The sequence below is a fragment of the Diadema antillarum genome, unplaced genomic scaffold (genome assembly GCF_040938485.1).
Source record: "Diadema antillarum isolate AM-2024a unplaced genomic scaffold, OU_Dant_1.0 seq00000447_RagTag, whole genome shotgun sequence".
Lineage (NCBI taxonomy): Eukaryota > Metazoa > Echinodermata > Echinoidea > Diadematoida > Diadematidae > Diadema > Diadema antillarum.
Genome location: NW_027271421.1, coordinates 339,973 through 458,047, shown reverse-complemented (window position 1 = coordinate 458,047; position 118,075 = coordinate 339,973). Strand labels below are relative to the sequence as shown.

General features: G+C 38.6%; 6 protein-coding genes across 7 annotated transcripts; all 6 read left to right on the top strand.

The window, feature by feature from the left end:
* Positions 1-1,826: 1,826 nt before the first annotated feature.
* On the top strand, positions 1,827-47,043 carry LOC139732771 (cholinesterase-like). 2 transcript variants are annotated; one of them, XM_071643615.1, is made up of 10 exons: positions 1,827-2,093; positions 3,920-4,093; positions 4,524-4,683; positions 9,002-9,079; positions 9,320-9,438; positions 10,146-10,313; positions 11,079-11,533; positions 12,494-12,688; positions 13,361-13,542; positions 46,860-47,043. In XM_071643615.1, the coding sequence occupies exons 1-10, from the start codon at positions 1,932-1,934 to the stop codon at positions 46,973-46,975; spliced, it is 1,809 nt and encodes a 602-aa protein (XP_071499716.1). In that variant the 5' UTR covers positions 1,827-1,931; the 3' UTR covers positions 46,976-47,043. The 2 variants fall into 2 exon arrangements, with proteins under 2 accessions (XP_071499716.1, XP_071499715.1); XM_071643614.1 differs by lacking the exon at positions 46,860-47,043 and adding an exon at positions 14,535-14,785 and having other exon boundaries at positions 1,828-2,093.
* Positions 16,758-25,378, top strand: LOC139732770 (cholinesterase-like). The gene is made up of 10 exons (XM_071643613.1): positions 16,758-16,919; positions 19,004-19,180; positions 20,125-20,284; positions 20,797-20,874; positions 21,337-21,455; positions 22,337-22,523; positions 22,955-23,384; positions 23,864-24,058; positions 24,686-24,867; positions 25,244-25,378. The coding sequence occupies exons 1-10, from the start codon at positions 16,758-16,760 to the stop codon at positions 25,357-25,359; spliced, it is 1,806 nt and encodes a 601-aa protein (XP_071499714.1). The 3' UTR covers positions 25,360-25,378.
* On the top strand, positions 35,196-43,624 carry LOC139732781 (cholinesterase-like). The gene is made up of 10 exons (XM_071643624.1): positions 35,196-35,357; positions 36,607-36,783; positions 38,136-38,295; positions 39,047-39,124; positions 39,587-39,705; positions 40,549-40,716; positions 41,182-41,621; positions 42,101-42,295; positions 42,922-43,103; positions 43,478-43,624. Exons 1-10 carry the CDS (start codon positions 35,196-35,198, stop codon positions 43,591-43,593), a joined length of 1,797 nt encoding a protein of 598 aa, XP_071499725.1. The 3' UTR covers positions 43,594-43,624.
* A 6,238-nt stretch (positions 47,044-53,281) lies between the features above and the next one.
* LOC139732779 (cholinesterase-like) lies at positions 53,282-64,722 on the top strand. Its single transcript, XM_071643623.1, has 10 exons — positions 53,282-53,443; positions 54,676-54,852; positions 56,203-56,362; positions 57,657-57,734; positions 59,884-60,002; positions 61,409-61,576; positions 62,042-62,481; positions 63,225-63,419; positions 64,048-64,229; positions 64,607-64,722. The coding sequence occupies exons 1-10, from the start codon at positions 53,282-53,284 to the stop codon at positions 64,720-64,722; spliced, it is 1,797 nt and encodes a 598-aa protein (XP_071499724.1).
* A 26,031-nt stretch (positions 64,723-90,753) lies between these two features.
* Positions 90,754-91,290, top strand: LOC139732778 (putative nuclease HARBI1). Its single transcript, XM_071643622.1, has one exon. It carries the CDS (start codon positions 90,754-90,756, stop codon positions 91,270-91,272), a length of 519 nt encoding a protein of 172 aa, XP_071499723.1. The 3' UTR covers positions 91,273-91,290.
* Positions 91,291-97,166: 5,876 nt separating this feature from the next.
* Positions 97,167-108,912, top strand: LOC139732801 (adhesion G-protein coupled receptor G2-like). The gene is made up of 9 exons (XM_071643643.1): positions 97,167-97,292; positions 101,775-101,960; positions 102,690-103,097; positions 104,523-104,699; positions 105,495-105,601; positions 106,335-106,618; positions 106,951-107,017; positions 107,423-107,681; positions 108,643-108,912. Exons 1-9 carry the CDS (start codon positions 97,167-97,169, stop codon positions 108,910-108,912), a joined length of 1,884 nt encoding a protein of 627 aa, XP_071499744.1.
* Positions 108,913-118,075: the final 9,163 nt, after the last annotated feature.

Here is a 118,075-nt window from a genome sequence, read left to right as displayed (position 1 = left end):
TGAATATCTTCCTTTACAACATATTCACGATAACGAAAAAAAAAATCATGTCTGGTTTGGTAAGTGGCTAAATACTAACAAAAAAAAACAAGACGTGTTTATCAATAATCGTTTGCAATAATACATGGAAAAAGAGAGAGGGGGAATGAAAATCGGGTATTTAAAGATAAACGCAATGCTGTAATATCCCTGTACTTCTGATATTTACAATACAAATGCAAACCATACAAGCATGCAAGCATTGATACAAATGTTTGAATAGACATAATCTATATATCATATTCTTTCGTAATTTAGGTTATTTTGCCTCGAATACCAAGAACAAGAGGAGTTTGTCAATTCATTCCAAGGATTAGACCCTTTTTACATTCATGTATGGATGAGACCCTTGATATCATAGACTATATATTGTTTCTATGGTGGTCAGTTTAGAGTCGAATGTGCGCTGTTATTGTGTATCTCTAGACTATAAGAGTAAATTCTGTCTGGTGTGATCGGTGTGATTTCACAGCACAAGTTACAGCCAATATCAGATCAAAATTCATCGCATACCAGGGACGATCATCATTCAGTCATTCTTTTATACAACTCTTATTCCTTTCATCCTTTATTTAATCCAATACAGAAATTCCTTATGTATGTAAACCAATATCTGTGTGAAGCATCGTCAGAACTGCACTGTTTGAAGAGAACGTTTCAAATATAGGGAAATGCAACTCACTGAACGCGAGTTTCACTTGGACTCGTTTGGACTTGAATATTTATTCAGCTACAATATATGCGTGAGAGAAAAGATTGAAAATTTTGAACTTTTACCCAGTTTCAATATTTGGCTTTATCCTGTCAACATCACAGCTAAAGAATCACAATGTCACCTAGACTTATTTATGCTTGCCTGAAGCACGTATTAAAGAGATCATATGGACAGTTGTCCTGTTTCATGTGGGGAAAGAGTCTGAGCTGGAAATGCGGCGGAAAGATTTTGTGTGTGTGTATGTGTATGTGTGTGTGTGTGTGTGTGTGTGTGTTTGGTTTTTTTTTTTTTTGTTATTGGAAAAGGACATCCATTTCACACTGAACTCGTGTTTTTTCAACATCCTGCTGGATATATTATGTACATAATCACGATAATGTTTCCTTGGTTCAATGAAAAGAGAACTAAACATAACTATATGGGGAAAATAAAACGCACACACACACACACACACACACACATATATGATTATAAAATATGCATATATATTTATATTATAATATAATCATATATATATAGGAGATATGAGAAAGGAAATTATATACAATATATAATTATATATACATATTTATATACACAGTATATATGTATATATATATATATATATACATATTTATATACACAGTATATATGTATATATATATATATACATATTTATATACACAGTACATATATATATATATATATGTATATATATATTGTAAATTAGTATATATTCAAATATTCGTTCCCTCAATATTGAGATTTCAATATGTTTTCAGTATAACTTGCGTGAAGCAAAACACACAGGCTTTAGAGTGTGTATAGGAAAGGTGTGCAAATAACTTGCAGATGTACTACAAATACCATGAAATAACTGTGTAAACATGGATTCTCTTCTGAAAACATCGGCCATTGTAATTTGGTAGTCACCTGACCCACCATAAATATTCAATTATGGAACTACAGACTTTTTTTTTTGATATGACAACAGAAGCCCGGACAAAGTTCAACCAAGTATTGCGCTGGTCCTCAACACAAATATATTGAATATTAGGTTAAATGAAACACACGCAAACACGCTCACGCTTTTAGGAAGTATGAGCAATCCATATTCTGAGCGCAAGTATAGTGAAATACATATAATCTAAGAAAAGCGAGGATCGGGTCTTAACCAAGTTTCACGTCATTCGGAAAAATGGATCTTCGTCGAATTGTGCTGGTTATGATTATCACAGTGGGCCTGGCAAGTGCTGAAGGTCCACGAGTCACCGTCAACGAAGGAATTCTGGTAGGAAAGACCGTGACTTTCAGTGAAAACAGGTTCATCAACAAGACTCGAGATGTCGACTTGTTTCTGGTAAGGCCTTATATTCGAGTTTCTCTTTCCTCGATCACGGCGCGAATCATTTTGTTTGACAACAAAGGAACAATTATAGCTACTCTTTTTGACGTTTTGTAAGGTTGATATTGATATTGATATTGATAGATACTTTATTTTCTGCAAATCAATACACATAAGTTACATAATCATGAACATATAGGGAATATACAAAGTAAATTCAACACGGAGTCGTTTGACTTGCATAAACAACGATATAAAAGGGAATTAATGATATAATATACAGTATGCATGTCTATGCAGCAGGGATTACAACAACAATAATTATAGTTAAGAAGCGACTATGCAGTTACTATGGTACATTTAGAGACAAAAGAAAATCCTCTTTCCACAGGATTGAGTCCTAGAATTCACGGCTTCGACATTCTCTCGTCGATTGCCTTTCTGTAAAATACTTGATGTTAAGGACATAGACAAAGGGTAGTCACTTTAAGAAATACGTAGTTCACATGATATCGATAAAGTTGAAATAGCTTGGTTGTCGAATATGAAAAGGCATGGCATCTTGAATTCACCGTTTCGTTTTGGTCATGTGACTATAGCGCACTCCGGATATAATAAACACTGTTATAACGAAATTCAGTTGAACACGAAGTAAAAATTCATGCCGTAACATTATCCCCTGTGTGTGTGTGTTTATTGTTTGTTTGGTCGGTTGTAACGAAATTTCGATATAACGAAAAAAAAAAAAAAACTGCCTGTCCCGAGGACAGGCAGTCCACTGTATCACATCCTTATTATTTTCACTCAAGTAGTAGACCAAACCAGGGTTTACTTTCATTTGGATTTGGGGATTGACATGGCTGACCGGAATTCATCCTATATCCTGTCAGTAATGCTCGATAAGAAAATCTACCTCGCGAGAAAATATGAACAAGGGATATGTCCACGCCAAAGGACATAATATCACTACTTAAATGTTTTAAGGTCAAGTCTTGCGACATTTTTTTTTTCTTCCTACATGGTCATGTCGTAAGTTCTGGTTAATTGTGCAAGTTAATTGTGTTTACTGGCAAACTAGAGGAACATCAATAATGTCAATACGACATGGTCATGACAAATTATTTTGTTGTTACGTTTCCGAGAAATAGAGCCCATGGGCTAAAACAACACAATCCGCATCAATTTAGACCAATTATCTATACACTTGTTTCGTTTGGTGTCATGTCCCTTGATGGCGTATGGCAGGACTCTTTTACAATCCATTTGATTAAACTTTGAACGACAACTTAATTCCAGCACAGTGCACATATTAGGGAGCTTTAGATTTTGACGCGCGGACGTTTGAGCCGACGGTTGCCCTGAACGTTCTCCTCTCCCTGCGTCATGTGGAAAAGTAGCTTTAGATTACGCTGGGACGCAACGTATAAAAAATAAAATCACGCCCCCATATGATCAGTGCATGAAAAAGCTCTCTACGTCGCAAACTGTGCGGACGTGAAAATAGCCCACTACGCGTAGTAAACAACTCAGGCGACGCAAGCTAAAAATAGATTGACTTTACGCGCGCTACTGCGCAAGCTCAGATCATGTTTTTTTTTTTCCTTTGAACGTCCGCGCGTCTAAAATCTAAAGCTCCCTATTATCTTGCCTGCGACCGACTGCCGTACATCAAGATTGCTATCATCAATGATTTATGACTCGAATAAGACATGTACAACCTGTATATAACAGGAAAATTGGACGTTATATCGAAGTTCAGAGGAGTAATATTTGTACATATCTAATATTGATTATGTGTGTTTTTAATGTTTCTGACTGAAAGATGCTAATCATGCTTACAGGGTGTACCTTACGCGGCCCCGCCCATACGATTTGCCCCGCCCACAAACATGACGTCATGGTCAGGGGAAAGGAATGCCACGGAGTTTTCTCCTGCTTGTGAGCAGACCAACACTTTTGACTTTTTTACCTCCGAGGATTGCCTCTATCTGAACGTCTACGCGCCTACATCAAGGGTATGTAGAGAAGAAAGAACAATCAATGCTAATAATGATATAGAATTATTATTTTGTAAGCATTTCTTTTTGATTCAATTCAATTCAATTCAATTCAAGCTATATTTCATTTTTCGAAAAGAACATAGACCTTTCCCTTTCTTGGTAACAGAGTATGAAATAATTGTGGAACCTTATACTACTTATAAATTGCAATAAGAAATTAAAGTGCTGAAAATAAGAAAGCAATACGCAAACTTCGAATAATTGAGGGACCCACTAAGAAGACAAAGCTTGTAGAACGTGGGCACCTCAGGTACCGAATGTCAATAGAAAATAAGTTAATGCATAAGTACAAAAACGCATGTCTTGAAAAAAAAATACAGCATGTGAAGTATACAGTGGTTCTCTGTTTTTTATGGCATTCATATCATTGTTTGTTTTACTCAAGACTTCAGGCATGGCAGTTATGGTGTGGATTCACGGGGGGTCGTTCAACTCTGGCTCAGCAATGATCTATGACCATTACGGCGTCCCATTGGCTGTTGTAGGTGACGTCATTGTTGTAGCAATCAACTACAGACTAGCGATCTTTGGACAGTTTTCCACTGGTTAGTATGAATATATCATGCCAATTGAATGGCATGGGCGTCACCAGGGGGGGTGCGTTGGGTGCGAACGCACCCCCCTTCAGATCCTTTAAAAAAAAAAAAAAAAAAAAAAAAAATAGTCTGCGAGCGACCTCAACGCCGGACGCTAAATAATTATTCTTTTCTACTTTTTTTTTATATTTTGCACCAGGGACACACACACACACACACACACACACACACACACACACACACACACAAACAATTCGCACCCCTGGTTCTGGCAGCACTGATTTTATACTTATCTATTAGTATTCTACAGTGTTTACTATTTATCGACCATACTGTACATCCGTACGATACGGAGCACTTATACACGTTTGCATGTACGTGTGCTACTTACAAGTATGTAGGGTCTATGTACGTTACTTCTGACCAATCCATATTGCCAGCCCAAGAGCGAGCCTTAGCCTCATTAAAAAAAATAAAAAGAAATGGAGGGGCAAGCATATTAATTGCCCCCCCCCCGTAATCAATAATTCCCGAAATGAGAAGATTTTCTTGCTTTTGAAAGAAAACAAAAATGTTGCCCCCATGAAAATATTGGAAGGCAAGCGCACCATTTGCCCCACCCCACATAATCATAATTCCCGCGATGAAAAGCTTTTCTTGCTTTTTTGTTAGAATTCAAGAAATCTGTCCAATTATTTCACCCAAAAGCAATGGCGTAACTACGGAGAGGGGGGGGGGGGTGCGGCCCCTCCCAATCCGCTGGTAAAAAAAAAAAGGATTTCCCGAAATAGTAGTTCAAGTGTTAGTAAACTGCTTTTGAATGAAAGGGTGATCCAGAAATAAGATATCTTTCTATGATTTCTTTTAACCATAATTAAATAGGTATATAGTGTGAAACATTGTTCAAAAAGCCCGGACCCGACAAAAGATTGTGATTCCTGGTTGGCATTCTGCATATAAGCAGGATATGCGCAGTGTACTCAGTACATCCGAACGAAGAGTCGCTACAATCAGGGGCTTCCACCTCCCTGCTACAATGTTGCGCAATGTGATGTAGAATGTACACCTTTGTACCTTACGCTTCGTTATATCAAAGCTAGATCATTGATTTTGCAGTGTTGCTTTACATACTAGTCTATATATATATATATATATAAATGTCTTGCATTGCCAATAAAAAGACTTGACCTGGGTTAATTCCTAACTTTTCCATGTATATAATATACACACACACAAACAAACACGCACAATTAGTTTAGGGGATGCTCTAAAGTGCAGATTTTGGACATCCTTTCAACGCTTGGTCACTTCGACGCCACCTCGCTGGTCATACCTCCCCCAGTCATGAACATAAACCCACACCCTTGACTACCAGTGGCGGATCCAGGGGGTGGGGCGCACCGGGCGTCCCCCCCCCCTTTAATTTTCAAAGCGAAAAAAAAATAGCTGCAAACGGCAGTTTGTGGACAGTAAATAATGTCAAATTTTCAAGCTTGCTCGCTCCTCTCGCTTGCATTTAGTCGTAATGCCATTCTCCTGGAGTTGCTGCCAGTAATTGCCGGCAGTTGCGCCTGGTGCGCCCCCTTAATTTCCAAAGCGAAAAAATATACTTGAAGCTACAAACGGCAGTTTGGGGATTGTAAAATGTCAAAATTTTCAAGCTCGCTCGCTCCGTTCGCTCGCATTTAATCTGTATGCCATTCTTCTGATGTTGCTGCCAGTAATTGCCTGCAGTTGCGCCCGGTGCGCCCCCCCCCCCCCTTAATTTCCAAAGCGAAAAAATATGGCTAAGAACGGCAGTTTTTAGACTGTAAAATGTAAAATTTTCAAGCTCGCTCTCTTCACTCACTCGCATTCAATCTTTATGCCATTCTTCTGATGTTGCTGCCAGTAATTGCCGGCAGTTGCGCCTGGTGCGCCCCCCCCCCTTAATTTCCAAAGCGAAAAATATAGCTACAAACGGCAGTTTGGGGAATGTAAAATGTCACAATTTTCAAGCTCGCTCGCTCCGTTCGCTCGCATTTAATCTTTATGCCATTCTTCTGATGTTGCTGCCAGTAATTGCCTGCAGTTGCGCCCGGTGCGCCCCCCCCCCCCTTAATTTCCAAAGCGAAAAAATATGGCTAAGAACGGCAGTTTTTAGACTGTAAAATGTAAAATTTTCAAGCTCGCTCTCTTCGCTCGCTCGCATTTAATCTTTATGCCATTCTTCTGATGTTGCTGCCAGTACTTGCCTGCAGTTTCGCCCGTTGCGCCTCCCCCTTAATTTCCAAAGCGAAAAATATCGCTAAGAACGGCAGTTTTTGGACTGTAAAATGCAAAATTTTCAAGCTCGCTCATTCCGCTCGCTCGAATGTAATCATTATGCTCTCTTGATATTGCTGCCAGTATTTGCCAGCAATTGCGCCCGATGCGCCCCCTTTAATTCTAAAGCGAAGAAATATAGCTACAAACGGCAGTTTGTTTGTTTTTTACTGTAAAATGTCAACATTTTCAAGCTCGCTCGCTCGCTCGCTCGCATTTAATTGTTACGCAATTCTCCTGATGTTGCTGCCTGTAATTGCCGGCAGTTGCGCCCGGTGCGCCCCCCCCCCCCCTCCTTTATTTCCAAAGCGAAAAAATATGGCTCCAAAAGGCAGTTTTTAGATTGTAAAATGTCAAAATTTTCAAGCTCGCTCTCTTCGCTCGCTCGCATTTAATTGTTATGCCATTCACCTGATGTTGCTGCCAGTAAAATTGCCAGCAGTTGCGCCCGGTGCGCCCCCCCCCCTTAATTTCCAAAGCAAAAAAAAAAATATGGCTACAAATGGCAGTTTTTGGACTGTAAAATGTCAAAATTTTCAAGCTCGCTCGCTCGCTCGCTCGCATTTAATTGTTATGCAATTCTCCTGATGTTGCTGCCAGTAATTACCGACAGTTGCGCCCCGTTGCGCCCCCACCCCTCCTTTATTTCCAAAGCGAAGAAATATGGCTCCAAACGGCAGTTTTTGGACTGTAAAATGTCAAAAATTTTCAAGCTCGCTCTCTTCGCTCGCTCGCATTTAATTGCTATGCCATTCACCTGATGTTGCTGCCAGTAATTGCCAGCAGTTGCGCCCGGTGCGCCCCCTTAATTTCCAAAGCAAATAGATATGGCTACAAACGGCAGTTTTTGGACTGTAATGTCAAAATTTTCAAGCTCGCTCGCTTACCTCGATCGCATTTAATTGTTATGCAATTCTCCTGATGTTGCTACCAGTAATTACCGGCAGTTGCGCCCGTTGCGACCCTCCCCCCCCCCCCCACGCCTCCTTTATTTCCAAAGCGAAAAAATATGGCTCCAAATGGCAGTTTTGGGACTGTAAAATGTCAAAATTTCCAAACTCGCTCTCTTTGCTCGCTCGCATTTAATTACTATGCAGTTTACCTGATGTTGCTGCCAGTAATTGCCAGCAGTTGCGCCCGGTGCGCCCCCCTTAATTTACAAAGCAAAAAAATATGGCTACAAACGGCAGTTTTTGGACTGTAAAATGTCAAAATTTTCAAGCTCGCTCGCTCCCCTCGCTCGCATGTATTCGTCATGCCATTCTCCTGATATCGCTGCCAGTAATTTGTCGTTTCACACCGTCATTCCATAATCCATTTATAGGGGGTATACCCTAACCCTTTCCCCGCTTGGTTTCCCTCAAAAAACAGTAAAAGTCTAGGGATTGAGAGCTTCCTATATTCCAAATGTCTGTCCAAAAAAATCTCGTAAACATTTAGTGTCAAAACGCACCCCCCTTGAAAAAAAGCTGGTGACGCCCCTGAATGGGAACTAAAACCTGTAACCCCAATTTCAGTAAGATGAACTGTTATCTCTATGGTAAAGCGATGACTTTAATACTCGATAGTATGTCTTTTTCTGACGTCTATACAATTTGTCACTTCCTGAAGATTTTTCCCACTAATCATTGTTTGGTAGCTTATTTCGTATTCAGTAACGTCATTCAGAGGACCGTGGAGTTAGTAGGGACATTGCTCATTACTGTTTCTGAAGTTGCCAGACATTATTCCTAAGCGATAGGCAATCTGTAGAATTCTGTGATTACAGACATGTGATTTTCACTTCTCGTTCTTTTATACTAAAACTAGGAGACTAGGAAAACGAAGACAACTGATTGAGGCAATGTGGTAGTTGTTGTTTGTTATCTTTTTTTTTTGTCGCTGTTGTTATTTTGTTTTGTTTTGTTTTTTTTTTTGTTCTGGGTATTGTTTTTTTTTTTTGGGGGGGGTTGTATTTTTTGTTTGTGTGTTTGTTTGTTTGTTTTTGTGTATAACAAACAATGAAATGCATTTTTATTTCCAGAGGATGACTCAGCTCGGGGAAATGTTGGTATGCTCGACCAAGCAGCAGCCCTTAAATGGATCTATGAAAACATTGAAGGTAAGAAAAAAAAGACAACTAATTACGTAAAGCATTGATATATTGCAAGCCTACCTATTTAAAGATAATACTTAATGTCCATTTATACTCTGTGCTTTATAATTTCAAGTCATTTCACAAAGGGTTATGATAGTGTTTTAACTACTAATCAATCAAAATGTTGGAAATCACTCGAAAAACAAAACTTGTTGTATCTTGTAAAAAGCTTAAAATGTTACTTTTTACCTGCAATTTTTACAGCTTTTGGAGGCGACAAAGACAGAATAACAATCTTTGGTGAGAGTGCAGGCTCGGCCAGTGTCAGTTTCCACCTAGTGTCCAAACTAAGTCGACCCTACTTCAGTCAAGCCATCATGCAGGTATGTCAGACAAACTTAACACACACACACACACACACACACACACACACAAGCCCGAATCTTTTTGTAGTATTTATAGATATGAATATTTTTGGAAAAGAATTTTTGATTGAAATATATTCATATAATCTTATACAATTGGGATGTTTGAATAGATTTGGTTTTTTTCTGTGTAGTATTATGTGGTAATTTTTCTTTTTTGCAATATATTTTATGACTGATTGTGATTTTTAATGTGGATGTAATGTATGACAGTTCAATGTATCTAGTTGTCAGTGCAATGTATTTTAGCCTTCGGGCTACGATTTTGCAAACTTTTACCTAATAAACCATTCTAAAAATAATAATAATAACAAAATTGATTCTCATATAGCGATAGAAAACGTGTGATGTGATACATACTATTGTTGATTGCATTAATTTCTGTTTCTGTTAAACTGATGAAATGTTTCACAGTGTCAGTGTCATTTGCACACACGTATACGCACACTTTTTAATGATATTCTCTGTTTGAATTTCATTCAACATCAGGCTATTTTTCACAATAACATTACTTTGAACAAAACACACAAACACACGCACACAAACACACACAAACACACACACACACACACAAACACACAAATATTCCAGCTGACGTATAGTCGATCCAACTTCATTTTACCACATCACACTATCCCTTTAATATTGGCTATCGTTGGCTGTAGAGTGGGAATGTGTTCAGTAGCTGGGCCTTCGAAGATGACCCGGACAGAGAACGACGGCTATCCCGAGACCTGGGCCTAGCACTGGGCTGTGACGTGTCTACATCATCTATCCTTGTCGAGTGTCTGAGGGGAGTAGATGCCCGTAACCTGAGTAACACAGCTGATCAGGTAACTCTTATTAGTCATGAATGTACAAGATTTATGATACCTACAGACTGCATTGCTTTATGAACTACATGTATGACTTGATATAATTAATTCGTTTCACTCCCTCGTACTGTGGTCATTTCAAGCAGAACTCCCCCTGTGTAGGTATACCTATATTACACAATGCATATGTGACTTGACAGTCAAAAGATTCAAGTTCTCGAAGTTCATGAACTACATCAATGAATTCATATATGTCTTGTGAACCAAGCCTTCCTTGCCTCGTAAAAAATACAATAAAAGTAACGGATAAATAGCACATGGCTGTCGTCTCAATGCATCATTATAGAGTTTTAACAATATTTTGTTCGGTTTAATAACCAGATACATGCAGTACTTGACTGGGGTCTGAATGACTTACTATTTGTATTCCCACCACTCTACCTTGCGCGCATATACACCCAATATTTATGGTCATCTGATGGCATCATCCTTGTATTACATTTACATTTGTTTCCTTCAGGCTCCTTTGTAAGAGGTTCAAACCCGAAGGAAAGTTGGAGGCGTGTCGCACTGTAATGTTTTCAAATATCTTTATCGCTGACTATCGTCATGGCAATCGGTTTATAACGAATGTTGTCGAACTTGAGCAAGTTAAAACCCAATGTTAAAAGCTTGAATAATCGGTTTTCCTTGGCAAGCATTTTGATAAGATAACTGCTACGCATAATTACAGATAAAAGTAACGAATGACTCATATCCTTGAACATTATCATTGTTTTAAAGATTTACTCGGACCATTATTCAGTTTACCCTGTCACCCTGGATGGCGTCTTTCTTGAGGATTCTCCGTTAAACCTCTACCGGAAGGGAGACTTTGCGAAGATTCCAATTCTTACCGGCTTTAACAAGGACGAGGGGACGCTATTTCTTTATACCCAGGCAGCCGCGGAATATATTGGAAGCCCAACACCGCCCCCTGTCAGCCGAGAAGTATACCTTGCCAGCATGCATACTTATCTCACTTCATACGTGCTTCCGGATGAAATAGTACTCAATTCTGTGGATCAGGAGTACACACACTGGGCGACTTACGATAACACCAACGCCTCGTATTTTGATGCCCTGGTAGCATTTTTCGGCGATTTCGCTTTCAACTGTCCAACTGATGCACTCGTGAGGGCGCACTATCAAGCAGGAGGGACTGTTTATAAGTACTACATGCCATACGCACCAACAAGGTTAGCCAGGCCCATGACCGTGTATATCTCATGCCAGACTTATACATTCCTATAAGACCAAAATATTCACCAATTTTTAGATTAAAACATGGATTGTGATCGCACATCGAAATTTACTGCACAGAAATATCAACACATCTTTAATTGAAAAGAGGATGATGATCGCATAATTATGCATGGTGTATTGCGCAGAACTTGGTCCTTCTCTGATTTCAGTATCCATGTGTTGAGTAAATCTACTTTCCAAACTATGCTATTTGCTACCTTGCCTGCTTCATTCTAAAGACAGTGAAAATATTTTTCCACACTTTTGTTATCGTAATGATGATCCTGATCAAACTAAAGAGAAACATTGAAAAGGATCAAGTGGAAAAACTCTTGCACTGACACAACTGTACCTCCCTATCACTTCGCGCAAAGTTATATATTTCAGTTTACCTGCCATTATGTTGCTTCCGATAACTTACATTTTTAGCATTATAGCAATAGAGCATTGATACGCAATGGCGGTAATATCCGGGGATACTCTATAAAAGCAACGTATTGTTGTCATTATTGTTATTTTGATCATTACCATTCAAGGGAAAACCAACGAGTAAAACTCTTGAATTCTTCGTCCAATCGGGTGAGACCGACAAGCAGAATAACCAAATACTACGCGTTGCCCCGCGAAGCATGTGTGTCAATCACTATAAAACCCACTTTGATTTAGTTGATTGTTGATTCCGGTTCCGTTTTATCAAAAGATATAACCGATTATAAATTTCCTTACTACAAAGGCTGCCATAGACTTACCGTATAAATCAACTTTATAGGGCCTAATCAATTATAACTCTTCATAAGACAGGTCCCTGGAATACCAATAAAAAAAAAAAAATTGTTCATGTGTATACTTACTAACAGCCCCTGCCAGTGTAAAGTGGGTTTCTTTTCTGTGTATTTGTCGACTATGATGTACAGGAGCTATGTGGAATACCAGGGTTTGGCCCCCACGACACCCTGGCTTGGAGCGGGACATGCTGAGGACATCACCTTTGTCTGGGGAATCCCCTTCATAGATGAGCTCTACCACATCAAAGGACATAACATGACCGACGAGGAAAACGCCCTCTCCGTTAAATTTATGGAGTTCTGGACAAACTTCGCAAAATCTGGGTAAGCACAATGACAGCTTTGATTTGGTTTTGTTTGTTACCTTAAACTATGATAGAATAAGAAAACATGGAACCAATATAGAAATCTGTACTGATACCACATGGCAGATATTCCATGACATATGTAAAATTTATCGTAGATGATGTACGAGTACGTACAGAAGAGAACATGAAGAACATTGTGGAAGGAGTTGAGGATCACTTGAAATCATTTCTAACATGATGTACATGTAACCTCATGAACATAACAGAGGGGATCACAGTCAAAATAGAACTATGTCATTGAGCAGTTGACTTTACTTCAAATTTTTTTTTGCCAATATCGATATGGCAAAAAAGCATTAAAATAACTGGAAAAAAGGCGTGTGCTTTGCGGATGGCAAGTTTTACATTCTTGACTAAATATGGACTGGAATAGAGCCATGCTAATTATTACAGTAGTAAAACGCTATGAAATACGCGATATGCATTCTACATAATATTGTAAAGTTTCATCCAGCAACTTTGTGAATAATACGTGACATATAAAGTGGGAGCCAGGTGCCTTTTAATGTTCTTTACAGACATATAGTACTATGTAAAGGCTGCTCATCATTATCATTATCATTATCACCATCATTTTCACCATCCTCTACCAGTCCAAAATCTCAGTTGTGAAATGATATGCATTCAGTGATCCAAGCAAGCCAAGCGTTGATGCCGAACCTGGAGTCGGGGAGGATCTCTGGCCTAGTTACTCCATCCCTGAACTCAACTACAAGGAACTGGCTCCTGGCCTTGCAGTCGGTAGAGCTGTTCGAGCCAGGCAGTGCCACTTCTGGAACTCCTACATGCCCACTCTTCTCACTCATGCAAGTAAGTCTACACGTCAGTTTCAGTCATTTCAAAGAAACATTTCACATCTGATTCTATGGTCAGACTATATAATGTTTGATATTACTTATTGAATACACGGTCCAAAACTCACTTTAACATGCGGTATACCAGTATCGTCAGATGAAATCTTGAAAATTGAATCTCGAAGATTGAATAAGCTTTACTTATGTCATTACAAATAATTATAGGCTTTCTTGAGCAACACTACGCAACGAGAAGCATTGGTAAAACGGTTGTTTGAAGGTACTTGTATAATTCCATAATTATGTCTTTGATGTCCAAAGCTGGATTTGGATTAGTGGTATATCAAGAGGAGAAGGAATACTTTCAACGGTTAACAGTTATTGTTGTAAACAGGAAAGAGATTATAAACTTTGAAAGTTCCAACGAAAATGGATCAGTATTCTACCATATTTCTAAAAAGCATTGAAATTTACAAATGACTTCGGGAAGGAAATGAGTTCAGCTGTCTACTACAACCAATCTGAGCTGAGAAGTGAGTCGGTGTTGTCGAATTTAAAGAGACGAGGAAGTCAGAGCAAAGTCTAAAGTAATATCTTGTCTCGAAGGTTGGATGCTGTGTCTCAGTGGAAAAGACGATGGAGTGTCAATCCGAGGTTTGTGGTTCGAATCCACCTGGATTTGGCGGATGAGTTCCTTGGCAATTGTCCCTCATTGCGTTTTCTTTCGGATAGGGGACTTAAAATCGTCAGTCGAGCGGTTGCTTACTTCAAGCATTCATTGCTTCCTTGACAGCCACGTTAGAAAAGTTCAGACTTAAAAATGATGTGAATGATCGGATAACACGTTGATGGAACGCTACTCAACATCATCGCTCACATTACATTACGTAGCAGTGCAACCCTATGAGGTATCTTCAAATATTCGGAAGCAAAATGTACAATTTGAAAAGAATTAAGAGCACATGAAATGTGATAAATCATGTCATTCCTCTCCGGTATCTTTATCAGGAGACATCGACGAACTAGAGAAGGATTGGCAAGACAGTTTTAGCATCTGGAAAACGGGACTGACTGGATGGCAACAAGAATTCGAGGAGTACAAGCAAGGGTCTACCTGTAACTGACTGAAAACCTTATGAGAACGACAACTGAAACGGTTCTTCATCGTGACTCCGTCAGTCCGTCAGAATAGTTTAGGACCACCATTACTTTAATTATTTTAAGTTAGAATCTAGCTTATTCCATATTTCAATTGAGCTCGGAAGCAAAACGATTCTCGAACGCTTCAATTCTAACACATGATTTTTCAATATTGCATCTGTTCTTCAATTTTGATTTTCTCCTGGGAAAGAGATAATTACATTTTGAGACATAGTCACAATCAATGATGCTAATAACGTACTGCTGCTATCAAGACATGACTATAATAACTTTTACCATTTTTTAACATTTGAATAATATAGTTGGGGATTACTGTTTGCATCTCCTGCAGCCTTACTGTGTTGCTGCTGCTTGCTCTCCCATCAGCCTGAGCAGTGATGTTTCAGTGAATAGGTGAATTTTACAAGGAACTTTGCAGCCATCAGCAGATGTACAAAGATTCTCTTAAAGAAAGTTAAGTCTGCCGTTAGTCTCACTAAAGCATCATCTCATGATAGTTAGGTTGGCATCGTTTTCTTAAAACGTCTTGCATACAATTACCTAAAATGTCAGAAATAAAATTTCAAGGAAAATGAAACTTTCAGAGTATAAATAACACTTTCAAAACCAGACAGGTTGAAATTAGGTATTCAGTTTCTCCGTAATATATATATATATATATATATATATATATATATATGTTGCGCTTTAAAAAGAATTGTAAATGATGTCATACGGAAAATAAATAAACCATATCAAATCAAATCAAAGTGATGAAAATGACTTGTTAATCAATTTTATCGTATAAAGCCTGATCATGATGGATTTTATCTCCCTATTTGTGCATTAAATTTTTAATTTTTAAACCCTTGTACATGATAAATAGGAAGAAGTTGTTTGTGTTTCTGCAGCAAAATAAGCTTCTTTTGGTCCAATCAATGCATTTATTGTTCTAATAAACTGTTTTCTGTATGATGTGTAATCAGTTGTGGCATACTCAAAGACACACACGTGCACAAGCACGGAGATAAATACAAGTCATATCTTATTATAATAGCTAATAATTGTCACTTCCTCTTTCTCTCTCCATCGAATTACGCAACAAATCGAGGTCGTTGCTTTATGTGATCGATATTTGGGATAGCAAGTTAATATTACACAAGCACACGTACACACACACACACACACACACACACATGTGTATATATGAACGTGGAAATATGATTATGCATTTATATGTACACATAAACTCTTATTTACACTTAATGAGTCTTCAGTTAAATAACAATACAATAAAAAATTCACTTGAATTTAAGCCCTCCAACTCAAAATCAGAGATTATTTCAATCGTTATCTTTCTTTTTTCCCCTTTTTGGGCGTTTGTATAAGATATCGAGATCAGCGAAACAATTCCAATAACATACAATCCTAAGAGGTGGGTGATGTTCATTGAAACTCTAGATTAACTCATGCTTGCCATCATCGTTGGCACAAACAATCTCAATCGTGATACAGATCTCAAAAGACGAAGGAATGTGACTCTTATCCGTTGTGCATGCGTATTATCTTGGAGAATGAACATAATAAGTCTTATCAGTACTTGATTAAAGGTCACTTCGATTGGACGGAATGGTATCTAGTTTCTAAGGGGGAAAGGGTCAATTCCATGCAGCATAGCGAGAATATTGCTTTCCAACATATTTTCTGGTAACGTATATTGTTTAAATTTGATTTTACATTTTGAGTTAATGGTAATCATTGTTTTTAATAAGGTTAAGGATCCTAGGCAGGTATAGGACAACAACGTGAGAATGAAAAACATCGAGGCTCTTCGGCAGAATCTATTAGAACGTTGCTTATCTCCTTTAAAAGCATTATTCAGTCAAAAAATCTTTCTTTATCTTGCTTGGTAAAGCAAACAGATAAAGGGTATGAATAGAATATAGCAAACAATGACATGACATTATGCAAGCCTTTGATAAACAGCAAAATGGGATGGGTAGAGTTTCAAGGTCTAACTTTTTGCAGAATTTCCTTCGAAACCGTTTACTGCATGTTGTCGGTGCTGCCAAGTCGCACTAGATAGCGAAAATGAAACTTCAACTTTTTGTTCTGGCGGTCGGTGCCTTCCTCGGGGTAAGTCGGGCCAGAAGCCCGGCAGTGAATGTCGCTGAGGGAATCATTGTGGGGAAAACCGTGCGATTCAGCGAAGACACCTTCATCAACAAAACAATCGATGTCGATGTATTTCTGGTAAGGGTTGCTGTTCTATCCGTAATCTCTTTTTCTTTCAATACCAAGGTATGCGTGTATATTATGCACTCTATATCGAAGTTTTACGGATGGCTATTGATGATGATTATAGTAATGCCACTATATAGTTTCAAGTACATTAGTACAGTGAGCGTTTTTCGTCGTTATGCCAACCATGTAAGTCTTCATATATCATACGTGCACCGCCTTAATTTTTCGCAGTCATTTTACAAGCCACTATGACATACTGTCGGATCCAATTGTCTTCCGCTGCGAATGGCTTCTCCAAATGCATTTTACGCGGTCCTACATATTATTTTGGATATAAATAACATCGCATTTATTGTAGAAAGTCAGACCACAGTTCAATTGATTTCGTATTTCAGAAAACTAGTCATTCTAGTTCCAATAAGCTAGTGACCATTATGACCAGATATACTGTGTCGTTGCTTTTCATGTGTTCTACAGACGGTCTCTTCTCAATCTTTATTCAGAATAGATGTTGTTTTCAATGGAGTTCATGTTTCTCAACGAATGGGATTGATTTTTCTGCACGTTGTTAGGCGTTTATCGGTGTGATCAATCACATTGATGGGCTAGAAGCCCTAATTGGCACTACGCAATGGTATCGAATGGGATTAGACATCATAATCGAATAATGTAACAAAAAACAGCCTTCCCCGACGTATGATACACAGTGTTATAGATATGGTATATCTGCAGTGTAAAAGTTTCCAACTCGTGTATATTATTTAACCTGTATAATGCTTTGATCCTGCCATATATATCGTATTGCAACATTATTTGGGCAACCCACAAATGTATCACAGACCGTATACTTCTCCTGCAGAAAAGAGCAATTGAGTGTGCAGTCGAGCACGCTCTCGAGATCACACCGACCCCTTGTTTTTTCAGCTTAAATCTCTTAAGAGTTAAGATAAATGACATAAACTTTCTCCAAAAAGCTGTATTTATGTGTTGCCTCAAGTCATATCTCTTGCCTCCAATATTTAGCAGAATATTTCCGTCAAATTCAGAGATTCACTCCTATCCTACCAGACAATCCACAAATTTACATTTATTTAACCCCAAAACTGCACTCGCGCATCATTCTATCAGACACTCAGACTCAGACACGAAATTAAAAACATGACAACTATGTATTCATTCAAGAAGGCTGTGAAACTTCACCTCCTCAAGCAGTATTCCCAAGGATAACATTTTGATATCTTTATTGTATTATAATCAAATGTATATAAATATGTACGTGATACATGATGCATGTATGTGTGCATACATACATCGATTTATTTATCTATCCATATATATATCATAAATATGGGTATGTATGTGTATGTATAGGATAGGCACATATGTATATTATGTATATGAGCACGTTATGTATGTATACCATGTGCCTTACCATTACTGTGCACATTTAACCACGATATAGTTTGTTATTTCATGACAGATAACCTCATGTAGAATGCTTTGCATTCATTCATTACTCTTTTCACAGTGCATATTCGGTCATTACTACGGGAAAGGCAACTGAACGTGTTAACTTTAATATTATTATCGTATTACATTTATTATCATTACTTTTAAAGTAAAGTAGTTGGAGCTGTACACATACACTCTGTAATTGTCCCTTTTCCCCCTACCCTTCCCTCTCTCTCTCTCTCTCTCTCTCTATCCCTTATTCTATCCAGAGTAGCTAAGTATAGGGTCTCCATACCGTCAAGCCTCGGCTTATTTTGGAGACCCTTCTGTTCAAGTTCCCTGAGCTGTTTGTATTTGTTTTGTTTTGTACTAAAAACTATGTGTTGATATACTGTTTGTCATAATTGACTTGTACACAATCATATCTTGATGAAACGGAATTAAGCAGAAATAAATCAAATCAAATCAAATCAAATCAAAGTTCACAAAGGTGCCTTTATAGTCTTTCAACCTTCTCTTGTTTGATATGTAAAATTAACGCATGAGCTCCATTGTCATTGCCTGAGTTAGATTTCGTATTTTGATGGAACTGATGAAAGTATTGCTGTTGCAAAACTTATGTATGTCATCTGACACTCCAGGGGGTTCCCTACGCCAATCCACCTGCTCGTTTCGCTAAGCCAGAAAGCAAGACTCCATGGACGGGCGAGAGAAACGCCACCGAGTTTGCCCCAGCCTGCGTACAAATTCCTGACCCTCTCTACCCGAACAGATCGGAGGATTGTCTCTATCTCAACGTCTACACTCCAAGCACATCTGTGAGTGGGAAACTACCTATTGACTGGAAGTTACTGTGGCACGCAGAGGGTTAAAAAGGAATTCCAATCCAGTTTTAAATCAGTCTGATAAGACAGAGTAAACTCATGCGAGTACCACAGTGAGAATTAATTAACCAAAATCTGATAAAGATTAAGGAAGTTATGAAATTGTGAAATTTCGCTAATTTCTGCAGAGCAATTCTCGTACAGTTGATATGAATATGCAAATAAGTGAGCTGATGATGTCATCATTTTTCACCAGTTTTCCATTGATCGTGTACAAAAAAAAATGATGAAAAATCACTGTTTTTTGTTACTGAAGTGTAAAACATGATGTTTTTCCTGGTTGAATAACTTCAAATTAATAACCAGTCAGACATACCAGGATTTGAGATTGGGGCATCATTGCATTTAATGAAAAAAAAAGGAAAGGTCAAAATGAAATTGTACAAATTATATGGCAAGTTATGAGGGGATGACATCATCACTTCACTATTTACATATTCATGTTGACTGTTCAAGAACAGTTTCCGAAAATAAGTGAAACTTTAGATGTCAAAGCTTCCTTATTTTTAATCTGATTTTGATCAAATTTTTAATGTTGTGCTAAGGAACTTTTACGCGTTCTTTTCAGACGAACTTTCAACTGCACCGGAATTTCCCTTTAAGATTCAAAATACCCGTGTCGTAATTTCATCTCAACATTGCTCAAATTTTGTGATATTTGGTGAGACTTACAAGGTGGGAGAGGAACGAGTTTCACAAATAAAATGTACCACCAGGTAGGAGGAAGGTGGAAGACACTCCACATCCCCTGGTACCACTGTTTCCTTCTCATCTTTTTTGTCATTCTTAGTATTATGATATTGTCAGCCGTGTATGATTCTTTCTTCGCTTCCCCCCCCCCTCTCTCTCTCTCTCTCTCCTCACCCATAATGTTGCAGTCATCGAATATTCCGGTGATGGTGTGGATTCACGGAGGCGGATTTCGAACGGGAACAGCGATGTCGCACGAATTCTACGGATTGCCATTGGTTGCTGTGGGTGACGTCATAATCGTAACCATAAACTACCGACTGTCAATCTTTGCACACTTTACAACAGGTAAGATCTGAATGCATTCTGTTCTGTGAGTGAATGATAGTTGTACACTTCTGTTGCATAGAGGTGGTCGACGTAGTAACATGATATAGCAATAAAGAAACCTTGTGATAAGATCGATATCTAAACCTTTGTTTTTCACACACTAGATTTCAAAAACAACAAATAATACAGGATTACTTTTCAAGCTTAAAGGGACAGGACGAGAATCGTACACACTTGTTAGTTCATTAATAGCAGGGAGGTGAGACTCACCTCCCTGTTAACAGCAGCACAGGATTCGAACCTATGATTCCTTTTTAAGAGTCTAAACCTATCTGCCATACCACATTGTTCCAACTCCAACCAATCAGTTCCTTAATTTATTTCCATAAATGATTCTAGATTGATATCTGTCAAGCATGTCTATATATTCCATATAAAATAACTACTCTTGACCAAATACAAACGAAACTAATTCAACTACTCCTAAATAAAATGATGGATAATGTTTCTGTCGTGTTACCTCCTACCAGGTGATGGGGTATCATCAGGAAATTATGGTATGTTGGATCAGGTGGCCGCGATAGAGTGGGTCTACAGCAATATAGAAGGTAAGATTACTATGATTTTGTTTGACTAAGATGCTGGATTTTGATCTCCCAAAATACAAATGTCTATAATAAATTCCAGGACTCACACCCAGCGTTCGGAATACAGATTACAAGAAGACACGTACTGAACACAGGTAAGGGTTATTTATACATTACTTCCATTGTTGCCTTGGAAAAAATTAATAAGACAATCACTGCATGTACTTGGTTGCTGTCCCTTTTCTTATGCCTACTCCGTTTTATGAAAATTTGAGTCTTTTAGTCTTTAACCCTCTGATAAACATTTGAGTAATAGCAAAAAACAACAAGAAATGTGAATCGATTAAGACAGGAGGATTGCTATTACTATTGAAATCAAATCAAATCAAATCAAACAAAGGGAAAAACTAACTGAAGATGGGAACGTTGTTTGAAACAAAATGTATGATTTCTTTATGTCTTTTACGTTTCGATGTCTGTTAGCTTTCGGAGGGGACAAGGACAGGATTACGATCTTTGGTGAGAGTGCAGGTTCGGCGTGTGTAAGCTTTCATCTTCTCTCCGACTTGAGCAGACCTCATTTCAATCAAGCCATCATGCAGGTAGAGTTACAACAAGGCGTTAGTGTCTTTTTCATTTAGGTGATTAATTAAAACATTCTTTCAATGTTTCAAAGTCTTTGGGTGTTACATCCTTATAACCCTCATGAGCAGGTGTTTCTTCACCTGTGAAATATTAATGCTGTTGAAACACTGTGGTAGTAATTGATTGCAACGCATATTCAATGTATGCACTGCAGTGTTTCTTCACACAAATCCTTACAATATTAAACTGCTACCGTTATAAACGTGGGTGTGGATGTATACAAGTGCGCCTTGTGCAAGTGTTGTATGGGGGCGCTCTTGACTTAGAATGTACTATACCTCTGCCAGAAGAATGAGAGTAGTGCGATATTAATATTGGAACTATTTCAACACTGTGTATTTCAGTGCTAGTGACAAGACATACTTTTCACTCTTCTCTTTCCACGAGTTACTATTATTGCATGGTACTATCACTCTTACTGGCAGACGATTTGTTTAATCCGTTGAATGATTTATGTTAATGCACTTGACTTGTAGTACTTCAGGACCTTGTCGAGAAACAGCCTAAGCATGCTGATTGAGCCATTCTGACAAAATCATTATTCTTTACATAATGAATGAAAGGATGGATGTTTTTTCTCCCAAATAAAATTTATATAAATTGTTCTGCTGTACATCGCGTTTTGTAAGCAAAATAATAATTGAACTGTCAATCATTGTGTAACGTTTATTATGTTTCAATCTGAACATCTTATATTGATGTAGTGCCTTGAGTCATAAAAACAATGACTGTCATAATATGCAAGAGCGCTTATAGACTATTAAAAAAAGAGCTAACATTGATAGCCTGAGCAAATTTCTTTGCACAAACTGGACTACTGTCTTGTTCTTCCGTCCAGAGTGCAAGTTCTCTTGGAAACTGGGCCTTTAGAGATGACCCCGAGTTGGAGAGACAGTTAGCCAGAGAACTGGGTGAAGCAATGGGGTGTGACACGTCCACCTCAGAACTATTGGTGTCATGCCTTAGAACCAAAGATGCTGACGAGTTGCGGGAGACTGCAGACCGCGTAAGTCTACACCACCTTCGTTTCTCCTCATCTTAACTCTCCGCGTGCAACATTAAACACATGTTCATAGGTTTGTGTGCGAAATTTGTGCAGTTGATTCATTGACACATGAAGGGTTAATTAGGGCTCATCTTTCGTTTGGTTTCTACATCAGTAGGCCTATTGATGATAGTGTCGTTAAAACCATATGCATTATTTTCCTCTATAAATTTCAATAATGAATATTGATAAGCTTTTATGAGGTACATTATCCATCAGGAAACATCTTTCTTACTTATTGACGAGTATCATTGTCTGGTAATGATTCCGATAACGATAAAAATGTGAGGGATTTGACTGTTTGACTGATTTTACTACAATTCGAAGCAAACCGTACGTTTCAGTTTTCAAGCTGAGTATTAAACCTTCTAACCATGCGTTGTGTGACCAAATATTGATAGTTCTACCCAGGCTACCCAGTTACAAGGGATGGGGATTTCCTCGATGCCTCACCACAAACACTATACGAGACTGGAGACTTTGCCCACGTGCCCATTCTAGCTGGCTTCAACAAGGATGAAGGCACTCTTAATATATACTTTGCAAACCCCGAATACGTCGGCAGTCTCACACCACCCCCTATCAATCGTGCCACGTTCGATGAAACGCTCAAAACGACTCTAGCTTCCGACGGAATCGACGATGAAATCGCCATCGATGCTGTGACCCAAGAGTATGTGGACTGGACGGTGGCCGATGACCCCGAGACAGATTATTTCATGTCCAATAAGGACGTCACCGGTGACATGGATTTCGGCTGCCCGATCGACATGGCGATCAGGAAGCATGCAGAAGCTGGAGATCCTGTCTACTTATACTACATGACACACGAGCCTTCGAAGTGAGTTGGACATGTTGCTCTGAAAGTAACTATGATGATAATGAGAATACAAATATGATAATAACGCTGGTAATAAAGTGCCGTTAGTAATGAGTAGTGTAAGAGCATGTAATTTTAGAAGTATGACCCCAATTAGCGACATTTCCAAACATTTTGATTACGGATTCGTCGGATTGGAAGGTATGGGTACAGAGATGATCAATCTTTGATACATTTAGGTGGACGACTTCAAGCCGACGAAATAAACGTCTCACCGAGCTATCAGGGAAAAGCTTTGTGAAGACTGGAGCAAGGGACAAGACAAGGCGAAAGGGATATTTAATAACTGCAGGCATCATGTAGGGCCTGCCATTCACCAGAATGAGGGGATGAACCGTATGGTATTGATTGTTAAGAAAATATGTGATGCCAATTGTACTTCTGACTATTAGTGATCCCTTACAATACTTTCCTTTGTCTTCTGAACATTTGCCCTTTAGGAGCTTCTTTCAGAACGGAGACCTGGTGCCCTCGACCCCATGGCTTGGCGCTGGTCACGCCGAGGATCTGCTCTTTGTCTGGGGAATGCCTTTCATCGACGAACTCTATCACATCAAGGGCCACAACATGACGGCAGAAGAAAACGCCCTCTCTGTTAAGTTCATGGAATTCTGGACAAACTTTGCCAAGTCTGGGTAATTATGCGTGCAGTAAGATGACACCGACAGAAACCAAAAAGGGATGGTGTTCGTTATTTCGAAGGTTCGTTGATTAAAAAAAAAGGAACTAGGTTCATTCATCTGAAAGGGAAACAAAGTTGCATGCGTATAAACGAACTTTGGGACTATTACGCACCTTTGTAATAACAAACTCTATTTCATTTTCGAATTTACGAACTTTCGCAATAACAAACCTGATCTCATTTTGGGATTAGTGAACCTCTGGAATAACAAACATGTTATAGCTAATTGTAACCCCCACAAGTCATGCAGTGAGGATATGACTTACGAGTAGGACCATGCATAAGAGAAAGAATGAGAAACCAGTCTGATATCTTCCTATACGAAATTTTTCGACCATATTTCTACCATTACTAAGAAAGAAGGTTTGCATTGGCAGTCCCTGTCTTCAAAGTCTCCTCAGTTTTTCTATGTCCTCTACGATTAAAATCGATAAAATACGATAAAATCATCAACCCACTATGTGCCACAGTAATTTCCTCTCCATAGGTGTGTGAAACTTGTCCAAATTTGACTCACTGACACAGAAAGGGTTAAGTTCTAGGCGAGAATGTAGGCGTACATTTTTTCTATTTCATGCAGTAATCCCAGCAAACGGAGCCCTTCTTCTGACCCGGGGCAAGGTGACGATTTCTGGCCCACGTTCACTATCCCGGAACTCAGTCACAAAGAGCTGGCCCTGGACCTCTCCGTGGGAAGGGCTCTCCGAGCCAGACAGTGCCACTTCTGGAACGAGTACTTCCCTAGTCTGCTAGCATTTACAGGTATATTTACTCATCAGCTTTAACACTCGTGAAAATTTACTTCTCTATCTCGACATGACAAAAGATTGATATCAAAATAAGAAATGGAATCGAAACTGACAGATTAAATCTATTCATTAACAAATTCACCAGTTTTGTTGAACTCTGTGTGTGAAAACAGCTTTTTCCTGTTAACATTTTGAGTGAGAACTGATGAATAATAATAACAACAACGACAACAACAAAAAGATTATACCTCAAATTGGGATAACCGTGGGGTACGTGAACAGTTTTGTCAAGTTGATAAGTGTACATTCTTAAATACAGTCCTAATAAAAGGGACAATATTTTGTTTCTAGAATCATGGACTTTAAGCCTTTTTTCTTGAACCAAACAGAGAGTTTGGACCCCGTGGAACAAGAATGGCGGGAAAGTTACGATGGCTGGAAGACAGACATGACTGAGTGGCAACAAGCGTTCGAGGAATATCAGCAAGAAACCAGCTGTGACTGAGGCTACAACAATGACGACATAATAGGCAATAATCACGTGATAATGTTCATGCAAGATTGATTATAATGACACAGGCGAGAGAGAATGTGAAAGACAATAACATTAAACGTGACTGTACTTGACTGGGATACAACAATGGAAACGGCCATTCTGGACTCCGTTATCATTTCCCTTTGGCTTTTTGTGAGCAACTGAAGCCAAAGATCTATCCATATCGTTTCAACAGCAAAATATTATCATAATTATGATAATCATCAAACAACAGTGAGTGACTTCATAATCTCGAGGATTTATCTAGCACCGAAACCACTTCAATGATTCAAGGAATTTTAATATCGGGGTATACTTTTATACTTTTGCTTCTCCACAGCGTCTATGTGAAACACGACTACCATAATGCTTTCCGTAAAAGTTGGCCATGTAACATAAGGAGATTGTGTCTCAGGATATTGTGATTGGAACAGGTGTGAAAAAAAATCAATGAAAATTGGAACCTGCAAAACTATGTACAATTTGAAACTCTGCGATCTTTATGTACTTTTAGTTATCGGCAATGAAAAGCTTGTAAAATCATTTGGTTGAAATAAATACTGCATTACCTGTTGCCATGCATATATTATCTGTGCATCTGTAATATCTGTGAACCGGGTGAGATATTTAGTAACAGATATCAACAGTATATGAGTGTGTGTGTGTTTGTGTGTGTGCGCGTATGTGTATGTATATGTGTGTATATATGTGCGTGTGTTCAAATTTCAATTTCAATTTCAATTTCAATTTTATTTTCGTATTTCTCGATGGAAAATATCTGGTATATAACAAAATATAATAATACAGAATGTCCAGCTTGGATATATACATGAAGAAATAGGAATACAAAAATAATACATAACGGTCGATGTGTCATTTTCAATCAAAGTAAAGGATGCAAAGAAAAATACGATGGAACCTACTAAAAAGCAAAGCTTGTTGAGTGTATAGGTCCCAACAAAAGCCTAGTGAGGGGAACAGGATGAGGAGCACGGGTACAATTAAGACCAAAAGTAAGGATAAACAAAAGAGAATGACTGTTAATACTCGGGGCACAGAAGATTCTTCTCACATGTATTTATGTGTGTGATAAAATGAGAATATAATATACGCCCCAAATATGAATTCACATTAAAAATTGAAAATAAAAATGGCTAAAACATACTGCAAACTTTTGATTTTGATACACACATAAATCATTTTGACAGTATGTCTACATCCTTAAACTATACTTAAGTCTTTGCAACAACTATCGCAATAAACAATATTTATACTCCGTAGTACTTCTTTCTCCTTTTCTTGTGTAGTATCTTTCTCCCATTATAGACAGAATGCTCCCATAATGTCATTTATACCCCCCACAGTACCTGACTAAATAAAGCAAAACATAAGATGGAGACCCCACAATGTACCTCTTGTTCGTCCCCATAGGAGCATCAGATTATAGAATCCACAACGTCATTTGTCTGATACTTAACACACTAATATCGCCCCAAAACTGATCAGCATGCAAACTACAAAAGGGAAAAATACTATACACTATTTTGCGCATGCAAAACTTCCTCTTTTGAAAGCTACCAAACTGCAGCGTTAATCACGGTTCATGCAACCAATGTTTTGCTTTGAGAGAAATGCATGTTCATATATCATGTTTACTTTGTATATTTTGATAATTGTTTGAATAAATGGAGATTTCACTTGAGTAAGTTGCAATGCACAACACTCCCATCTATGATTCCTGCCCCAAAAGTATTCAACAATTCTGGCATAAAGTCACGGGAGCAAAGCAAACACAGTTGTTCAGGTGACGTATTTGAGTGTTCGTGATTATACATGAATAGATCTGATCACATTTTGATCCAAGTATGAATCAACAGTGCTTATATTCGCCAAGTGACGTCATTATATTAATTTGTCTCCATTGGCTTGTCTTGTACATCATAAGCATCTCTTAAAATATCCAGCCACGTAATATTTCAAGCTAACTTTACATTAGGATTTCAGTTAGATTACCCTATATAGATTCTGTTTGAGCAATACACAGACGTTTCTTTTCGGATGATTTGACAAACACTATCTCGCAATTATTTTACGAAGTAAAGAGCAAGATAGGATACAAAACAAAGGAGAATACAAAAAAAAGAGATGAACCATGTTATGGTCAAGTCCTATTTGTCTCTTTTTCTTTAGAGGGATCGTATAGTTTTGGATGAGACCTACAAGTTCAGGTTCTAGCATTTTGGGAGGAGATAATGAGAAACCTCGTATGGAATATGAAAGATCAAATTCCAAGAGAAATTCAACATTTAATCGATACAAATTGGTTTTGAAATGGGTGAGATACCCAAAACAGAGTAATCCTAATAAAAGGTAAGACCCACCTTTCATTACGATCACTTTATTTTACTTTGTTTTTTAATTTCTCAGCCATTCCAAAATCTATTTTCATCAAATTAACTTGGAATTTGTCTTAGAATGGTATACTTTATACTATTTCAATAAGGGGTTTCTTGGTATCTTAAAAAGTTAAAATCCCAATCCTTGCCTCCACCAATACTGTACCACCCCTTTAAATTGGCAATCGCTACATGAAATTACCAGGAATTACACACACCAGACAAATCATATAAATACTGTATGATGTCATGGGATTAAATTAGCTGCATTGAAATCTCCATTGTGATACCGACACGGGTCAGGGGAAGACTTTTTTTTTCCACAAACAGCATGTTTTCTTGATTCTGAAAGGTCTAGCTTGGAGTTGAATGCCATTTCTACGTCTATGGTGCCACGGTGGTAATGGTGACTTAATACAAAGCTTCTATCCAAGGTTTTTGGTTCGAATACTCCTGGATGCGGCGGATGTGTTCCTTGGCACTTGTCCCTCATTGCCTTGTCTTTCGGATAGGGGACTAAAAACCGTCGGTCGAGCGGTTGCTTATCATCTATCATGCCATGATGGTTAGGTTAAAACCGTCAGTCGAGCGGTTACTTACTTACAAGCATTCAAAGCTTCCATGACAGCCATGTTAGAAAAGTTAAGATTTTAAAGATGATGTGAATGATCGGATAACACGTTGATGGAACGCTACTCAACATCATTGTTCACATTATATTATGTAGCAGTGCAACCCTATGAGGTATCTTCAAATATTCGGAAGCAAAATGTAGAATTTGAAAAGAATTAGGAGCACATGAAATGTGATAAATCATGTCATTCCTCTTTATCAGGAGACATCGACGAACTAGAGAAGGATTGGTAAGACAGTTTTAGTATCTGGAAAACGGGACTGACTGGATGGCAACAAGAATTCGAGGAGTACAAGCAAGGGTCTACCTGTAACTGACTGAAAACCTTATGAGAACGACAACCGAAACGGTTCTTCATCGTGACTCCGTCAGTCCGTCAGAATAGTTTAGGACCAATATCACTTTAATTATTTTAAGTTAGAACCTAGCTTATTCCATATTTCAAGTGAACTCGGAGCAAAACGATTCTCGAACGCTTCAACTCTAAACATATGATTTTTCAACTGCATCTGTTCTTCAATTTTGATTTTCACCTGGAAAAGAGATAATTACATTTTGAGACATAGTCACAATCAATGATGCTAATAACGTACTGCTGCTGTCAAGACATGACTATAATAACTTTTACCATTTTTTTAACATTTGAATAATATAGTTGGGGAAGACTGTTTGCATCTCCGGCAGCCTTACTGTGTTGCTGCTGCTTGCTTTCCAATCAGCCTGAGCAGTGATGTTTCAGTGAATAAGTGAATTTTACAAGGAACTTTGCCGCCATCAGCAGATGTATAAAGATTCTCTTAAAGTTAAGTCTGCCGTTAGTCTCACTAGAGCATCATCTCATGATAGTTAGGTTGGCATCGTTTTCTTAAAACGTCTTGCATAAAATTACCTAAAATGTTAGAAATAAAATTTCAAGGAAAATGAAACTTTCAGAGTATAAACAACACTTTCAAAACCAGATAGGTTGAAATTAGGTATTCAGTTTCTCCGTAATATATATATATATATATATATATATATATTTATATATATATATATATTGCTTTAAAAAGAATTGTAAATGATGTCATACAGAGAATAAATAAACAATATCAAATCAAATCAAAGTGATGAAAATGCCACATCTCAAGTAAAGTGCTCAAAACCTGAGTAAGTAAGTAAATGAATCAACAATTTCTATGATTTTCATTAAAAATACTGTTACCATGGCAAGACAATGTTTAACATTAAGAAAAAATGAAGTTTGCACAGCTCTATATCATAGCTGTCACATGTGCCAAATTTCAAGTCAAATGCTCAAAAACTGATCGAGGGAGTTAAAGGACAAGTTCACCCTCATAGACATGTGGGTTGAGTGAACACAGCAATATTAGTAGAGCACATCATTGAGAGTTTGAAAAATCGGACAATCCGTTCAAACGTTATGAATTTTTGAAGTTTCTGCTCACTCAAGGCTGGATGAGAAGACTACTATAGCTTGTGATGTCACATGAGTACAACGATATAAAGAAAGAATAAAGAAAATTTGACATATTTTCACTTTTCTCGCATAACAAAAGAACACTTGACTTCTCCCTTTCAGAAGGCAGGGGGAATAATATTACCCTTAACATATATGTCAGTAACAAGTCGAAGAAATGTGCACTTTATTCAAAAAGTAAAGTTTTGTGAAATGCTCTTTTTATTTTTCTTTATATGGTTGTACGCATATGACATCAAACACTGTAGTAGTCGTCTCATCCAGCAGTGACTACGCAGATATTTTAAAAATTCATAACTTTTGAAACGGATTGTCGGATTTCCCCCAAACTTTCACTGTTGTGCTCTATTGATATTGCTGCATTCACTCAATCCACATGTATATGAAGGTGGACTTGTCCTTTAAGTTAATTCACAATATCATTGTACGATTTTCATTCAAAATGAAATTATGCAGTCACCATAGTGTGTCGAGCCCATCAATGTCAACAATATTCGACCACTAATGTGGCTGTCGTATCTTTAAGCTATATGCTTATTTGACGACAGTCTTCTGCATTCACACTCCCGATCTTAAGTGCCATAATTCAGTGAGATCATTTATTCCGAATGGTTCCCAATCGACGTGTTCTCTTACTCTTTTCTTTAATCTGTATACGTATATCTCAATTTTATATTCGAATGTACACACTGTATGTTCCATTCTCTTGTAAACAACAAGAAATGACTATTTCATTTTTGTAATATAACATATGACCGATGCAGAAAATTCCTTATTAATTTGAATTTATATCGTGTAATGTTATAACAACCACTTATGTCATCATAAGACGTAAACGACAAATTTCATAACGACCGCTAATGTCATTACACGTCGACGACAAATGTCATAATGACCACTAATGTCATAACATGTCGAAGACAAATGTCAAAAATTCCAATTTTTACTGCAAATGTCATGACACGTCGACGACAAATTTCATAGCGACCACTAGTGTCATAACATGTCGACGACAATTGTCAAAATCGGATTAACCACAAATGTCATAACACGTCGACGACAAATGTCAAAATATCAATTTTTTACTGCAAATGTCAACACGTCGACGACAAATTTCATAACGACAACTAATGTCATAACACGTCGACGACTAATATCAAAATCGGATTAACGACGAATGTCATAACACGTCGACGACAAATGTCAAAATTTCCGTTTTTACTGCAAATGCCATACCACGTCGACGACAAATGTTAAAATCGAATTAATCACAAATGTCATAACACATCGACTACAAAATATGTGGATCTCCAAATTTACTGCAAATGTCATAACGCGTCACAGGGGAGGATCCAGGAATTCTGTAAAGGGGAGACGCCTTTACAAAATCAAAGGCTGGCGCAACCCCCTCCCCTTTTTTAATGTTATTTCTTTTGTTTTAGCAAATATAGAGACGGGGAGGGGCGCCACGCCCCCTCTAGATCCGCGACTGCGTCGTCAAAATTTCCATTTTTACTGCAAATGTCATAACACGATGTGTTACACGACCACAAATGTTAATGGCAAAACCAATGCTGCATTACAGGGGCGGATCACGGAATTCCGAAAAGGCGAGGCGCCTTTGCAAAAGTAAAGACTGCCGCACCCACTCCTTTCTTCTCTTTCTTTTTTTCGTTTAAACAAAAGAAATAAGAGGAAAATAACAAGGGGGGGGGGGTTGCGCCAGCCTTTCATTTTGAAAAGGTGTCTCCCCTTCACGGAATTCCTGGATCCGCCCATGAAATGCAAGCAATGAGTTTTGACATTTGTGGATGACGCAATCGCGGGTTGAGAGGGGGCGCACCCCCTTTGATGACCCTTTATGTTTTTGTTAAAACAACAGAAATAAAAAGAAAAAAAAATAGGGGGTTGCGCCAGCTTGTATAGTTTTGAAAAGTCGCCTCCTTGTAATGCAAGCATTGGGTTTTGCCATTAACCTGTGGCTGACGCAGTCGCTGATCTAAAGGGGCCGCGGCGCTCCTCCCCGTCTCTATTTTTGATAAAATCAAAAAAAGGGAGGAGGTTGCACCAAACTTTGATTTTGTAAAGGTGCCTCCCCTTTACGGAATTCCTGGATCCTCCCCTGTGACGCAGTATGACATTTGCAGTAAATTTGGAAATTCTGACATTTGTGGTCGACGCGTTATGACATTTGTGGTTAATTCGATTTTGACAATTGTCGTCGACGTGTTATGACATTTGCAGTATATAAAGACAGAAATTTTGACATTTGTCGTCGATGTGTTATGATATTTGTGGTTAATCCGACTTTGATATTTGTCCCATGTGATTTGTGGTCATTATGACATTTGTCGTCGAGGTGTTAAGACATTAATGGTCGTTATGACATTTGTCGTCGACATGTTATGACATTTACAGTAAAAATTTATATTTTGACATTTGTCGTCGACGTGTTATGACGTTTGTGGTTAATCCGATTTTGACATTTGTCGTCGACATGTTATGACATCAGTGGTCGTTATGACATTTGTCGTCGACGTGTTATCACATTTGCAATAAAAATTGAAATTTTGACATTTTTGGTCGACGTGTTATGACATTTGTGGTTAATCCGATTTTGACATTTATCGTCGACATGTTATGACCTTATAGTGGTCATTATGACATTTGTCGTCGACGTGTTGTGACATTAGTGGTCGTTATGACATTTTGTCGTCGACGTCTTATGACATAGTGGTGGTTATGACATTACACGATCCAAATTCAAATTAATTTATTAGGAATTTTCTGCATCGATCATTTATTACAAAAATGAAATACTAAGTAGTCATTTCTTGTTGTTTACAAGAGAATGGAACATACAGTGTGTACATTCGAATATAAAACCGAGATATACGTGTACAGATTAACGAAAAGAGTAAGAGAACACGAACCATTCGAAATAAATGATCTCACTGAATTATGGCACAAGATCGGGAGTGTAAATGCAGAAGACTGTCGTCAAATAAGCATATAGCTTAAAGATACGACAGCCATATTAGTGGTCGAATATTATTGACATTAGTGGGCTCGACACAACATATGGTGACAGCATAATTTTATTTTGAATAAAAATCATACAATAATATTGTGGATTAACTTAACTCCCTCAGTTTTTGAGCATTTGACTTGAAATTTGGCACATGTGACAGCTATCTGATAGAGCTGGGCAAACTTCATTTTTTTTCTTAATGTCAAACATTGTGTTGCCATGGTAACAGTATTTTTAATGAAAAACATAGAAATTGTTGATTTATTTACTTACTCACTCAGGTTTTGAGCAATTGACTTGAGATTTGGCAAATGTCAGTAACTGTGTATACAACATTGGGTGATAGTTCTAGTTTGTATTGAGAATGTCTTCTTGAATATTGGAGTATCAGATTACATCTGTATACTCAGTATACCTTCATGAAAAAAAAGTGCTTGAACATAAAGAAGTGAATAAAATGCATAATGAATTCATGCAATAGTGGTGTAATTTTCCTTCACAACATATTTGCACTGACTAAACATGTTTCTAGACAAACTGATCACTGTATAGAGAGTAGAAAGTGGTCTTGTAAACAAACATTGTAAAGTTTTAACATGAGAAAGAGAGAAGGGGAGAGACAGAGAGAGTATGAGAAACAAATAAATTGTATGAGAATTAAAGCAGTGATCGAGGAAGGGAAAAAATGCAGGAGTCATAATTATGCATTTGAAAAAGGAGGAGGTCGAGAGAGGTCGGAAAATGAATATGCAGAGCGTAAAGTAGTATGAAGAAAAGAGGGGCAGGTTTGAGAAACAAAATAATATACCATCAGTATGAAGATAAATTTAGGGCCTTTAATAGCAACAGATATAACAGAGGGGGTTGGAGGCTGGCAAATAAATATATGTACATAATGTATATAGATTTAAGCGATCATGTTATTTCACAACTTTCTGATACATGTACATGTACCATTGTATAGCCTATTCCATAACTTTCAACTACTCTCCCTTCAAGCTTTCCATCCATGCGCTTCTTCTCCACTCCTTTTCCCTTCAATCTTTCCTGTCAATTTTTCAATCACCAATCTACGGAGATCGAAAAAGTGTTACATTATACATTACTCGTCATGACATTGTGTAAGCCTATTGGTCGATATGCGTTTCAATATCGGTGGGGGGAGGGGTCGGAGGGGTCGGGCAGGATTGGCTTCACCTTCGGTTCCCCCCCCCCCCCCTCCCTCCCTCACATAATTATATTGTAGCCAATACGTGAATTCGCAACATGTTTGGACTTATAGACTATATATATATATATATATATATATATATATATATATATATATACTATATAAACTTTGGTCACTGTAGCCCATTAGGGGCCTACACATCCCCATCATACACCAATAAAGTTGTGATCTTCCATGGAACCCGCAATGATATTGATCACTGTTGTGCATGATTGATGAGATATCACAGAATATTCATTGCTTTTTTATCTCTTTCCTTCTGATTCTCTCTCTCCCCCTCTCCTTCTTGTCAGATTTTTTGTTTTGTTTTGTATTGTCTCGTTTTTCGCACTCTCACCCGTTTTTATACGTATTTATACATGTACTACTACATGTATAGTAATTGGATGAGGGTCTACCACGGCGAGCAAAACTTTCTCAGCGCGTGCACACACTCACTGATGCACGTGTACGAATCGAATCGTCGCGAGCGGAGGGTACAGTACCCACAGAACTCTTATGTATAGTACCACAGAATACTCAAAGAACTCATCGCAACACACAACCCGAGTGGAGTAAGCATAGACGCATCAGGAGCGGTTTCATTGAATTTAATTGCCAAAAGCCACAGGCTTGCGTGTAAATAAAAAATGCGCCTCCGGGCCGTGTGTGTAGGCTCGCGTGTGTGTACATGTGTTTCTCTCTCTCCCTCTCGGTTAATTATTCTCATAGCGACTGGAAAAAGAACATCTGTAACGGTTCGTTCTGACCATATCGCGTCGCTCCGTTACATAACATCCGCTCGCGGTTCAATGTTCCCTCTATGGGGGATTTCAATCTTCCCTCAAAATAGGTAGTCTCCCTGACTGGTAAAGCAAACAGATAGAGGGTATAAATAGAATATAGCAAACAATGACATGACATTATACGAGTCTTTGATAAACAACAAAGAGGGATTGGTAGGGTTTTAAGTTGTAATTAGTTTGCAGAATTTCCTTCAGAACAGTTTACTGCATGTTGTTGGTGCTGCCAAGTCGCATTAGACAATAGCGAAAATGAAACTTCAACTTTTTGTTCTGGTGGTCGGTGCTTTCCTCGGGGTAAGTCGGGCCAGCAGCCCGGTAGTGAATGTCGCTGAGGGAATCATTGTGGGGAAAACGGTGCGATTCAGCGAAGACACCTTCATCAACAAAACAGTCGATGTCGATGTATTTCTGGTAAGGGTTGCTGTCCGAAGAAAATCCTATCGGTAATCTCTTTTTATTTCAATACCAAGGTATGTGTTGATACATGCACTCTATCGGATATAGTTTTACGGATGGTTATATTGATGATGATGATGTTGTTGATGATGATGATGATGATGATGATAATGATAATAATAATGATAATGCCATTAGTTTCAACTACATTAGTACAGTGTTCGTTTTTCGTCATACCAATTATATAAAGGCTTCTTGTATCATACGTGCACGGCCTTCATTTCGGCGGTCATTTTACAGGCCAATTTGACATTCTTCAGTTCCAAATTCGCTCCTGCTGCGAATGGGTTTTCCAAGTGCATTTTCCGCGTTCCCATGCAGAAAATTGGTCTTTCTAGTTCCAATAAGTTAGTGAGCACTATATGACCAGATGTAATATGTTGTTGACTTTCATGTGTTTTACAGACAGTATCTTCGTAGTGTTTAATCAGCATATAGGTCTTGTCTTCAATAGCGTTCATGTTTCCTTCTCACAATAACTGGGAATGATTTTTCTGCTCCCTGGAGAAACTGAAGTGATCAGTGAATAAATACACACACATTGGTAGAATAGAAGTAGGCCTATACATTCTGTGCTCTCTCTGTATAATCTAATCTCACAAAACAGCTTTCCATGACATGTATTCATATTGTTTAAAGGGGATGGCTAGTAACTGATTAGTGGGAATCAGTTGGAATGCTGGGGAATGATTGTTCCAATCCTTGTGGGATTTATTTAAGAGTACATTATATATCTATTGTTGCGTGAAAATTGTTTGCTTCAGAACGGTCTCATATTCAAGTAATGTGCATTTTAATGCCCCGCCACTGTACAGGCATGCTAACCTGGAAACATTAAACTGCACATTACTTGAATATGAGACCATTCTGAAGCAAATAATTTTCACACAACAATAGATATATAATGTATACTCTTAAATGAATCCCACAAGGAATGGAACAAGCATCCCCAGCATTCCCACTGATTCCCATGATCAGTTACTAGCCATCCCCTTTAGTGTATATCCGTTGTGTATAATATTGTGGTACATTTTCGCAAATCTGTTTTTACAGTCTTTTCTGTATATCATTTGTGCTTTTAATGCATCATGCAGTTTCACTCTCAATGCCTTGTATACATGTTATACATGTATACATGTTATAAGGAAATTGACAAAAGATATTGTTATTACAATGCTTATGTTTTCTTACACTCCATAAACAGGGAGTTCCCTACGCCAATCCACCTGCTCGTTTCGCTAAGCCAGAAAGCAAGACTCCATGGACGGGAGAGAGAAACGCCACCGAGTTTGCCCCAGCCTGCGTACAAATTCCTGACCCTCTCTACCCAAACAGATCGGAGGATTGTCTCTATCTCAACGTCTACACTCCAAGCACATCTGTGAGTGGGAAATTACCTTAAAGGGATCTGTAGGGGGTTTCTTTAGACCTAACTTCAGGTTTCTGACATTTTTGGTGAGATAATGAGAAACCTCTTACAAAATGTGAGAGGGGATGTAATTCCAAGAGGAACCGAACATTTATTTGATAAAAATTGGTTTTCAAATGGCTGAGATATCCAAAATAGAACGATCCTAATAAAAGCTATGACCCAGCTTTTATTACGATCGCTTTGATTTACTTTGTTTTGTTTTGTTTTGTTTTGTTTTTTGGATGTCCCAGCCATTCCAGAGCAAGTTTTCATCATATTCACTTCGAATTCCTCTTAGAATGGTATGCTCTGTACTATTTCATAAGTGGTTTCTTTGTATCTCGCAAAAAGTTAAAAGCCCCATCCTCATCTCTACAAATACTATACCATCCTTTTAAAGAGAAAATCTAGTCCTTCATAAGTCAGTCTGGTAAGATTGACTAAAATCTTACGAGCACAACAGTTAAAATTGATTGATCAGAATAGAAATTAGGGAAGTCATGAAATTGTGAAGTTCCGCTAATTTCTGCAGAACAGTTCTGGTACAGTTGATATGAATATGCAAATAAGTGAGCAGCTGATGATGTCATCAGTTTTCATTGGTTTTCCATTGACCTTGTACACACACAAAAAAATGAAGAAAATTCACTGTTTTTGTTGCTGAAGTGTAAAACATGATATTATTCCTGGATAAATAACTTCATGGTAATAACCAGTCAGATATATCAGGATTTGAGATTGGGGCATCATTGCGTTTGAATGAAAAAAAAAAGAAGTGTCAAAATGAAATTGTACAAATTATATGGCAAGTTGTGAGGGGATGACATCATCACTTCACTATTTGCATATTCATATTGACTCGTATTCAAAAACTGTTTCCTGAAAATTAGTGAAACTTCAAATGTCATAACTTCCTTACTTTTCATCTGATTCTGATTAAATTTTCAATGTTGTAAGCAAATTTTACTCCTTCTTTTCAGACTAACTTTCATCTCCACCGGAATTTCCCTTTAAAATTTAAAACACCTGTGTCGTAATTTCATCTCAACATTGCTCAAATTTTGTGATATTGGGTGCTGAGAATTACAAGGTGGGAGAGGAGTGAATTTCACAAGTACAATGTAAAATGTAGCACCAGGTAGGAGGAAGGTAGAAGGCACTCCACATCCCCTGGTACCACTGTTTCCTTATCATCTTTTTCATCCTCAGTAAAAGATTATCAGCCTTGTATGATTCTTTCTTTGCCCCCCCCCCCCTCTCTCTATCTCTCTCTCTCTCTCTCTCTCTCTCTCTCTCTCACTCCTCATCCATAAATGTCGCAGTCATCGAATATTCCGGTGATGGTGTGGATTCACGGAGGCGGATTTCGGACGGGAACAGCGATGTCGTACGAATTCTACGGATTGCCATTGGTTGTTGTAGGTGACGTCATAATCGTAACCATAAACTACCGACTATCAATCTTTGCACACTTTACAACAGGTAAGATCTGAATGCATTCTGTTGTGTGAGTGAATGATAGTTGTACACTTCTGTTGCATGGAGGTGGTTGACAAAGTAACATGTTATATTGAAAGTTACAATTGTGAGTGTGGTTGTGTGATTGAAAGCGTGGTGTTCACAGGTCAGAGTTCACTGTTCGATCGTTGAGTAGGGTGATGTAGAGGAACATCTAGCCTTGATACAGCAATAAAGAAACCTTGTGATAAGATCGATATCTAAACCTATATTTATCACACACTGGATTTAAAGAACAACAAATAATACAGAATTAATTTTCAAGCTTAAAGGGGCAGGATGACGTAGACACTTGTTAGTTCATTAACAGCAGGGAGGTGAGGCTCACCTCCCTGTTAACAGCAGTACACTGTATTGACACGGCAAAATGGTAGACCTTTCGGCGTAGATACTACTTTTCTAAAAGTGTCTGCTTATATCATATTTATCAAGTGCCCATTCTAAAGAGGTTCAAGGGATGGAGTGGGGAAAACACAAGAGACACACACCAGGCAGGATTCGAACCTATGATTCCTTTTTAAGAGTCTAAACCTTTATCTGCCATACCACATTGTTCCAACTTGAACCAATCAGTTCCTTTCTAGATTGGTATCTGTCAAGCATGTCTATATATTCCATAGAAAATAACTACTCTTGACCAAATATAAACGAAACTAATTCAACTACTCCTAAATAAAATGATGGGTAATGTTTCTGTCGTGTTATCTCCTACCAGGTGATGGGGTATCATCAGGAAATTATGGTATGTTGGATCAGGTGGCCGCGATAGAGTGGGTCTACAACAACATAGAAGGTAAGATTACTATGATTTTGTTTGACTAAGATGCTGGATTATGATCTCCCAAAATACAAATGTCTATAATAAATTCCAGGACTCACACCCAGCGTTCGGAATACAGATTACAAGAAGACACGTACTGAACACAGGTAAGGGTTATTTATACATTACTTCCATTGTTGCCTTGGAAAAAATTAATAAGACAATCACTGCATGTGCTTGGTTGCTGTCCCTTTTCTTATGCCTACTCCGTTTTATGGAAATTTGAGTCTTTTAGTCTTTAACCCTCTGATAAACATTTGAGTAATAGCAAAAAACAACAAGAAATGTGAATCGATTAAGACAGGAGGATTGCTATTACTATTGAAATCAAATCAAATCAAATCAAACAAAAGGGAAAACTAACTGAAGATGGGAACGTTGTTTGAAACAAAATGTATGATTTCTTTATGTCTTTTACGTTTCGATATCTGTTAGCTTTCGGAGGGGACAAGGACAGGATTACGATCTTTGGTGGGAGTGCAGGATCGGCGTGTGTAAGCTTTCATCTTCTCTCCGACTTGAGCAGACCTCATTTCAATCAAGCCATCATGCAGGTATAGAGTTACAACCAGGCGTTAGTGTCTTTTTTCATTTAGCTGATTAATTAAAACATTCTTTCTATGTTTCAAAGTCTTTAGGTGTTACAACCTTATAACCCTGATGAGCAGGTGTTTCTTCACATGTGAAATGCTGTTGAAACACTGTGGTAGTAATTGATTGCAACGCATATTCAATGTATGCATTGCAGTGTTTCTTCACACATAAACGTGCGTGTGGATGTACCAGTGCGCCTTTGCAAGTGTTATATGGGGGCGCTCTTGACTTAGAATGTACTATACCTCTGCCAGAAGAATGAGAGTAGTGCGATATTGATATTGGAACTATTTCAACACTGTGTATTTCAGTGCTAGTGACAAGACATACTTTTCACTCTTCTCTTTTCACGAGATACTAAGATTGCATGGTACTATCACTCTTACTGGCAGACGATTTGTTTAATCCGTTGAATGATTTATGTTATTGTACTTGACTTGTAGTACTTCAGGACCTTGTCGAGAAACAGCCTATGCATACTGATTGAGCCATTCTGACAAAATCATTATTCTTTACATAATGAATGAATGGATGTATGTTTTTTCTCCCAAATAAAATTTATATAAATTGTTCTGCTGTACATCGCGTTTTGTAGGCAAAATAACAATTGAACTGTCAATTATTGTGTAACGTTTATAATGTTTCAATCTGAAAATCTTATATTGATGTAGTGCCTTGAGTCATAAAAACAATGACTGTCATAATATGCAAAAGCGCTTATAGACTATTAAAAAAAACTAACATTGATAGCCTGAGCAAATTTCTTTGCACAAACTGGACTACTGTCTTGTTCTTCCGTCCAGAGTGCAAGTTCTCTTGCAAACTGGGCCTTTAGAGACGACCCCGAGTTGGAGAGACAGTTAGCCAGAGAACTGGGTGAGGCAATGGGGTGTGACACGTCCACCTCAGAACTATTGGTGTCATGCCTTAGAACCCAGGATGCTGACGACTTGCGGGAGACTGCTGACCGTGTAAGTCTACACCACCTTCGTTTCTCCTCATCTTAACTCTCCGCGTGCAACATTAAACACCTGTTCATAGGTTTGTGTGCGAAATTTGTGCACAGTTGATTCATTGACACATAAAGGATTAATTAGGGCTCATCTTTCGTTTGGTTTCTACTTAATTCTGTAGGTCTATTGATGAAAGTGGCGTAATGACCATAATTTTATGCATTATTTTCCGCTGTGAATTTCAATTATGAAAATTTGATATGCTCTTAGAAGGAACATGATTCAGTAGGAGACATCTTTCCTACTTACACTGACGAATATCATCATCTAGTTATGATTGCGATAACGATAAGACTGTGAGGTATTTGACTGTTTTTCCTTAATAGAATTATCAACCTACTGCAATTCAACTCAAGCGGTACGTTGTAGTTTTCAATCAGAATAACTTTTTAACAATGCGTTGTGTGACCAAAATATTGACAGTTCTATTCAGGATACCCAGTAACCAGAGACGGGGATTTCCTCGATGCCTCGCCACAAACATTGTACGAGACGGGAGACTTTGCCCACGTGCCCATTCTAGCTGGCTTCAACAAGGATGAAGGCACTCTTAATATATACTTTGCAAACCCCGATTACGTCGGCAGTCTCACACCACCCCCTATCAATCGTGCCACGTTCGATGAAACGCTCAGGAGGACGTTAGCTTCTGACGGAATCGACGATGAAATCGCCATCGATGCTGTGACCCAAGAGTATGTGGACTGGACGGTGGCCGATGACCCCGAGACAGATTATTTCATGTCCAATAAGGACGTCACCGGTGACATGGATTTCGGCTGCCCGATCGACATGGCGATCAGAAAGCACGCAGAAGCTGGAGATCCTGTCTACTTATACTACATGACGCACGAGCCTTCGAAGTGAGTTGGACATGTTGCTCTGAAAGTAACTATGATGATAATGAGAATACAAATATGATAATAACGCTGGTAATAAAGTGCCGTTAGTAATGAGTAGTGTAAGAGCATGTAATTTTAGAAGTATGACCCCAATTAGCGACATTTCCAAACATTTTGATTACGGATTCGTCGGATTGGAAGGTATGGGTACAGAGATGATCAATCTTTGATACACTTAGGTGGGCGACTTCAAGCCGACGAAATAAACGTCTCACCGAGCTATCAGGGAAAAGCTTTGTGAAGACTGGAGCAAGGGACAAGACAAGGCGAAAGGGATATTTAATAACTGCAGACATCATGTAGGGCCTGCCATTCACCAGAATGAGGGGATGAACCGTATGGTATTGATTGTTAAGAAAATATGTGATGCCAATTGTACTTCTGACTATTAGTGATCCCTTACAATACTTTCCTTTGTCTTCTGAACATTTGCCCTTTAGGAGCTTCTTTCAGAACGGAGACTTGGTGCCCTCGACCCCATGGCTTGGCGCTGGTCACGCCGAGGATCTGCTCTTTGTCTGGGGAATGCCTTTCATCGACGAACTCTATCACATAAAGGGCCACAACATGACGGCAGAAGAAAACGCCCTCTCTGTTAAGTTCATGGAATTCTGGACAAACTTTACCAAGTCTGGGTAATTATGCGTGCAGTAAGATGACACCGACAGAAACCAAAAATGTTGTTCGTTATTTCGAAGGTTCGTTGATTAAAAAAAAAGGAACTAGGTTCATTCATCTGAAAGTGAAACAAAGTTGCATGCGTATAAACGAACTTTGGGACTATTACGCACCTTTGTAATAACAAACTCTATTTCATTTTCGAATTTACGAACTTTCGCAATAACAAACCCGATCTCATTTTGGGATTAGTGATCCTCTGGAGTAGTAAACACGTTATAGCTAGCTGTAACCCCCACAAGTCATGCAGTGAGGTAACGACTTACGAGTAGGACCCTGCATAAGAGAAAGAATGAGAAACCAGTCTGATATCTTCCTATACGAAATTTTTCGACCATATTTCTACCATTACTAAGAAAGAAGGTTTGCATTGGCAGTCCCTGTCTTCAAAGTCTCCTCAGTTTTTCTATGTCCTCTACGATTAAAATCGATAAAATACGATAAAATCATCAACCCACTGTGTGCCACAGTAATTTCCTCTCCATAGGTGTGTGAAACTTGTCCAAATTTGACTCACTGACACAGAAAGGGTTAAGTTCTAGGCGAGAATGTAGGCGTACATTTTTTTTTCTATTTCATGCAGTAATCCCAGCAAACGGAGCCCTTCTTCTGACCCGGGGCAAGGTGACGATTTCTGGCCCACGTTCACTATCCCGGAGCTCAGTCACAAAGAGCTGGCCCTGGACCTCTCCGTGGGAAGGGCTCTCAGAGCCAGGCAGTGCCACTTCTGGAACGAGTACTTCCCTAGTCTGCTAGCATTTACAGGTATATTTACTCATCAGCTTTAACACTCGTGAAAATTTACTTCTCTATCTCGACTAGACAAAAGATTGATATCAAAATAAGAAATGGAATCGAAACTGACAGATTAAAATCTATTCATTAACAAATTCACCAGTTTTGTTGAACTCTGTGTGTGAAAACAGCTTTTTCCTGTTAACATTTTGAGTGAGAACTGATGAATAATAATAACAACGACAACAACAAAAAGATTATACCTCAAATTGGGATAACCGTGGGGTACGTGAACAGTTTTGTCAAGTTGATAAGTGTACATTCTTAAATACAGTCCTAATAAAAGGGACAATATTTTGTTTCTAGAATCATGGACTTTAAGCCTTTTTTCTTGAACCAAACAGAGAGTTTGGACCCCGTGGAACAAGAATGGCGGGAAAGTTACGATGGCTGGAAGACAGACATGACTGAGTGGCAACAAGCGTTCGAGGAATATCAGCAAGAAACCAGCTGTGACTGAGGCTACAACAATGACGACATAATAGGCAATAATCACGTGATAATGTTCATGCAAGATTGATTATAATGACACTGGCGAGAGAGAATGTGAGAGACAATAACATTAAACGTGACTGTACTTGACTGGGATACAACAATGGGAACGGCCATTCTGGACTCCGTTATCATTTGCCTTTGGCTTTTTGTGAGCAACTGAAGCCAAAGATCTATCCATATCGTTTCAACAGCAGAATATTATCATAATTATGATAATCATCAAACAACAGTGAGTGACTTCATAATCTCGAGGATTTATCTAGCACCGAAACCACTTCAATGATTCAAGGAATTTTAATATCGGGGTATACTTTTATACTTTTGCTTCTCCACAGCGTCAATGTGAAACACGACTACTATATGCTTTCCGTAAAAGTTGACCGTGTAACATAAGGAGATTGTGTCTCAGGATATTGTGATTGGAACAGGTGTGAAAAAAAATCAATGAAAATTGGAACCTGCAAAACTATGTACAATTTGAAACTCTGCGATCTTTATGTACTTTTAGTTATCGGCAATGAAAAGCTTGTAAAATCATTTGGTTGAAATAAATACTGCATTACCTGTTGCCATGCATATATTATCTGTGCATCTGTAATATCTGTGAACCGGGTGAGATATTTAGTAACAGATATCAACAGTATATGAGTGTGTGTGTGTTTGTGTGTGTGCGCGTATGTGTATGTATATGTGTGTATATATGTGCGTGTGTTCAAATTTCAATTTCAATTTCAATTTCAATTTTATTTTCGTATTTCTCGATGGAAAATATCTGGTATATAACAAAATATAATAATACAGAATGTCCAGCTTGGATATATACATGAAGAAATAGGAATACAAAAATAATACATAACGGTCGATGTGTCATTTTCAATCAAAGTAAAGGATGCAAAGAAAAATACGATGGAACCTACTAAAAAGCAAAGCTTGTTGAGTGTATAGGTCCCAACAAAAGCCTAGTGAGGGGAACAGGATGAGGAGCACGGGTACAATTAAGACCAAAAGTAAGGATAAACAAAAGAGAATGACTGTTAATACTCGGGGCACAGAAGATTCTTCTCACATGTATTTATGTGTGTGATAAAATGAGAATATAATATACGCCCCAAATATGAATTCACATTAAAAATTGAAAATAAAAATGGCTAAAACATACTGCAAACTTTTGATTTTGATACACACATAAATCATTTTGACAGTATGTCTACATCCTTAAACTATACTTAAGTCTTTGCAACAACTATCGCAATAAACAATATTTATACTCCGTAGTACTTCTTTCTCCTTTTCTTGTGTAGTATCTTTCTCCCATTATAGACAGAATGCTCCCATAATGTCATTTATACCCCCACAGTACCTGACTAAATAAAGCAAAACATAAGATGGAGACCCCACAATGTACCTCTTGTTCGTCCCCATAGGAGCATCAGATTATAGAATCCACAACGTCATTTGTCTGATACTTAACACACTAATATCGCCCCAAAACTGATCAGCATGCAAACTACAAAAGGGAAAAATACTATACACTATTTTGCGCATGCTAAACTTCCTCTTTTGAAAGCTACCAAACTGCAGCGTTAATCACGGTTCATGCAACCAATGTTTTGCTTTGAGAGAAATGCATGTTCATATATCATGTTTACTTTGTATATTTTGATAATTGTTTGAATAAATGGAGATTTCACTTGAGTAAGTTGCAATGCACAACACTCCCATCTATGATTCCTGCCCCAAAAGTATTCAACAATTCTGGCATAAAGTCACGGGAGCAAAGCAAACACAGTTGTTCAGGTGACGTATTTGAGTGTTCGTGATTATACATGAATAGATCTGATCACATTTTGATCCAAGTATGAATCAACAGTGCTTATATTCGCCAAGTGACGTCATTATATTAATTTGTCTCCATTGGCTTGTCTTGTACATCATAAGCATCTCTTAAAATATCCAGCCACGTAATATTTCAAGCTAACTTTACATTAGGATTTCAGTTAGATTACCCTATATAGATTCTGTTTGAGCAATACACAGACGTTTCTTTTCGGATGATTTGACAAACACTATCTCGCAATTATTTTACGAAGTAAAGAGCAAGATAGGATACAAAACAAAGGAGAATACAAAAAAAAGAGATGAACCATGTTATGGTCAAGTCCTATTTGTCTCTTTTTCTTTAGAGGGATCGTATAGTTTTGGATGAGACCTACAAGTTCAGGTTCTAGCATTTTGGGAGGAGATAATGAGAAACCTCGTATGGAATATGAAAGATCAAATTCCAAGAGAAATTCAACATTTAATCGATACAAATTGGTTTTGAAATGGGTGAGATACCCAAAACAGAGTAATCCTAATAAAAGGTAAGACCCACCTTTCATTACGATCACTTTATTTTACTTTGTTTTTTAATTTCTCAGCCATTCCAAAATCTATTTTCATCAAATTAACTTGGAATTTGTCTTAGAATGGTATACTTTATACTATTTCAATAAGGGGTTTCTTGGTATCTTAAAAAGTTAAAATCCCAATCCTTGCCTCCACCAATACTGTACCACCCCTTTAAATTGGCAATCGCTACATGAAATTACCAGGAATTACACACACCAGACAAATCATATAAATACTGTATGATGTCATGGGATTAAATTAGCTGCATTGAAATCTCCATTGTGATACCGACACGGGTCAGGGGAAGACTTTTTTTTTCCACAAACAGCATGTTTTCTTGATTCTGAAAGGTCTAGCTTGGAGTTGAATGCCATTTCTACGTCTATGGTGCCACGGTGGTAATGGTGACTTAATACAAAGCTTCTATCCAAGGTTTTTGGTTCGAATACTCCTGGATGCGGCGGATGTGTTCCTTGGCACTTGTCCCTCATTGCCTTGTCTTTCGGATAGGGGACTAAAAACCGTCGGTCGAGCGGTTGCTTATCATCTATCATGCCATGATGGTTAGGTTAAAACCGTCAGTCGAGCGGTTACTTACTTACAAGCATTCAAAGCTTCCATGACAGCCATGTTAGAAAAGTTAAGATTTTAAAGATGATGTGAATGATCGGATAACACGTTGATGGAACGCTACTCAACATCATTGTTCACATTATATTAGGCCCTATGTAGCAGTGCAACCCTATGAGGTATCTTCAAATATTCGGAAGCAAAATGTAGACTTTGAAAAGAGTTAAGAGCACATGAAATGTGATAAATCATGTCATTCCTCTTTATCAGGAGACATCGACGAACTAGAGAAGGATTGGCAAGACAGTTTTAGTATCTGGAAAACGGGACTGACTGGATGGCAACAAGAATTCGAGGAGTACAAGCAAGGGTCTACCTGTAACTGATTGAAAACCTTATGAGAACGACAACCGAAACGGTTCTTCATCGTGACTCCGTCAGTCCGTCAGAATAGTTTAGGACCAATATCACTTTAATTATTTTAAGTTAGAACCTAGCTTATTCCATATTTCAATTGAGCTCGGAAGCAAAACTATTCTCGAACGCTTCAACTCTAAACACATGATTTTTCAATTGCATCTGTTCTTCAATTTTGATTTTCACCTGGAAAAGAGATGATTACATTTTGAGACATAGTCACAATCAATGATGCTAATAACGTACTACTGCTGTCAAGACATGACTATAATAACTTTTACCATTTTTTTAACATTTGAATAATATAGTTGGGGAATACTGTTTGCATCTCCGGCAGCCTTACTGTGTTGCTGCTGCTTGCTTTCCAATCAGCCTGAGCAGTGATGTTTCAGTGAATAAGTGAATTTTACAAGGAACTTTGCCGCCATCAGCAGATGTATAAAGATTCTCTTAAAGTTAAGTCTGCCGTTAGTCTCACTAGAGCATCATCTCATGATAGTTAGGTTGGCATCGTTTTCTTAAAACGTCTTGCATAAAATTACCTAAAATGTTAGAAATAAAATTTCAAGGAAAATGAAACTTTCAGAGTATAAACAACACTTTCAAAACCAGATAGGTTGAAATTAGGTATTCAGTTTCTCCGTAATATATATATATATATATATATAGCTTTAAAAAGAATTGTAAATGATGTCATACAGAGAATAAATAAACAATATCAAATCAAATCAAAGTGATGAAAATGCCACATCTCAAGTAAAGTGCTCAAAACCTGAGTAAGTAAGTAAATGAATCAACAATTTCTATAATTTTCATTAAAAATACTGTTACCATGGCAAGACAATGTTTAACATTAAGAAAAAATGAAGTTTGCACAGCTCTATATCATAGCTGTCACATGTGCCAAATTTCAAGTCAAATGCTCAAAAACTGATCGAGGGAGTTAAAGGACAAGTTCACCCTCATAGACATGTGGGTTGAGTGAACACAGCAATATTAGTAGAGCACATCATTGAGAGTTTGAGGAAAATCGGACAATCCGTTCAAACGTTATGAATTTTTGAAGTTTCTGCTCACTCAAGGCTGGATGAGAAGACTACTATAGCTTGTGATGTCACATGAGTACAACGATATAAAGAAAGAATAAAGAAAATTTGACATATTTTCACTTTTCTCGCATAACAAAAGAACACTTGACTTCTCCCTTTCAGAAGGCAGGGGGAATAATATTACCCTTAACATATATGTCAGTAACAAGTCGAAGAAATGTGCACTTTATTCAAAAAGTAAAGTTTTGTGAAATGCTCTTTTTATTTTTCTTTATATGGTTGTACGCATATGACATCAAACACTGTAGTAGTCGTCTCATCCAGCAGTGACTACGCAGATATTTTAAAAATTCATAACTTTTGAAACGGATTGTCGGATTTCCCCCAAACTTTCACTGTTGTGCTCTATTGATATTGCTGCATTCACTCAATCCACATGTATATGAAGGTGGACTTGTCCTTTAAGTTAATTCACAATATCATTGTACGATTTTCATTCAAAATGAAATTATGCAGTCACCATAGTGTGTCGAGCCCATCAATGTCAACAATATTCGACCACTAATGTGGCTGTCGTATCTTTAAGCTATATGCTTATTTGACGACAGTCTTCTGCATTCACACTCCCGATCTTAAGTGCCATAATTCAGTGAGATCATTTATTCCGAATGGTTCCCAATCGACGTGTTCTCTTACTCTTTTCTTTAATCTGTATACGTATATCTCAATTTTATATTCGAATGTACACACTGTATGTTCCATTCTCTTGTAAACAACAAGAAATGACTATTTCATGTTTGTAATATAACATATGACCGATGCAGAAAATTCCTTATTAATTTGAATTTATATCGTGTAATGTTATCGACGACAACCACTTATGTCATCATAAGACGTCGACGACAAATTTCATAGCGACCACTAGTGTCATAACATGTCGACGACAATTGTCAAAATCGGATTAACCACAAATGTCATAACACGTCGACGACAAATGTCAAAATATCAATTTTTTACTGCAAATGTCAACACGTCGACGACAAATTTCATAACGACAACTAATGTCATAACACGTCGACGACTAATATCAAAATCGGATTAACGACGAATGTCATAACACGTCGACGACAAATGTCAAAATTTCCGTTTTTAATGCAAATGCCATACCACGTCGACGACAAATGTTAAAATCGAATTAATCACAAATGTCATAACACATCGACTACAAAATATGTGGATCTCCAAATTTACTGCAAATGTCATAACGCGTCACAGGGGAGGATCCAGGAATTCTGTAAAGGGGAGACGCCTTTACAAAATCAAAGGCTGGCGCAACCCCCTCCCCTTTTTTAATGTTATCTCTTTTGTTTTAGCAAATATAGAGACGGGGAGGGGCGCCACGCCCCCTCTAGATCCGCGACTGCGTCGTCAAAATTTCCATTTTTACTGCAAATGTCATAACACGATGTGTTACACGACCACAAATGTTAATGGCAAAACCAATGCTGCATTACAGGGGCGGATCACGGAATTCCGAAAAGGCGAGGCGCCTTTGCAAAAGTAAAGACTGCCGCACCCACTCCTTTCTTCTCTTTCTTTTTTTTGTTTAAACAAAAGAAATAAGAGGAAAATAACAAGGGGGGGGGGTTGCGCCAGCCTTTCACTTTGAAAAGGTGTCTCCCCTTCACGGAATTCCTGGATCCGCCCATGAAATGCAAGCAATGAGTTTTGACATTTGTGGATGACGCAATCGCGGGTTGAGAGGGGGCGCACCCCCTTTGATGACCCTTTATGTTTTTGTTAAAACAACAGAAATAAAAAGAAAAAAAAATAGGGGGTTGCGCCAGCTTGTATAGTTTTGAAAAGTCGCCTCCTTGTAATGCAAGCATTGGGTTTTGCCATTAACCTGTGGCTGACGCAGTCGCTGATCTAAAGGGGCCGCGGCGCTCCTCCCCGTCTCTATTTTTGATAAAATCAAAAAAAGGGAGGAGGTTGCACCAAACTTTGATTTTGTAAAGGTGCCTCCCCTTTACGGAATTCCTGGATCCTCCCCTGTGACGCAGTATGACATTTGCAGTAAATTTGGAAATTCTGACATTTGTGGTCGACGCGTTATGACATTTGTGGTTAATTCGATTTTGACAATTGTCGTCGACGTGTTATGACATTTGCAGTATATAAAGACAGAAATTTTGACATTTGTCGTCGATGTGTTATGATATTTGTGGTTAATCCGACTTTGATATTTGTCCCATGTGATTTGTGGTCATTATGACATTTGTCGTCGAGGTGTTAAGACATTAATGGTCGTTATGACATTTGTCGTCGACATGTTATGACATTTACAGTAAAAATTTATATTTTGACATTTGTCGTCGACGTGTTATGACGTTTGTGGTTAATCCGATTTTGACATTTGTCGTCGACATGTTATGACATCAGTGGTCGTTATGACATTTGTCGTCGACGTGTTATCACATTTGCAATAAAAATTGAAATTTTGACATTTTTGGTCGACGTGTTATGACATTTGTGGTTAATCCGATTTTGACATTTATCGTCGACATGTTATGACCTTATAGTGGTCATTATGACATTTGTCGTCGACGTGTTGTGACATTAGTGGTCGTTATGACATTTTGTCGTCGACGTCTTATGACATAGTGGTGGTTATGACATTACACGATCCAAATTCAAATTAATTTATTAGGAATTTTCTGCATCGATCATTTATTACAAAAATGAAATACTAAGTAGTCATTTCTTGTTGTTTACAAGAGAATGGAACATACAGTGTGTACATTCGAATATAAAACCGAGATATACGTGTACAGATTAACGAAAAGAGTAAGAGAACACGAACCATTCGAAATAAATGATCTCACTGAATTATGGCACAAGATCGGGAGTGTAAATGCAGAAGACTGTCGTCAAATAAGCATATAGCTTAAAGATACGACAGCCATATTAGTGGTCGAATATTATTGACATTAGTGGGCTCGACACAACATATGGTGACAGCATAATTTTATTTTGAATAAAAATCATACAATAATATTGTGGATTAACTTAACTCCCTCAGTTTTTGAGCATTTGACTTGAAATTTGGCACATGTGACAGCTATCTGATAGAGCTGGGCAAACTTCATTTTTTTTCTTAATGTCAAACATTGTGTTGCCATGGTAACAGTATTTTTAATGAAAAACATAGAAATTGTTGATTTATTTACTTACTCACTCAGGTTTTGAGCAATTGACTTGAGATTTGGCAAATGTCAGTAACTGTGTATACAACATTGAGTGATAGTTCTAGTTTGTATTGAGAATACTTCTTGAATATTGGAGTATCAGATTACATCTGTATACTCAGTATACCTTCATGAAAAAAAAGTGCTTGAACATAAAGAAGTGAATAAAATGCATAATGAATTCATGCAATAGTGGTGTAATTTTCCTTCACAACATATTTGCACTGACTAAACATGTTTCTAGACAAACTGATCACTGTATAGAGAGTAGAAAGTGGTCTTGTAAACAAACATTGTAAAGTTTTAACATGAGAAAGAGAGAAGGGGAGAGACAGAGAGAGTATGAGAAACAAATAAATTGTATGAGAATTAAAGCAGTGATCGAGGAAGGGAAAAAATGCAGGAGTCATAATTATGCATTTGAAAAAGGAGGAGGTCGAGAGAGGTCGGAAAATGAATATGCAGAGTGTAAAGTAGTATGAAGAAAAGAGGGGCAGGTTTGAGAAACAAAATAATATACCATCAGTATGAAGATAAATTTAGGGCCTTTAATAGCAACAGATATAACAGAGGGGGTTGGAGGCTGACAAATAAATATATGTACATAATGTATATAGATTTAAGCGATCATGTTATTTCACAACTTTCTGATACATGTACATGTACCATTGTATAGCCTATTCCATAACTTTCAACTACTCTCCCTTCAAGCTTTCCATCCATGCGCTTCTTCTCCACTCCTTTTCCCTTCAATCTTTCCTGTCAATTTTTCAATCACCAATCTACGGAGATCGAAAAAGTGTTACATTATACATTACTCGTCATGACATTGTGTAAGCCTATTGGTCGATATGCGTTTCAATATCGGTGGGGGGAGGGGTCGGAGGGGTCGGGCAGGATTGGCTTCACCTTCGGTTCCCCCCCCCCCCTCCCTCCCCCACATAATTATTTTGTAGCCAATACGTGAATTCGCAACATGTTTGGACTTATAGACTATATATATATATATATATATATATATTATGTATATATATATATATATATACTATATAAACTTTGGTCACTCTAGCCCATTAGGGGCCTACACATCCCCATCATACACCAATAAAGTTGTGATCTTCCATGGAACCCGCAATAATATTGATCACTGTTGTGCATGATTGATGAGATATCACAGAATATTCATTGCTTTTTTTTATCTCTTTCCTTCTGATTCTCTCTCTCCCCCTCTCCTTCTTGTCAGATTTTTTGTTTTGTTTTGTATTGTCTCGTTTTTCGCACTCTCACCCGTTTTTATACGTATTTATACATGTACTACTACATGTATAGTAATTGGATGAGGGTCTACCACGGCGAGCAAAACTTTCTCAGCGCGTGCACACACTCACTGATGCACGTGTACGAATCGAATCGTCGCGAGCGGAGGGTACAGTACCCACAGAACTCTTATGTATAGTACCACAGACTACTCAAAGAACTCATCGCAACGCACAACCCGAGTGGAGTAAGCATAGACGCATCAGGAGCGGTTTCATTGAATTTAATTGCCAAAAGCCACAGGCTTGCGTGTAAATAAAAAATGCGCCTCCGGGCCGTGTGTGTACGCTCGCGTGTGTGTACATGTGTTTCTCTCTCTCCCTCTCGGTTAATTATTCTCATAGCGACTGGAAAAAGAACATCTGTAACGGTTCGTTCTGACCATATCGCGTCGCTCCGTTACATAACATCCGCTCGCGGTTCAATGTTCCCTCTAATTTCAATCTTCCCTCAAAATAGGTAGTCTCCCTGACTGGTAAAGCAAACAGATAGAGGGTATAAATAGAATATAGCAAACAATGACATGACATTATACGAGTCTTTGATAAACAACAAAGAGGGATTGGTAGGGTTTTAAGTTGTAATTAGTTTGCAGAATTTCCTTCAGAACAGTTTACTGCATGTTGTTGGTGCTGCCAAGTCGCATTAGACAATAGCGAAAATGAAACTTCAACTTTTTGTTCTGGTGGTCGGTGCTTTCCTCGGGGTAAGTCGGGCCAGCAGCCCGGTAGTGAATGTCGCTGAGGGAATCATTGTGGGGAAAACGGTGCGATTCAGCGAAGACACCTTCATCAACAAAACAGTCGATGTCGATGTATTTCTGGTAAGGGTTGCTGTCCGAAGAAAATCCTATCGGTAATCTCTTTTTATTTCAATACCAAGGTATGTGTTGATACATGCACTCTATCGGATATAGTTTTACGGATGGTTATATTGATGATGATGATGTTGTTGATTGATGATGATGATGATGATGATAATGATAATAATAATGATAATGCCATTAGTTTCAACTACATTAGTACAGTGTTCGTTTTTCGTCATACCAATTATATAAAGGCTTCTTGTATCATACGTGCACGGCCTTCATTTCGGCGGTCATTTTACAGGCCAATTTGACATTCTTCAGTTCCAAATTCGCTCCTGCTGCGAATGGGTTTTCCAAGTGCATTTTCCGCGTTCCCATGCAGAAAATTGGTCTTTCTAGTTCCAATAAGTTAGTGAGCACTATATGACCAGATGTAATATGTTGTTGACTTTCATGTGTTTTACAGACAGTATCTTCTTAGTGTTTAATCAGCATATAGGTCTTGTCTTCAATAGCGTTCATGTTTCCTTCTCACAATAACTGGGAATGATTTTTCTGCTCCCTGGAGAAACTGAAGTGATCAGTGAATAAAAACACACATTGGTAGAATAGAAGTAGGCCTATACATTCTGTGCTCTCTCTGTATAATCTAATCTCACAAAACAGCTTTCCATGACATGTATTCATATTGTTTAAAGGGGATGGCTAGTAACTGATTAGTGGGAATCAGTTGGAATGCTGGGGAATGATTGTTCCAATCCTTGTGGGATTCATTTAAGAGTACATTATATATCTATTGTTGCGTGAAAATTGTTTGCTTCAGAACGGTCTCATATTCAAGTAATGTGCACTTTAATGCCCCGCCACTGTACAGGCATGCTAACCTGGAAACATTAAACTGCACATTACTTGAATATGAGACCATTCTGAAGCAAATAATTTTCACACAACAATAGATATATAATGTACTCTTAAATGAATCCCACAAGGAATGGAACAAGCATCCCCAGCATTCCCACTGATTCCCATGATCAGTTACTAGCCTTTAGTGTATATCCGTTGTGTATAATATTGTGGTACATTTTCGCAAATCTGTTTTTACAGTCTTTTCTGTATATCATTTGTGCTTTTAATGCATCATGCAGTTTCACTCTCAATGCCTTGTATACATGTTATAATGGATAATTGACAAAAGATATTGTTATTACAATGCTTTTTTTATATGTTTTCTTACACTCCATAAACAGGGGGTTCCCTACGCCAATCCACCTGCTCGTTTCGCTAAGCCAGAAAGCAAGACCCCATGGACGGGCGAGAGAAACGCCACCGAGTTTGCCCCAGCCTGCGTACAAATTCCTGACCCTCTCTACCCAAACAGATCGGAGGATTGTCTCTATCTCAACGTCTACACTCCAAGCACATCTGTGAGTGGGAAATTACCTTAAAGGGATCTGTAGGGGGTTTCTTTAGACCTAACTTCAGGTTTCTGACATTTTTGGTGAGATAATGAGAAACCTCTTACAAAATGTGAGAGGGGATGTAATTCCAAGAGGAATCGAACATTTATTTGATAAAAATTGGTTTTCAAATGGCTGAGATATCCAAAATAGAACGATCCTAATAAAAGCTATGACCCAGCTTTTATTACGATCGCTTTGATTTACTTTGTTTTGTTTTGTTTTGTTTTGTTTTTTGGATGTCCCAGCCATTCCAGAGCAAGTTTTCATCATATTCTCTTTGAATCCCTCTTAGAATGGTATGCTCTGTACTATTTCATAAGTGGTTTCTTTGTATCTTGCAAAAAGTTAAAAGCCCCATCCTCATCTCTACAAATACTATACCATCCTTTTAAAGAGAAAATCTAGTCCTTCATAAGTCAGTCTGGTAAGATTGACTAAAATCTTACGAGTACAACAGTTAAAATTGATTGATCAGAATAGAAATTAGGGAAGTCATGAAATTGTGAAGTTCCGCTAATTTCTGCAGAACAGTTCTGGTACAGTTGATATGAATATGCAAATAAGTGAGCAGCTGATGATGTCATCAGTTTTCATTGGTTTTCCATTGACCTTGTACACACACAAAAAAAAAATGAAGAAAATTCACTGTTTTTGTTGCTGAAGTGTAAAACATGATGTTATTCCTGGATAAATAACTTCATGATAATAATCAGTCAGATATATCAGGATTTGAGATTGGGGCATCATTGCGTTTGAATGAAAAAAAAAAGAAGTGTCAAAATGAAATTGTACAAATTATATGGCAAGTTGTGAGGGGATGACATCATCACTTCACTATTTGCATATTCATATTGACTCGTGTTCAAAAACTGTTTCCTGAAAATTAGTGAAACTTCAAATGTCATAACTTCCTTACTTTTCATCTGATTCTGATTAAATTTTCAATGTTGTAAGCAAATTTTACTCCTTCTTTTCAGACTAACTTTCATCTCCACCGGAATTTCCCTTTAAAATTTAAAACACCTGTGTCGTAATTTCATCTCAACATTGCTCAAATTTTGTGATATTGGGTGCTGAGAATTACAAGGTGGGAGAGGAGTGAATTTCACAAGTACAATGTAAAATGTAGCACCAGGTAGGAGGAAGGTGGAAGGCACTCCACATCCCCTGGTACCACTGTTTCCTTATCATCTTTTTCATTCTCAGTAAAAGATTGTCAGCCTTGTATGATTCTTTCTTTGCCCCCCCCCCCCCCCCCCCCCTCTCTCTCTCTCTCTCTCTCTCTCTCACTCTCCCCATCCACAAATGTCGCAGTCATCGAATATTCCGGTGATGGTGTGGATTCACGGAGGCGGATTTCGGACGGGAACAGCGATGTCGTACGAATTCTACGGATTGCCATTGGTTGTTGTGGGTGACGTCATAATCGTAACCATAAACTACCGACTGTCAATCTTTGCACACTTTACAACAGGTAAGATCTGAATGCATTCTGTTGTGTGAGTGAATGATAGTTGTACACTTCTGTTGCATGGAGGTGGTTGACAAAGTAACATGTTATATTGAAAGTTACAATTGTGAGTGTGGTTGTGTGATTGAAAGCGTGGTGTTCACAGGTCAGAGTTCACTGTTCGATCGTTGAGTAGGGTGATGTAGAGGAACATCTAGCCTTGATACAGCAATAAAGAAACCTTGTGATAAGATCGATATCTAAACCTATATTTATCACACACTGGATTTAAAGAACAACAAATAATACAGGATTAATTTTCAAGCTTAAAGGGGCAGGATGACGTAGACACTTGTTAGTTCATTAACAGCAGGGAGGTGAGCCTATGTTAACAGCAGTACACTGTACAGTGCACTCCCGTTATAACGTTATGCTCGGGACCGGCAGTTTTCTTTCGTTATAACGAAATTTCGTTATAACCGAACAAATACAATATATAACGAAAACAAGGAAGCCACGCATATATGATAATCTGTTTGTTAAATACTCGTCATACTAAAGCTATATGTGAACAATAAAACAAATTGTTAATCAATTTCAGATTATTGTATATACAATAACGCATGTTCCCCTCGGAAACTCTGCGTGACACACCAAGCGAACACACAGTGATGTGACGCGTTCGCGCACGCAGAGACGCTGTAAATGCCTTGTTCCGCTATACGTATTTTCGAAAGCGATTCGTATTTCGTTATAACGGAGCACATTTCTTTTGTTTTTCTTTGTCAGTGGTGCTCGGAAAAGACTTCGTTATAACGAAAATTTCGCTATAACCGTGTTCGTTATAAGAGAATTTTGTACCATAGACTTTTATAGCGATGATTTTGGGACCAGAAGTTTTACTTCGTTATAACGAAATTTCGTTATAACCGTGTTCGTTGTAACGGGAGTGCACTGTATTAACACGGCAAAATGGTAGACCTTTCGGCGTAGATACTACTTTTCTAAAAGTGTCTGCTTATATCATATTTATCAAGTGCCCATTCTAAAGAGGTTCAATGGATAGAGTGGGGAAAACACAAGAGACACACACCAGGCAGGATTCGAACCTATGATTCCTTTTTAAGAGTCTAAACCTTTATCTGCCATACCACATTGTTCCAACTTGAACCAATCAGTTCCTTTCTAGATTGGTATCTGTCAAGCATGTCTATATTCCATATGAAATAACTACTCTTGACCAAATACAAACGAAACTAATGCAACTACTCCTAAATAAAATGATGGGTAATGTTTCTGTCGTTTTATCTCCTACCAGGTGACGGGGTATCATCAGGAAATTATGGTATGTTGGATCAGGTGGCCGCGATAGAGTGGGTGTACGACAACATAGAAGGTAAGATAACTATAATTTTGTTTGACTAAGATACTGGATTTTTATTTCCCAAAATACAAATGTCTATAATAAATTCTAGGATGTACAGCCAGCGTTCGGAATACAGATTACAAGAAGACATGTACTGAACACAGGTAAGGGTCATTACTTCCATTGTTGCCTTGGAAAAAAATTAATAAGACAGTCTTTGCATATACTTGGTTGCTGTCCCTTTTCTTATGCCTACTCCGTTTTATGGAAATTTGAGTTTTTTAGTCTTTAACCCTCTGATAAACATTTGAGTAATAGCAAAAAACAACAAGAAATGTGAATCGATTAAGACAGGAGGATTGCTATTACTATTACAGTTACAGCAGCTAAACCCTTCTAAAGCCAGCGGACCAGACGAAATTCCACCCAAGCTTCTCAAGCTTATGGCCCACGAAATTGCTCCTGTGCTGTCCTTCTTGTTTCAACAAAGTTATAACACCGGCACAATACCATCTCAGTGGAAACAGGCCCTTGTCTCCCCGATTCACAAGTCAGGTGAGAAGAATGACCCTTCCAACTACCGTCCCATCTCTCTCACCTGCATTGCCTGTAAGATTATGGAGCACGTAATCCTTAGCCATGTCTCCAAACATCTGGCATCAAACAAGATTCTCACTGATACCCAACACGGCTTTCGCCAGGGCTTATCAGCTACCACACAGCTATCATCTGCAGTACATGACTGGTCTTCCATCCTCCAGTTACGCAGCCAAGTGGATACCATCTTCTTGGACTTCCAAAAAGCATTTGATAGAGTGCCCCACCAACGACTTCGCATCAAGCTCCAATATTATGGCATCTCAGGTGATACACTAAACTGGATAATGGCATTCCTCTCAGACAGAACACAGTGTGTGGTTGTTGATGGTTCAAAGTCATCATGGCAGAACGTCACATCTGGAGTCCCCCAAGGCTCAGTCATTGCTCCGACTCTCTTCCTCATTTTCATAAATGACATCCAAGAAAACATCAAGTCTTCACTTCGGCTGTTTGCAGATGACTGTGTCATCTACAAAGAAATCTTGTCTGATGATGACCATCACATTCTGCAGCAAGATCTCCTGCAGCTGTCATCCTGGTCTACTACATGGCAAATGAAGTTTAATGTTGAAAAATGTGCTGTCCTCTCCATCACACGTAAACGCACTCCTCACACCTACACGTACCGTCTTGGCAAAGATGTAATACCTAGGGCCAAAGAATACAAATACCTAGGAGTGACCGTGACTACAGACCTGCGATGGAATCAACATTGCCAGAACATCAGGAATAAGGCAAGTCGTACACTTGGCCTCGTTCGCAGAACTCTGTCACCATGCTCCAAAGAGGTTAAATCCAGAGCCTACACTGCGTTAGTCCGTCCTCAACTGGAGTACGCTTCAGAGGCATGGAACCCTCACACTGTCACAGCTGTTAACTTACTCGAGCAGGTACAAAGATCAGCGGCTCGGTTCGTTTACTGTGACTACAGGAGAACAACATCCTCCTCAACCTTGGTTTCAGGCCTAGGATGGGACAGCCTCCATTCTCGCCGGCTCCTCTCTCAGTGCTCTCTTTTCCATCGATTACATCATCAACTCGTTTGCATGCCTTTTCCTCACGGAATCATACCAGCAACCTACTTCGGAAGACATGACCACCCAGCCAAATATGTCATACCCAAAGCTACAATAGACGCATTCAAATTTGCAACTTTCCCAAGGTCAATTCGACTGTGGAATAATTTACCAGGATCTGTGGTACTCACTCCAAACCCAGCCACGTTCAGAGAGGTTGCACTGCCCTTCATCAACAAGATGCAACCTCCTGCTGGGTCCCACATGCTGTAAAAAGGGACCAATGTTTTTACTTGCACAGACACTCTCACTTTTATTGTACATAAGAGAGACACACACAACCTTGTCACTTTGGCACCTCCATTGGCACATGACACGATTTGCATCCCGGTATAGCTTCCTTGGAGCTGCGAATGGGATTACTGCAACAAGCAAGTAACAAGTAACTATTGAAATCAAATCAAATCAAATCAAACAAAAGGAAAAACTAACTGAAGATGGGAACGTTGTTTGAAACAAAATGTATGATTTCTTTATGTCTTTTACGTTTCGATGTCTGTTAGCTTTCGGAGGGGACAAGGACAGGATTACGATCTTTGGTGGGAGTGCAGGATCGGCGTGTGTAAGCTTCCATCTTCTCTCCGACTTGAGCAGACCTCATTTCAATCAAGCCATCATGCAGGTATAGAGTTACAACCAGGCGTTAGTGTCTTTTTTCATTGCTGATTAAAGGACAAGTCCACCTTCATAGACATAAGGATTGAGAGAATGCAGCAATATTAGTAGAACACATCAGTGAAAGTTTGAGGAAAATTGGACAATCCGTTCAAAAGTTACGAATATTTTAAGTATCTGCGCAGTCACTGCTGGAAGAGAAGACTACTACAGTGTATGATGTCACATGCGTACAACTATATAAGGAAAATAAAAAGAGAATTTCACAAAACTTTACTTTTTGAATAAAGTGCACATTTCTTCGACTTGCTACTGACGTATGTTAAGGGTAATATTATTCCCCCTGCCTTCTGAAAGAGAGAAGTCGAGTGTTCTTTTGTTATGCGAGAAAAATGGAAATATGTTGAATTTTCTTTATTCTTTCTTTATATCGTTGTACTCATGTGACATCACAAGCTATAGTAGTCTTTTCATCCAGCCGTGACTGAGCAGAAACTTCAAAAATTCATAACTTTTGAACGGATTGTCCGATTTTCCTCAAACTCTCACTGATGTGTTCTACTAATATTGCTGCATTCACTCAGCTCACATGTCTATGAAGGTGAACTTGTCCTTTAATTAAAACATTCTTTCTATGTTTCAAAGTCTTTAGGTGTTACAACCTTATAACCCTGATGAGCAGGTGTTTCTTCACCTGTGAAATGCTGTTGAAACACTGTGGTAGTAATTGATTGCAACGCATATTCAATGTATGCATTGCAGTGTTTCTTCACACATAAACGTGCGTGTGGATGTACCAGTGCGCCTTTGCAAGTGTTGTATGGGGGCGCTCTTGACTTAGAATGTACTATACCTCTGCCAGAAGAATGAGAGTAGTGCGATATTAATATTGGAACTATTTCAACACTGTGTATTTCAGTGCTAGTGACAAGACATACTTTTCACTCTTCTCTTTTCACGAGTTACTAAGATTGCATGGTACTATCACTCTTACTGGCAGACGATTTGTTTGATCCGTTGAATGATTTATGTTATTGTACTTGACTTGCAGTACTTCAGGACCTTGTCGAGAAACAGCCTATGCATACTGATTGAGCCATTCTGACAAAATCATTATTCTTTACATAATGAATGAATGGATGTATGTTTTTTCTCCCAAATGAAATTTATATAAATTGTTCTGCTGTACATCGCGTTTTGTAGGCAAAATAATAATTGAACTGTCAATCATTGTGTAACGTTTATTATGTTTCAATCTGAAAATCTTATATTGATGTAGTGCCTTGAGTCATAAAAACAATGACTGTCATAATATGCAAAAGCGCTTATAGACTATTAAAAAAAAAACTAACATTGATAGCCTGTGCAAATTTCTTTGCACAAACTGGACTACTGTCTTGTTCTTCCGTCCAGAGTGCAAGTTCTCTTGCAAACTGGGCCTTTAGAGACGACCCCGAGTTGGAGAGACAGTTAGCCAGAGAACTGGGTGAGGCAATGGGGTGTGACACGTCCACCTCAGAACTATTGGTGTCATGCCTTAGAACCAAAGATGCTGACGACTTGCGGGAGACTGCTGACCGTGTAAGTCTACACCACCTTCGTTTCTCCTCATCTTAACTCTCCGCGGGCAACATTAAACACCTGTTCACAGGTTTGTGTGCGAAATTTGTGCACAGTTGATTCATTGACACATAAAGGATTAATTAGGGCTCATCTTTCGTTTGGTTTCTACTTAATTCTGTAGGTCTATTGATGAAAGTGGCGTAATGACCATAATTTTATGCATTATTTTCCGCTGTGAATTTCAATTATGAAAATTTGATATGCTCTTAGAAGGAACATGATTCAGTAGGAGACATCTTTCCTACTTACACTGACGAATATCATCATCTAGTTATGATTGCGATAACGATAAGACTGTGAGGTATTTGACTGTTTTTCCTTAATAGAATTATCAACCTACTGCAATTCAACTCAAGCGGTACGTTGTAGTTTTCAATCAGAATAACTTTTTAACAATGCGTTGTGTGACCAAAATATTGACAGTTCTATTCAGGATACCCAGTAACCAGAGACGGGGATTTCCTCGATGCCTCGCCAGAAACATTGTACGAGACGGGAGACTTTGCCCACGTGCCCATTCTAGCTGGCTTCAACAAGGATGAAGGCACTCTTAATATATACTTTGCAAACCCCGATTACGTCGGCAGTCTCACACCACCCCCTATCAATCGTGCCACGTTCGATGAAACGCTCAGGAGGACGTTAGCTTCTGACGGAATCGACGATGAAATCGCCATCGATGCTGTGACCCAAGAGTACGTGGACTGGACGGTGGCCGATAACCCCGAGACCGATTATTTCCTATCCAGTAAGGACGTCACCGGTGACATGGATTTCGGCTGCCCGATCGACATGGCGATCAGGAAGCATGCAGAAGCTGGAGATCCTGTCTACTTATACTACATGACGCACGAGCCTTCGAAGTGAGTTGGAAACGTTCCAGTGCACTCCCGTTATAACGAACACGGTTTTAACGAAATTCCGGGTACAACGAAGTAAAAATTCAAGCCGCAACATTATCAGCTCTATCTTTTTATTGTTTATTTGTTCGGTTATAACGATATTTCGATATAATGAAAGAAAACTGCCGGTCCCGAGGACTTTCTTATAATGGGAGACCACTGTACTATCAAAGTAACTATAATGATAATAAGAATACGAATATGATGATGCTGATAATAGAGTTCATAATGATTGATGAGTAGATTTGAAATGCATGTAATTTGAAAAATTTGACCACAGTCAGTGACATTTCCAAAACATTTTTTTATTGCAGATTGGAAGGTATGTGTACAGATATGATTAATCTTAGAATAAGATTACTGAGATATGTTGGTGAGCAGCTTCAAGCTGATGAAACGGCTCAACAAGCGATCAGGGAAAGGCTTTATGAAGACTGGAGTAAGGGGCAAGGCAAGGCGAAAGAGCTATCTATGAACTACAGATACCCGCATGTACCATTATACACGAGAGTGAGAGGATGAACCCTATTGTAAAGGGTCAAAGAGGAGTCTTTTTAATCTGAGTGATTCGCATGTATTAGTATCCATTCATAGTATAGAAATGCTTGATTGCTAAGAAGAGATGTGTTGCCGATTCTTACTATTAGTGATCCCTTCTTGCCTATTCAATAATTTCCTTCGTCTTCTGAACATTCGCCCTTTAGGAGGTTCTTCCAGAACGGAGACTTGGTGCCCTCGACCCCATGGCTTGGCGCTGGTCACGCCGAGGATCAGCTCTTTGTCTGGGGAATGCCTTTCATCGACGAACTCTATCACATCAAGGGCCACAACATGACGGCAGATGAAAACGCCCTCTCTGTTAAGTTCATGGAATTCTGGACAAACTTTGCCAAGTCTGGGTAATTATGCGTGCAGTAAGATGACACCGACAGAAACCAAAAAGGGATGGTGTTCGTTATTTCGAAGGTTCGTTGATTAAAAAAAAGGAACTAGGTTCATTCATCTGAAAGTGAAACAAAGTTGCATGCGTATAAACGAACTTTGGGACTATTACGCACCTTTGTAATAACAAACTCTATTTCATTTTCGAATTTACGAACTTTCGCAATAACAAACCTGATCTCATTTTGGGATTAGTGAACCTCTGGAATAACAAACATGTTATAGCTAATTGTAACCCCCACAAGTCATGCAGTGAGGATATGACTTACGAGTAGGACCATGCATAAGAGAAAGAATGAGAAACCAGTCTGATATCTTCCTATACGAAATTTTTCGACCATATTTCTACCATTACTAAGAAAGAAGGTTTGCATTGGCAGTCCCTGTCTTCAAAGTCTCCTCAGTTTTTCTATGTCCTCTACGATTAAAATCGATAAAATACGATAAAATCATCAACCCACTATGTGCCACTGTAATTTCCCCTCCATAGGTGTGTGAAACTTGTCCAAATTTGACTCACTGACACAGAAAGGGTTAAGTGCTAGGCGAGAATGTAGGCGTACATTTTTTTTCTATTTCATGCAGTAATCCCAGCAAACGGAGCCCTTCTTCTGACCCGGGGCAAGGTGACGATTTCTGGCCCACGTTCACTATCCCGGAACTCAGTCACAAAGAGCTGGCCCTGGACCTCTCCGTGGGAAGGGCTCTCCGAGCCAGACAGTGCCACTTCTGGAACGAGTACTTCCCTAGTCTGCTAGCATTTACAGGTATATTTACTCATCAGCTTTAACACTGGTGAAAATTTACTTCTCTATCTCGACATGACAAAAGATTGAAATCAAAACAAGAAATGGAATCGAAACTGACAGATTAAAATCTATTCATTAACAAATTCACCAGTTTTGTTGAACTCTGTGTGTGAAAACAGCTTTTTCCTGTTAACATTTTGAGTGAGAACTGATGAATGATAATAACAACAACGACAACAACAAAAAGATTATACCTCAAATTGGGATAACCGTGGGGTACGTGAACAGTTTTGTCAAGTTGATTAGTGTACATTCGTTAATACAGTCCTAATAAAAGGGACAATATTTTGTTTCTAGAATCATGGACTTAAAGCCTTTTTTCTTGAACCAAACAGAGAGTTTGGACCCCGTGGAACAAGAATGGCGGGAAAGTTACAATGGCTGGAAGACAGACATGACTGAGTGGCAACAAGCGTTCGAGGAATATCAGCAAGAAACCAGCTGTGACTGAGGCTACAGCAGTGACGACATAATATACAATAATCACGTGATAATGTTCATGCAAGGATGATTATAAAGACACAGGCGAGAGAGAATGTGAGAGACAATAACATTAAACGTGACTGTACTTGACTCCGGCGGATACGACAATGGAAACAGCCATTCTGGACTCTGTTATCATTTGCCTTTGGCTTTTTGTGAGCAACTGAAGCCAAAGATCTATCGATATTGTTTCACCAGCAAATATCATCATAATTATGATGATCATCAAACAACAGTGAGTGACTTCATAATCCACTTCAATGATTAAAGGAATTTTAATATCGGGGTATACTTTTATACTTTTGCTTCTCCACAGCGTCTATGTGAAACACGACTACCATATGCTTTCCGTAAAAGTTGGCCATGTAACATAAGGAGATTGTGTCTCAGGATATTGTGATTGGAACAGGTGTGAACAAAAACTAGTGAAAATTGGAACCTGCAAAACTATGTACAATTTGAAACTCTGTGATCTTTATGTACTTTTAGTTATCGGCAATGAAAAGCTTATAAAATCAGTTGGTTGAAATAAATACTGCATTACCTGGTGCCATGCATATATATGTGCATCTGTAATATCTGTGAACTGGGTTAGGTATCAGATATCAACAGTACATGAGTGTGTGTGTATGTGTGTGTGTGTGTGCGCGCGCGTATGTGTATGTATATGTGCGTATATATGTGCGTCTGTTCAAATATGAATTCACATTAAAAATTTAAAATGAAAATGGCTAAAACATACTGCAAACTTTTGATTTTGATACACACATAAATCATTTTGACAGTATGTCTACATTCTTAAACTATACTTAGGTCTTTGCAACAACTATAACAATAACAATATTTATACTCCGTAGTACTTCTTTCTCCTTTTCTTGTGTAGTTTCTTTTTCTCCCATTATAGACAGAATGCTCCCACAATGTCATTTATACCCCCCCCCCCCCATGGTGCCTGACTAAATAAAGCAAAACATAAGATGGAGACCCCACAATGTACCTCTTGTTCGTCCCCATAGGAGCATCAGATTATAGAATCCACAACGTCATTTGTCTGGTACTGAACACACTAGTATCGCCCCAAAACTGATCAGCATGCAAACTACAAAAGGGAAAAATACTATACACTATTTTGCGCATGCAACTTCCTCTTTTGAAAGCTACCAAACTGCAGCGTTAATCACAGTTCATGCAACCAATGTTTTGCTTTGAGAGAAATGCATGTTCATATATCATGTTTACTTTGTATATTTTGATAGTTTTTTTGAATAAATGGAGATTTCACTTGAGTAAGTTGCAATGCACAACACTCCCATCTATGATTCCTGCCCCAAAAGTATTCAACAATTCTGGCATAAAGTCACGGGAGCAAAGCAAACACAGTTGTTCAGGTGACGTAGTTGAGTGTTCGTGATTATACATGAATAGATCTGATCACATTTTGATCCAAGTATGAATCAACAGTGCTTATATTCGCCCAGTTTCATCATTATATTAATTTGTCTCCATTGGCTTGTCTTGTACATCATAAGCATCTCTTAGAGTATCCACCCAAATAATATTTCAAGCTAACTTTACATTAGGATTTCAGTTAGATTACCCTAAATAGATTCTGTTTTTGTTTGTTTGATAGATACTTTATTTTCTGCAAATCAATATATACATAAATTACATAATCATGAACATGGGAAACATACAAAGTATATTTGAAACAGAGTCTTTTGACTTGCATAAACAACGATATAAAAGGAAATTAAGGATATGATATTACAGTATGCATGTCTATGCAGCAGGGATTACAATAACAACATTATATTTAAGAAGCGATAATGCAGAGGGCCGCCATTGTAAGCATTGCTTGAAAAGATGGCCGGCCCGAGGAAAAGGTAGGGACGTATTAAATTCGTAACAATACAAATTCTGCTGCGAAGGTAGCAGGGGAAAATAAACTCTGATGTGTGATCGTGGTGAATGTGCGTGCAAGTGCTTGAAAGTGCACAGGGGCAGATAGACTTAGATGTTTTAACCATTTCCATTTTCAATTTTTGATTAGATTCTGTTTGAGCAATACACAGACGTTTCTTTTCGGATGATTTGACAAACACTATCTCGCAATTATTTTACGAAGTGAAGAGCAAGATAGGATACAAAACAAAGGAGAATACACACACACACACACAAAAAGAGATGAACCATGTTATGGTCAAGTCCTATTTGTCTCTTTTTCTTTAGAGGGATCGTATAGTTTTGGATGAGACCTACAAGTTCAGGTTCTAGCACTTTGGGAGGAGATAATGAGAAACCTCCTATGGAATATGAAAGATCAAATTCCAAAAGAAATTCAACATTTAGGTGATACAAATTGGTTTTGCAATGGCTGAGATACCAAAAACAGAGTAATCCTAATAAAAGGTAAGACCCACCTTTCATTACGATCACTTTATTTTACTGTGTTTTTGAATTTCTCAGCCATTCCAAAATCTATTTTCATCAAATTAACTTGGAATTTGTCTTGGAATGGTATGCTTTGTATTATTTCAATAAGGGGTTTCTTGGTATCTTAAAAAGTTAAAAGCCCAATCCTTGCCTCCACCAATACTGTACCACCCCTTTAAATTGGCAATCGCTACATGAAATTACCAGGAATTACACACACCAGACAAATCATATAAATACTGTATGATGTCATGAGATTAAAATAGCTGCATTGAAATCTCCATTGTGATACCGACACGGGTCAGGGAAAGACTATTTTCCACAAACAGCTATGTTTTCTTGATTCTGAAAGGTCTAGCTTGGAGTTGAATGCCATTTCTACTTCTATAGTGCCACGGTGGTAACGGTGACTTAATACAAAGCTTCTACCGAAGTGCAAGGTGTCCCGACAACCTCGCGCACCCATTGCTCGGATGACTGATGCTCCGCGCAAACAGCCACTGCCATATCAAACTAGCAGAGTCCTTGTGAGTTTCTATGCTGTATTTTTGGTTTTAGATTTTCTCTTCGTTGCACCGTATCGGAATATTTTGATATACATTGTATCTGTATAAGGCATGTGCTGTCGCCCTGGTTAGTCTTCCCAGTTCTACCAAATTTGATTTGAATGCGGTGATCACTGCCATTAGGAACATGAGGAATACGTGGGTGAGGTAGCAGAAAAACTGATACCTTCACATTAGACGAGGTGAATATTTCTCCCTATTTCGTCTAATTTAAGCAATTCAATTAAGAATGGTTGATAAAAGTTACTTTACGGTCATGGTAGATTATTCAATAACGTCATGTTCCCTATGTAGGGCCCTATACTAATCTGTCTGCAGTCACCGCATGGTGCCTTATAAGGTGAACTTTTCGGAACACTCCCATGAACGACATGCACGTTCTTGGTTCTACTAAAAGTTCCATCATACATCAGACAGGGCAACAATAAGATCACTGTCTCGTAGTCCTTGCAAGTATCATTCAACTAAATTTGGATCTATTTACTGGCTTGCCAGACAATAATTCCATACTTCTATTTCCGCAATCCAACAAATCAAGCGAGTTCAAGCGAAGCACGTTTGAATGAGAGCTGAGTTATACAAAGAGAGCTCATTATAAAGAGGTATGAATTGGTGACGTCAAGCAAACTCACACCCAAAACATGACTTGTTCCATGACATTGTCGTTATAAAGGCAAACTCCTGCAGTATTTTTGTAAAGAAGAGCTAAGCTCTGTAAGTGACTGGAATTGGTTGCCCCTTCTTGACCACATATTATAGTGTGTGGTTCTTGGTAAAGGTACCTCCCTCAATCTTTTCTGTACGGAAAATAGCTATCATTTTTGGCATTAAGATTTATTTCAATCAGTCGCGCTGCCAATTTAAAAAAAAAAAATGTGTTAGGGCTATGTCGCATGCAACAGTGAACAGGAATCACGTATGAGGGGGTCCCAATCATTGTGGCATACGCATACTAGTTTATTTCCTCTCTCTTTCCTCTCTCTCTCTCCATTCCAAATAGTCGTCGTGGAAAGGGAATCAAGCTTGAAGGTAGGGCTCCCTTTATACTGTTGTATGAGAACAAGGATATAAACCAGAAAAGGGCTTACCACTGCGAGTAGACGGCATCAGGGTAAGTTGCATATATCGAGTATTGATTTATCATTGAATCTCTCACGTATTATCATCCACCGTAAGTTCAGATTGTTCTAGCACATTTTGAATTAAAGTTATCTTTTTATGAAATATAATGAACATTTTACGTGCAGTATGAGAATGTTCCAAACACTATGTGAAGACAAACAATGTTACTGCACAAATGAGGTTCGGAAGTTTTATTTGCATTGACAATACGCTTCGGGGAAGCCATATTCTAGTTTGATTCATTTTCGGTTGAGGAAAACAACTGCCAATCTAAAAAAAAAAAAAAATGGTCATCATGTGTATTGCTCACACTGTAATAATCCAGCAAACCATGAAAGTCAGCTCTTTTCATAAGGTCAATACACAATTTGTAGGCTTGGTTAGCCAAGCAGATTTTGAGCATAGAGGTACAAGCTTACGACAGCAAATTGTGGCGACACCACGTTTATAAGCAAAAATTATCAAAGTTTGTTACAATACAAGTGTTGTTGTTTTTTTAATTGCCGATGCGTTTCTATACACACAGCGTGTAGACTTTGACGAGATAACACACAAGTCGCTCAACATGCTCGCCATGGAGTCGAAATCCTGGTACTCTGTACTGGTCGCTCTGGTTTTGTGCACGTTTCACCCGTCACAGTGTACAGATGGAGGTAAGAAGTCCTGTAACTTCCAGGATGTATCGGCAGCTCCTGAAAGTTGTCAATGTACCCATTTTGAACCATTCTGTCTGCTAGAATCTTACATAAAGGGGATGGCTAGTAACTGATCAGTGGGAATCAGTGGGAATGCTGGGGTATGATTGTTTCAATCCTTGTGGGATTCATTTAAGAGTACATTGTATATCTATTGTTGTGTGATTAAATTAAACATTAAACATTAAATTGCACATTACTTGAATATGAGACCATTCTGAAGCAAATAATTTTCACATAACAATAGATATATAATGTACTCTTAAATGAATCCCACAAGGATTGCAACAATCATCCCCCAGCATTCCACTGATTAGTTACAGTACTAGCCATCCCCTTTAAACTCGTATCAAATGAGAGTCACTGGCAATAATCAAGGGGGTTATTGACTTCATTTCATTCTGATTTCTTTGTGTGTTAATAATTGTATTTTTGTGCTCCACTTGTGTCTTCATTGACAGATATTCGCTATAAAGTGATTCATGACTTTAGTCGTAATTATTATTCTGATATGCTATCACCATTGTTATAGGCCTATTGCATTATTACCTGACACACTGTAACAAATACTTCAAAACAGACATGTTTACACAATGATATTTCATGTCAAAATAGTTTTGGTATTAAGATAAATGCAGAAGGAGATTACTAGTATAGTATACCCTATGTCAGCTGTCTGTCGTTGTATAATAATTCGTCAAGAGTTTCCATTAAAAAGTTTTATATTTTAAGTGATAGTGTAACATTCTTGTTGGATTAAGAAACTTAGAAATGCACTTGGAAATCATCATACGATATCAATTTGTGTTGTCTTTTTGTTTTAATGCGGAGAGCATGGTTGTAAAATGGTACCTTAACGTTTGACCATAAGATGGTAATGAATTAGATGGACGGAAATAGATTACAACTGGCTCGTTGCGTCAGAAATGTGGTGAACCCTGTAGACTGAGTTTATGATACATTTATTTGATAATACATGTATTCAGATTTCAATTAACTCGTTCACATGACTCCTGTTTCCAGGTAGCCCGAGTGGATCCGTAGGCCAGCGATTTGTGTTCACCTTCCCCCAGCAGTATTACAGTAACTCGATATGTCGACTCTTCATGGCTAGCGCTTCTGGAGAAAGTGTCAACGTGACAATAACTGCCCCACTAGACTCCCACCAACTCACACTGATAGTTGATGGAGTCGATGGTGGTTACTATACCCTACCGGAGAGTCTTTGTGCAGGGGGAACTGCAGGCAAAAGTCACTTGTCGACGATTGTTGTAGAGGCAGACGACAATATTTCCCTACATGCCGAGGGAATTCACGAACTTTTAGCGGCCTCGGCAGATGCATTCCTGGTGCTACCTGAAAATTCCGTGGGATATGATTACATCATCGCCAGCTCCTCTCCAAACGAAGACTTCGATAAATCTCAGTTCTCCGTGACAGTTCTTGAAGATGCAACGTCCATAACTATCCATTTTAATCACGAATTTCAACATCTGTCTGAGACCCCTTTCGTGACGTACAGACCAAGTCAGCCACTGACTCTAACTCTTTCTCAATACGAATCGATTCAATTCCAGAGCTCGTCCGATTTCACGGGAACTCGCGTAAGTGCCAACAAGCCCATTTCCGTTTCCTCGGGAAACACATGTAACGTTGTGAGTCCCCAACACCCTAATGCCAATCACGATTACTTTGTGGAACAGCTACCGCCGATCGATAAACTTGGGTCTCGCTATATTATTGCTCCATTTGCAAATATCCCAAACGGGTTCGTCTTCAGGGTCATAGCCCCATACAACAACACGATCATTGTCATCAACGGCACAGCTTCTTTTACTTTGGAAGAGAATGCCTTCTACGAAGAGGACATCAACACTTCTCAACCGATTCGAGTTGAGACTACGAAGCCCGTGCTCGTTGTCCAGTTCATGAAATCTCATTTAGAGGGTCCTCTGTCGTTTGAAAGTGGCCCATCTATGACGCTAGTCCTAGCAGAAAACCAATATTCCCAAGGCCCTGTAGTGTTCAATGTCATTGAGTACGATGATGCGTTTGCTGCGGTGGTGATGCCGGCCGGAAGTGCTTCCACACTGAGAGTCAACGGAGAAACAGTCACACCAAGCTCGTGGGAAGTTTTGGAGATGCCTTCTTTCGATTCAGTGATCATTTATGGACAGCTGAGTGGAGCAGGGAGACACGTTGTAGAAAGCAGCGTGCCGTCAACCAACTTCGCAGTCTACATCTATTCACCAGGTTTATCAGCCAGTTACGCCACAGTTGCAGCAATATGCTTGACATGTATTGAAGGTACGTGACATAAGCTTTTTGTTTGTTTGCTTGCTTGTTTGTAAGTCACTTCTATCTGCAATCTGTAACAGTATTCGTATTTCCTCTTTTTTATTTAATTGAGAGCTGACGTATCTGTATGACATTTTATACCCCTTTGCATCCATGACAGAAGATTGATAGGACAGAAATTTTTCCCCATTCAAAGCATTATTGTTATCGGTTATGACAACGTACACTGTAAAAACATCGGTGTTAGATTTAACACCACGGGCGTTAAATCTAACACCGATCAAACTTCAATAAAGAACCACACCCACAGGTCTTAAAAATGCACTGTGATGGTGTTGAAAAATGTTCACCTGACACTTCGTGGTGTTAATTTGACACTGTACCTGGTGTTATTTTGACACTGTATTGGTGTTAATTCAAAAATGACACCACATGGTGTTGATTTGATATTTGTTGGTGTTAATATCAATGGTTTAACACCCGTCCAGCTTCAATAAGAGACCACACCAGCTGGTGTTACTTTGGTGTAAATTTATTTTCACATTTTTTCAAAAATCTAGTATTTTAATGTAAAATTCTTTATCGTCTTGTTTAAACTAAAAATCAACAAGAAGTGCAGTTACTAAGAAACTCTTCAAAAAACAGTTTAAAATTTGGAAATGACACCCGGAGGTGTTAATTTAACACCATAAATGAGCACCGAAAATTTAACACCAGCTCGATGTTCACTATTTAACACCGGACTTTTTGCAGTGTATAATTCATGCGAACAGACTAATACTCGATCGATTGTATCCGATACTAAAAGTTACATGAAAATTTGTGTTTAACATCAAATGAAGTGTTGACATCACAACCTCATCTGAGTATGCTTCAAGATGTGGTTTTGGATGAGAATGTGATTTCCCTCTGCATGATCCTCATAAATCATTTGACATATCGTATGCACATTGTAACACATGACAACTAAGTATAAACGATTGCAACAGAATGGTTGAATGCATGTCTAAGTAAAATCTAAGCAATGGAACTACCACATTTCTATTAGCAAGGTCGCTAGCATTATGTTTTATGAAAACTATACGTTTATACACATTACATGATTCTTCCTTCGGTTCATTTTCTGGTTTTGCACTTTGGCCAAATGACTGATAGAGGATTAAAAGATATTTGTGTCTGCCATAAACGTAAACATTGTTGTCTTGAGAGAAAGGTCATGCGTGATATCTTCATCATTTGATTGAAGAAATATTCACCAAACATTTCTCTCATATTCACTACGTTGGAAAGTCTTACTCATTCTATCCCTGTTGCGTTCAATTTATTAATTCTTTGCATACAGAGCCGAAAATGACATCGACAGCAACAGATTTTACAACGGCAAACCCTGCAACTACTACCGAGATGTCTGCACGTCAAACTGCGACAGGTATATTTCAGTAGAAACACGATATATTCGCAAAGCATTTCTGGAGGCTATAACAACACGAAACGAAACACTCTACGGACATGATGTCAATTCTTAAGACAATTTAAAATGAAATGTTATTCCATGCTCAAGTATGACGTAATATAGATAATTCGAACAACTGAAATCATAGTTTTCATTGGACATCAATTACGAACGTCATGGAACGATCATTGTTTCACGTATCTTCGCTGGAAAAGGATTCTGTTCAAAACCTATAGGATATATAGACCTATAAGATGAACCCCACAAACCTCTCAGTCTTTCATACAGCAACAGCAACAACAGAAGTATCATGATCTTTTTGGCCATGATATAGTAACTACAAGTATTCCCCATTGAAATAAATCATATCGGATTATCGCAACACAATGATTATTGAAAAGAAACATCGTCTTTGTTTTACTTAGCTATATAGAAATGTGAATTTTGTACTGTATTTCAAGAGAACATTTATTTTGCGGAGACAACACTACCCAGTATAACTTCCATATTTGGTCGCAAAGACGCGATTTCCCTTTGCACTCTAATCGTTGAAGTTTCATACGTTTTCACTTCACAGTAAGGTAGGAAGAGATCTAAGTTGCAAAAGGTGATTTCAATTTTCACTCTCCCTAGAATTTTTTGTTCTGTATCGTTAGGTTGTCCTGCTATGATTTCGTTCAAAGTGCAATGTTATTCCATGTTAAAGTTTGACTTTCAGACATAGAGTAAACTTCAAGTAAACATATAATCAAAGTGTCATCGTGATATAATTGGGCGTTACCAGTCATGCAAAAATCATACGTTGCTTTGTCATCATCTGAATTTTTTTTTTTTGTTAAAGAGGTATTGCAAGTTTAATTTGAAACTTCAAACTGTTTCAACTTTTCGAAAGATAAACTTTCTATACCTAGTATAAAGCATTTGTCTTCCATTATACGCAATTATGAAGAAATAACATAACAAACATAGCAGTTTCAGAGAGCGCTTCCTCGCAAAAATCGGAAAACAGCTTCCGATATGATTTATGATAATGATATGCAGAGACGTAATTACTAGGAAACAATACAGCTGGTACGCATCGACTGAGCTAAATGAGTATACACTATCCTTGCAAAATCGCTCATGAAAGACTCGTTACTGGGAGGATCATTGTTTGGCAAGTTAAAGCAGTTTTAGTGTGATATGTTCCGATTTCTACAGTAGGTTTAGGAAATTATAGTTTTCGAAAGGTACCACCATGCTAGTTTAATATGTTAAAGTAGGAACAAGGAGAAAATTCAGACGTGTTCTGACTGATTTTTTTTTTTTATTTTACCCAAGTTGACACTGCAACCCAACGAGCGTGGCCGGGTTCGTTTCGTGCGGAATGCAAAGTATCTGCGTGTAGCTGAATATATAATACATGTCCTTATCATATTTATTTAACTGCTTCACATGACTCCTGTTTCCAGGTAGCCCCAGTGGATCCATAGGCCAGCGATTTGTGTTTACCTTCCCCCAGCAGTACTACAGTAACTCTATATGTCGACTCTTCATGGCTAGCGCTTCTGGAGAAAGTGTCAGCGTCACAATCAATGCCCCACTAGACTCCCACCAATTCACAATGATAGTTGATGGAGTCGATGGAGGTAACTATACCTTACCGCAGAGTCTTTGTGCGGGGGGAACTGCAGGCAAAAGTCACTTGTCGACGATTGTTGTAGAGGCAGACGACAATATATCTCTACATGCCGAGGGAATTCACGAACTTTTAGCGGCCTCGGCAGATGCATTCCTGGTCCTACCTGAAAATTCCGTGGGATATGATTACATCATTGCCAGCTCCTCTCCAAACGAAGACTTCGATAAATCTCAGTTCTCCGTGACAGTTCTTGAAGATGCAACGTCCATAACTATCCATTTTAATCACGAATTTCAACATCTGTCTGAGACCCCTTTCGTGACGTACAGACCAAGTCAGCCATTGACTCTAACTCTTTCTCAATACGAATCGATTCAATTCCAGAGCTCGTCCGATTTCACGGGAACTCGCGTAAGTGCCAACAAGCCCATTTCCGTTTCCTCGGGAAACACATGTAACGTTGTAAGTCCCCAACATCCTAATGCCAATCACGATTACTTTGTGGAACAGCTACCGCCGATCGATAAACTTGGGTCTCGCTATATTATTGCTCCATTTGCAAATATCCCAAACGGGTTCGTCTTCAGGGTCATAGCCCCATACAACAACACGATCGTTGTCATCAACGGCACAGCTTCTTTTACTTTGGAAGAGAATGCCTTCTACGAAGAGGACATCAACACTTCTCAACCGATTCGAGTTGAGACTACGAAGCCCGTGCTCGTTGTCCAGTTCATGAAATCTCATTTAGAGGGTCCTCTGTCGTTTGAAAGTGGCCCATCTATGACACTAGTCCTAGCAGAAAACCAGTATTCCCAAGGCCCTGTAGTGTTCAATGTCATTGAGTACGATGATGCGTTTGCTACGGTGGTGATGCCGGCCGGAAGTGCTTCCACACTGAGAGTCAACGGAGAAACAGTCACACCAAGCTCGTGGGAAGTTTTTGAGATGCCTTCTTTCGATTCAGTGATCATCTCTGGACAATTGAGGGGAGCAGGGAGACACGTTGTAGAAAGCAGCGTGTTGTCAACCAACTTCGCAGTCTACATCTATTCACCAGGTTTATCAGCCAGTTACGCCACACTTGCAGCAATATGCTTCACATGTATTGAAGGTACGTGACATAAGCTTTTTTGTTTGTTTGCTTGCTTGTTTGTAAGTCACTTCTATCTGCAATCTGTAACAGTATTCGTATTTCCTTTTTTTTATTGAGAGCTGACATATCTATATGACATTTTATACCCCTTTACATCCATGACAGGAGATTGTTGATACAGAATTTTACCCCATTCAAAGTATTATTGTTATCTGTTATGACAACATATAATTCATGCGAAGAGTCAATTTTCGATCGATTTCATCCGATACTAAAAGTTACATGAAGAGTTGTGTTTAACATCAATGAACACATCACAACCTCATCTGAGTATACTTCAAAATGTGGTTTAGGATGAGAATGTAATTTCCCTCTGCATGATCCTCATAAATTATTTGACATATAGTATGTACATTGTAACATATGAAAACTAAGTATAAACGATTGCAACAGATCGGTTCCAATAAAATGCATGTCTAAGTAAAATCGAAGCAATGGAACCACCACATTTACATGAATAACGCTGCTATCATTATGTTTTATGAAAACTACGTTTATGCACATTACCTGATTCTTCCTTTGGTTCATTTTCTGGTTTTACTCTTTGGCCAATGACTGCCAAAGGATTAAAAGATATTTGTGTCTGCCATAAACGTAAACAATTGTTGTCTTCAGAGAAAGTTCATGCGTGATATCTTTATCATTTGATTGAAGGAATATTCACCAAACATTTCTCTCATATTCACTACATTGGAAAATCTCACTCATTCTATAAACCTGTTGCGTTCAATTTATTAATTCTTTGCATACAGAGCCGAAAATGACATCGACAGCAACGGATTTTACAACGGCAAACCCTGCAACTACTACCGAGATGTCTCCACGTCAAACTACGACAGGTACATTTTATTAGAAACACGATTATTCGCAAAGCATTTCTGGAGGCCATAACATCACGTACAACGCTCTATATGCGGATATGGTGTCAACCCTTAAGACAGTCTAAAAAGGAAATGTCACTTCAAGCTCAAGTTTGATGTAATAGAGATAATTTGAACAACTGAAGTCATGGAGCTTTCATTGGACATCAATCACGAACGTTATAACGTTGCACTGCAAAAAGTCCGGTGTTGAATAGTGAACACCGATCTGGTGTTAAATTTTCGGTGCTCATTTATGGTGTTAAATTAACACCTCCGGGTGTCATTTCCAAATTTTAAAGGGATTGTACAGTTATGGTTGAGACTTAATTTCACGTTTCTAACATTTTTTGGTGAAATAATGAGAAACCTCTTATAAAATGTAAAAGAGCATGTAATTCTATGAGGAATTCAACGTTTATTTGATGAAAATTGGTTTTGAAATGGCTGAGATATAAAAAAACGAGCGATTCTAATAAAGTGTGGGACCCACACTTTATTACGATCGCTTTGTTTCACTTTGTTTTTTGATGTTTCAGTCATTCCAAACCCGATTTTCGTCAAATAAACTTTGAATTCCTCTTAAAATGGTATGTTCTGTACTATATCATAAGCGTTTTCTTTGTATCTCGCAAAAAGTTAAAAACCCAATTCTCATCTCCACCAAAACTGTACTTTCCCTTTAAACTGTTTTTTGAAGAGTTTCTTAGTAACTTCACTTCTTGTTGATTTTTAATTTAAACAAGACGATCAAGAATTTTACATTAAAATACTAGATATTTGAAAAAATGTGAAAATAAATTTACACCACAGTAACACCAGCTGGTGTGGTCTCTTATCGAAGCTGGACGGGTGTTAAACCATTGATATTAACACCAACAAATATCAAATCAACACCATGTGGTGTCATTTTTTAATTAACACCAGTACAGTGTCAAAATAACACCAGGTACAGTGTCAAATTAACACCACGAAGTGTCAGGTGAACACTTTTCAACACCATCACAGTGCATTTTCTACACCTGTGGGTGTGGTCCTTTATTGAAGTTTGATCGGTGTTAGATTTAACACCCGTGGTGTTAAATCTAACACCGATGTTTTTACAGTGTGCTAGCACTATGATTTAGGAAAGCTACGTTTATACACATTACTTGATTTTTCCTTTGGTTCATTTTCTGGTTTTACTTTTCGGCCAAATTACTGATAAAGGATTAAAAGATATTTGTGTCTACCATAAACGTAAATAGTTGTTGTCTTCAGAGAAAGTTCATGCACGATATCTTTATCATTTGATTTAAAGAAATCTCACCAAACATTTCTCCCATACTCACTACTTGACATGCCTTAGAAAGTCTCGCTGATTTTGTACACCTTTTGTATTGAATCCATCGATTTTGTGCACACAGAACTAAAAATGACATCGATGGCGTCAGAATTTACCACGGCAAATCTTGTAACTACCACTGAAATGTCTACACGTCAAACTACGACAGGTATATTTCAGTAGAAACATGATATATTCGCAAAGCATTTTTGGAGGCTATAACAACACGCAACGCTCTACGGACATTGTGTCAATCCTTAAGACAGTCTAAAAAGGAAATATCACTCCATGCTCAATTTTGATGTAATAGAGATAATTCGAACAATGAAATCATGTAGTTTTCATTAGACATCAGTCACGAACGTATGTGCGTTCTGTATCGTCAGGTTGTCCTATACCGTGATTTCGTGTAAAGTGCAATGTTATTCCATGTTAAGGTTTGACTTTCAAAAATCGAGACAATGACAATTTGTGTCTACTACTATATAGTATAATCATCTGTAGAAAGTCTGCAGTATGATAACTCTATAGATCATCTAAATTGAAGAACTCTGTTCGATACAAACCCATGCTCACTGAATAGGAAAGTCTCACTCATTCCATAAACCTGTCTTGTCGAATCTGTTAATTCTTTTCATATAGAAACAGAAATGACATCTACGGCGTCGGAGTTTACAACGGCAACTACCACTGAGATGTCTACACGTCAAACTACAACAGGTATATTACAGTAGAAACAAACATTGACAAACATACTTGTTTAGCACTGCTTTTGGACATAACAACACGCACATGAATTATTTTTTTTTCTTTGCGGACTGGTTTCCTACCATAAGGAAGTTTAAGATGCAATATCACTCCATATGTGCATCAAGATTTTTCTTACAATGGTTTTCTTTTTCTTTCTTTTGTTACTTGAGCCTACAGAGTGGGTGAACAGATAAATAAAAAAAGACATTGTATATATATATATATATATATATATATATATACATAATATGCGTCACACATTGTACACTTTATATGAAAAGAGAAAAAGTAAGTAGTGTCATTGTAATGTGGACGAGATGACGGAATGCTATTTTGCATGCTTTGCCTTTTTATGGATATTTGGGAAACAGAAACAGAGAGCACAACCACAGTAACACCCAGCCAAGGTCTGATGAACGTAACAACTGAATCCTCGACACCTGGGATTCATAGAACTACGAGTGAGTTGCTTTAAGAATCGTGACTGGTCTACGTTGCACGAGGCATGAGTCATCTTCTGGACATATAGCGATGTCTACATTTAACGAAAATTATGGTTTATCCATAATGATCGCTCACAATAAGATCTTGGAATTCTGAACATGAAGTGGATAAGAGAGATTTCGGGTGATTGAAATTACATTAAAAGCTATGATTTTTTTCCCCAGATAAAATACTGATGTTTTCAATTTCTTATTAGATGGGCTCTTCGTGGTGTTGTAGTGGGTGGTCTCAGCTTGGTCATGTTGGAAAGAACACAGGGTCCCACAGTGTGAAACCTCGTGTGAATCACAGTGTGAACACATTGTGAACACAGTCTAAAATCTCTCCACACTGTTAAATTCGAGCAATTTAACCTCGTGAACACATTGTGAATTATCAATTCACAGTGTGAAACAAAACATTACTGCGTGAACACTGTGTGAAAAACCCCACGACCGTATACTATGAAGTCATCTTCACACTGTTAAATTCGAGCGTTTTCACACAGTGAAACACTGTATGTGAACACTGAGAACACACTGTGGGACACTGTGGTCTTTCCAGCAGAGACAGTACAAACAGAATTCAGAACTTTCGAAAACACACGTAAGACAGAATTAGCAAGAACATTCACTTTTATTTGCAATTCCGTAAGCCTTTCTCAAATTGCACTGACACCAAAATATAGTTTAAACTATTATACCATACAATATGCTACAAATGAATGGCTAAATTATATAGAGCTTCTTAGGTGAAATTCCTTCGTTATAAGTTAAGATGTACAGGAATACCAACACATCGTGGCGACATCATTCGTCAAACATATAAACTCAGATGTACGATGCTGTATAACTAACAATGATTCATTGCTTCTTTATTTACAGAATATTATAAGATGAAAAGTTTTTATGTAGAGGAATGATACCACTCTGCAAAAAAGGTAACAAGGAACATTGGGAGATATTTATAAGTAAACTTATGCATGTATTATAACTGTAAGTGCGTTGTGTATAAATATAAAAATATGCAATATATATGTATATATATATATATATATATATATTTATATAAGAAATAAACTGGTAATGCATTTTTTTTTGCCAATAAAGAATGAGTTTATTGGCAAGACTCTTGAAGAAGGCGGAGGCCGCTGAAAATTTTAATGGAATAAACTCATTCTTTATTGGCAAAAAAAATGCATTACCAGTTTATTTCTTCATTTCTTCGTGGAGCCAATACGTGAATTCTCAACATGTTTATATATATATATATATATATATATATATATATATATATACATTACCTTATGATGTCTGTTTTTTCTAGTGCCCCCTTGCTCAGTACAAAATCCGTGTGTCCGCGGGACTTGTATCAACGATATTTCAAGGCAATCCCGCTGTCAATGTGAGGCTGGTTACACTGGTGCGCGATGTGACGTCATCATCATCGATACATCAGGTGAGTTTCCAATGTCAGGCTTTTACACATAAGCGTTTCGAGCTCAAGTTCAAGTTCAAGTTGTTTAATTTCATCTCCAACAAATTGAGTATACAATGAATTATTTGGGTATATAAATGATGTCACGAAATCAATATAACAACGTAATGAATATAATCAGTACAACAATATAATGAACATAATGACATGTAATAAAGACACAGGTGAATTGTTAACAGAGATACAAATAAATGCCTGATCTTTATGGTAAACCCCGAAACAAATTGTTGGAAATGGAGGGGCCTGCTAAAAAGCAGAACTTGTAGTATACATTCCCCTAAAAAACACACAGACTGTTCATATAAATTCAATAAATGATAGATATACAGTTGTATTAGACCTTGAACAGCTTTCAATATCAGCATTATGGCCATCTGCCGGTTTATTCGATGCCTTGAATAGACTCTGTACGTATCTGTTAAAGACGAAACTAAAACTTTCAACAAAGTGTTCTAATCCACTTCTTTCTCCATCTGATTGTCGACAGTTCCCCCTAGAGTGTCGGAGCACCCACTTAGCCAGACAGTGAATATGAACTCCACGGTCCAATTAACCTGCCGGTTTGAGCACGCGAGGCGCCATGACTGGTACAGAAATGACGTCATAATAGAAAACACCGAGAATTTGAACACGTTGATAATCTCATCCGTCACTGCGAGAGACATTGGATACTACTCCTGTCTTGGAGTCGGCTGGAATGATCAAATTGTGCAGACAAATACCGCTTCGGTATACGTTGAAAGTACGTCCGCAAGTCTAATTAAACAATAGCTATCATTGATCTCTTTTTCAAATATCTGACTCTGTTTTTTCCCTCGTATACACCTTAAATCTTTTCACTCTCGTTTATGTCTCTTTTTCGTTACTTCCTTACTTATGTTCTCCTTTTCATAAACTTGCAACATAAGATAGAGTATGAGCTACCTGACGTTATTGTCAGCTGGTCAATGACATCGAATATTCTATTCTGTTTTAGACGTGGCGAATATCCAGGTGACCGGAGCACGGTTTGACATCACCTTTACCGAAGACCTGAGGGACCCGTCATCAACAGGCTTTCGGGAAACAGCCAATAATATTAGCAGCTTTGTGAGTATGACGTCAGAATCGGAGACAGAACAACAATATCAAGCTTGTTAACACCACAGCTTTGCATATACATCAGCACTGAAACAATGAATATTTATTACATCACAAATCATTTGAGTGATTTTCGAATCAATACTGGAGATTGATAAGGAGATATATGCGACGTTCTTGTCCCATACACAGGTGGAAACCGGTTTGATGTCGGCCAACAACACCTACTTCGAGACGCCACCTACGGTTGTTTGTAGCAGACTGACGAGTGGGAGCGTCGTGGCAGATATGAACATCTTCATTGAGGGAGATTCAGACTCATCAGCCGTGACATTAGAGAGTCAGATTCAAGAGTCTATGTCCAGCCTTGCCGACATGTCAAATGGCTATCTCGATGCCTCTACGATTCGAGTTCAGAACAAGGGTGAGGGGCTGATAGGGCTCGTTGTGTATATGTGTGTGGGTTAACCACAAAAAGAAAGAAAGAAAGAAAGAAAGACTGCTATAAAGTATGAAACGAGGATGTAATAGGAGTATAAAAATTGAGAAAAGAGTATTCTTGTGTATAATTGCACGTGTGTTTGCGTGTGTTTGCGTGTGTGTGCATGTACGTGCGTTGTGCGTGGTGCATGCGTAAGCGTTCTGCCGTTGGTTGGTGCGTATACATGTCTTGCTTGTATACATCTTTACTAAAAAAACAAAAACAAAAACCCAAAAACAGAACAGTTGCCATAAAAAATTTCGGCATTCTTCTGAATGTCGCGAATGTCTCAAACCCAATTATGAGCCCTATTTGTGTGTTTGTTTGACCACCCGTGCAAGTTAACGCATGTCCATGTGAATGTGAAGTGTATGAAGGTGGGGATATTGTCGCTTTGATATCATTTACAGTGTAAATTGTATTTTGAAGAGAGTAATAATTATAGCATCAACATTGATCAGAGTGAATCAAGCTTTGTACTAATATCATGTGAGCTGACTTTTACACCAAGGAACTAATAATGTCGAACAATTCCTATGCTTACATACAGCTATCTGTCCGAATACAACGTGGACCTCTCCAAGATTTGGAGATGTTGTATTTCCAGTGGGAGAAATTGATTCTTGGGCCAACTCCACGGGCCTCTGTCCTTTCAACTCCACGCGTCGTAAGTTTACATAGATTATCTTATACTATTCTTCTTCTTTTTTCATTACTTTACAGGACATCATTGTCCCAATTACATGTGTGTCATTTTTTTCTTTGATATTGTGTACAAAGTAAATAATTACATTTTCAACTTTTGTTTTCACTCAATTATTCCATTTTTAATGTAAACGCATATCCTAATATACTTTCTTTAACTGGAAGACACAAATATCAGAAATGACACATTATCATCTAAAATACTACTACACTCTATGATAAAAAGCATTCACTGATGAGTAGAAATAAGCTTCTCTGGGCGGAAGGAAATCATTCACACATCATGTACAGTCAGGATACATTAGCATCTACCCAGTCACTGCGCTATAGCTTCCGTGTTTGTGTGTATCCTCAGAAATTAAGTTGAGAATTCCTGTTTCCACGAATTCCCTTCATTCCAGTGTTCATTTCATTATTTAAAAAAAAGACATTACAATAGCTCACGAACTTCCCAATTGTTAACCACTGCTCTGAAAATGCGACAGTTGTCCTTACATAACTATACGTCTACTTCGTGTATCTTTCATATTCTTTTTTTTTAGCACATCAACCAATCGCGATCGCAAGGTGCGTTGGAGATTTCATTTCCCAGAGCACATGGCAACCCGAAGACAATTGTGGACCAATCAGGAACGTGACTGAACTTCTCATGGAGTTGTCTCAAGTCAGTTTACTCCCCATGCGTAAAAAACAACAACAACAACACACCAACTACATAAATGTGTATTATGTCTTGCATGCCTTCAAGGCTTACATCAGAGATATATTTCCCTTTTCCTTCCTCCTTTTTTTTTCTGTGCAAAATTTTCCTGTGTGCGCATGCCTAGGTTGTCGTAAGCAATAACCAGTGTTTTTGAAAAGAAGATACATGTACATGTATTATGCAAATACTGATTGTTATTTTCACACGTATATCATACTGTTGCTTTAGACGGATGTATGTAAAATTTCATGTACATTTGTAAATTGTGAATAGTCCATTAACTGAAGTATTGTAATTCTTTATGTTTCCTTTGTAAACTAAATGTATTTTAGCCTCTGGGCGGATTGTTTTTTCAGTTAATAAACAGCATCAGTTCAATTCAATGAAAACAACAACAACAACAATACAGGGAAAATTGATTCTTTTTGACTTTCCTCCTCCATTTGCCTGTGTCTCCCTGGTTGTCTACATTTTTCCTATGAAATGTACTATTTTTTTTCTTTCTTCTGGCAATGATTGAGAGGCCTGACCTGTATATTTATCAACCTGTAACTTACAGACACGGATTACTGAGGAGTCAGTTGGTGACGTAAGTGAGCAGGTTGCAGAGATTACAACCAATATTCAGAGTGTCACTGCAGATGACGTCATCCTCGTTTCCGAACTTTTCACGAGAATTGCCGATCTGAACACCACTGATCCTGCCGTACGTACAAGCTCGTTTTAATCTTCGTTTTTGACAAGCAGTGCAGTAAGGATATATTAAACGATGTTAACTGTGTTGATATTTTGTGTGACCTTATTCAAATGATAAATCAAATGGCTATTATAATAGTGGACCAGATTCAATGATGAACAGAGGACATAGTTGTTTAACGATAAAATGAACAACTTTAATCCACTATCACAAACTAGCGTCATGTAATGACTGCTGCTCTGACCGTATCACTCAAATATAGAATACATAGAATATGCGTACACTTGTGATAAATGTAGTGCGCTCATATAACACAACATCCCCCTCCTTCTGAAAAGATACAATGACGAATATTTTTAAACTGCACTTGTACATATGGAAACATTCACATTGATCTTCCAAGTATTATAAATGTGAATCTCTGACACAAAATGTTGAAAAATGTAGGAAGCTTGTTTGAGATTTGCATAGATCGCGGTATGAAATCTATTCTACTTGAAACAGCTGGTCTCATAAATGCAATGTATCAGAAACTCTTTTTTTTTATCAGTATAAGTTTTACATTTCTCATATATACTGAACAAATCTCGACATATCTGGTATCGAAAGATAGAACAAATAAAACGATAACGTTATTCAAACTCATTGTCACAAAATGCATGCAGTTTAACGTACACCAGCATATTTACAAATAATTTCACGTATATCTTCGTGATATCTTTAATTGTATAAGACAGGAACAATTACATTCATATGGAATGTGTATATAGTATATGTAATAGAAACAGAATGATTTAGCATTTGAGTTTGTACTCAGATTATCATCAACACAGGAAATAATTTATATATGCTTGTATGTTTATTGGTTTTTTTAACATTCAGTTGAGATTAACTTTTGTATGTGAAATTAGTGAACAGCTACATCATAGTTTCAATACACAAATGTGATTAACAGTTATACACAGATATATATATATATATATATATATAGCATGCAACAAACATTTTGATAAATGTAGCATATGTCGTAGTTGTTATGGTTCCTGACTTAAATTTCAAATATTGTCTTGTGAAATAAAATGATGTGTATCACTTGGTTACACAAATGTGCTGTAAATAAATCTACACTAAACATAATGAATGAATATATTATTTACACTGACAATGCTGCTAGTTTATCTTCCAGCATTGCATTACTCTTGGTACCGCGATGGGGGTCTGACTTCACGTCCATATCGCGTTATGTACCGGGTAGAGACTGATTTCCTATCAGATTGTCTTTGTCTTCTGTCTGGATGTTGTCTCCTTTCCTCACTCCTGTCGTCGTCTTCGAAGTGAACCCGTTTTGGAACTGTTGGCTTCGTTCCGGTTGGCATCTCTCTCAGGTGAGATCTATTTCTCCTCAAGATGCTACCGTTGGGAGTTGCTACTTCATAGGATCTTGGTTCCTGACGTACTTTGCTCACTTCGGCAGGAAGCCAAGTGTTGTCTTTGGGATTCAGAACTCTCACTTTCTGTCCAACGTGCAGAGGTGGTAAATCTCTACCTCCATGCAAGTCGTGATTGAGTTTCATGTTCTCCTGTCTCTGAAACAACAAATCAGGCGTAGATGATTGTCTGGTCAAGTGGTGACTTGGAAGTGTTGTCCTGATTGGTCTTCCAAAGAGTAATTCAGCAGGTGATGGTAGGTTGGAGTCGATTGGTGTGGCACGAAAATGTAGTAGTGCTGTCTGGATGTCTTGTCCAGTTCTGGTACACTTGGTCATGATTCCTTTCACAGTTTGTACCATGCGTTCAGCGAGTCCGTTGGATCTTGGATATCGCGGAGACGATGTAATATGATCAATTGACCATTTCTCACACATCTCTTGAAATGGTCTTCCAACAAATTGTGGACCATTGTCTGATATCAGAGTTGCTGGTGGTCCGAAAAGACTGAAGATACCACTCAGTATGTTTGCGACTGCCGCACTGGATGTATCCTTCAACTTGCGAACGATTGGATACTTTGAATGGTAGTCGGTCACTAACAGGTATTCTTCCTTGTTGAAAGTAAACAAGTCAGTTCCAAGCTTCGTCCACGGCGAAGTTGGTATGTCGTGAGGTTGCAAGGGTTCTCTTTGTTGCTTGACCTGATTTTCTTGGCAGGCGTAGCAATTCTTTGAGATTTGCTCAATGTCTTTATTGATGTTCGGCCAATACACGGTTTCCCTTGCTAGTCTGCGGGTACGTTCAATACCTTGATGACCCTGGTGAAGTTGATTCAGGATGTCTTGCCTGAGGTCTGTGGGAATGATGACTTGATTGCCTTTGAAAAGTACACCATCTGATACTCCGATTTCATCGCGGTATGGCCAAAATGTTCTGACCTCTCTAGGTACTTCCTTGATTGTATCTGGCCAACCATTCGTGACGATTTGCCACAGAGCTCGCAAGGTCGGATCTCTCGACGTCTCTTGTTGCAGCTCATTTCTCTTCTTTTGCCCAAAGAAGATAAGGTCAATCTGTGATATGTCGATTTCCTCACAGATCTCTTCCACGTTGACATCAAGGGGAACGTCTTGATTCTTGCTTGGATTAGGCATTCTGCTCAAAGCATCTGATATGATCATCGATTTGCCTGGCTTGTACTTGACATCATAGTCATAGCCTTGAATTTTGATGAGAAGTCTCTGCAAACGTGGTGGCGCACATCTCAGTGGCTTTCTGGTGATCATCTCTAAGGGTTTGTGATCAGTTTGGACAGTGAACTGGTTTCCGAACAGGTATGTGTGGAAACGTTGTATTCCAAACACGAGGGCTAGCGTTTCTCTCTCTATGTTGGAGTAGTTAGCTTGTGACGATGAGAGAGACTTTGAAGCAAATGCGACAGGTTTGCCTTCTTGCATCAAACAAGCTCCTAGGCCTTTTGATGATGCGTCGACTTCTAGGATCGTTGTCTTCCTTGGATCATAGTACTGCAAACAAGATTCTGCAGAGATCGCTTTCTTGAGTTCGTTGAAGGCATGTTGATGATCGTCTTGCCATGTGAATGGCACATCTCGCTTCAGTAGTTCACGTAATGGTGATGCCTTTTCAGAGAAGTTGGCAATGTGTGGAGCGAGATAGTTAAGAAGACCAAGGCACTTCTGTAGATCTTCTTTGTCTTGAGGTGTTGGCATGGCATGAATGTCTTCAATCTTCTGTGGATCAGGGCGGATGCCATCTCTGGTATATGCAGAGCCGAAAAAGTTGATGCTGTCAGTTTTGATGATACACTTCGTACTGTTGAAGACAAGTCCTTCTCTTTGGGCAACTTCCATCAGTCTGTGGAGGTTTTTGTCATGCTCTGCCTCGGTACGTCCAACAACTGCAATATCATCAGCGATACAGATGCATCCATCTACTTGACCAACGATACGGTCCATGTGTTGCTGGAACAAGTCTTGGCTGACAGAAAGTCCGAAAGGTAGGCGTGTGTAGCAGTATCTGCCAAATGGAGTACGAAAAGTTGTCAGCTCCTGGGATTCCTTGGATAGGTGAACAGACCAATATCCGGATTTCGCGTCGAGCTTAGAGAAATACTTTGCTCCGGAGAAAGCTGGGTTGACCTCTTCAAGAGTCGGAATCTTGTGGGGACATCGTTTGAGATTCTGGTTTAATCTCCTGGGATCTAGGCATACTCTCAAGGATCCATCCTTCTTGAGAACTGTAGTAATCGAACTACACCAGTCGGTGTGCTGGTCAATTTGTCTGATGATGCCTTGCTTCTCCATTGAGTCAAGCTCAGCCTTGAGTTTGTCTTTGATGTGGACGCTGCACTTTCTTGGTGCATCAATGGTGGGGACAGCTCCTTCTTTGACATGTAGTGTTGCTTCTCCACGAAAGTTACCAATACGATCAAACTGTTGCGGATAGAGCACTTGCAGGTCCTTGACAGATTTCAACGGAGACGGTCTGTCAGTTGGACTACGACTCTGAGGGTGCATCTCATGGATTGTTACCACGTGTAACTCACTGCACATAGGTAGTCCAATTATCACTGGTCCTGAGACATCGACCACGTAGAATAGTTGATCTCTCCACTCGGAGTCTTTGTACTTGCACGTGATCTGAAGGGTGCCCAAACAATGTATCGGGGAACCGTTGTATGCGGTAAGACGTGCTGAAGTCGGGTGTACAACTGCTTGCCACCTGCTTCCATACATGGCCTTGATTGTCCGTAGAGGGAGTGTATTTCCACTCGCTCCGGTGTCGACCTTTGCATGTAAGATGTGTTGTCCACGTTTGCTGGGACAGATAATTCCAATCTTCACGAATGCTTCTTTCTGATGCACAGAATCGATAGATGCATCTAGGTCGTTTCCCAGTACGATAGTGTTAAATTCCTCAAAATCTTCCTGGGTTTCTCCTTTTGGCTCTTTGGAGAATTCGGCTACATTTTGTTTGGTTGGCTGCCTGGTGGGTGTCTTCTGTCTTCGTGGTGAAAAACTGCGGTTATCACCTTGGCGTCCTCTGCTTGGACTTCGTCCTCGAAGCACTTTTCTGTGTTTTGTCTTTCTGCAGCATTTAGCCCAGTGTCCTTTGGAACCACAGGCTTTGCAAATGTCTCTGTAGGCTGGACACTTTCGTGGTGGATGATTCAAATTACAGTTACCACACTTCTTGCGTCTATCTTGGTTATGTGATAGAGCATCTACGTTGCTTGCGGAGGAGTCGATCGAACGAAGACACTGTTTGCCTACGGCTATGGCTTCGTATTTCCTGCCTTCATCAAGGAGGTTTGCTATCTTGTAGCCTTTGGGTTGGTCTAGAAGATCTTTCTGGAACGCCTCGATAGGTGTAGACGCAATGACTAGCTCTGTCACGCGTTCTGAGAGCTCATTTTCGGTAAAGTCACATTCTTTGGCTTTACTCCGGCATCTATTTACAAATTCGTCGATAGTTTCATTTGCGTGTTGACGATATCGCATCAGCTCCAGTCTGTGGATGCGAAAAATTAGCTTGACTTTCAATTGACCTTCAAGAGTAGACCACAACATTGCAGGTTTTTCTTGATCCTCATTGGATAGACCGGATGCGTTAATTCTACGCAAACCTTCATTTCCTACTGCAATTTTGATTTTGATTGCTTGCTTCTTTGGGTCTTGGACATCGTTGTCTTGGAAGCATAACTCCATGCGTTGTTTGAATAACTTGAATTCTTCCGGCACATCAGCACTATTCCAATTCATTTCTGGATACTTTGCCATCGTGCGTTTTGATTTAGATTGAGTTGGAGATACAAATGATACAATGCTTGATATCAACGTCACACTGTGCAGACTTACGGCTGAATGGTTATAGATATAGTTTACAAAGTAAACAAATCAATAATAGTTTGCAAACACAGAAATATGTGACACAAAATCACTACTGATATAAATGTATCAATAGTGTACACTCTCCAAAATACATCGAAACATGTCTAGATGTCAAGATTACCACAGTAATACACAGATGCATATGAATATGTCAAAACATTCATGTACACAAATAACAAATGTGTGTAATTGTCCACACGCCAAGTGTTCAAATGTCTGAGATAGTTTAATGAATTGTACTAATTCTCATTTCTTTTATCTGGTTGCATGGATTCAATGTTGATATCAGTCTGGATCGTGCCGTATCTTGATTGTCCGTCCTCGCTACGTTGTAGCTTGCAGGGTAGATGAACTGCGATTAACGGAAAACTGCGTATGCTCTGTCAGAAATATCCTTCCGCTGAGTGATGGTCTCGGTAGAAGCAATGATGTCGCAATACACGTTGCTATGCCGATAAGATAAACACATTTCTGGCCAGTCCAGGGGCCGTATTCTCGAAAGGTCTTAAATTAGTTAAGAGTCTTAAATATCGAGATTCTGACTCAAGTCTTGTCTTAACTGCAAGCACCCCACTTAAGTGGTATTCTCAAAAGTCCTAACTTCAAGCACCCCGCTTAAGTTTCGTCTTAACTCTAAGACACCTATTTGAGAGTCTTAAGTCAGATAAGAGTCTTAAATGTCGTAGTTGTATAAATTGAAGGTACATGTAGCGTTTTATTCATTTTTCCTGAAATGGCGGTCATAGGAAGACCTCGAGGTAGACAAGAATTGTTTAACCGGCGCATAAATCCATTTGACGAGTACAACGACAACGAACTGATTGAAAGATACCGGTTCAATAGAGCCGGTATCTTGCGTATTACCGACGACATTCTACCAGCAATAACACCCGTTACAAACAGAGGATTCCCCCTACCACCCGTCACGAAAGTGTGCGCGGCGCTTCAATTTTTCGCCAGTGGGAATTTTCAGCTCACGGATGGAGATACAATTCGTATCTCACAACCATCCGTGAGCAGGTGCATCGCAGCAGTGAGTGATGCACTCACGGCGAGAGTGGGAAATTACGTAAGACTGCCGCCACAAGATGACCTAAACCAGAATAAAGATCGTTTCTACCGGAAGGCTGGCTTCCCGGGTGTTGTGGGTCTCATCGATGGGACCCACATAAAAATTCAAGCCCCACACGAAAACGAAGACCAGTTTGTCAACAGGAAAAACTATCATTCCATCAATGTTCAGGTAAGATAAATAATGTCTATTTTTTGTACAATATATCCACCCATCAATTTGTCAGTGGATTTATCAATCCATCTACGTAATCATATTGCGTTTTACTATCCAATCATTCCACCCAGTAAAAGTTTGGGAAATGAATAAAAATTAGCCTGGTTCACTGTGCTTGGAAATTTACTTTCGTGGGAATTTTTTGGAGAGTCTGAAATTATATATTTTTGGAAACCTTATTTTGTAAACAATAAGAAAGAGCAATGTTTCCATTTGTATCGAATGTGTGAAAAACTGCGTTGCCATGGCAACGACATACTACGGCAATAAAGTTGGATGAAAATCTTGCGGATCAAACGACGGTAATACCTCGGTTTTTGACCAATGCTTGTGTGAAATTTGGCGCACGCATTGGTCTTGGGATGAACATGAGCAAGGCATGGTATTTGATTGTATCGGAAAATGCGTTGCCATGGAAACTGCATATTATGGGAATAAATCTGGTAAAAGTATTGCAGATTAACCACTTCCACAGTTTTTGACTAATGCTCATATGATCTGGCACAAACATTGGTCTTGTAGTGAAGATGTGCAATATACATTTGTCTTTGATGTGTCAGGAACTGCGTTGTCATGGAAACAATGTTCGCCGATCGACAAACAAAAAGCGAATGCAATAGCTCACTTGAGGTGAGCAAGAAACCAAGACATGAATTAGTGAAATAATGCTAGACTCCTCACCAAAAGATGATTAATGCAGCCGTGATTCATTGTCATAATTTACAGTTACCATGGCAACGCTTTTTTTTTGGCATGTTTGAAAAAAAAGTGTCTTGCACCTCTTCACCGAAAGACAAATGTGAGTACCTAATATCATAAGCATTGCTCGAAAACTAGATGTTAGTTTAATCCACATGATTTTCACCAGATTTATTGCCATAGTATGCCGTTTCCATGCCAACACAGTTTCCGACACATTCAACAAAGGTGTCCTGCACATCTTCTCCCCAAGACCAATATGTGTGACAAATTATATGACCACTGGTTAAAACATGAAGACGTAGTTGGCTCCACAATATTTCCACCCGACTTATTGCCATAGTATGTCGTTACCATGGCAACGCAGTTTTTAACACATTCAGTGAAAATGGAAATATTGTTTTTCTGATTGCTTACACAATGAGGTTTCCAGAAATATATAATTTTCAAACTCTCCAAAACGTTCACACGAAATTACATAGTGAACCTCATTAAATGGTGAAATTGTGACATTTTAACTTATCTGAGTAGTTTTTGAACATGGATGGAAAGAAGGAAAACAGAAAAGTTACATGTATCATGTGTATTGTAGGGTGTTTTTTTTTTCCCCATACTAGATTGTTTGTGATCCGGACTCCAAAATCCTCCATCTGAATGCGGCATGGCCTGGCAGTACTCATGACGCAAGAATTTTAAGAGAGAGTTTGCTGGGGGAAAGGATGCGACACATAGACGGATATCTTCTTGGAGACAGCGGCTATCCAGTGAAGCGGTGGCTCATGACACCGTTTCTGAGACCAGCCGACGATGGTCAGGAAAGATATAACACAGCACACAAGACAACACGCAGTGCAGTAGAGAGATGTATTGGGCAGCTGAAACGAAGGTACTGGTATACAAAAATGCACTTTTTGGTACAAACACTAACCATCAAACACATTCACTCTCACACACAAACACTCACCATCAGACACATTCACAATCAGAAACACACTCAAATACACACAAAAATAAACAAGTACTCAAACACACACAAACTTCTAACCAACACAAACCTTGAACAATACACACCAAACTAACACACATACACACACAAAGGTCACAAAAACGTCACACAACACAAACCTTGCACATACACGTACCCACAGAACATTTATCGGTTATTTTCCTATTATATCGTAAATTATTGTACACTACCCCTTCATTTACCAATTAAATCACCTCCAAAAGTATTCCCTTTTGTTTTCAGAGCGACAAAATAAACCAAGTGTCATCACTTCTACATTCTTTCCATTTCTTATGGTCGAAAAATTACATTATGTAATATCCACTAATACTATGACAACTGTAGATTCCACTGTCTTCATGATGAGTTACGGGTGACACCAAGGAGAGCATGCAGGATCATCACAGCATGTGCTATCCTCCACAATTTAGCCAAGGATATGGGAATGCCACTACCCCAAAGACGGCAAGAGGAGGGCCCACCACAACCCAACCAAATTGATGTTGATAATGAAAGAGGAGAAGGTGCAGTTCACCGCTTACAGATCGTGCAAGCATATTTCAACTGAGGTAAGTTCTAGCCTTTTATTTCAAAGTACATGTACTGTTAAATGTGAGTGGGTCGATGACTTAATGGGATCGAAGGAAATCCCCGATGGAGAACAGTGGACGTTTCCAGGACATGGGCTGATTTTCACTATAGTGTGTGTGTGTTTGTGTTTGGGGCATGTAAATTGCACATTAACTGTACTCAAGGATTGCATTTTCAACCTATCCATAACACAACTTAATTCATACTACAAGATGAATGGAAAACTAGTGTGTGACTCACAAGTTATATATAGGTTAGAAGCTCTTTTATTACTTTTGAATGTTTTCACACTGCTTCTTTTTCCACTTTCTCCAATGCACATATACATGTAATGACAGATACAGCAATTCGACAGCCCTGCAGTCAATGGATATGCCTCCGCACTCCTTGTCCAATTAGTTCAAGTGAAATGCCTCATTCATGTATTTACCAAATCTAACCAAAAAATATGTGAGTTACCATGGCAATGAATTGCTGTTGGGTCTATAAAAAAAAATCCTGTGACCTGTGACCTTTCAACTTTAAAATCTAATGAGTATATTGTTGTCTCATGGTATATACTTGGTCCTAGTTACATCACAATCTGATCACCTCTTCTTAATTTATTGCAATAAAGAGACACCGTAACAGATAACGAGACAACGGACAGATATCCCGGAAACTTCGTTGCGGAGGCAAAAAGAAATAAATATATTTCAATTTCAAGTATATATTATCTAAACTACAAATGTCGCTATAGCAACTGGTATGCCTCCGCCATAATGCATGGTTCTCCTAATAGATCTATAGTACAATGTCTTGACAATGTGTGATGACAGTTTCACACAATTGGCAAAATATTAAAATGACAGGTTTGCCACAAATGTGCTGAATGTTCACTTTCCTAGAACTAGGTTCAATTGGATGAATGATTAAAACGTCATAGTGCAGGTATTTGGGGAACTGATGATTTTTACTTGACTTTTGACCCTTTTATAAGTTTATGCATAGAGTAATTTTCAAGGTATTGAGAAAAAGTATAATTTCAGTATCAAATGGTAAAATAGTATCTAAACCTGGCCTTTGACCTTTGACCACACAGTTCCAAAGAGAATCACTGTTATGTAGAACATGCATAAATATGTAAGTTTCATGATGATACCTTGAGTTACTTTCGAGATGTGGAGGAAAAAGTGCAATTTAGCACTTTCACTTGACCTTCGACCTTTTGACCTTTGACCTTTTGTCAAGAAACTTCCCACAGAATATATATTGGGTAATACATGAACGATGTTGACCTGAACGATGTTGACCAACAGTTATTGGAGATCATCGGGTTAACTTCCCCAACGATCGCTGGCATTGATGGAGGTGTTGATTCTCTAGGAAAAATACTCATTATTCGGGAACATGTACCAAACGTTCCACCCTCAGGGTTTGAAATGCGATTGAAGGAGGTTATAAGTCCCGAGACAAAGTCTGTCACTGTTGATATTTACAAATCGATCAATAGTTCATCCTTTGCATTTCCACACCCCTCCATTTGTGCGATTTCCAGTTTCATTTTTTTGATTTTCAATGTCAACAGTTCATTTCTCAACTTTAAATTCTCAACTTCCAATTTTTCTTTTGTACTTGTAGGTTCTCGACACACCCAACCATGGTCTTCCATTGACTGGATTCTGCTGCTGGATGCTCGTTCTTGATGGTGCTCTTCCGCTTCCAGCTCCACTTCTGTTGGCTGGACAGTGCTGTGGAAAATAACAATGAGAAAACACCATATTTCAATTCCAGAAATATATCATACATGTATGGCATTTATAACCCCCCTTTTTTTGGTTAATGTGAATATGCCAGATACACTCATTAAAAATAAGAATTGAATGTGAATCTCTGAGTTTCTTGTTTCTTCATTTCAATAGAACTATTCTTTATATCTACGTCCTTTGATAGTGTTGAATGTGTGTTTTATGTCATATTTTGGGACTGACTTGAGTGTTCTCTAATTACTGTATATGTTGAATATTTTGCGATGGTTTAATTTTCTCGAATTTCGCGACTTAACAAACGTGAACATTTTCACTTCCTAATACTTCTATACACGTTGAATGAAAATGAAATAAAATAAACTCTCACAAATTCCCCGTCTCGAAGCAAAATCGCGAAATATTACTTACGCGAAATATATGGCGTATACAGTAACAGCATGGTTCCCACCCAATTGTGAAACTGAATGAATGTTTTGTGAATATTGCCTCTAGTTAGTTTGTGGTACTAGTGATTTGTGCCTTCATTTAATTCATCTAATTGTTTTTTGTTTTTTTTTGGTATGAGAAAGAGAGAGGTTTTATGTGGTTGGATGTCAGCATTTGTCACAGTGATAAGAGTCAAGGGCCATGGGAACGGATATGGGTACAGATATGGGTACACATACAGAATCAGATAGAAGCATGGGTACATGTACAGGTGCAGGTTCAGCATTTCACAAAGTCACAGGTATGGGTATGAGGTACGGCATGAGATAATGGATGGAAGTATGGGGTACGGACACAGAATTTCGTACCTGGATGCAGGAATGGGTACATGACATGTTGATCCATGCTTCAATTGGGGGGGGGGGGGGGAGGATGAAGAAAAATGTCAACATTGTTGGCACACAAAATTGCAATTGTTAATTTTGTGGCCAAAGCAGGCCAAAATATTGAAAATTTGTGAAGTTTTGAAATGATCGGGGGAGGGGCAACAAATTTATTTCTTTGTCCATCCCCCCCCCCCCCCCAATGTACTGGGTAAATTACAATGCCTATAATCATGCAAACTAATAATATTTTAGTTTACCATATTCCTAGAGAATCAACACCTCCATCAATGCCAGCAATCGTTGGGGAAGTTAACCCGATGATCTCCAATAACTGTTGGTCAACATCGTTCAGGTCTTGGGGAGGGGGACCGCCACCTAGGTATGGGTTACAGAGAAAAAAAAAAAAAATCTGTTACATTGTTAATTTCGTGCAAGGCTTGAATCACCACAAATTTCAGAGCAATCATCACATCATCTTAGGAAATACTAAATTAAGTAGAATGCATGCTTGATTGCATGTTGTGTTGTAAAGGACTAAATCAGAGTTGGTATTCTCAAAGAAGATATTACAATATTGGTAAATGTAGCCTAGGATGTTGTCAATATCTGTCAGTGGGCAAGGAGGATCAGCCACAATAAAAAAGTGCAACAATATATCTAACAAGAAATATACGGGGAAAGTGATTTTCCACGAGAGTGGGAAAAAAAATGGACAGAATTCAAAGAAATAACCTTTTGAAACGGAAAGCGAGTTTCAGGCAGGTTGAAATGGAATTCCAGATTTGTTGAACATGGACAAAGTCATTGTTTACAATGGAAAATCACTGTGAACTAGGTCTAATATTAGGAAATAAAACTGTTTGAAATCAAATGCTGAAAACTAATGAATTCAATTTGACAGTACAATTAAACCAATCATTAGATTGACATCTATACTGAAATACACACTATGGTCTGTATTGTGAGGGAGTGACATCATCAACTACCTTATGTACCGACCAAATGTTAGACCTACCCCCTGACCCCCGGGAGATGTGCTTTGAGGATGTGTCGTTGTCACAGGAGGAACCACTTCTTGCCATTGGCATTGACGCACCCTCCGTCGCAAATTTGGACTCACTGGCCACCGCCCCATGAAAATACACACCTCTGTCAGTTTTGGACTTTACCTCATTTACGCACCTACGACCCACCCAGTAAAGAGACCGACATTAACCATCAAATTCCCCCCCCCCCCCCCCAGCTCCCCGAGTCCCCAATTTTATACCGACGCACATCTCCCGGCACTGGGGTAAGGGGGTGGGACTTACAATTGACAGGTGCATTTCGAAATTTTCATACCAGTTTGTACCTCACAGTCTCACTTTATAACGTAACTCTGACACTGTCTGTAGTTTGTCAGTATAGAACACAGTGTTCTTATCTGCAATACACTTTTTGTTTGAAAAAGCAATGCTACAGTTAAACTGGATGTATTAAACAGTATTAGAACCTATTGCTTTTCATCAAGCATTGTTTTGTAATTTAAACGCTACTGACTTGTGAGTTGTGTCGTAATACATGCTGCTAGAAATACTACCCAGCTCTTACACCAGTGTAGTTCCAGAATGCAGAAATAACAAAACTTTCCGTTTCAGTGTTTAGCACCGCCGGCAAACTGTGGTGTGGGGTCTATCCAGTTACCGGCTTATGCCTATCGCATTACTAGTATACTACTTGCCATGCCATGGCAATTCATTGGCATTTGTACGTCCATGCCAACATAACAAGGACAGGTTGAATTTGAACGGGAAAAATATCATGTAGGGTCTAGATTAAACTAAAGCTGAAATTATATCTGTTAAGATGTTCATGCAATTATTTGGCATTATAATCGAATCATTCGCAGAGTGTATTTCCATCGTCAGTGCCGTCACCAGGCAATGGTTGACAACATCTGTCTTGCCTGTTCCGATGTGTGCATTGTCATTGCAGCCGGTCAGGCAGGCGTGCAACTGGTGCATGACACATGAGCAGACGATCTATCGGTACACTCGTAAAATCACCAAACAAGTCGAACAAGGTTGTTGTAGATCTCTACAAAATTTAGCTAAACTCCGACTTTAACGGTAAAGCACCAATACAGAACCAATGAAATAATCCAAAGTATGAACTTAATGACACTTAGCTTAATTTTGCTGGTTTCTTCGTATAATACCAGACGTCGGCGCCCATCATCTCTAGCCTGACTTACTAGCCTTGCCACACTAAAAACACAGTGGTGACAGTAGCGCTAGCTATAGCGCACACAGTGCAGCATCACTAGTAGCTGCGCACCTGAGGTCACTCGGGTCAAATAAAGGGCGAGACTACGGTAGCTTATTCTTTGCAAACCCAAATAAAAAAAAAAAGAGAGAAATATATCGTTCGGGGTTTCAAAAAAAATAATATCAACAAAGTAAGCAAACAAACAATTCGATATATTCATATTCTTACCCGTCTTTCTCATCTCCTTCCTCCGTTTGCCCGCTGCCGCCTTGGCTGAACTGTTGAGGTTTTGCCACTTCTTCTGTATTTCCGGCACAGTTCTCTTCACCGAAGGATTCCTGCAGTTTAACTCGTTTGCTATTTCCTCCCACGCGGAATGTTTTTGCCTCGAAGTTATTTTTTGTGAGAATGACCCCTTGAGAATATCCTCCCTCTTTCTGAATTCTTCAATGAGAAGTATCTTCTCAGTTTCACTGAAGTTGGGCTTTCGCCTTTTTTCGTTTAGCTCCATCTTTCAAACTTTCCGCGATAAGTAATTAACACGTAAAATCCCATAGGAAATCTATCGCACAAAATTAATTTTTCTGTGGTCGTCAAGGCCATTGTTAATTGGTATACGCGCCTACGTCATCAGATTGACTTAAGACAATTGGGATGCTTAAGTCAGCTCAGTTAAGCGGGGTGCTTAGTTCCTTCGAGAATACCAATCTAAGCACCCCGCTTAAATTAGCAGGGTACTTAGACACATTTTTCATATTTAAGTGCCCCACTTAAGACCTTTCGAGAATACGGCCCCTGGGTAATACGCGCGTCTATCTGCGTCTTCTATTGTTATGTCAACAATGGATGTCAATGGATACGGTGCGCTCAGGTAATGCGAACTTGGTCTATTGTTACGTCAACAATGGAAGTCCTTGAATGAAACGCTCGGGTATTGCGCGTACTTGGATACGGTGCGCGTCGATAATGCTTGTTTACAGAACTGCAACTGTCCAATGTGGCGAATGTCAGTGATTCGTGTGACGAAAATGTTCTGACAACATTTCGTACGAGTTACACAGCTATATCTAACGATGTAGAAACGAATATAGAATGCTCTGCAAAGCGTTCATCAATCCGATGATATGTATTCGTATCGTTATTCGTTGATGAGCAGCATGGATGATAAAATAATCGGTTTATTCACGCACAGTGTTACTCACAAGACGAGTCGTTCAGCTAGTCCATGCACGTATCTGCAGTAGACGTAGACGTGTTGTGCGCAGTGTCCTATCGGGCGGTTTCAGCACAAGTCACTCATGATGAATTTCCCTAAGAAAACTTTAGTTCCGTGCTGTTTTGGCATAAATCCGTGTCGGCACCGCTGCCACCATGTTGTAATAGTGGACCAGATTCAATGATGAACAGAGGACATAGTTGTTTAACGATAAAATGAACAACTTTAATCCACTATCACAAACTAGCGTCATGTAATGACTGCTGCTCTGACCGTATCACTCAAATATAGAATACATAGAATATGCGTACACTTGTGATAAATGTAGTGCGCTCATATAACACAACAGTCATACAGACTGTAGATACCCAAAGTGAGCCATCATCACAAAAAGGTAAAAAAAAGTGAATTCAGATGCAGTCAAGAATGCGTAATGATCATGCACATACAGCATGTACAGGAGACTTCCGGATGATTTTTCAGACTTTGATTCTACATTTGAAGATCTATAAATTGGTTATACCGGGTACAGAGTGTCAGAATTTATATCGTGATTTGGATGAGGAATAAGAATATTTTCAAAAATTTATAACAAAAAGCAACAAACAAGGACAATGACATGATGGCAGCTTCACCATAAGAATACACGAGTAGGGGCTCAAGAAAGCAGAAGAAAAGAAGAAAGCATGAATGCATAAATTCTACGCAGATGAACTTGTTATTGGAATGGAATTACATTGCTACATTTCTGAAGTATGTGAACCTCCTATGTAATCATCCTTGTTCAGTGTAATTTGTTTGGGTTTTTTCAGAGTATTGATTTCTCTGCTCAAGGACCATAACTGAATTCCGCAAATCCATGCATGGCGCTGTCCATTTATTCAAAACGTGATGTGAAATAATGAAAATCGTCTAGAATGTCCCTTTAACACAAAAGAGGGGATTTCCACACACAAAAGATAACCTGCTTCATAATGAGACCGAAAAGATTTGTCTTTCAAAACGTATTCATACTTCGAAGTTTTGTACGGACCGTATTTAAAAACATTAAATCTTCAAAACTTAAAGCACTGTGTTTTGTTTTGCTTTTTTTTTTTCCCGCAACTTCGATATCTTCATCTGATAGCAATGTTTATCCGATTGAAGGCTAACAAATTGTAAAGGAACCTAACTTTCTCTTCTCTGCTCAGGTGGGATAAGTCTGTAATTTTTGAAATAATTGTCTTGATAATAATGTGACATTCATTCATAGCAGTTATCCCAAATACATAAATGTATAGCGATAATTTTTAGTCAACATAGAATGGAACGCACTTTTATTTCTTTTTCTAAATTAAAAGTAGGTTTCCAATATTGATATTGTCTAAATAGCTTCCACCTTAATATGTTTACCCTATATGTGACCGTGCACCTCAAAACGAACATAAAATCGCACACACTGATTTTTTTCGTGAGGACTGAAAATAAGTGAAATGGGTCAACCTATAGTCGAATTTGACTTTTTCATATTTTCTGAAAGAGCGGGTCTTCTTTTACATTATGCTAAAATTTTGTATCATAAAACGGGCAGGAAAGTGTGTTTTTTTAGCAGTTTATCTCGAACATTTTTGGTAGAATAGTGTGACTATGTGTGTCTTTTAGAATCCCTTTTTCATTTCTGAAAAACCTTGTCCACACTCTTCACTTTCAACTCTGATAACTTTTGAAAGGATAGTGCTACTGCTTTGAAAGTTGGCATTAATTATGGACAGAATGTGTTAATGAGGCATACTTAATTTCAGTTTAATCTGATAATCCCTTCATTGTTGTTACTCTGGTGGTTTACTTCCTGCTTTTTTTTTGTCCCATTCATCGCACAGCCAGCACGGTTTGGCAAAGATTAAGCGCTTGAATAGACACTGTACTTCAGAGCCTGTTTTCTCAGTTCACACTTTTCCTGAGTTTGTGCTTTCTTTCCAATATTTAGATAGGTTAGGAGAGTCCATTTGATTTGAGTTATACATCATTTTAAAGCTTAAAGTCTGCTCTTTCAGAATATGGTCTTAACTAAAAATTCATGTCTGGCGACTTTTTGTTTGTTTTGAGGTGCAGAGTCACATATACCAAATGAGAGGCAGTAGTATTAAAAGTTACGTTACGTCTTTCAGGTAACAGAACATGCTACCAGAATAGTCAGCAACCTCGCAGGGGTTTCGGCATCCACACTTTTGGCAGCAGAGAGTGAAACCGGAGCGATTAGTGATGTTGTCGAGGCGTTCCAAAAACAGCTACGGGAAGTCCCCTTGTCCGAGGGCGAAATCCTGAACATTGTGCAGCCAAATGTAGCGGTGCAGGTGAGACTTCCTACTCGTGTGAGTCGAAAAGGAGAAACTGATTTCAGAGATTTTAATCACTTGCAACATGTCTAACCTACATACCTACGAGGCTACGATGAGTTTTCGTACTCTATAACTCTACATCTACATCATCTTTAGATATCAACTGCGTGCAACCATAATCAATCCCTGCAGCTAGACGAGTAGATTTTTGAGAGGTAATTCTTGACATATGAGAAATTGCCTAGTGTTAAGTGTGTGTGTGTGTGTGTGTGTGTGTGCGTGTGCGTGTGCGTTTGTGTGTGTGTGCGCGCGCGCGTGTGTGTGTATGTGTGTGTGCGTGTGTCAGGGGTATACAAGATGAGTTTCTATATGGGTACATGCACTGCCACTTCGCAGTTTTTGAACGGAATATCTCGCATTAAACAGACGTCATGCATGTAATGAAACACTGCTACCAAATTTGAAGACGAAAGCAATAAGCCCAGTAAATATTCGACGCTGTCTTTGTTCTCTACAAGAGGCGACTAATGGCTTTTATTCTGCTCCTTTTATCTCATCTATGGCATCACGAAGCGTCATCCAAAAGGGGTCCAATGGGTTGCTGCCCAGATCGACCAGGGAGGAGAGAGGATCTCTCGACGTCCCTGATTCTGTAGTTATTTTTGTTCGCCATATTTCATATTATACTCTTGCCCTGGCATGACCCTATATCCTAACTGTTCGAACCTTGTGATCCGCACACAGATTCAAAGCATCCCATCTGACACACTTGGAGACGGCATGCAGCTCTCACTGTCTGGCTCCACCGAAGCTGATCTGACAATGGCCAATTTCATCACGGAATCCTCAAGCGCAGAAAATGACGACAATGGCGATGCCGAGCTTATTGTTGGAGTTGGCATTCCTCAAGAGGTCATTAACTCCCTGACTGAATCTGGATCGGGATCTGCCGCCTTGCCTGATAACATCCGGGTCACCCTAGTTGTGTTCTCGACTCCTGCACTGTTCATATCCACAGAGCTTCAAAGCATTAATGAGCAAAATGAGGATTTCAATCGCACGGTCAACTCACCCGTATTGGCCCTGACCATTGGGGAGGGCAGACTGTCAAATCTCACGGTACCAATTGATTTTACCTTTTCTACGCTCATGGTAAGTATATTCGCAATATTGACCTAAATTCTACTCCTTAGTTCCTACGTTGTGTACTCCTTTCAACTGGCTATCAAAGTGATAAACAATTCAATTCAAAAACCACTTTCCGCGAAAATGCACTTTGAACATCAGAATCAAGTAGAGCAATTATTAGAATAATTGCCTCCTGACATTGTCAGGTCAATGGAAAGAATATGCTGTACTTTCAAAAGAGTACTGAATTTGAAACATATCTTCTTTGACGTCCATCCCTAATTAAAATGTCTGTCTTCCCCTCAAGGAGTTTGCGTCTGCCCCATGTTGACATAATATACATGTACTCTTCTCCTCCATCTTTTGACTCTGATAGCAGGATTTTTTTGAGCTACAAACGTGGGTTTTTTTTTATTTCCCTAGATATTCCATATGAATATTGATGTGTCTTTTTGCTACGACTAGCATTATATACAGGTACCGGCACTAAAGCATCGTGATCACTTTATCGGTATATTATAATGTAAATATACTTTATGGGGAACCTTGGTCTCCCATAATGCTGGTCAATGATTGGTTCTAGTGCAATCACGTGACTTATGCAGCGAGGATCAGAATCGTAACATTTCGAGCAGTGGCGTCAGTTCGGTAATATAACTCCGAATTTGACAGACTACCGACGGGGCTAGAATAAAATGAAGTGTGTTCATGTTGATCATGTACATAATATAACAAATAATTATTCCCTTTTCTATATCGTTTTTACATGACACTCCATAATTTGATGAGAGTTATATTTTCCCCTCGAGACAATATTTTCCCGAAGCGGGCAGGGCTGAAGGAAAATACTGTCTCGTGTCTCTAATATGATCCCTTGGGAGAAAATACTCCCTCGGGGATATCTAGTGCAATATTACTCCTTTAAAGAAACATTATCTTGATAGTAATATGTGGTCCTCGGATCGAGGTCTGCACGATACACACTGAGAAATGCAAATGCGCACCCTATCATTTGAACCTTTTATTATGCAAGTAGAAAATTAAATCTCTTAATATTTATATTCATACCTACAAAGATGCAGACATATCCACCAGGGTGTAAGTTTGATCTTACGAGTAAACCTTGGTACTCGTGGTCCAAATTTTCAATTCACAACGGATTAGCACAAAACTGAGGGTGCATATTCGCACCCCTGCAGGTTCAAAATATTGGGGTGCAAAGTTGCACCCTACAGGGTGGTTGTATAGCGACAATTTTGGGGTTCAAATTTGAATCCGTATTTCTTAGTGTGTATTGCTGCCTCCAAGACCGACACAGACTGTTAAAAACTTTCCGCGAACATTGACTGCTACGCATTGGACGTTACATAATGCCCTATACGAACGAGATCTCACTGAACAATAATTAGTGACACTTTGGTTATCATCTCCCCGTCTCCCTTGTTACAGCCCGGCTACGCGAATCCACTGTGCTCCTTCTGGGATGTTGGATTAAACGACTGGTCGCAAGAGGGATGCTCATTGGTATCGAGTTCAGAAAGTTCCTCTGGGCAGGGGGACGGAAACTCTGGTGTGGAGACGATCATGTGTGAATGTGATCATTTGACACATTTTGCCGTACTTATGGTAAGAATTCTCTTCGTTCTCTTCCTTTCTCTTGATATCTCTAGAATATCTTTATCATACTTGTCCTTCTATCGTCTAACTGCGTACTCGTTATTTGCATCTTGATTCTAGACTCTCAGGATTCTGTGTCTATCAAATCGCAACTATACAGACCTGTTGATCGAGTAATGCCCCAATCACATAGACATCCCGGATCACCCCGGACCACCCCGGATCTGATCCGGGGAGAGATCCGTGTTGACGCCGGGAGGCCAACAAGGCAACTTTTGGAGGTCAAAAACGTCCGGCGTCATCCGGGGATTGCCGTGTTGGCAGAGCAATCCGGGGTGGTCCGTGTGGCTGCCGTGTAGCTGCCGTGTTGATCTGTGTAGCTGCCGTGTTGATCCGTGTAGATGCCGTGTTTGTCCGTGTAGATGGCGCGCTATTCCGGCCTTATCCGTGTATAGCTGCCGTGTTGATACCGTGTGTACAGTAAAATCCCGGACGTCCCCGGATCTCCCCGGATCACCGTGTTAATCCTTGAGCATCCGTGTTTATATGTGACTGGGGCATAAGGCTGTAAAGGAGACTGGTCCTGTACTGGAGATTGTATATATACTGGAAAGTTAGAAAAGTTACTTCAAAGATAGTAGCCAACATGGTAAAAGCCAATGAATCACTTTTGTCATTTACTTTGTTACTTGTACAGTCGTGTTTGTGTGTCAGTGTGTGTGTGTGTGTGTGTGTCTGTCTGTCTGTCTGTCTGTCTGTCCATTCTCATAACAAATGAGCGAAATGTCATGTTTCTTCTTGTAGGACACCAGTGGTGGCACGGACCCAGTGTACAGAGTCCTCAGCTACATCGGTTGTGGAATATCCGTGCTAGCTCTTCTCATCACACTGTTTACATACCTGTGGAATAAGTAAGTCACACTTTTCTACATCTCTCAACTAACGCTATATACCCGATATGTTTACATTAATTTTTATCAATCATTTCTATTTTGTATTCTCAGGGTGCACATTTTACATAGTCATTACACAAAGCATAAGGTGTCGATAATTTAATAGACGGGAGTTCATCATGAAAACCTTGGAGAAAAAAGCATTCACATCATGGAACTATTACATCATCTACCAGGACGTCTATAAAGGTTGATAGTTTTTGTTGTTGTTTTTTTAATCTGCATGCTCTCTATGCATACGGAAGTGACTTAAGATGTTATAAAACAGATATGCACGAGTAATGAGCGAAAATCAATCTCTGGCGTCCTTTGGAGTATTTCAACCGTTTAAGTCTCTACGAAATAGTTGCGCTGGTAAAAACCGTGTCTACTTGTACACATACAAATTGTTTAATGTAAATTCATTTGGAAACTCCTTTGTGTTTTACACCTGTCATGCCTGTTTGGTTTTGTGTTGCTATTGTTTTATGCTAATATTTATTTCACGTCATGAAGCGAGGGGGTTCAGTATGCCTTGCAATAGTTGATTTATGCACTCTTACGCCAATGGACGTTACTCATTGCAGAACCCATGGCATCATCTTTTCTTTTTATTTGAAAGCCCCCCCCCCCCCCCTTCTTTATGGTTGACATAAGTTGCAGTGTTTAAAAACCGAAGAGATCTCTAAATGCCAGTGTGTTTTTATTTCAGGGAGCTGAGAAAGACCCAGACACAGAAAATCCTCATCTGTCTGTGCGCTACGCTGCTGTGTCTCTACGTATCATTCATCGTCATGGTGTCTCTGGACACAGCCACGGGTCGAGCTGAGATCACGATAGGTCCGTGTGCAGTGATAGCGGCTATCGTTCACTACTTCATCTTGTCCTCGATCACGTGGATGGGCGTGGAAGGTTTCAACATCTATCTCGGCATCGTCCGAGTCTTCCAAACATACATTCCTGGCTTCATGTTAAAAGCAGCTTTCGTCGCATGGGGTGCGTAAAGATATTATGTGTGTGTGTGTGTGTCTGTCTGTCTGTCTGTCTGTGACTGTGTGTCTGTGTGTCTGTGCGTGTGTGTGCGTGTGTGTGTGTGAGTGTGTGTGTGTACACATGCGTATCAGGCATTTTCTTAAATATATATCTCGTGTACCTGGTATATTTCATCACAAATGCATGCATGTGCATGTTTTGTGTTACTTTAATCGTCAAATTTCGTAAATACGTTTCACTGATAGAATGTATTGTTTTTCTTTAAATATAATGAATGAAAGTGTTCAACTTTCTCTCATTCCAACCACGTGCCAACCATTATACCATTGCTACAGGGTTACCCGCTGTCATAGTGATTATTACTGGGGCCATCGCTCGGGAATACTACGCCACTCGTGATGTGTAAGTTGCGTAACAGCCCAGAAATTCTCAGTTTGATTTGTTTCCATGTTTCGTTGCTATTAGTTTGAAATATATTTTGTTAACAATAAAAAAGACAAAGTTTGCAATAGTCTTGTATATGATATCAGGCCCTAAGTGACTGCAGAAATAATTATATGCGTATATTGAATTTGCATGAGTATAAAAGTTTTACTTTAAAACAGAATTTTTTATGAGATCGGTAAGATATCTTTGTATGGGTATGGATTTTGTTTGATTTTATGTGACCATGGACATCTGGAATATATTAGTAAGCAAACCATCATGTGGTCAGACTGCTCTAAGTCTCCTTTTGGAGGATTGATATTTCTGCTACGTGATATTAAGTTTTACTTTGTGTTGATCGTTTTCCTTGACACTACACAGCTGTTTCCTTGGTTACTGGGCCCGAGTTGGAGGCCTCCTCATACCAATGGCCGTCATCCTTACCATCAACACCGTCATCTTCCTGATGGTAATGTGGCGACTCCACACCTCCGCCAAGGCGTTCGCAGAGAACAAAGTGAGCTACAGAAAGCAGCGGCAGGACGCCATCTCTCGGCTGCAAAACGCCATCTGTGTTTCCGTTCTCCTTGGGCTAACATGGGTAACTGGCTACCTTCTTCTCATCGATGGACTCAGACAGGTTTGTCACTTTTAGATTGAAATTCTTCCTTTAGAGGCAGAGAGGATGAGATGTTAGTATGTTTTACGTTCAATTGTGCACAATATACAAAGGTCGTAGCACTGCAGAACAGTGGAATGAGGCCATTGTAGCTTCTGTACCATACAAAGTACATGTACAATACTATTAGGAGGACAGGGCTAAACTGTCATTCACAGATCTTTCAAACACTGCAACAGGAAGAGTGCACCTAGAATGACGAGTTCCTTATTTCTTGATAAACTGTACTCTCCATTTGCCGTAATGATCCTGTCAGCGATGAGGTAAGCAGCTCACCTGTGCTGAATGAATGGACATTAGTGTGGCAGAGACGTCTGTCGCCGTAATATTAAAAAAAAAAAATGTATAGTTTTGAAATTAATGTTGACTGTGATCGTTATCTGCGCTGAATCTTTTCATGTTTATCATCCTTAGATCTTTTCCAAAGACTTACCTTCTTCATTCCCAGGCGTATGTGTTATTTTTTGGTATTCCTGAGCCTACGTGTAGTGCTACACTTTTTAATATTTCAGTCTTAGATATATACTTTTATCAACATGACAGGAAGCCACTAAATCGTTTATCTTTAATGATAAGCGACACAGGTTATTCTCCTACTCATGTATGATATTGTAAAAGTGAACAATACGCCTTGCTCTTCAACAGTCCCCTTCATTTCCAACAATGTTGATTCGGTATTGTCATATCAAAAGTTACATAATTTATTGTACTGCAATTCAGTATTTTCCTATGTTATAATATATTGTTATAATGATTTTGTGTAATTGTGTCCAATCAACTAAATGATTTATTGCAGATGCATTTTTGTTGGAAATGAAATTAATGCAAAATTAAATGATTCATAATCTGTGTCATTAAATGTCATTATATAGACTCTTCAAACTCATGACGAGTGCGGTGTTTTGTCATTTATTCCCGACAGGTAGTGGAAGTCATCTTCATCATCGTGAATTCTCTTCAAGGTCTTTTCATTTTCCTTCTTTACTGTTTGCGAGTTGCTCGTGTCCGAAGACTTTGGGGCCTCACCTGCTGTGACGATGGATCGATCAAAGATGCTACCACCATTTCCAAGATCACCTCAACTTCCCTGGTTTCACAAACCCACGATACCGACCTTGGCGGAGAGCTTTACTCGGGTGCGACGATGAACCCCACGTATGACATCGGTCCTGATGAAGAGGCGCCACTCTAACTATCGATCATTCCCTCGTACTCCTCAACCCGGATAGATACCATTTTTTTTTAACCTTTATGATGACCAACTGGATATCTAATCATCATAGATGGGCATCTTTTTCTGTTTGCATTAAAAACATAAACCGAAACACATTTTTGAATTGCAAATACAAAGCTTCTATAGATATGCAATGTGACGTTAGAAAACCACAGGACCTCGGATCTCCATTATATAGCGTTCACCTGCAGTGAGTTCTCCCAACCGTTCTGATAATGGTGAGACAGATGTTACTCCGGAAGTAGACAGACATTAGCGTTCCAAACACCGAAATAACTTTTTTTAATGCTTGTGTATAAAGAACCAATCGTTCATATAACCTTCCTATGAAAATGGTAAGAATACCAAACTTTTACCAAAAACGTTACTAAACAATTGACTATGCTATATCATTGTACACTCACACTGTCATGACTGTTGTATTGTATTTTGTAATTTATGTTACAAAGTTTCATTGGAATGAACCCAACAGGGCTTGCTATCTGTACTATTCCTTTCGATTTTTCAGCTTTTTCATATGTATTCAAAATAATTTGCAAGCTTGTACAGTATATTTTGTTTATTGTTCATTGTAATCTTATAAATGCACTCATTTCCTTTAAAATTTGTATCTATATTTTTCTACTGAAAATAGAACACACATAATGTATGTAAAAGAAAAAATACATTGTATTTCATTGTCTTGCCGCATGTAAAATGATATGTAATTCTAGTAAAACGCAATGATGGCAAATGTCGTATAGTAATATTCTCTAAATTCTGAAAGCCAGGTGCTTGCGGAAATAACTTGCGGGGTATCACAGGACACTTCTCGCGTCCGGTGGGGTGGTGAGTTGAGGAGCGTGTGAGTGTCTGCAGGGACCATGGTGTCTCCGTGCTCTAGGAACGCCCTTCGAGAGCGTGTAATTTTCACACTTACAGCATTCAGATTTTATATGGTTATAGATATAGCTACTTTTTATATTGATATCTATATGCTTCTAGATATTTTTTCGATAATTGTGTGCATTTTTTAAAAGAAATTGTGCTTTTGAATCGTTTTAGCATGTATGTTTTTCCTTTTTATGAGATGAATAAAGAAGAAATGAAATGAAAAGTAAACAGGAGTCTTCCTCCAGCTAGGTGTATATAAAGATATGATAATACAATACATGTCATCATAGCAAGCTCGGCTATGCGCGACAGCTGGACTATGTCACGCTGAGTACCCAATCATAGATGTTGATATGAGTGCTATAGCGCCATCATGGCTAGCTGTGCGCTAAATGGTTTCACCAAATTTTCTTGAAAATAACCACAGTACGCGTGAATGTTCATGTTCAGTTTCAGTGCTAGCGATGCAATTTTATTTTCTTTCAATCACATTCCTTCGAGACTCATAACAGATGTTTTCGTTCATATGTAAATTTAAATCATTTGTTCATTTTTTTTTTCCATTTGTTCATTTTCCATCTGATAAGATGGCTGGATAGCCCATATTCAGCTCTGCTAAGCTGGTCTTCCATGGGGTCTAGTTGGAAGTGAGGCGGGACCACTTCACTGGGTTAAACACCCTGCTCTTTGCGATGAATGAATGAAGTGGGATCTTTTATGTGCATGAGTTGTGACTCCCTCATATACGGGACCTCCATTTTATGTCCTATCCGAGGGACAGACTCCCTGTCTGTCCCTCAACATAAAAATTAACATCAAAATCACACCAGAGCAAAATTGGTCTCGTTAATAGTAAAGTTATATCATTCTATGGTTTTATTTTTTTGTGTATTCTTCGACTAATGTCTTTTGCAGCAGCTGATCAAGTTATTGAAATATAAAATTCTTAGCATGTCTTGATGGTACTCCTGTTGCCAGATTCTCACATGTAGCCTATTCTTATGCTTAAAATTGGGAGTCAATAAAAGTTTTGAGAAGGTTTTGGTTGTATTCTGAAATAAATGATGCTCACATTACATCTTATATGATCCTCAAATGTCTTTCCTAGAGTTTTATTTATATCCAAGGGTTTTTCATGATGCACTTGTCACAGTGTACAATCACGTATAATTGACACAGTAATTCCATCGTGTGAACAGTAGCCCTACATTCTAGCTAGCACGTATTTATAATTATGTTTGCTTTTATTTTCACTTCATTTGCGTATATTGTGTATATTTGATACTGTGCCTGGATAAGGAAAAAAAAATAAAGATAGAATCGAACCTCACGGAACCAAAGTTTCATAAAATTTTGCCCTACCGCAGTGCTGCATGCTACATGCTGCATAAAGTGCCTTGACGATGAGGGCGCTATGAAATGAAGAAAAAAAAACACGAACACTTGCCGTGTTCAGGTGTTCGGTGTTTAGTGTGTATACGTTGGTGGCTTTGTTGTTGTTGTTGTTGTTTGTTTGTTTGTTTGTTTTTTAAATTTTGGATTATGTTCATCAATAAGTTTACCTTTGACCCTCTGTGCGCATTGAGAGCCGATTGGCTCAACAACCCCATATGCACATTGTCTAAAGTTCTTGGCACAACAATGGTTACCAGCTTCCTGAGAAGAAATTGTGAAGAGAATTGTTCAGTTCAGTTCAGTTCAGTTTATTTTCATTCATCACAAAATACAAAAAAAAAACAAAGGCACATACAACTACAAAGTTCAAGAACATATTTTATGTGAATGGGGATCAACAAAAAGAACTTTAAAGTCTTATGATATGCGTTAACTCCGGAAGTACAAAATATTACATTAAGAAGGACACGAAACACAAATATATATAGAAAAATATATAGATAAAGTTACAAAACAAACATTCAAACAACTCAGTAACGGCAAGAATACAAACATCTGATGATCTTTATATGCACGTTTGAAACCATTACGGAATGGGATATTTTGAAGAACGAGCAGTACGATTGGGCCTTTAATAAATAGATAGCATTTCTAATATGAACATTTTTTCGGACCAAAGAAAGGTGAAAATGAGCCGAGTTTCGAATATGAAAATCATGAATACTATTATCTATCATAAATACAGGCAGCAAACCTGTGGAACACAAATACATAAACATGGCATTGTGAGGTTCTGGAGAAAAAAAAAAAACAAGGACAAAAAGAGAGGGAGAGACAATCAGACTGTAAGCAGAGAGAGAGAGAGAGGGGGGGGGGGTCTTAGCTAATCCAATTTACAAATGCCAGTTCATTACATGAGGCACAGTATTTTTAAATACCAGATACACTTGTATATAAATAGTTCAGATGTTACGTTCTTTCAGTCTTTCTTTGAGTGACATCTCAGGTTTATGAAGTTTTTGCATCACATTGATTGTTAAATACGTCACTCTATGAATTCGTTGATAAATATCTTCGCCGATCTTAGTCCTATTTCACTCTATTTCAATCATAATACGAGTATAGGTGATAATCAATATACACCTACTGCATGATGGTATAAATAAATGAGCATGCTTGCCTTTGCACATTCTTTCACAACCTTTCATACACACAAATACACACACATACACACACACATACACACGCACACAAACACACACATATCTTATTGTTGGTTTCGGTCTCGAAGCATGGGATAGCATAGGCCTGTTTTTCTGAACATCAGTGATCTTACCATTTTGTTCGACGATTTGACTATATATACGTATTGATAAAAGCATGTACAGTATACGGGTAGGCCTATATTATGTGCGTGTTTACTCCATGCGTGTGTGTGTGTGTTGTATAAATCTTTTCTTTTTTTCTTTTTTGGTTTGTTAGAAAGTCACACGAGATACGACAAAACAAGGATCATTGATACTACACACACACACACAAGTATGCCTACACGAGAATGCATGATGCAAAATCTGTTTAATACCTTGAGACTACTGCAATATTGCGTCTCAATCAAAACATGGTTTTATGCTTAGAAGATATCATACGAACCTTCTCAGGTTCAATGTATTCCTTCTGTAAAATATATCGTGAATTTTAGCTCTACCTTTTGTTTCTTGAGTTGTAATGATACAGTGTAGGTGAGCCATTGCATAATTACAAGCCTCTCATCCCCCTACATGTCAACTTTTTATTAAGATGTAATGAAAATAAAAGTACAGCTAGTTTACTCAATTAAATTCATTTATTTTCATTCTTCTTTTTCCAACAAAACATAACACAGAATAAATCAGGAATTATCATAAACATGTACATTCGACGATACAGATGATTCGATGATGAATAATGCAGACAAAGATATGCATGCATACTGGCAACAAAAAAACACACCAAAGTTATGCTTCAGTTGAGGGAAAAAAAAGAATTGAGAGGTCCACTAAAAAGCAAGCTTGTATATTGTGAACCACTCCAAGAAAAATCTTATGAAATACTTATTTGCAAATACTTGGCACAAATATGATTAAAGACAAGACGTAACAAAACAGGAGAAACACAACAACAACATGACACGACTTGACAGAATAGATGGAAAGAGTGGAAGGAAATAAAGAAAGAGAGAATGGATGGAGAGAATGAGAGATGGATAGATGATGAACCACGAGGCTGATGAGACCTAAGCTAATAAAAAAAAAGAAGATATCAGAGACGGTTTAACAGAAAGAATTTCAACAATATTTGTATAAAGATGAAGAATTTTTTAATTTCATATTTCATGACATTCTGGATTTCATTAAGAATTCCGGAATCTATACAGGGCCTGTACATACAATGTATTCTGAGCCAATAGCGTTCTCAGGAGGGGTAAATGAAACTCATTTGATTACCTATTATAGTGGGATAATAAGTATTACCCAAAAAAAAAAAAAAAAAATGGTTCCGGGGGGACATTGAATTGAAAATACTGGGAAGTATGACTATACGCAACTGATATATAGGCTGCATGTGGTAGGCCTACATGCATCTTAGTATCCAATATATAGATTATAACGTGTCTGAACTATTGGTATTCACAGATTTTAAGATGAATTTATCAATCGTATATTATAGTGCATTGTAGATTCACCTATAGACCGATTCGGGTTCGTTGAGGGCAGCAGACAATTTGTGGCATTTTGAGGTGTCTTAGTCTTATTAAAAAAAAATTGAGTTCATGAGTAGGCCTATGGATATAGCCTGTCAATGGGACTAAAAGCAATGAAACGAGTAATATAACAACGCGTACCACCAGTGGCCGGTTCAGGTCCGTGTTGTTGAAAATTGCTGAACTATTTTCTGGCAATAGATTAATTCAACAAACAAACTTGACATTAGTGAAATGAATGTATCAAGACCTCTGACGTGATGCAGTATACGGATCATCTGTTCGATCCATTAGTGGAATCATCTATTCCGTGAAAATATATTTGGAAGATAAATTTAGTCTTCGGCTGACCCTTGAAAGTTGGGAAGTTGGAAATATATCTTGTGCCCTTACCGTTTATACCAAGGGATTACACAAAATAATAGGCCTATATAGGCCTATATACCACGTATGCCTACTGAGAGCCTAGATATTCCAATTAAGGTGATAGGAATAGCGCTTTTTCATCCAGAGTATTTTCTATTTTCTGAGAGGCACAGCGCCGAAGGAATTAGTGGTCGTCCTGTCACCGAGGGATCCTTAATTTCACTGGAAGCTCGAAATATTGCATATTATACGTATTATGCCTTACCCTCTAACAAATCCTAAGAAAAAAAAAATCACAAAATGTTTTCACTTGAAACACTACTGTGATGTCGCTCAAGTTTGCATGTTGGTTGACATACAAGTTGCAGCACGCGCAGTGCACGTGATTTTACACAATGGTCTATGGAACCGATACCGATGACCAAGCGCGCCGGAACACTTGATTTTTGGGGGGCAAAATCTCGATGGGGGCACATTACGTGACGGTGTGAAATCCTCGGCGAGGGAGCGAAGCGACCGAGCGGTGGTACCACGGTAGGGACTTTTTGTTAAAACAGAGTAAAAAAGTCGCGTTTATAGAGCATTTAAAAGCAAATTTGTAGGAAATAACACATAGTGGAAAAATTTAGTGTGAAGGACTATGACTATAACATACGGGGGGTACATTATTTATGTGACGGTGTGAGATCCTCGGCGAGGGAGCGGAGTGACCGAGCGGGGGGAGGGTGTCCCCCTCCCACGGTAGGGACTTTTTGTAAAAACAGAGTACAAAAGTCGCGTTTATAGAGCATTTAAAAGCAAATATCTTGGGAATTAAACATGGCGAAATGGCATATTCAGTTATGAAATTGACAACTCAGTTTTAGACAAGAAAAGTGCCTTAATAATTATTGTTCATTTTGGTCTTTAAATAATTGATTACATATTTGTTACAGGAGGCACTTGGGGGGGAGTTTTGCCCCCCCCCCCCCCAAAAAAAAAAAAAAAAATTATTTCCGGCGCCCTTGCCGATGGCACTTTACACACGTTATCGATGAATATGCGTGAATACATTATGACGTCTTATTCATAGTATAGTGCACATTACCATGAATATGACATCCCAGCGATGTAATAGGCCTACTAACATTTTTCTCAGTCGGCATTTAGTGCTGTCTTCAACAATAGTGTTAGGTCTATTAATGTATAGGCTCCCATCATCACTGGTCACATGGCGCAATCAGCGAACATGATTTCATTTATAGGCCTAATGAAAGATATGATAGGGCTTATTTGCCGACATCATGTACACATTCTCAAGTCCACTTTTGTATGATCAATTTTGACTAGACACTATGGAATATAGGCCTATTTCTGTTGTTATGCATAAGATAGTATATAGAGCCCACAAATGTCAAAATCGACCACTAATGTCAAAATTACCACAAAAATAACACGTCAACCACAAATGTCATAACACGTCAACCAAGAGACAAAACAAAAGAAGAGCTACCACAAAAGTTATTAAGTCAGTAGTAGCTATAGGCCTACTAGTATATGATGCGAGCGAACTCAGAAAATGTTGGTGTAATCACATAATGTGTACAATGTACATGTACATTATTAGGCCTATATAATGCAATCAATGAGTTTTGACATTTGCGGTTGACGCGTTATGACATTTGCGGGTAATTCTTGGATCAACCTTCATCCACTCACCAAGCTTCATCCCATTTTTTTTTCTTTTTAAAGACAGACAGACAGACAGACCAGGGAGGTGGGAAGAGACTTTTCCCAGCTCTCCGGGTTTAAACGTTGATCAAATTATTGTATGATTCACTATTTTCATTATTTTAATGCAAGCAGTGAGTTTTGACATTTGTGGTTGACGCGTTATGACATTTGCAGTAAAAATTGAAATTTTGACATTTGTGGTTGACGTGTTATGGCATTACCAGTAACACTGATATTTGTGGTGGACGTGTTAGGCCCTATGACATTTTTGTGGTAATTTTTACATTAGTAGTCGATTTTGACATTTGTGGGCTCTACAGGCCTACTTGCTCAGATTGAAAAACCCCAATTCAAATATAAATAGGCCACATGGATTTGTTTCAGGGTGAATGCATGTTAGTACAGGGCCGGCGCACTATTTTCAGAAGTGTGGGGCCCACTTCCGGGTTTCATGAGCTAAAAGGGCAAAACAAAAAACAAACAAACAAACAAAAAAAAAAGGTCCTCAGCTCATCTCTCCCCGTCCCCGCGTCCACTTCCGGGTTTCTTCAGCTGACAAGCAAAAAAAAAAAAAGGTCCTCAACTCATCTCTCCCCGTCCCCGCGTCCACTTCTGGTTTCTTCAGTTGACAAGCAAAAAAAAAAAAAAGAAAAAGAAAAGAAAAAGGTCCTCAGCTCATTCTCTCCCCTCCAAATTTAGTGCCACTTACGTACTTCCGGGTTGAAAAAAGTGTGGGGGCCCAAAGTGATGACACCTTATTCCTTTGTATGGTGCACAAAAAGTGTGGGGGCCCGAGCCCCCACGGCCCCCACGGCTGCGCCGCCCCTGTAGTAGGTGCCTAACTATTGTAACGGGTATAACTAGTAAAATGTGTGTTGATCATAGCAATGTAAGTTTGAATAGCATCAGCCCGTTTCTCATGCAAATTACCCATACTACTATGGTGTATGCGACTGGCTGGCATCAATGATAAACTTGTATTTAGCGCCCTCTTTTTTATGAAAATGTACAGTATATACGTGTAGCATGCATGCATAGTGTGTATTTAGTGTATGTACACACATCTATTGTACACGTGTTTACTGTACTGTATCTACATCTTACACAAGTCGACGAAGAGGAAAAATTTACGGGGTGATCGAGACAACAACTCCAATTCAACAAGATATTGGTAAGCAGAACCGATGCGTTTGAAGCAATGTATTGAAGAAAAAGAAAAGTAAAACTTAACATGTTAGATATCTAAACTCCAAAGAAAGGGAAAACTTTTCATCGTAACGTGGTGGTCTTTTAATACTCTAGACCTCTAACCTTTTCTTGGATCTTGGATAAGTAGACCTCCTAAACATCTCCTGTGGAGTTTTTAAACTGGAGGTTTTGTTAGAAAGTCTAACGCTAAACTCTGTGAACTAGAGTTCTATACGTGGTGGTCTTTTAATACTCTAGACCTCTAACAGTTAGAAAGTCTAACGCTAAAACTCTATGAACTATAAACGCAGGCCTATTATAGCCGCATAGGCCTGGCAGTGACATACATGATGATGTCAAGATGTCGGGTCATTTTGCGACGTATGGTACAGTGCACTCCCTCTATAAGTAACGGACAGGGTTATAAATGACTTATAACGAAATTCCAGCTACAACGAAGTAAAAATTCAGGCTGGAACTTTATCCACTCTAGGCCTAACGTTATGTATTTGTATTGTTTATTTGTTTGGTTATAACGAAATTTCGATAGGTTCTAACGAAAGAAAACTGTTCGTCCCGAGGACTCGATATAACGGGAGTCCACCGTATCCAACGAGCATTAAATTAGGCGGTATGCTTTCTATAGCCAGGGCTCCGCACTAACTTTTTTATTTGGTGGCCCGATGGGGCCACCAAAATCGTCAATTTCAAATTTTTGGTGGCCCGAGAGAAAAATTTGGTGGCCCCCCAAAAATAATAAAAAACATTAAAATTCCTGCTTTTTTTTTTTGATGAGTCGAATATTTAAGTTTTATCATAGTAAGAATTGGAAGCTGGACATATCTA

Excerpts from the sequence above, each read along its gene's own strand:
- LOC139732779 (XM_071643623.1), top strand. The coding sequence starts at position 53,282 with ATGAAACTTCAACTTTTTGTTCTGGTGGTCGGTGCTTTCCTCGGGGTA. Across the intron at positions 57,735-59,883 it reads GGTGTACGACAACATAGAAG|CTTTCGGAGGGGACAAGGAC; the intron begins GTAAGATAACTA and ends GATGTCTGTTAG. Across the intron at positions 64,230-64,606 it reads TAGTCTGCTAGCATTTACAG|AGAGTTTGGACCCCGTGGAA; the intron begins GTATATTTACTC and ends TGAACCAAACAG.
- LOC139732771 (XM_071643615.1), top strand. The coding sequence starts at position 1,932 with ATGGATCTTCGTCGAATTGTGCTGGTTATGATTATCACAGTGGGCCTG. Across the intron at positions 9,080-9,319 it reads GATCTATGAAAACATTGAAG|CTTTTGGAGGCGACAAAGAC; the intron begins GTAAGAAAAAAA and ends CAATTTTTACAG. Across the intron at positions 12,689-13,360 it reads ACAAACTTCGCAAAATCTGG|TGATCCAAGCAAGCCAAGCG; the intron begins GTAAGCACAATG and ends ATATGCATTCAG.
- LOC139732801 (XM_071643643.1), top strand. The coding sequence starts at position 97,167 with ATGTTAGACCTACCCCCTGACCCCCGGGAGATGTGCTTTGAGGATGTG. Across the intron at positions 105,602-106,334 it reads TTTACATACCTGTGGAATAA|GGAGCTGAGAAAGACCCAGA; the intron begins GTAAGTCACACT and ends TTTTTATTTCAG. Across the intron at positions 107,018-107,422 it reads TACTACGCCACTCGTGATGT|CTGTTTCCTTGGTTACTGGG; the intron begins GTAAGTTGCGTA and ends GACACTACACAG.
- LOC139732770 (XM_071643613.1), top strand. The coding sequence starts at position 16,758 with ATGAAACTTCAACTTTTTGTTCTGGCGGTCGGTGCCTTCCTCGGGGTA. Across the intron at positions 16,920-19,003 it reads TCGATGTCGATGTATTTCTG|GGGGTTCCCTACGCCAATCC; the intron begins GTAAGGGTTGCT and ends CTGACACTCCAG. Across the intron at positions 21,456-22,336 it reads TCAATCAAGCCATCATGCAG|AGTGCAAGTTCTCTTGGAAA; the intron begins GTAGAGTTACAA and ends TCTTCCGTCCAG.
- LOC139732778 (XM_071643622.1), top strand. The coding sequence starts at position 90,754 with ATGGCGGTCATAGGAAGACCTCGAGGTAGACAAGAATTGTTTAACCGG.
- LOC139732781 (XM_071643624.1), top strand. The coding sequence starts at position 35,196 with ATGAAACTTCAACTTTTTGTTCTGGTGGTCGGTGCTTTCCTCGGGGTA. Across the intron at positions 35,358-36,606 it reads TCGATGTCGATGTATTTCTG|GGAGTTCCCTACGCCAATCC; the intron begins GTAAGGGTTGCT and ends CTCCATAAACAG. Across the intron at positions 42,296-42,921 it reads ACAAACTTTACCAAGTCTGG|TAATCCCAGCAAACGGAGCC; the intron begins GTAATTATGCGT and ends TATTTCATGCAG.